Source organism: Topomyia yanbarensis, chromosome 2 (genome assembly GCF_030247195.1).
Source record: "Topomyia yanbarensis strain Yona2022 chromosome 2, ASM3024719v1, whole genome shotgun sequence".
NCBI classification, from domain to species: Eukaryota; Metazoa; Arthropoda; class Insecta; order Diptera; family Culicidae; genus Topomyia; species Topomyia yanbarensis.
Genome location: NC_080671.1, coordinates 324,645,078 through 324,764,910, shown reverse-complemented (window position 1 = coordinate 324,764,910; position 119,833 = coordinate 324,645,078). Strand labels below are relative to the sequence as shown.

The 119,833-nt window shown below is 38.2% G+C and overlaps 3 protein-coding genes and 1 pseudogene across 9 annotated transcripts; 3 read left to right on the top strand and 1 right to left on the bottom strand.

Annotated features, from left to right (window-relative positions):
• Positions 1-7,922: 7,922 nt before the first annotated feature.
• On the bottom strand, positions 7,923-19,170 carry LOC131680573 (ribosome biogenesis protein BOP1 homolog; annotated as a pseudogene).
• Positions 19,171-28,888: 9,718 nt separating this feature from the next.
• LOC131683793 (transcription factor SPT20 homolog) lies at positions 28,889-74,968 on the top strand. Its single transcript, XM_058966104.1, has 4 exons — positions 28,889-29,266; positions 62,227-62,507; positions 73,144-73,504; positions 73,558-74,968. The coding sequence occupies exons 1-4, from the start codon at positions 29,245-29,247 to the stop codon at positions 74,775-74,777; spliced, it is 1,884 nt and encodes a 627-aa protein (XP_058822087.1). The 5' UTR covers positions 28,889-29,244; the 3' UTR covers positions 74,778-74,968.
• Positions 74,969-80,873: 5,905 nt separating this feature from the next.
• LOC131683791 (uncharacterized) lies at positions 80,874-86,029 on the top strand. Of its 3 annotated transcripts, none has more exons than XM_058966095.1 (4): positions 80,874-80,986; positions 81,869-82,100; positions 82,164-82,285; positions 85,618-86,029. In XM_058966095.1, exons 1-4 carry the CDS (start codon positions 80,942-80,944, stop codon positions 85,807-85,809), a joined length of 591 nt encoding a protein of 196 aa, XP_058822078.1. In that variant the 5' UTR covers positions 80,874-80,941; the 3' UTR covers positions 85,810-86,029. The 3 variants fall into 3 exon arrangements, with proteins under 3 accessions (XP_058822078.1, XP_058822077.1, XP_058822079.1); XM_058966094.1 differs by having other exon boundaries at positions 80,981-81,108; XM_058966096.1 differs by lacking the exon at positions 80,874-80,986 and adding an exon at positions 81,743-81,761.
• Positions 86,027-115,027, top strand: LOC131683792 (glutathione peroxidase-like). 5 transcript variants are annotated; one of them, XM_058966101.1, is made up of 4 exons: positions 86,027-86,131; positions 114,116-114,328; positions 114,398-114,519; positions 114,766-115,027. In XM_058966101.1, the coding sequence occupies exons 2-4, from the start codon at positions 114,136-114,138 to the stop codon at positions 114,952-114,954; spliced, it is 504 nt and encodes a 167-aa protein (XP_058822084.1). In that variant the 5' UTR covers positions 86,027-86,131; positions 114,116-114,135; the 3' UTR covers positions 114,955-115,027. The 5 variants fall into 5 exon arrangements, with proteins under 5 accessions (XP_058822084.1, XP_058822085.1, XP_058822083.1 ...); XM_058966102.1 differs by lacking the exon at positions 86,027-86,131 and adding an exon at positions 97,058-97,106; XM_058966100.1 differs by lacking the exon at positions 86,027-86,131 and adding an exon at positions 97,680-97,859 and having other exon boundaries at positions 114,101-114,328.
• The last annotated feature ends 4,806 nt before the right edge of the window (positions 115,028-119,833 follow it).

The window sequence follows — 119,833 nt, the reverse complement described above, 5'->3', positions numbered from 1 at the left end:
CGTTACGTCGAAGGATGAGGGTAAATGATTCCCGATTTTAACAGACATTTTACGGCCTGACAAGTAAGATCGAAGCCATTGGTTGATTTTATTAAAGGCGGTCGACAGATCGGTGTATATTGCATCAGCCTGCAATCGATCCTGTAGCGAGCGAGCGATAAATGAGGTGTAGGCTACTAAATTAGTGCAAGTAGATTGCCTGGGAATGAGACCGTGTTGAGTTTCTGAGATGTATCTAGAACAACAATGTGTCAAAAACTCGAGAACGATGAGCTCCAATAATTTCGATAGTGCACATAAAGATGCGATTCCTCGGTAATTGGGAACTTCGCTTTTGGATCCTTTTTTATAAACCGGAAAAACGTAAGATGATTTCCAGATGGTAGGAAACACTCCGGAACTTAACGATATATTGAAAACGACGGACAGAGGTAGGCAAAGCGACGACGAGCATTTTTTAATGATAGATGATGGGATTCCGTCAGGTCCAGGAGTGTTAGAACACTTGAGTTTTGTGCAAGCTTTTTGTACAATATCGGAAGATATCGTGAAATGAGGTCCAATACTAGTCCTACGGGGAATGTTGTCGGCTGCTGCGGAGACTTGTTGATTATTAAGAGTATCATTGGTAAAAACACTGCTGAATTGTTGGCGAAATAACTCACAGATGTCCGGCAATGAAGTCGCTTCTAAATCACCCAGCGACATAGAAGTGGGTAAACCTGACTCACGCCTCTGTTCATTAACGTAATTCCAAAACTTTTTTTGGATTGTTACGAAGGTGGCTCTGAATACGATGAAGGTAGGAATTGAAGAGAGACTTATTAAGTCTCTTGTAACAATGATTTAAGAAGATTCTGATTCTTTAGCATATCGGTTCGGTATTTCGAAAACTTTTTTAGAGCTGACCTTTTGGCCAATTTAAACTTTTTTTAGTGTACGATTCGACCATGGAGGATATTCACAGCCATGATTGAGTTTTTTAGGAGTAAACTGGTCGATAGCATAAATCAGTACGTTCGAAACAATTTCAGCCGCTGCGTTTGCATCAGATTGTGGCAAGATTTCATTCCAATTGATACGAGACAAGAAAAGGTGCATTCCTCGAAAATCTGTCTTGCGATAGGCATATGTCAGTTTCTCAGTGGTATCTTCGAATGTACAAGGTACACATTTTCGGAGAAAACAATGAAGAGCAGGGTGGTGTTGGCATAGTTTAACGAGAGGAGCTGGAGCACGACAAACGGCAAAGTGATCGGAGAGCTCCTGGCTTCCAAAGCAAAGATCCAAAATACAGTTGTTGTCATTAGTGACGTCACATAGTTGAACTAGCCCCGCGGTGCTGTAACCGTCGAGTAGCTGAGTGATACACGTGTTAGTTGATGAGTGTGATGAGTCTGGGTACAGAAATGATGTATTATTGCGAACCCAATTAATGCTGGCAAAGTTGAAGTAGTTGATTGTAATATATTTGCAGTGTCGACAGAAACAATAAACTTCATCAATTAAATTAAAATAAATTTAATTCAGTTAAAAATGCGGGCCCCCAAAACGGACCCGGGCCCCAGGGTAGTTGCCCCCCCTGACCCCCCCTCTCGTCGGGCCTGCCAACACCAGTGTGGTATTAGACTCATGTCAACCAAAGGTACGTAGGTACTTTTATTCCGTTTTTCATAAATTGCTCTCAAACCCAAAGGTTCGCATTTCATCGCTGATTAGTCACACGATTTGACTCGTCGGACATCGGTGGCCTCTAATGGGGTATTTACCACTTTTTATGAAATATGGAAGCAGATTGGTGTCGTTCATTATCGTCCGTAGCTAATGCACCGGAGAAATTCGAGAGTAGGGTTTAGGTTTTTAATAATTGCAATATGGACTGATGATCTAGCTTGTGTATTCCAGCTTTGGGGTGTCTCTTTTAACATGATTTAATTTTTTATCTGGAACTACATTGGTGATTGTTCTATCCAAAGACGCTGAATTTCAGTTTTTGAATTTGTAAACCGATGCTCGCGCTGGTGTCACCATGTTACATTGCATCGAAATAGCTGATAATCAACATTCAAGCTCTTGGAACACCCTAACGACGCCACTACCCGTTGTTATGTTGCTGGATGTTATGCAGTTCAGGAATCGATGGGGAAGCTGCAAGCCAGCGAGGAAGCAATAATAAACGAACGACGACGGCACACAATGGAAGGCATCGCAATGGCGGTTGAGTGTGGTCAAGGAAATGTTTCATAATTATCTGCTCTCGTGTCGCAAGGAAGCCATAGCAAACATCGTCGTCGGTTGTCAATTATGTGCAACGATACGAAAAAAATCCTGTTTAGTGAAGTGTTTTCTACATTGTTGGAACCCATTTAGTTTGTACTGCAGAATAAACATGGAAATCAGTGTTGTGCCTATTACACTAGTTTAAAGATTTTGGATTAATTGCATGAAGTTAAGAAAAAAGGTGTTTTCTAAGTCAAGTTTGGGTCGCTGAGCACGAAAATCATATCCATTTTCTTTTTCAAAGAACCGTTTTTGTATTTTTTTGAAAAAGGTGTTTTGAGCACTTTTTGCAGTTTTTGGTCAATATCTCAGGAACAAACCTTCCAATTAACACAAACGACACACCATTCGAAAGGTATTGATATGCATATTCCAAAAATGTATAACATGTCAGGATAAAATATCAACAATTTAGGGTTAAGAGCAACCAAAATCAAAAAAAGTAGTTTTGGTAAATTTACCAATGTTTAGTTGATTTTTCATAAAAAAATGAATCTTTTAAAATCTTATGTGACAGACAAACTTCTCACGTGAATTTTAAGCCTAAGATCACGAAAATCCGACAAAACTGGTGATGTTATTAAGCACCGAGTGAAAATTGCTCTGTTTTTCACATATCTCTTTTGGTCTTAAATAAGATTACACTAGTTTAGAAAAAAAATAAAGTTACGAGAAAAAGTGTTTTCTAGATTAATTTTGGGTCGCGGAATACGAAAATAATACTCCATTTCTCTTTTAAAGTAGTTCGAGTTAAAAAAAAACGTTTTTCTTTTGCTTCCGCTTTTTTGTTTTTGCTCTATTTTTTATTACAGAAAAATAATTTTTCATATTTTCAGAATCTAATGTGACAGATTTTAACAATTTTAAGCTAATCGCGATAAGCTAAGAAGAAAGGTGTTTCCTCAGTAAATTTTGAATCGCTGAATACGAAAACCAAGTCCATTTTTTTTTTTTCAAAGAAGCATTATCAAGATTTCTTTGAAAAAGGTGTTTTTGGGCACTATATTAGTTCTTTGTCAATATCTTGTTCAAATAGGATCCGATCGAAACAGTTCGAAAGGTATTGATGTGCCCTTTCCGAAAATGTATAATATGCGTAGATCAAATCTCGACAAACATATGATTACGGCTTAAACACCAACTGTCAAAATTCTCTTTGAAAGGAAATTTCAGACAAACTGTTACCCGTTAATCACAGATGTTTATAGTAAACAAAAGAAAAAAGTTTTCTCTTGCATTAACTGCTATGAACTGCGTTTAGCCAGAAACGGTTTGTCCGGAATTTCCTTTCAAAGAGAATTTTGACAGCTGGCTTTTAAGCCGTAATCGTATGTATGTCGAGAAATGTACATTTATTATGATTACAATCGACCAAAGTAAAAAAAAAGTCTAATGTTCGACTTTTTTTTTAAATGCATATTTAAATTTTTATAATAAATCATGGACAGAAGAAAATTCTTTTAGAATCTAATGAGATAAATAATTTTTTTGCATAAATTTTAATCCAATGGCCACAAAAGTCGGATGAAAAATGTAGATTGTATGAAGCACTGAGTGAAAATTGTAACTTTTTATTTTTCGCACAATCATACTTTCGGCTGAAATAATCTACTATACTTGATAGTTATTGTTTGTGTTGGGCACTGTCTTCTTAAGCTTGCATTCATCCATCCTGCGGCATTTGAATGGTTTTGGATATTTCATTGTACAACTAAGTGTTCTTTTTAAAATGTGGAAATATCGTTGGAAAAGTTTTGTTTTGTCTGTGGTGAGTACATATTTTACGAGTTAAAGGAATTTTCGCCTTCTGCTTCAACAGGCTTCACAACAGATTCTCAGTTCAGAGAGTATTACGTGGCTAGTGCTACGATGAGACTCCTTCCCGATAGGGACTCGAATATTTGACGACTGACTTATGAGACCAGTGCTACACCCTCTAAACCGCCGTATCAGGGCAGGGTCCGCTAAAATCATTAAATTTTGATTTTGCTCAATGTGCCATAGCATCAACATTTTCCATCTGATGTTAGTGATATTAGGCTTAAAATTAACGTAAACATATTATCTGTCATCTTAAATTCTAAAAAATCCGAAAAAAAAAATCATTTAAAGATGGTCAAAAATGCACTTTTTTTAAACTTTGGTCGCTTGCATCACTAAAATTTTTACATATGATCGACACACATTATATGTTTTTGGAAAGGGCATCTCAGCACCTTTCAACTTGCATATTGAATAAATTAATTGAATCATTTTGACACGAAATATTGACTAAAAACTACAAAAAGTGCTCAAAAACGAGTTTTTTGAAAAAATCATAAAATCGCTTCTTTGAACAAAAAATGAATATTGTTGTGTTCAGCGATTAGTCTAAAAATACTTTTTCTTGAAGCTTCATTTTTCTTGTAAACTAGTGTTATAGACGTAGAGTGGATTCTCACCATACATCGCACCTCTTGGTTTCGAATTGAGAATATTTGGCAAGAATATTTGTCAAAACAAATGTCCTGTGATTAGACCGGGTTATTTTCTATACTCATTAAAGCACAAATGTTAAAAACCTATTGGTGAACACCTTCAGTTTTAATAAAATCACCTTCTTCAAATATCCGCTACTTAACCTCATTCATATAGTGCACCGAACAAAATGGCAACAGCAAAACTCACGAAAACGAGCGATCAATTACTGCTTCACATCTGATTACATTGCCACAAATATATTAATCGTTACACTTTAACAAAGCTTTATTTTACACTGAGATTATCTATTCGTTAATCTGCTATAGAGTACTTGACAATCTGTAACAGTATTAGTGTGTTCGACGATTTGTTTTCCTCCACCTGTCATAGGTGGAGAAAAACAAATCGAAAATAACTTTTCAGTCGGATTATTTTCATGATGAAAGCTGACCAACCGGCATTGTACGTCTGCGGAATGACTTTTACAACGACAAAGAGCATTTCAGCACCATTATAAATACTTTATGAGAATTATTTCAAATGTTTAAATTTGCTGACAGTTTTACATATGACAGCTGGAGGAAAACAAACCACTCAAGTGGTGTGTGTGAAATGATTTGCATAGAACTCTATGAATGGGTTTCGTAAAGCAACGTAAAATCACAGATAGCAGACGCAGTGGCGGCATTATGAGAGGGGGCGAAGGCGGCAGCCGCCCCGAGCGGCCAAATTTGCGGGCGGTATATGCTACTAAAGATATTTTAATTATTTATTCGTGATTATTAAGTTTCATTAATCGCGATAAACGTTAAGCACAGGTGTAACGTTTCAATTCATATTGCTTTTGCGCCTATGGAAAAATAAGTGTCCACGATTAGGACGACGGATTTGACGGAACAAAACAATATATATCTGAATTTGAACCTCAAACGTATCGATCTGAGCAAATGCAAACAATTTTTTTTTTATTCTGGGCTGCATCTTCGTTTCATAGCTTAACTATTTTTCAGAAAAAAATCTGTAATGGCCTCTTTACTGAAGTGAACAAATTAAAGAAAACCTGTTCTAATCCGCCTTTCTCATTTATCCGAACTATTGTCACGCTTATAATAAAATCTCACTTTGCGCGCGACTGAAAGGCGCATCAAATATAGCCGCAGTTGCTCCGCAAGCTGTTTTCAGTGGAGCCACTAGACAATGAGACAGTCGAACATAAGCGAACTATAGGAGCGATAGGCGGTTTCTACACTGAAAATAATGTTGCAGTAGATGTGTTAACAAGCCTGCTCTTAAAATTACTATTCGCCAACATAGTATATGTATTAGATAAAATTGTCAACAAAGCAAGAAAATATTAAAACATACTATGAATATCTACAGATGTACATAGTACGTTTAACTATAGCTTATAATCATGCTAAGAAAAACTTATACTTAAAATAATACTACCAGTCTTGTAACCATTACTAGGCATTATCACAATAATTCTAATCTTAAACCCAAATATGGTAAAAATAAAATCACCATGACTATAATTTTCAACTAATTATACATGCTTTTTAAAATAATCTTTGTAATGTTGTGGTAGGAATTACTAGAGTTTTAATTTCAGTGTATTATAAATTTAAAGATATATAAGTGCCGCCATTTTGCGAAAAAAATTAGACGCGCGTTCGCGTTCAAGCTCGGTAGTTCGTTATTATTAAAAGCATAAGATTTTCTTTATCGTATAACCGTTTTTTCTGCGGATTTTTCCTCTTGCCGTAGACGGTGAAAACTTTGAAATAATCGTGGACGATATTGTTGCCGATGACGGCCTAATCCAAGGTAAGAATGTATTACGAAAAACAATTTCCGAAATGCCATAAAAACGAAGGGGTAAAATTTTAAAGGTTCCGAGGATATTTCTGAACTTCACGATCTTATTGAATCGAGGAAACTGGATCTGGCAATATACGCTATCCTAATCGGTGAGTTCTTGGTCATTGTGCTATGGTCTATTTATTAAGCAACATGCCAATGTCAAAAATAGAAATTTTCAGGTCACACTTCAATACCTCCAAATACTGGGTGAAAAGGCGCTAAGGGACCATTCATAAATTACGTAACGCAAAAATTGCCCAAAATTGACCCCCCCCCTCCCCCTATGTAACAAATTGTCACAAATTTTTCCATCCCCCCCTCCCCTGTTACGTAACAAATTCCAAGAAAAATTTTTTTTTTCTTCGATGAAAACATGTTACGTAACGATCTAGTTAACACCCCCTCCCCCCTATGTCACAACTTGTCACAACTTGTCGTACCCCCTCCCCCCCTAAAAGCGTTACGTAATTTATGAATGGTCCCTAAGTGACATTTTTTCAGTGGCTAAATGGTCAGAGCACAAGCACGCTCTTCGCCAAAAGTTAATGATATAGAAAAACAGTGTTTCATTTGCCAGATCCTGAATCCGCGACGATGAGGCTGGGAAGAGCAGCTACGTGGCTCCAACTGCGATCCAAAAAATGATACTATCTACTACCGTAACAAGAAGTTTACTGGAGGACATTCTTTCAAGAAACTATCACGCACACCGGTGTTTAAATAACGAGACCATGAAGGCATTATCTCACACTGTGGTTGACTATTACATAGCCAATCAGTTACATTTCACACTCCCGGATATGGCAAAATTTGCGAACCTTATTTCTTCGATGTTTCCCCCAGAAATTTCTGAAATATATTTCATAATTACCTAACAATACTTATCATTAGAAATATCTGGAAAAACAATCAGATTAGTCGACGCACCAAAACCCGAATATTCAACTCGAACGTGAAATCTGTACTACTATATGCCAGTGAAACCTAGTGCGTGTCAGTGGAGAACACGCTACACTGATAGAATATATTCCTAAATAGCTACGAATTAGTTTCGTACTGACAATTTTCATAAAATACACGAATTTTTCGTACATATGATGAATCATTCGTAGTTCTATTGAACCACTTTTATTTTTTATTACGAGTTTTTCGTGAAATCCGCGAAACGACTTTCGTTGGCTTATTACAAAAAGGCTTCGTTAGGCAAACGAATTGTTCACTGTTATATACGAAAGACTTAACAATATTTACGAGCACCATTCGTCAAACAGTCAACGTCAAAAGAGTTTCAATAGAGGTAGAATATGGAGTCCTTGTTGCTATACGTCGCAGGATCTCACCGGATGGAACAACACAAACTGAATCAGCCCCTTGCTCTTCGAAAATGGCAACTGTGACCGTCGTTTGGACAACTGATGAATCAATACTAAACGATTGGCAGGTTCCAGCATGACTGATAACAATACGGAAGACGGATTTTCGTTCATCTTCCGTAACTTCCATCCACTGGACGGCAGTGGCAATACGTTAATTGTCAACTACTTCGGATTTTGGTGCCTCCGCCAGCAAATCGTCTGTTTTCGATTGATTGAACTGTCGCCAACATTAGGATTTATCAACAGCAGTCGCTTTCCCGAGGCCACTGCCACTAACTGTTCGGACACCAGGACACCACGAGCGAACGATGTCCCTCGTTTGAATAGTTTGAAGGACCGTGCTGTCGAGACTTCCCATACTGAATCCCTCGGAGATGGAAGTTTTGGAATTAGATATTAAAACAAGCAGTAACCTGAGTTTATTTACCACGAGGACACAAATACAGATTCAAGCACCTAAGAACCGTTCCCGACTGTATTTGCCGAATTAGGGAATTTCTCGGAGCGAATTGCAATTTTGAGGGATATAATGCAATTTTCTTTTCCACGGTTCTTCCTCGTGACTGTTCCATTCGGCCAGTTCTCGTTCGTTAACTAAATATTCCAATTGTGGATTGTAGCACTCAGCATGTTCCGGTAGCGGTCTCTTAGAAGCTGAACATGATCATGAATGCGACGTATTTCTTCCTTCCCATGATCGGTGTCCCAAACCATGTAGAACTTAGGGCCTTTGTTCAAAGCGGCTTGCTTTTCTACCTCGGCACTTGTTTTAATCCAACCCATCTTGAGTGCATGAACAAGGCCAAGGATTTTCAGCTTCTCCGATTTACTTGGCAAAAATGAACGCTTTTGATCCGTAGTATTATGAATGGGCATCTTTTCTACTTCTGATGTGAACCAGGGCTGCAAAGACTAATATTAGAAAATTCACTAACGAGCGATAATTAACCTGATAATCGTCGTACTGGTCATCCGGATTTCTCACAGCCATAATACGCTTGATGAGCTGAACGTCTTCGTCACTCAGCACAATATTTTGACCAGTTTGTAGATTCTTAACAGTTCGCTAAAAGTTCGGATCTTCCATCTTTTTCAGAAAATAATCGATGGCATCAGTTTCCGGCAGTTTGGTCAATTTGTTTGCATCTTAATCGTATCCAACGTGTTTATACTCATCGTACCAGTGCATCGGAATGTGTTCCTTATATCCTTCTCGTCCGATGTATCTCCAGCAGCATACTCGTCCTGGTTCTTGAAGTGCGATTTTTTTCTGGGAAGACACCTACGCCTGTAGTTTTAACTGGTTTTTCCAAAGCAGAATCAATTTCTACCAGCTTTTCATCTTCTTTATTGGCTGCCTCCAGAAGCTTCAAAGTTTCCTCGCCATCTCACTTTCATGTGATTGCTTATTTGTGCCACTTGAGCTGGCCTTCGATAACGATTTGTTCCTCATTGTTTGTGTTAATGCTTTAGGCTGTTCCGGTTCTTCTACGTCTTCCTCAAACTTCAACTCATTATCACTTTCCTCCTCTTCCGATTCAGGAGAACTATAGCTATTTACGTCATCTACTGAATCGACTGTTACTTGTTCTGCGTCACTATCGTCGCAAGCGGATTGGTCCTCAAAATCTGAATCGGCACTTTCAAAATCTTGAACTTCGTCATCGGATTCAATATTCTCACCCTCTGAATCTGAGCTATCCTCATCGTTTTCGTTGTTGATGTTTGTGAGCAAGTTGTCCTAATTACAAAAAGAAAAACTACAAGGGGCAGCCCTATGGGGTTGCACGAGCTGTAGACGTAGGACTATACTACTTAATGTAAAATATTTATTTTCTTAGCACATTTTTAGTAATAATAAATCAAACATTTCTTACGTATGGTTTAATCACAACCAATCAACATCGAATATTACGTATTGAACCAAACCTTCTTGGTTATCAGGTCATTTCATTTGTACTAGGTGATCGAATCCGATTAAACTTATTTAAGAAGATCTGAAGAAAGAAGACAGAAAACTGTGATTGAACTAATATCTGGAACTAAATCATTATAGAATAAGATTAGCTTGTAAAACCATTTCGATTGTGTGTGGTAAAAAACCCGGACCAGTGATAAAAATCAAATTTTAGACAATATAATCACATTTCATGTATAGACCAAGCATTCTAGTTATATTTTGCCATTATTATAACTTTCCTAAAGTACGCCTACAAATATAGCGAATGTAGTGGTCTTAATCATATATCGAAACTGTAAATATATAAGAATCGAAAACAATTTTATATATGCACAAGATGCGTTTTTGCAACGGTTTTTCAAGTGGCAGGGTATTCATTCATAAATAGGCTTTGTAGTATGTACCTATTAGTAGAATCAAAGTACTATAGGCTGAGTGGAAATGAATCACGTGATGGGGAAATGAATCAATGAATTGATTGAACGTAAATAATAAACTTTCGTTGTGCAATTTTGTAACAAATTAGATCTATCTACCTACATATTCGCCTCAAACATTAAACCCAAGCGCACAAAGCAAAATGAATCAACGCTGATGATGATGGGTAGAGCGAAAGAGACAACTAATACCACGACACTATGTTAACCGTGTTTGCAAATGGAGCTCGCATGTACAAACTATTTTGTGTACGAATACTTATACATAAAAGTGTGCTGGAAACACAAAAGATAGCATACGGACAAGCTCATTCGCACTCACTGGGTAGCGTACCTCCACAGGCAGTGTAACGGACTTCTAACTCAGCTACACTGGCTGTAAAAGCATACAGTGCAGTGCTTCGCCTGCCGCTCAAGAGGCGATTTCGCCGAAGCAATCCGTCCGTTTAAATAGTCGATGATGACGTCATTCATAGAAGCGTAGTGCGCTAGGTACGCAAATCTGTCGTGCTGGACTAGGGAAGCGCTATTTTCTGTGTGTAAATGCGCGATATTTTGACTAGGTTATTCATTATTTAAATTTTTAACGCCATGATATCAAAAATCTTTGGGTTTATCTATTGGAATCTATTCTTAGAAGTATTTCGAGGCGACATGCGCAAAAAAATTGTAAATTTATAGTGAAATGGCTGAATTATATGCGTTTAAAATTGGACCACTTTTCGTTACATACCATTTTTGTAGAATTTGCAACGTGCACCCCTATATCGAAAACAAAGACGTAGTCCTACGTCAAAAACAAACATTGAGGAAACAGTCGAATTAGATTATTTATAAGGCCAATTAAGCTTTAAACTTGTGACCAGATACTAGTATTCGACATAATTACCGTTGAAATCCGGATAAGTTGGGTTAATTTGCTCGCCTGCGGATCCCGTTGTCTTTAAACTCGATTTGGGACCGTTCTCATTTTCCGTCTCCAATTCCGATGAGGTAAACGCCTTCCGTTTCCCCGCAAACCTAAACTAACTGAACTCTCCGGCAATGTCAAAATAATGATATTAAATACAACTTTCCTAAGATGAACGAATGAATTCAGGCGACCAATGAAATTGTTCGTAATATACATAACCGTTTATTAAAATAAACGAACCATTTCGTTTCATACACGAAAAATGTCTATCAACGATTACATTCGTGCAATGTGAACTATACTTCGTACCATAATAAAATCGAGTTGACCGTGGTGGTTAATTAAAAAAAATCTATGTTGTCAAATATCGATCCCAAAAGATCGACTGAGAACAATAAGAGGCTAATAAATACGAAAACTTTTCTAAGGTAAACGAAATTAATTCGTGCGACCAACGATATCGTTCATCATATGCATAAACATTTATTGAAATAAACGAATCACTTCGTTTCATTCACGAAACATAATGTCGTCATCAACGATAACATTCGTGCAATGTAAACTAAATAGGTAAAATTTACGAAAACTTTCGTTCAATAAGCGGCCATTTCCTCGTACCACAATAAAATCGATTTGGCCACATCGATTTTTTTTAAATTTAAACAAAATCGATGTTGTCAAACATCGATCCCATAAAATCGACTGAAAACAATAAGAGGCTAATAAATACGAAAACTTTTCTAAGATAAACGAAATGAATTCGTGCGACCAACGAAATCGTTAGTAATATACACAAACGTTTATTAAAATAAACAAAACATTTCATTTCATTCACGAAAAATATTGTCGCTAGCAACGATAACATTCGTGCAGTGTAGCTTTCGTTCACCAATCGGCCATTCTTGTTCATGAAATTAACGAAACCTACCGTTTACAATACACGAAAATACTTCGTTGCAGAAAACGACGAATGAGTTCGTGCATTGCATGATCGATTTCATTATATTTACGAATTTATTTTATCAGTGTACGGCTGCACGTTTTCATCAGGGGGCCATACACTAATTACGTAAGGGAATATGGGGGGAGGGGGAGTCTCAAAATATCTTACGAATTCTTAGGGGGTTTGTCCTTTCTTACGTAATATCATAAAACAAGAATGAAAAATGAAATCAATATAGAAAATAGTTTTCATAAGAAAAGGGTACTATTTCTTATTTCTGCCATGAACATGTATATTACACAAAACGAGTATATATTGTACATCATGGTCAAGGAAGGGCGGACCTCGAATTAAAGTATTTTCCGGCTGGATATGATTCCTAAATTAGTTATGGAATATTGTTGATTGTTGGCTGCGTGAGGAGCGACTAATTTGTCGATGGTGTTGGAGCAGTTACAGCAATTTCTTGACTCTTTATGGTACATTGTTCTGTTCAGGAACTGGAGTCACCATGGAGCCTTACAAGTTAGGAAGCGTTGATACCGTGTTATTAGGCTAACATCCTTTTTCAAATTTTCGCTTCCGCAAGGTAGCCGGAAAATGTTCTGTCATGCGATTGTCAAAGATCTTGTAGACCGAATATTTGCAGAGTGTGAACTGTATTTGACTTCAAGAAAATTCGTAGATAGCCAAAATTAAGATGCTAATAAAATTACTGCTGATGATTACAGTTGAATTTTGTCATTAATTTTCTTGTAATAATTCTTTAAGTATCGTTTTCGCTATGTTTCTATTTAATGAATTAACAATATGCTTTTTTAATTACGAAAATCATGATAAGATCTTACGTAGGGGGGAGGGGGAGTTCACCAAAATCTTACGAACTCTTATCAGGGGGGGGGGGGTGGAGGTGAGGTTGAAAAGTTCTAAAAAAACCTTACGTAATTAGTGCATGGCCTCTCAATAGATGCCTGTGGTACATAATTCGTGCATGGTGGCCTCACAACTGGATCTCTAATGCTGAGCTCCATCGTCGATGTCATCAGAAGCCGATAGCGACAGAAATTCGGGAACGAAAGTGGAGGTGGTCGGCCACACTCTGCGTAGGGGCGGAAACGAAATCTGCAAGCAAGCGTTAGACTGCAACCCAGCAGGACATGGGATGCATGGGCTAAAACGCACCCTCTAAGGAAATATGATCATAACTCATATATAGAACATCAATTGAGAGAATTTAATTAATGATACCGTTTAGCCAACATTCTTCTCAGTAATCACTATCGTAGCGCTTTGTAAAATATTCAAAAACATGAAAAATATTCAATTCTACAAAATCATTCAAAAATACCTTTTGAAAAATAAGCGGGGCAATACGCACCTTTGCAGGGAAAAATGCATCACAACAACGGGGCATAATGCACTACAACAATGGGGCAGGATGCACCGCAACAACAGGAGAGAATGCTCGGTGAACAAGCAAGTAGTTTTGTTTTCTGACGGGATTTCACAAAAGTGTACCATTAAAAAGCCTTCGGTTATGCAATTAGTAGGTTTTTCAGAACGATTTTTCTGTTTTCTAAAAAAATCAGAAAAATCAAAGAAGAGTGCATTTTGCCCCGGATGGAGCAGAGATATAAATTTAGCAAAAAGTGAATTATTTAGTAAATTTTTCATGTATAGTGCGACCGAATAATGAACAATGGTATAAAAAGAACTGGAATACACTGATATAATAGTAAAACAGCATGTATATGAGCTGGAATTCCTTGTTGCACGAGCCACAATAATTACATGAGAAGAGCACGTTATTGTTTTTTGTTTATTTCTCGAGCTCCTATTGATGTACGTTTATCAAACTTTGACAATGTATGTTTACTATGGTGGACTTCCGACTGGTGTTACCTCTTTCTAGAAATTTACAGCGGTTTTCGATATAAACAAGGGGTGCCCCGGGGGTGCGTTTTACCCCATCTTCCTCTACACAGTAGTATCAAATAAGGATCATGTAGCGGTCATGTCATATTCAGCAATATTGTTCAAATTTAGTAGACCCAGGATGGTTAGTTTGCGCCAAGAGCTAGGCAACCTATTACGTACTTCCTGCACGTTCGTACGAAATGACCTTCCCTAATCTGCGGATTTGCAATGTCAGTTCATTTCGTCCCAGTTCGGCAAACGTTTTGGAAGTTCGCGTAGTTTGTCCGCTTTAGTTGTCCTAAGTAATTAATGTGACGTGATAGTACTGTGAATTTGTCTAATTCTTTGCTCTCCCATCCAAATAGCTCAGATCAAGTTGAAATTGAGTAGATAGTGCTAATGACCCCGTTGTGCAATAGCCACACGGCACTTTTCATTTCGCACAGATTCTACGAACAAGATAAAGGAAAGGGGATAAAATCACACGCGCGCAGGTCCAAACGCAGGACGAATTCGAACCCAGTACCGGCCTGCTGCCGGAAGGAAGGACGGTCCATCAACAATCCGTTTTCGTCAATCGCCCGGAAAACCCTCGCAACTTTTCCGGCCGATAAATCATCAACCAGCAACCAACAACCACTGGTCAGAAACCGGCGCGGCCGATCGATGTGATCGCCCGTCATCGCAGCAGAACGATCGACAGCAGCAGCAACCAACAGTAGCAGAAACAACTGGTGAGTCGTATCGTTCTTGCTAATTAAAAGTCCTTCCGTTTTAAGTAGCTCCCTGCACGTCACTTCCAACCTCGGACATTCATAGACCACATGCTCCGGTGTCTCCTCGACGTTCTCACACTCCGGGCACAGTGGCGACGTTGCGTACCCGAACCGATGAAGGCGATGGACATCAACCCGGATGTAGCCTACAGTATGACAAGCGACGTAAAGACGTGGAAAGTAGTAAACAGAGTTATGATGTAGAACATGACCGTCTTACAGCGGAAACGGCGTGATGGACATCGAGTAACGGTTTCGGGAGAGCAATCACCGCCAGGGAACTCTTCGCAGGAATAAGCTAGATCCACCACCGAGGACTAGTCGAGTACACTGCAACAGAGCACTGGGTATGAGTCGTCAAAACGCCAGCGAACCGGACGTCACGCTCCATCCGGAATCGCCAGACCGACCACAGCACCACACCGATTGTTGTTCCGATAGAAAATAGCGAAAAACAAAGAAGAATCGGTACTGGGAGAACTTTTTCCGCCACGCAACTCTCCGTTAGCGTAAGCTAGATTGACCGCTGAGGACTAGACTGAGTAGACCGCGACGAGATAATGCCAGTCGCGGGTCATCGGGGCACCAGTGAACCGGACGCCCTACTTCATCGGAATCGCCGAACTGACCTCGGCACCTGGCTGGTTGGCTCGCCGGGCTTTCGAACTTTTCTCGCCGGGGAACTTTTCGTCGGAGTAGGCTAGATCCATCGTCGGGGACTAGACCGAGTAGTTCGCGAACAAGTCGGAAGCTCAACGAGGAAGTGTTACTAAATGGCACAAGGGAACTGAAGGGGTCAGCAAATTAGACAGTCTGAAGTTTGCCGCCCAGATTGTCCTCGTAGGGGAAGAGCACTAATTCTAGACCTACAGCTAGCTTTCCTACTACCATACAGAAATTGCCACGTGTGGAAAGTGGAAGGTCGAAAACTGGTAGTGTGTCGAGGATGGGTGCTGTGCACATAAAAAAATCTCTACCCGAAGTAATGCTCTAAGGTAATGCCGGGGAGGAATCAGGTTCCGTGAAAGATTCGTTGTATTAGCGGATCGGGTGACTACCCAAACCCGTTTCCTGAGTTGTTGGTTTTTGTACTTTTTTCCTGCTCAGAATGTTTTTGAACCTTTTTTCATATATATCCCCTGAAAATTTTTCTTGCTGCGACACTGCCAGGGGTACGTAAAAATGTTCATGGAGTTTAAGGAGGCTTTCAGCAATGAATACCACATAATTGAACTATGCAGTTTCAGTGAGAAATGCAGATTTTTTTGATTCGTTTGTTTTAGGCCCACTCAAATAACCAATCGTTATTAAACAGATGCTCTCTGTAATCATTTTTCTAGCACCAATAACGACATCCAGATTCAGATCAGAGTTCGGTAAACGGATTGTGAGTCCATTCTTCTATCTCTCCCATCTCATTATGTCAACCATTGTACTGAACTAATTCCACAAGAAAGCAATGTGACAAGACAACAATTATGATGTATAACTACAATGTGATGTCACAAATTTGCAGCAACAGTAGCTGCATTCTATTACGTATGAAATAAAAAACGCTCACTCCTATCTAATTGCATTAATCTAACGATATTGTTTAGTTACTGCATGTAGCAAACATGCAGCCTCACGAAAGAAATTAACTAAATCACATGTTATGCCATGGCCACTATTATTTGCCAATGGGAGAAAGAATGTCGAGGAGACGAACAAATTGTACAATGAAAACAAAAAAAAAATGAAATATACCCAAAACAGGTACGTCAACAATAAAAACCGTGATAGCTTTACATAAGTGTTCCTCTCCTTCTCTCCGCGTTTCCTCGGCTTTTCTTTCTTGTTCAAACACTCATTTTCTCTTAGTAGATTAATTTATTTCTTCCTCTTTTAGCGCCTCACATAATAGACAACTTCTCGAGCTGCACTTTATAAGCATAATAGGAAAACTGCCGATCTGCAGCCAAGTGGATTGTGCCGGACATTATATTTGCGACGCCGGTCCGGCTGGCAGGCCAGACGAGACGGACGGCCGCACTCGAAAAAAGGTGCATTTCGCGATTACAGACACTGCTGTACGCGCATTTGCGTGCATTATGAACCGAATAGAAATGGTCGCACAGCAGACGCAGACAGCAGCGCAAAAACAATTGCCTCGACGATGATATAATATCTAAAAGTGTATCAAATTTGATTAAAAATATGCAAAAGTCAGAAAAATTTGCCATGGCCGAAATCGTTCAATTTATAGTCTTCGATGGGTATACATGGGGTATGGGTATGGATGTACAGAGCCAATAAAGTATGAAATTTCCTGGCGCTCGGTTATATATGTACAGGTTGGTGTGACCACGACGAAGAAACGATCGGTGGCTGGCTGGTATACGAAATGGACTGGAAGTCGGAAAAATAATGGCCTAATGTTGGCTTTTGTACTACCGGCCAGTCATTGTACGGTGGGGCCATATCATAACATCAGTTTCAATCTGTTGCACTGGAGAAAGCGCAGAAATGGTTCAATTAAATCGATTGAGCCGGTGACAAGCGGATATACCAGCAATAATGTTCAGAATGATTTGGAGGAAAGCTGGATTGAATGGTAGTATGATGAATAAACTGAATGGACTGAACGACATCCCAGTCATAAAGTTGTCGTTTAAGATTAAGTACCGCTACTTTAAGAAGGCTTTAGATATGATGAATTGGATTGCTTAGTTCAATCAATATAAAAATATCGACAGTCCCTTCTCATATTGTTATGCTTAAACTAAGAAATGGAATCACCACTTTATACTTCTCGTTTTCTTGTGGTATTTCTCAATAGAACTCTTTTGTTATTCAAATATGCATCTATTGATGATATTGTATAATTTTCTTTTGATTTGTGACAAAAATACAATAGGAATACCACGACGTCACATTCTGTAGTCTTTCATTTACGGCGAACATGGATTGGAGAGTATGCGAAACGTATACGCGTAGCGACCAACAGGCGATTCGCTACAGTATCGGTTAACGGTACCCTGATGCAGCACAGAGAAGGATGACCAGTGAGTGAAAGTGGAAGATGAAAGCCTTCGACAAAGACCTCTTCGATGAGGCAACTCGGCCGAACGGCCGCACCGAGAACGTGGATAAGGCTGACCTAACAGGAAGGATGATGGCGACATGTGACGCCACAATGCCGCGAAAACTGGAACCATGAATTAGACGGTGTCCAGCTTACTGCACTGATAGAATATATTCGTAAATCGCTACGAATTAGTTTCGTACAGACAATTTTCATAAAATATACGAATTTTTTGTCTATTTGATGAATCATTCTTTTAAAACATTTTTATTTTTCATTACGAGTTTTTCGTAAAAACCACGAAACGAATTTCGTTGGCTTATTACGAAACGGCTTCATTAGGCAAACGAATATTGCTTCTATAGACGAAAGTCTTAATAATATTTACGAGCACCATTCGTCAAACCTGACGGCGCCGGTGATTGAGTGGTAAGCGTGGACGCTACTCATTCCAATTTGCCTGGGTTCAATTCCAGCCGAGGTCGTTGAGATTTTTCTGAGGTGAAAAAATCTGTGGTCACGTCATTCTTCGGAAGGGAAGTAAAGCCGTTGGTCCCCGGTCTATGAGTTTGGTGGATCGATATCTAGTCCAGATAGTGAAGTCACCTCTCTGGCGTCTGTAAAGAAGAAGTGATTCAACTTCTCTACTCTTACTAACAAAAATATCCTCCTCCTGTGATACTTGTGGAGTGTGCAGTAGTATATACGGCCTCTAGCAAAAGCAAGTATCGGACTAAACATTCCTTCCCTTTCCTCCCGCGATCTACGTTCGGACCTGGCCGGCGCCGGTATTGATCAATACATTAGGATTTCCAGGAGTTGCACATTGAAAGATGTTTCGCTACTCCCAAGCATAATTATCTGCTTATTCTATGTGCAACTTCAGCTAGTCCAGATCGATAATGGAGTGTCAGCCAGGGGTGGTCGCACAAGCTCAAGCTCAAGCTTTACGAGCACCATTCATCAAACCGTTAACGCCAAAAGAGCTTCAATAGAGGTAGAATGTGCTGTCCTTGTTGCTATACGTCAGATAATTGATGATCATCACGACGGTCTCGGTCTTACTATTCAGTAACCGTATACGTGTTCGCCGGTTTCAGGAAGATTTCCTGAACCTCTTTCGCTTCTAATTGATCCAGAATCCTAAGCAGTACGGATTCGGTCGGATTCAGTTGAGACATCTCGAACTGTTCGTTGGTTTTGTATGAATAAGTTTGAGTTTTTCTCTCTTCCGGAATAATTCCCAAAGAAATTCGAGATCGTTTCATATTCTGCCGCAACAATGTCAAGGTAATAAGCTATTAAATACATAAACTTCTCTAAGATGAACGAAATGAATTCGTGCGATCCACGAAATCGTTCATAATTTACACAAACGTTTATTAAAATAAACGCAACATTTCGTTTCACTCACGAAAAATTATGTCGTTATCAATGATAACATTCGTGCAATGTACACTAAATATGTAAAATTTACGAAAACTTTCGTTCACCAAGCGGCCATCTTCAGTTCATGAAATGAACAAATCCTACTATTAACAATGCACGAAAATACTTTGTTGCAGAAAACAACGAATGAACTCGTGCATTTCACGATCAATTTCATTACATTTACGAATGTATATTTTCAGTGTGGTGGAACGAGAGGCTCAGTTCGCAACGCGCTGCTTGTCTCAGAGCCAGAAGGCGGACTCTGCGAGCAATATCGGAGCCAGATTGAGAAGATGACAAGACAGCGTTACGGGAAACTAGGGCCGCAGATCAGATTGAGCAAGTCAGATTGCCACAAGGAGCTGTGCCGAGAAGTATATCCCTGGGGTTACGTGTACCGAGTCGTGATGGCGAAAATGAAGAGCTCGACAACACCAGCTGAAATGTGCCTGGGTAAGCTGAAGATAATCGTCGAGGGTCTTTACCCGAAGCACGATCTAACTATCGGGCCACCGACACCGTACGGCGAAGAAGGAGCAAACACAGACGATCGGCAAGTAACTAACGATGAGCTCAGTCTACTTTCTACTTCTGCCCAAGTCAGACGTACAATCGAACCAAGTGAACAACAACTAGTAATCTCTCGATCTAGTGTGCATTGTCTCGAGAACAAAGGAAGCATTTCATTTATTCTTGCTATCATGAGTAAAGTTGACGAAAAAACTCTGTTCCGACCCAACCCAGCGGTCGTTGATTTCAAATTCTGTTCAATACGATTGAGTTTTCGTGAAGTGGAATACCTGCTGAAGTTGAAGATGCAGCTTAGGCTTAAGAAGGTTATGTATCTTCAGTATCATCATCTTCGCAATGAAGTACTCGTATCATTCAACACGTTAGCCCAAGCCGAACGTTTCGTTTTGCAGAACAACTTGATGCACGTGGCTGAAAGTGATAAAGTTGGAATTAAGATTCCCGTTTATATAGAAAAAGACTACTAAAGCTACATGACTTATCACCACGTACCCCTCCTGATCTAATAGCAAAATTCATGTCGCAATACGGCGAAGTAGAATCCGTTACACCTGATACGTGGAGAAATTTCTTCGCGGGTACACCTAACGCTGTTCTTGTGGTGAGGATGCGAATCGAAAAACCTATCCCCTCCCACTTGACTATAAAACTCAAAACCCACGAAGCCACTATTAATCAAACTACGTTATGCACCCATGAGGGGTAAACGCCTACGTGCAAGTATTGTAATCAGACAGCGCACCACGAACAACCTTGCATGGAAGATACAGAGGAGAATGCATATCTAAGTCCAAGAAGCAGGAAAGAACATCTGATCACGAGCACCAAGTCACTTTTAACGATGATAGTCTTGATGTGAAGGACAGGAGAGAATTAAATGATCCCCATGACGCAGTAGGCGAGCCGCGAAAGAAGGTCTCCGCTCGCAATAAAAAGTTGCGCGCACGAGTTCCAACAGATAATTAATAATATTTGTTTTTATTTTTTATCCATATTGTAAACACCGTGTGTTTGAGCCCTGTCAAATAAACAAAATAATAATAAATAAATGATGAGCTCGCAGTAGCATCGAAGCGCCTGAAATCAAAGGAAGCCCCCGGTTCGGATGGAATACCAAACGTGGTACTGAAAGCTGCGATTCTAGCATATTCGGACGTGTTCAGGATGGTGCTGCAGAAGTGCTTAAATGAAGACAACTTCACCGAAATGTGGAACGTACAGAAACTGGTGCTGCTGCCGAAGCAAGGGAAGCCATCGGACGATCCGGCCTCGTATAGGCCCATCGCCCATATGTCTTCTGGATACACTGAATACAACTCCTGAAAAGAATCATCCTTAACAGGCTGACGAAATGCACGGAGGGTTAGCGCGGGTTGTCCAATATGCAGGTGGGATTCCGCAAACGATTATCGACAGTGGATGCAATTCGAACAGTGCTCGAGAGTACTGAGAAGGCATCTAAACAGAAGCGAAGAAGAGATCGATACTGCGCTACGATAGATGAGAAGAATGCATTCAACAGCGCCAACTGGGAAGCCACCGCTGCACAGAATGAGGGTTCCCGACTGTCTATGCCACATCCTGAAGAGCTATTTCCAGAGCACATTGCTGCTCTACGGGTCGAGCGAAGGGCAGAAGCCAACGAGAGTCACACCGGCGTTGCTCAGGGCTCAATTCACCCTCCAACTCTTTGGAACTGGATGTACGATGGGGTCTTAACACTACGGCTGCCCAGGAAAGTGAAAATCGTGGGTTTCGCGGTCGACTTGTCACTAACGGTGATGGCTGGATGAACGGGGTCAAGCTGCAAATAGCTTACCATAAGACGGAAGTTTTATTGGTCAGCAACTGCAAAGCGGTTCAGCGGATGCAGGTCGACGTCGGAGGGCACACAATTGCATCGAAGCGTGCACTGAAGCAATTGGGAGTGATAATCGACGACCAGTTGAGTTTTAGCTACCACGTCGACTACACCTGCGAAGAGTCGGCGCGAAGGCAACGAACGCAATAGCGTGAATCATGCCAAACGTCAGCGATACTCCAATATGGGGTTTTTGCCAGGGGTGCAGCGTTGAAAACCAAGCGGAATCGTGAAAAGCTGTACAGGATATTTAGGCTGATGGCCATACGAGTTGTGAGTGCTTACAGAACAATTTCGTTGGATGCAGTATACGTTATCGCCGGGATGATCTCCATCTGCATCACTCTGGCTGAGAACGTGGAATGCTACCAGCGGGCAACTCCAAGTAATGCAAGGAGACTCGTTGGCTAAAAGGCAACAGGAGACGCGACAACGCGGAGAAAGGAAGGTGGACCCACCGACTCATTCCAAATGTGTCGGCTTGGGTGCATAGGAAGCATGAAGAGGTGAACTTTCATTTGACGCAGTTTTTGTCCGGCTAGAGATGCTTCCGGAAGTTCTTGCATCGGTTTGGACATGCTTTGTCACTCATTTGCCCGGAGTGTGTGAACGTGCAAGAGACACCTGATTACGTGGTCTGCGAATGTCCTAGGTTCGAAGAAGTTCGTAGGGGTATGCCTGGTGTGACAGTTGACAATGTCGTCGAAGAGATGTGCCACTGCGAGCATACCTGGGACGCTGACAACAGAGTGGTTACGAGTATATCCTTCGAGCTGCAAAGAAAGTGGCGAAGGGACCAACAAAGTAGCGCCATTGGCTAGAAAGTCGCCGTGAAACCACAAATCGAGTTTCGAGAGAAATACCGCCGCCAGGCAACTCTCCGTTGGTGTAGACTAGGTCTACCGCTGGGGACCAGTTGAGTAGTACGCGAAGTAGCACGGGGTTCGGGTCGTCGGGTCGAACTGGACGTCAGGCTTCACCGGAATGCCCGGACCGACCTCGACACCCTATCGGGTGGCTCGTGGACAGGCTAGATCCACTGTCGGGGATTATACCGAGCAGACTGCGTCTAATAGCTAGTGGGTTGGGGTGTCAGTGAACCGGAAGCTACGCTCCATCCGAAATCGCTGAATGGACCTCCACACCTACTGGCTGTCCCATTAAGTAAGCTAGGTCCACCGCCGGGGACTAGATCGAGTAGATCGGGACGAAACGGGGAGCTAAATGGCTCACGGAAACGAACATGCCCTGCTCCACTAGAACCGCCGAATTGACCTAGACACACGGTTGGCTGGCTCTGTTTCGGGAGGATTTTTCCTCGACGGGAAAATCTCCATCGGAGTAGGCCGGGACCATCGTCGAGCACTAGACCGAGTAGTTCGCGAACAAGCCTGAAGGGAGTTGCGGTACTGAATGGTACAAGGGAGCCGAGTTGTGGTGCTGAATGGAGCAAGGGAGCCGAAGGGCTTGGTAAATTAGACAATCTGAAGTTTGCCGCCCAGATTGTCTTCGTAGAGCACACTGTTTGGTTTCTGACTGTCATGCAGAAATTTCCAGCCTGTTTGATGGAGAACTGGTGGTGTGATGAGGAGTGGTACTATGACCCTACTGAAGAAACTAACTATTAAGTAGTTGAATTATAGTGGGGGCAATGAACATAAAAAACACGCCCCGTTGTAATGTCGATTCTGGACAAGAGCACTGGCTATTAGCGGGTCGGGTGGCAGCCCAAACAAGTCGCCTCTGTTCAGTTTAGTCATGTCATGAAACTGAATAATTTGAGAACAACACTAATTGAAAGTAATTGACTCTCGTAAGACAGATGTCTTCTATTTAATTCCACTATGAAATTAAACAGAACACAGCTGTCTCTAGAAGGTTAATTGAGACATTCCACTAAGTCGCTCAAAAAGTTTCGTTTTTAGAACAGGTTAAAATTGTAATTGTTTTTAAAACATGTTGAAACAATGTAGTTAATGTAAAAAGTGTAGCCTACGTTCTAAAATATATAGGTTTCATGACATTACCATGTTTAGATTAAGAACAAAACGAATATGTACCTGTTGAAGTTTATATTTTATCGTAGTATAATGTAAAGACAGTTATAGTGGTATAGACAAATGAATCCTTGACATTGCTGTGGTTTGCATCGTCTATATTACTAGAAATAAGTTCATTCATTAGCTGTAGAGCCAAATGAAGAGTACTTCAAAAAATCTATTCAAAATACTAACGAACAACGGTAAAAATTATTGTTTCCATATATACGTGACGGTTGAAAAGTGTAGTATTTTAGCGGTGGTCTTCTAAAATTGCAATGTTTGTGAATCTGTTAATGAAGTTTTGTAGCAACTGACATAGAGTAGCGTTGATGTTAACAAATTCAGTTGTCGCATGTGAAAACTACTTGAAGCATTTCCCGAAATTATAAACAGCAGTACGCTTCGTTCGAGGCTATGCATTATGGAGTATGCATGTAGATTTTTTTGATAGCCTGAACAACGTTCAAATAATGGATCAGCTTGACGGAGGCACACTCCATCCGCAAACACCGTCTTCCAAATGTCAGATTACAAAGTTTGGGAAGGGCTTAGAGTAATTGCAAAGACTTTTTTGGTGGAGAACAGATCGAAAAAATCTCCCTAGAAACAGGATTCGAACCTGCAACCCTTAGGATTCCGGTCCAATACACAAACATTATAGCATATCTCTGGGCTATGATGAAGTCCCAGAAAGAACACATGATTATCACATTGGCGAAAGTGATCGTACGCTGCAGACTCAAAAGTGAGATCACACACAACCGCAGCTGCCACCCAACACTATTTAATTTTCCCACTAGATACCAAGACCGGGATTTTTCTTATCGTATAGTGTCTAATTACACTGGATGCAGCTCACCTTAGTTAGTGTGTTAGACCTTTTGCCATTGTCGGGCATCTATATCATCTGTACGGTGTACGGTGAAATGTATGTACACTACCCGAGCAGAGTCTGATAACAAATTGAGAACTAAACTTGATGTTGTGATGTAGTAGGGAATGATTGCTCAGGTTGATATCATTTTGGTCGTTTTAACGGTTAAAAGATCAAAATCGAAAGCAGAAAAATTGCACTATGACATCAAACAGAAAACTATTTATGCTATCAGTGAAAGCAAATTGAAAACTCATTGAGATGGTGAAATATTTCATTGATAACAAAATAAGTAATCATTTTGATGTTCGTCAAAGAAATAGAAACAAACATTTTTTTTCTAAAAATGTAAGCACATCAAAATGAGATCAAAATATGATGTCATATCTGAAAAAGTTTAAACTGATATCAAAATAAGATTTCAATTTGATGCTCGATATCAAAATATGTTGTCTATTTGCTGTAATTTTGATGTTGGACTTTGCTCGGGTACCCATCAAAAGTTTGGAATCGCTTCAATAAGTATTGCAACATCCACAATGAATATTGCAAGACCCTCCGAAAAGTTCGGCATTACTTAGGAATCATATGTAGGGGACGGTGGGGAGTTGTGAACACCGCGAATTCCCGCTAAGCTATAGCTGATAAAAATGTGGTAACTACTGTTACTAAAATACTGTCATGATGTCACTTTCTCATTAGCAAATGTTGCATTAACTCATGTTCTTCATGTCCAGGTAACTAGCGACTATTTATATAAAACAAAAAGTTTTTTTTTACTAAATTGCATTTGTGGTATGTGGAGTCGCTTTATGTAGCTGATTTCAAAGTAAATTAGTGCAAAACTTTCCTTGGGTAATTGGATTTCATCGACAAAAAAAATTTGGATGAACCGTATATTTCAGTGGGTTATAGTATTTTTTTAATAGAACGGTATCATAATTTGAAAATCTGGGATGAATCATACATATTATAATATAAAAATGTTCAATTTTTTTGCGAAGAACAGGATTCTGCCACAATTTTAATTAATAATTTTTTTAATCGCGAATTCAGGTGGATTGGCGCGAATCATGTTATCACCGACCCATTGCGAATCACATCACTTTTCCATCTCATCTTTTGTTTAGAAATATCTTTAAATTTATTTTCTATAGCCCTAATAAAAATATATCACAAAAATATTCCATCTCTTCTACTTTTTGCGATGGTTCACAACTCCCCACCAAACTAAAAAATGCCGATTACACGCATTTCACACATTCTGTCATATCTCAAACAAGACAATGATTTTTAAAATTGCTTCAGCCAGTGGATGTATTAAGGTGTCCTTAACAAATACCAGGTCTAACATTGGAAATCGGCCAATATTTATGGTAGTTATGCCCCGAAAACAAAACTGTGTTCACAACTCCTCACCGTCCCCTACACATTTCGTCGCTGTTGTGCTATCTTATGACATACGCCATTTTGGGGTAAACTGAATTAGATATGCCACATTACTTGCCTGAAAAATCTCTACAAAGTGGAGTTTACAGAATTTTGACAATCTGCTTGGTTACTGAGATATAGCGAGAAACGTGCTGAGAAATTTTTAATTTTTTACTTCAAATGACTGTGTCTAGGGATTGGCTCAAATTATCTTGATGTAAAAGATGTTTTTATATGTAAAACTATCTGAGAAACACAATGGCATAATCATTTTCAAAACAAAAATGCACGAATTATGAGAAAAAATAAAAATTTAAGTTTTAAATTGGAAATGTAGCGTATTTGGCAACACTATAACCAAAAATAACTACTTTTTCTAGATTCTCTCACTCATTTCCTTCAAAATGCATCTCATCGATTGTTCATATACCAAATGAAGCCAAAGATATGGATAAAATTTAAAAATTGCTGATTTTTTTCTATGGAAAATTTTCCATGCACGATTATGACACGCTATACAAATTTTGTACACCTGTGACTCGTGTGAGTGCGACTTTTGTTTACATTTATAGTGAAAACTCGCAACATAGTCAACCGATTTTCGTAATATTTGAGAGATTAATACAGAATGGATAGAAGAATCAATTGCCTTCTTTGAATTCTTTGTACAATTTCTATGTTTCAAGATATTCAATCTCAAACCTTAAAAATCGTTTTTCTCGAATTGTGCTAAATGGCGCTTGACATAAGATAGCACAACAGTGACGATTTGCTCTCGTCAGCAAAGTTGTTCTGCAAGCCACGGAGATCCGGCAGGTGAACATTTTAGTTATGGATTCTGTTACAACATGGCGCTAGCGTACATTGTGAAATTGCGTCTTTTGAAGGTTTGTTCAAATGTTTATGATCTTGCGCTTGACAGTTGTTTTAATTTGTAAGTCTACCACAACGTTGTGCTAGAGTCTATGTAAAATTATACAGTTTTGGACTTGTTTCATCTGGTGATCCCCATTTCCTAGGAAATAGATCTCAGCGAAGTTTGATGGGTAGTGTCCCTGAAAATCTGTACTGGCATAGTACCGTAAACCGGGGTGACATTGATCACTTTTCGAAGTAATCATTACATATTTTTAGACGCAAAACGTTTTTTTCAAGTTTAATATTTTTAAATCATGTACTGATGTATGGAGAACAAGATTGGATGGTTTAACCTAAAATTGTCCGCTTGCAGCTATTTTTCCAAAAATAATTTCAAGTTGAAGTCCGTTTTCGTATTCCGGGGTGACTTTGATAACCTACATCACCCACATTAAGTTATTGATGTCAATGTTTTTCATTCAAATGTTTGTTTAACCTGTCTCTGGAAAAATACTCACTGTTAAATAGATGTTAATTGGTATTATACAAAGCATTTCAATATACTGTAAAATTCGAGTAACCAAAATCCGTATAATTTGTATCCAATTAGAATAAAATATTCTGAAAACCTTTAAAACTGCTAAAATTGTTTTATTTCAGTTCTTTATCAATGTACAAAAAGTTTCATCCATTTTAACACGTTGCAATATCGAACAACAAAAAATGTTGCGAATTTTAGCTTGAAAAAATTTAAAATTCACAAAAAATGGTATTTAAAATAAGAAACTCTTAAAAGTAAATTAGGCACATCCCACTCTAAAGGAAAATAAAAACTCGCTTGTAATTTATTACTCTTGCTCAAATCTGAGATTTATTTGTTTTATAAAAAATAAACACTTTACAAGGCTTCGTAAAAATAAAGTTAAGTCAAATTTCGGTTCTTTGTAGTTTTTGTACCCAAAAACCGAACAATATGCTCAAAAAGTATAACAAATCTGTATTTAAAAAGTTTAGAGTAAAAATCATTTCAAATTAAAATGATTGGGTAGACTATCCTGGTTTAATAAGCGATCTACGAAAAAAGTTTCGAGTGATCAAAGTCACCCCGATGATCAAAGTCACCCCGATGATCAAAGTCACCCCGGTTTACGGTACCCATGAAATAGGTTGAAATTGTCTACTGATAGGTTCTCTATTTCTAGGTAAAATTTGTTGAAATTTGGATAAGGGAGGGGGGTTCGACAAGTTGTTACATATTGTGACATAGAGGGGAGACGGAGTAAGCTAGATCGTTGTTTTTCAAGGAATTTGTTACGTAATAGGGGAGGGGGGGATAAAGAAATTTGTGACAATTTGTTACATGGGGGGAGGAGGGAGTCAATTTTGGGCAATTTTTGCGTTACGTTATTTACGAATGGTCCCTTAGAAAATACGTTTAATAATCCGCTTTTATGCAGTCGCATAAAAGCCGCGTTAAAAAGTATTCAGTTGAAAGCACTGTCCAAATAAGAAATTCAACGATTGCCGTTCAGATAGAAGTATGTTTATGTATCTCATGCATTAAAACCACAACTTTGTTCGACATACCAGATGGCAGAGGTGAGGGTCTGCCGTCGACCATCCTAGCGTAAGCTTTGATGATTCCTTTCCCTTTTCGGTTTGGTATTTACACCGGGCTTCCTTGTGCTCTCTCATTCGCATAAAAGCTCTCCAGGTGTGATCTCGAGAGTGCATAGAGGGCTGCAGGTGAGCTTTTCGTAGGTGGTCCGCTCTCCGCTTCCAGCGAATTGCCGTGCATTCATAGCTTCTCAGCTGGTCGACGCAGGAGCCTTTCGGAATGCAGTAAGGCGCCACGGCGGCTTCGTTCGATTATTCGGCTGATTTATTCTCCACTCTCCACGCGACATGGGAGCGCATATTAGAGACGGGCTTTTGTGGTTTCTTATATTATAAATGCCAAGTACGAAGCTGCATCCATCTAATTTGTGCACCGAAAGAGTTGCGCTAAGCATGTCGGTCGGAAAATTTACCAAGAAAAGTAGTGGAAATCTGCAAACGGCTTGTTAATCCGCGTTCAGAGATCGAAGCGAACAGGTCGTGTTTGTGTTGTGCTGCTTCTCGTTCAAGTGCCATTTGCTGCTGTCTGTTGAGTGGAGGAAGATCTGCTAAAGGACTTTATTGAATCAGACAAATTCTGTGCGATCCAGTGTCAGTGTTTAGTGCGAAGATGTGGTTAAAGTTGTTCATCGGTGAGTTTTGCAGTTACGTTTATTACCTAGATCATTTCGATAGTTTGGATCAATTTTCCGAATGGTAATACGGTTTGGTTCAGGCGGTGTAGTGCTCGGCGAAGTTCTCTCCTATCAGCAGCAGCTGGGAAGAATTTGGAGATTGGATGCAAAAGCCGTTTGGTGGCTTCTCGAGTTTGGAATACGTTTAATTTGTTAATGAATTGATCCACAATGTCGCGTAATTTATAATATCCGGATAAATAATTAGTATACGTTAATTATTGTGGCAGGAGCTCAGCTAAACCAGTTCTCATTTCGAACAGTTGGGAAAGCTCATGTTCACGATTTACAGTGAAGTGATATTTTGCAAGTTTCGCTGTAAGAGATGATAGAAATATTAAATCATATGTTAAAATTCCATTCCCCTACATTTCAAGAATGATATTTTGTAGGTTACAAATGCACCACGTCATGCTGGTGGTTTGTGATCTGCGTGAAAGCATGGAATGGTTGGAATACATGTTACCTGAGTATTTTTTAGACAAGGTGGGCTTCGGATTGATTATACTAAGTGACAAGTGTTATTTGTTTGCCTTCTGAAACCTTCTGATATATTTTGGCAGAAAAAAGTTAGTAATTTGCTTTAGTTTACAGAGTGTTTGGTTCATAATAAAGAATCTCTTGAGGGGTGATAGAGGATCACATTTGAGCATAAAAATCGTTATACACCATCAAATATTAACTGTTACAGAGCGTTATTGAACTTTTTTTTGAAAATAACTAGTTCGTCTTTAAATGCCTCTAATTTGTATTTTGTATTTTAAATCGTTTAGTTCCATTGAAATGGTGAGAAAATATTTCCTATTGAATGGTATTCTCGATTGTTTCAGTTAATGAGGTTAAAAAATCTTTAAGAACTAATTTATTTAAAAGTGTTATTGATTTTTTTTATCGATTTTTCGTTCATTTCTCGAAACTCATCACCATTTTAATGATTCAGATTGTTCTTTTGGAAGAGCTGCTTAATTTGCTCTTTGACTTGATACACATATCTTTTCTTCTTTCCACATGTTTGGGTTTTTGAACCTGAATACTTTTATCTTATTTTCGCCAATACTACCTCTAATTGAAAAAGTATGTCACTTATTGGATTCTTTTTTGTTTTCATTGGAAAGCCAAGAAAATTTTACAGAAAAAAATGTATTAATATTATTTAAGTGAATTTAATATTATTTTAGAAGTAAATTAGTTTAAAGTTAGTGTTATTAGTAGCATTTTCGATAATTTTCTTAAAATAGTAAATAATAAACATCGCCATGATTATCATAGAAATAATACATCTCAGTAAGTTTTACAATTCTCTCTTTGACTCCAATCAATTATCTCTTTTCGTTTTGAACAGAAATTATTTTTGTCACATTTCGAGCCCACTACATTAGCGGTGACGTCATGCTGTGTTCACTATTAAATTGCAGTGAACTGAAAAAAGATAGGGATAAAGTGTCAAAAAACTAGTTATAGATAATGTTAAGGGGAAATTAATGAACAAAGCAACGATACATTTTGTTGATTAATAATTAGAATTCATACAAAACTCTTCGTAAAACACTCATTTTGAGCTATTTTACTACTAAATAGTCATTTAATACACTTAACTAAAAGATATTTGTACATAAATCGGTAGGGAATTTTCATAGCTTTCTAATTGAATCTTGGGAATAACGATATAAAGCATATTTTTTGGACTAGAGTCTTTTAAGAAATTGTAAGTCGATTACAAGAAAAGTTTAACAATGAAAGTACAAAGAAACGATAAAACATGCAAGATATGAGAACATCATTTAATTTTCTCACCTTTCCAATGGGACTAAAAGATCTCAAATAAAAAGTATACTTTTTGAATTAGAGGTATTTTAAGACAAATAAGTTTCCTACCAAAAAATTCAATAACTTTGTAATGGTTGAGATTTGATGGTATATTTTCACCAAATATAATCCTCTATTACTCCTCAAGAGCTTCTCAACCAGGAACCAAACACTCTGTATTACAAATTGTTAATGTCTCATGCCGATTGATTCCATCTCATAGACATAAATTTTAGGTTAAGTTGCTTTTTAATCGTAATTCGTGATATTTAAAAATTGAGGAGTAGTTCAATGTTTTAAGCTATACGTTTAATTGGTTGGTTTTCGTGGTGTATACGGTAACTCATATTTCTTATATTTAGAGAGGTCATAACTGTTATTTGTAGCAATATATGATATTATTCATTTTTAGTAATTATATAGGATTTATATAAATATGAATTTCGCCTCATGTCGATAAGAATTACTGTATAGTATTGTATGCGATCTTGGATCGGTACGGTCGTTCGCTGGAACACCTATATTATAAGCACCTTTTGAGCAACTCATTCATATTGCTGATAAAATTAGTGAATCACCATCTTTTAATTTTTTTTTATTTTATTGCGGCTACAAAATATGATTTTTCAAGGCTTACTTATATTCTATTAATTATTTCTACGGTTTAAATACAAAATAATTTCATTTCTGGAAATAGTAAAGCCATAATTTGTTTTACAAGGTGTTTTTGCATAAATCGTTTAATAAAGTGTTTCCAAAAATAACTTACTAGTTCAGTAAGAACGAAAGTAATGATTCAGATTGAACGTGTTGCAAAATAATGACATCAATAAGATAAATCATTGCAAAATCGTGACCTGTTTTAAGTGTTTGTTAATGAGCAGGCAGGGAGCTTCATACGATGGAAAAGGAAATGTGGTCTAATTGAGCTCAAAGCATCAAGACATTTCTAGAATCACTCGCCTAATTTAATAACTCATTATTTTGTTGTATCGTCACTGTTGTGCTGTTTTATGACAAACGCCTTTCAAGCGTTTTCGAGAAAATGATTTTTAAAGCTTGAGATTGAAAATTATGAAATTTATAAATGTTAGAAACTTTTCGGGCAAGACAATCGATGCGTCTATGTTTTCTCTCGGTTTATGCGAAGATCGGTTGACTACTTTTTTATTTCGATTATAAAGGTTTTATCCTTAGGATCATTCGACTCTTTCATCGAGTTAGAAAAATCTCTTTGGAAAAATTTATAACCCTGTATGCGGGATTTGAAAGCGAACCCAAGTAAGCTGCGTACAAGGAAATCGAAACATTGAGAGTTTTAACTTACAACGTAAACAAAAGTCGCTCTCACACGCATCATAAGTGTGTATTGATAACAAAATATCGTCATCACATATGTCACAAATGTGCACATAAGATTACATATAAAAATGATTTGTAAACATATCTAACTCAGTTTTCCCCAAAGTGGCGTTTGTCATAAAATAGAACAACAGTGGCGATACAACAAACATACATACATACCGGAATGAAAAGCTACTTACTATTAGTGAATTTGAAAGAATTCATAACAATATCGTCGCTGTTGTGGTATCTTATGACAAGCGCCATTTAGCACTTTTCGAGAAAAAACGATTTTAAAGTTTGAGATTGAATATCCTAAAATTTATAAATATTAGAGGCTTTTCGGAGAAGGCATTCGATGCTTCTATCTTTTCTGAAGTAATCTCTCGATCGGTTGACTATATTTACAGCTTTTGCTTAAAATGTAAACCAAAGTCACTCGCATACGTGTCAAGTGTGTATTGATGATAAAGTATGTATGACATGTCACAAATGTGCACATAAGATATCACATAAAAATGAATCATAACTGATTCGTAAAATTATGCGTTATAGATCAATATGTCCAATATTATACTTTTCCATGTGATAGCAGCAATATCAGGTTACAAATTGTTGGTATTGGAACACAAAGTTACCCCAATTTTTCTCCTTTAATTGGGAAAAACAAAAGTTGGTTCCATTAACAATTTAGGGATAACGTATATCAAACAATGTTATTGTTGACAGGCGACTAGACGAAACAAATATGCTTCTTGCTTAATCCGTCATCACATTTCGGTATACTTTCAAAAACTAGTGGAAATCTCAAAAGGAAATTTGTTCAATAATTTTGAAAATATAAGCCAACCATTCCCAGAAAAAAAGCTGTGGTAGGAAAAATTTTGCTCCCGAGACAAGAACCTCGCTAATGGTTATGATTGATCTGCGTTGCTATAAGCTTTTTGGCTTATAGCAAGCCAACAAACTAGGAATGTTATCTGTTTTTTATTTGTCATAAGATAGCACAACTCGATCACTCGAGAAACTGGCGCTTGTCATAATCGTGTTTTGCTATATCTCAGTAACTCGGCAGAATTTCAAAATTCTGAAATTTATGTGGTTTTCGTTTGAATCGAAACTGAGTCAGTTTCTAACCCCAACTGCTGTCAAAATGTATGAACTGACAGCGGTTGAGGTTAGAACCTGACTCAGTTTCGGGTTCAAGCGAAATCGCCATTAGTAACATGGCATAGCTTACAGTGGCGTAGCCAGGGGGAGGGGGGGTTTGGGGGTTAAAACCCCCCCCCCAAACCAAAATTAATTGGATTGAAAAAAAATGATACTGACGAATTTAATTTAATATTCCACAAAATATTTTTGGAAAAATATTCTCTGATCACTACATTGAGAACTGTGTTTAAAGCGTCATGAGAACTTTTGGAAAATTGTGGGAAGGGGATCTTGTAACTTATCTCTTAACCAAAATCCCATAGTTGTCAAATTACTTCAATGTAAAATAAAATAACTGTCTGAATTATTATGAGCTCATTTTTGGAAAGATGCTTCAAAATATGGATTAGAGACAATTTTTCGAATGGGAATCTAAATTTGAATAGGTTGATTGCATATAAAACATAAGCTTGTTTTAACGAAAACTTGCATACATTTCAACATTTGCTGAAAATGTATTTTTTAGATTGTGTAGAGTTTAGACAACAATTCAATGTGGTTAACAACAAGAATAACATTTCAGAAACTAGTTGAAAGCTGGTGTAATTTTGTCTCTAGCAGGTCAGAATCGGTTTTATGAGCATTGGATTTTTGTTGTATTATCAACTATATGGATAGCCTCTTAGCAGGATGCAATGAATGGCGTACTAAAATTTTGTGTGCTACGTACTGCAAGTTGTGAGGTTGACTAATGAAGAAAAGTAAAATTAATGCTCGATAAATTTTTAACGGTCACGATCACATTCATTCGAAACTGCCAAATTTCGATGTTAAGTAACATTGAAGAATTTCAAAACGTAAAACTGTTCATCTGTTGATAGAATAATTTTGACGGTTAATCCTCCTAGAAGTAATTATAGAGAAGAATTATTCTTCAAGCAAATTTAGGTCGAGACTTAATGTCTTCAGCAAAGTTTTCGAAAGTGCTATTTCAAACAACTTTGTCAAAGACATAAATATCCCACGTATTCAGAGTATCGAAATATAGTAGTAGAAAACCTTTACAACAAGCTATTCTGAAATTACTGTATTTGATAAATCTCTTCTGCGGTAATCAAATAATAAATTCACATTGCGTTCAAGGTGCCTTTGAAGCTTATAAAAAATAAGGGAACTGGATTTAAAACAAATAATTCCCAGATATTAAAAGGACTCAAAAACACAAAGAGTGATTCTTTTTCAGGAGCTAGCATCAATTCGGCGCTAGCTTACTCCGCTCACCAAGTTAGTGTTGGATTCTGATGAGATGAAGTCGAAACGCAAGTTTCAGTTCCATCCATCCATAATTTAGTTGTTCTCAACTCGCAATGATTGTTTCAAACAATTTTATCCGTAGCGCAGAAAAGAATAGTTTTCACCTAAATTTTTCTTCACTAAGGAGAAATATAGCATGCCCAGTCCATTTAAATCCCTATATGTTGAATTCATGTAGCCTTCATATTTTCAACAAAATTGTTTGAAATGACATTATCAAAAACTTTGCTGAAGGCACCATGTCTCTTAATATTTTTGAAAAATTAATTCACCATAATTACCTCTATGAGAATTAAACACTAAAATTTCTATATTAAAGCAGGTGCTGTTTTATGTTGATAACTTCCCGAAGTTGTCAAACCTTCAAAGTCAAGGATTATTATATTAGGTGATCTTGAACGTTGAAAATTTTTTAGATCATTTATCCCACTTTAAAAGATCGCAATTTTTGACTTCATTGACATATTATACAAGAAAATAATCTATAGAGATTTGAAAACTGTTCCATGTTGATCCTTCTTGTTTGTAGACTGGAATGACGTCTGTTAGACTACTTATGTTTTTGAGTTTTCAATAATTTGTCAAACTCATATTAAATTTTAAGATTTTTTCAAAAAAATTGCGATTTTCATCAAAACCCCCTCCAAACCAAATTTCTGGCTACGCCACTGCATAGCTAACGGTTCACCCCAAAATGACCTTTGTCATAAGATAGCACAACAGCGACGATATGGGATTTTTGGAAATGCCTCGGAATATTACCTCTCATCACTATGGGATCAATTGAAGATTCAATTCCGGAACGGTTGTTCCAGAGCTGGTCCCCGTAGGTCGTAAGTCCATGTTCCGAGAAAAAATCGTAACGATAAGAAAAAGATTTCTGATTTTTGAAACCCCCCCAGCTAAGCTCAGCCGGAAATGAACTGGTTCCAGTTCGTATTTCGGCTCCATTGACACGTCCGATTCTCGTTAGAATCGGTTGTGTCACTGGAGCCCGTGTGCGAGCTGGAACCAGCCAGAATTCCAGTTCATTTCCGGCTGAACTTTACTGGGCCATATTGCTATTCCATTGTAATTTACAAATCGTATCCAACTAGGGGAAAGTGGTCGGTTGTCGGCACCCCTATGTAACTTTTGACAGAAAGCAGACATGGACATTCTGATAAATACTATTTGTGTGTTATATTAGCACGATCTTTTTGTGCCGATTGCTGAAGCAAACTGACTCGAATGTTCTGTTGTACAACCAATATCTTTTTTGCACAAGTGAAACTCTACTTAAAAGTTTTTTTTTGATGATTTGCTTAGTGTTATAGAAAGAAGTAAAACGAAAAAGTATGCGCATTGAATAATTACGATTTGAATTTATTCTATTTTGTGATTCAACATTGAATAGCACCGAAATGTTCGCCACAATTTTTTTAACTGTTTTCAAAACGATTACTAAAATCGGTTGTCAGAACCCAAACATGGTCGGTTGCCGGCACCTCATTTTTTGTGGCAAATGCTGAGTTCTCAATAACCTAATCAATATGGGTATATTTGGATCGGGTTTTACGAATAGATACCAGAGATCGATCTTTGGCACCATTCTGAAAACCAAGAAGGCGACTTCCGGTTTAGCGTTTTACATTTACATGAAGAAAGCCCACCTGGTCGTGTTTTCACCGCTAGGTAGCACTGCATATACCAGATTGTCACGACCAGAAAATTTGCTGGGATAGAGCACCTCTCCCCTTTTGGCTACGTGCCCGCGTGGACTTCTATCTGATTTGTGTAAAGCTTTAGTAAAAATGGACTGCCTGAAATTTGCTCAATTGCAGTGAATGCGATCCGTCAGTGCATTAGCAGTGCGCCTTATTCTCACCAGTTTTTCACATTCACATATTGTGGTTCTGATGAAGAATGATGTTCATAATGCCTTTGATAGTAGTTGAAATGAATAAAAAAATTCCCTTTGAATCTTGATGAGTTTCATTCAAATTTTTCCATTTTTAGTAAATTTTCTTAGGGTGCCCACAACCGACCACATTTTTCAAAATGGTAAAAAATTATCATTTTACTGAATTGTTAATATATTTTTTCATGTTGACAGAAAAAAATTAAATTCTTTCATAAGTTATTAGCTAAGGCCTCTAGCTTTCCATTGGTATGCTTATTCCTATGTATTGTTCAATTGGAGTAATGTTGTGAGCCAAAAACAAAAGTGGACTGACAACCGAACATATTTCTTTACTTAACATACCTCCGAAATTCCGGTTTCCCAGGAACCAGAACAGTTCATCCGGTTAATTTTCATAAAGGCTAAAGAATAAGGTTGTGTTATAAAGTACCCAAATTGTTTAGATATTTGCTATTGTTATCAGCTTTTCAATATGTGGACCCTGTCGATTTGTTAATGCTGTTTTTTTGTTGGACACGTAACGGTTTATGAAGCAACATTGAAGTCACATCAGGCCTCTTGTTCAGATTTTGTCACAATATTGCATACATCCAAATCATACCTTGTGAAGACAATGTAAGTAGGAATTTGGTTTTCCTTTCATCTCCAATTCGCTTGGGTTCCACCAGTTTAAAAGCTACAGAAATTGTTTCCTTTTCCTTTTTACTCTAAGTAAGCCTTGTCATATTCGATTGCATGAATTGTTCTTCAATGCAATGCAAGGCCTTGATACTGCGTTTCATAGCATAACTAGGCATCCTACTTCAACAGACTTTGCAGCTGTTTCTTAGTGTATAAAACGATAACAGGGCGCACAGCAAACTTACTAACACACTAAGAATTTTTCTTAATTGAATTTCGAATATACGATGATGTTTCAATTTTGTGCTATCTTATGATAGTGCTTTCAGAATTTTGGAATTTGGATATAACGAAAGACGTTTGTGACAAGCACCGAATTCTTGATTAAACGAGTTGAGCATAAACCAGACGACAAACCTGACCTCTCTGATGGTATGAATATTGCAGCATAACCATAAGCTAATCATTTTATCTTGGAAGCAGGAGGCTTTCCACCATAATTTACTCTATTTACCTATATGTAGGATTGGAGGAGAATGGCAAGCAGGGGCACACACTCCCCCTATTCAAACGGAATTGACCCAACAGATAGTCGTGTGTATTCTTCACATTTATGAATACTTGTTTTTGTAAATCATTTCATAATGTTACGATTCTTATTCAGTATATAGTAGCTTATTGAGTCAATATCATTGAGGAATTAAACAGGAAAGAGTAGCCCTTAGTGGCTTCCTTGAGGAACATTGTGTGGCGCAAAGTGCTCAAACCGAAAGTTATTTAGCTTTACGATTTTGAAGGCAAGGCAACAATGCATCTTTTGTGTAATGTTAATATTTATTTATACATTCATTGTGTACGAACAAATATTTTCAGTCACACATACAAGCGAACCAGGAGTAGACGTCCAACCATTTCCACGTCGAGGAGCTCCACGGCGAACACGATAGCTCGATGACTATAGCTCCTCGATGAGTGAATACCAGAAATTGTAAATCAAGCATGATTATTTGTAGTGCGATTCAATATCAAAAAACCATAATCCACTTTATTTAAACTCATGGTATTTTCAAGCAAACTTGTTTAACACAGTTTACTTTAGACAACACAATGTATCATTTAATTTTGTTTCGGAAAATGTGATGTTTTACAAATATTTTTAGATATAAGCAACAATGGAAGATAGATTAAAATATGTTAAATTTTCCAATCTATGATGGTTTCTTTTTAATATGCGGTATCGTATATTCTTCAAGTAGTCCCAATCTTGATCTGTTTCTGTGTTGTCCCACTTAATGTCATTTTCTCCAACTGTAAATCATTCGTCTCACCAGAGAACGTGATAATTTTACTTATTTATGTGGAAGTAAAAAGAAGTACCGAAATATCCAGTAAGAAAGGTGAAATCTAAGCTGCAATTCAAAAAAGTTAAATTAAACTTCATTGGACGTAGGGAATCACTTATATTTTAACGATCGAACTCTGTGGTAGTTGGATAAGGAATTCCGCGAAATATATCAATCAAATTATGTGGACACCTCGCGTGCTATATCGTGCATAAATTGACTGCTCCAATTATTCTCTACAAACATGCAAGGAGGTCCGAAGTGCACATGCGAGCCTCCCTTTGCTTACTTTCTTTTTCGATTATCACGGCGTCATTATAAAACTCTCAATAATGTTTCAGTATATATCGAAAGGCTTAATTTTAACTATTACGCTTAGGAGTTAAGGAGCAAACGTCAAAGCGTCGAGCTATTAACGGAATAGAGACTAAAAAAGAGAGACTCTCTTTTGCACTCGTGATTTTTCAACATATTTGTATAGAATAGAATAGTACGTTTCCCTAACTCAGAAGCTCATGCAATTACTTCGTTCTTCCTGATGTTGACATATTCCGGATTTCATTAAGGGAGGATTAACATATGAACGGTCAAAATTATCTAATCTAATTATCAATGTTTTTTGTCGACTTTAAAAATGTCTTAGTCCATTATCTGGGCCCAGGTATGATTTTAAAATGTATAAAATCTCCTATACAATGAAACTATGTAAAGTTTTCACGCTTATAGCTCCGTTATTGCTAGATGGATTTTATTAATTTATACACTAGTCGATTCAGAAACACCTAACTTAAAAATTTGGGATTAATTTGATATCTTTGCAATAAAAGTAGTAATCTATTGAAAATCGATAAAATTGGGAAATTCCCGAAAAATGGGAAAATTTCCATTCATGAAGCAGGCAGAACCGTCAAAAGGAACATCTGAGTGGCTCAATACAAATGAGAGGATATAAATATAGGTGCCGCGTATCTGTTTGAATCATTTGTTGCTCGCATGCCAAATGAGCAACATCGTGAATATAACATTCGGACGTTACAGCAAACGGTACACGCTCTAGACCTTCGGCAGTAGTTGCATTAACCCGCACGCAGCCAAACCGTGTACGAACAGTTTGCTATGGACCTTCGGCAGTAGTTGCATTAACCCGCACGCAGCCAAACCGTGTACGAACAATTTGGTTGCCAGGTGTTCAATAAAAAATGAGAATTTTTTCAGGCATGTAGCCAAAAAACAAACAAAAAATTTCACCGAATTCAGTATTTTTAGTAAAAACATAATGTTTATTATTCAAAAAACGCTTTTAATCCACCTAACAGTGTGATGAGACATTTCTTATAACTCTTATCACTCTCTTCGGATATTATATCGTTTGAGAACATTTAGAACGTGATGCTTCGCGATGTTTTTGATAACACATATTACATGGGATAGTGGCAGGACTCAGAGAATCGCTCAAATCAGCATAGGACAACATCAGTGCTAGAAATCTCAAACCAAATCAATGGGAAAGCGAAAAAATGGCCCATAAAATATCTAAATATCTAAATTGTGGTGGGAAAACTGAATTTATATATTGTACTGAGCCAAAAAAATCGAATTTTTTTTTGAATCGATTTGAAGTTTATACTTTACTCAAATTTCCAACGCGACTGAGAACTAAGAAAATTTAATGAAATCGCAGCTCCTGATATCACGCTATCTCTGAAGTGCATGCGTGCATAGTTCCAAATTTTAGTTCGACATCGCCTTTTTCTAAAGGTGACTTCCCAGTAGTATCCTTGATTTGATTATTATCGCTAATCCTAATGCCAAAGAACAAATAAAAACCTCTCGAAAACGAACCGTTTGGGAAAATCATCATCATTACTGAAATTTTCATTTTCACGAAACTTTTCGATAACCTTCCGTCACTTGCGTTAATGCACTGGGTGCACAGTGCTCTGAAAATCTAGCGAAATCGTCTTAGGGCACCAGCGGGTCTAATTCAGAGCTATCTGCGCGGCGAGTTAAATCTGTAAAGAATATTAAAAATTAATTTCTATTCCATAATTTTCAGTTCAGCAATTCGAGAGTTCGTACTCACCGTAAGCCATCAAAAATAGACTACGTTGTGAAGCGATGGTCACTATTTATTAAAAAATCACGGTTAAATAAAAAATAAAACTATTTAAAAATTTCAAATAGTTTATAATTTTCACAAACTTATTAAGAAAAATTGCGAGAAAATTCACCATAAATACTTCTTTGACGATATACCGTCAAAATTATTTTATCAAATGATGCGCTGTTTAACGTTTGTAAAACTCATTGAAGATACTAAACCTACGAAATTGGCGGTTTCAAAATGATGCTATCTTGACCTTAAATTACTGTTTTTAAACATTTGACCTATACATATAATTGGTCATACAACAAAAATCAAAAGCTCATCAAAATCGATCAGAACCTGCTACAGTCGAATGGAAATCGTCATTTTTCATAAATTTCTCTCTACATTCGGAAAGTGTTATCCTCGTTATTAATCATATTACGTTTTCGTCTCAACTCGACGCATTCCCAAAATAAAAACCTGTTTTAATCCACCTAGTGGTGCAATTGTGCTTTTCTCATTTGTCCAGACTACGATTCCTTGGCTGGTTATGTTCAATACAATGGTGGAAATGAATATTACATGTTCAGTACGATTTGCACATACATACAACGGATCGACAGCCACGATCTTGAGATACTATGTGATACTGAAACATCGCTTGAAACCAGCGGCGGATTATGGAGAAAGATCCGGGAGATCCGGGTTCTGACGAAAATTTTCAACTTGTTAACAAATTTTAAACTAGTTTTAATTTTAAAGTAGCAACCCCTCACTGCATATTCTCTCCGGGCCGGTATGATTGACGATTTTTAGAGTGATTGCATAACCTTTCTATATGAGAAAGGCAAAAATGTACCAAAGTCCAAAGAAGTCAATTTTTGTCATGCATTTTAATGTTTCATGCATTTTAAAGTCATTTGGCATCCAAAATACAAATTTGATTTTGAAAAATTTTCATTTCAGTTTATATGGGAATTTGCTGTGTGATTGCACTCTTCAACTCGTAACTCCGGAACCGGAAGTCCAATCAATAGAAAATTCAATAGCAGCCGATGGGAAGGTTGTACCTTTCATTTGAGACTAACTTTGTGCAAATCGGTCTAGCCATCTCTGAGAAACAGAGGTCAAATTTTTTTTCCACATATACACATACACGCATACAGACATATACATACACACAGACATTTTCCGATCTCGACGAACTGAGTCGATTGGCATATGACACTCGGCCCTCCGGGTCGGGATTAGATTGACGAATTTTAGAGTGAATGAGAAAGGCAAGAACATTTTTAGCAAATGTTGAAAGTTATGCAATGTTTTGGTGAGCAGTTCTATGTTTCATAGACAATAAATCAATTTTAACTTCGCTTTCTATTAAATAAACACCCTTATTACAGTACATCTCTACAAAAGCGAGCTCAATTTGAAAAGAAATCTGAGGATTATTATTGATTACAGAACTCTGGAATTTTCTATTGGAATGTTTTCAGGCAGGAATTTGATATTGATGCTATTAGACAACTGTGAAATCAAGACCAATAGATCAGTTACATATCAGGACCCCATTCCGACAATTTATCAAAAGTCCTCATGATGTTTACAACAACAGGTTATCAATCTACGGATCAGATAATTGTTATTGTATTATTGAATTAAATCAGTCTGCATCAATAAATTTTCAACTTCAATCCAATTTTTTTTTGGGTGTAGTGGGGGGGGGGGGGGGGTTGTATGGTGTTAAACTCCAAAACCTTCTCTTGGCTATGCCGTTGCTTGGGGTTATGTATTTCGCTTTTCTTTTTCGATATGTTTCAGATCGATCCGATGGTTATAAGTTAGAAAAATTGCAGTCAGAAGGTTCGCACAAATGAACATTTTTACACTGATAAGTTATCAAGTTCCTTCCAGACAACTTGGAAATGTTCGGTGATTATTTCTAGCGGTTGTAGATAGAAAAATGAAATACAAAATTCGTTTTATCGAAATAATGTTTGGCTTATTTCAATGGATTATTACTATATTGAACAATAAATAGCCAACAAAGAGTAAGCAACAAACAACAAGCCATAACTTTTAAAGTATTCAAAATAGATATTTGAAGTCTTCGGTAAAGTTATTCGCAAAAGTAAGAGCTACAAATTTGCCGAAGGCATCATTTCGACTTCCAAGAAAATTTGTGAAAATATCTCACTCATAGGAGGATTAATCAGCAACAGCACAATACCAGAAGAAAGGGCATATTACCTCCATTAAATTCTCCGAAGATACTATTGACCTAAAATAAGCCGTTTTGGCGTTAATAATAGATTACATGTTTTTGGTCATGTTTCCGGCAATGGGAAATGATAAAAATCTTTCGTCCGTATTTAATGTTTAATATCTCTTTTGATAATAGTCCGATTTCAACAATCTATAGCTTGTTCGAAAGGTATTCGTTAAAGCTGTCTAAAAACATATAAATTGTTATTCTGTCATGTCAGTTTCGGCAGATAATTCAAAAAAACTGCAAAAAACGCCATTTTTACGCATTCAAACATTCATATCTTGGAAACTAAACATCAGAATCAAAAACAAATTAATAGCGTTCATACTGTTTTTTAGTTCTTTCATTTAAAATTGGTTTGGATAAGATCGGTTCAGCCATTGCTGAGAAACACGAATGAGAATTTGTCCGTTACATTCACACACACACACACACACACACACAGACATTGTCCCAAATCGTCGAGCTGAGTCGATTGGTATATAAGACTCGGCCCTCCGGGCCTCGGAAAAAATCTTGAAAGTTTGAGCGAATTCTATACATTTCTTTGATAAGAAATGTAAAAACGTCAATGAATATTGGAGAAGGGACCCTGGTCAGCCGTATGACGCAACTTAGTCGCGATGCTCTTACAAGAACGCTGGAGTGCACTGACTACCTTCCGGATACAATTCCGGATCCTGGCTGTCAACTGCTTCGTATCCTTGGCCCGCCAATTATTTTTGTATACTTTGGCACTGAAAGAGCTGAAAAAATCCTCAATGGGACGGCACTGGGGCAAGTTGGTCGGGCTCCTTTCGTTCGGCACGTACGGCATCATTTTCAGTTCAAGTTACTCCAGCATCTTCTTGACGTAAAGGAAAGGCGCCCAGTCAGGCCAGTAGACGTACTTCCCATCCGCATGATACTCCTTTAAGAACGGCAGATGAATTTTCTCAAGACACTCCTCCTGTATACTTGTTGATGGATGGCCAGACGCTCGGCTTGAATCACGGCTTTGAAATCACTCTGTCCGATATGGCGATGTACAGTATAACTTTTTAAGCATAACAAAGTTATATTGGACTCCAAGTTGAACTAGTCGGTTCCCATAGCATGAAGTACTAAATTACTTTACGCTTGTCCAGACATGCCGCAGAGTCAGGTGATTCGCATTTCAAATTGTCAAAATATCCTGATTCCTGCGGTAGAAGACAAAGGATTCATTCGCCGGGAAACTCTAAGCTTGCTCATATGACCCTATTCCACCTCTTTCCAAAAACTTTCTTCCTTAACTGCTTGCTCTTTCTTGAGTACTATGGCTCTTGATATTGAAAAATATACTTCACACCAGTCCCTTACTAATTAAATACCGTTAAAACTGCGAACTAGTCAGTTCATATTGCGTTCAGAGTCGATATTACGTACAAAGCCTTCGGGCAGTGCAGACGAACTTTCAGGAAAACTTGGAATCTCAAATCAAAACATACTATTGGATTTATACGACGATGCTCCGTCCAATGTTGTAATACCTTGTATGGTGACTGAGAGGGAAGGTGGGGACCACCCAGTTAACGCTCAACCATCTGCAAAGAATGGCGCTCATGGCGTTGACTGATGCGACCATTCCGACTGCTCTTCAAAATATTTAACCTCTACATATATACCTTAAATCTTTGGAACAGCAATCATGTTGATCGTGCTACCAGCTACATGGCTGTACCACTGATCACAGGGCATGGAATTGATGGCAAGGGAATTCAGGAATCCAGGGCCGCGAAATTCGGGTATGATTCGGGGCTACAACAGTTGAGGTAATGGAGTAGAGCTGGGTGAATGAAAATAGGTTTATTAGAACGCAAATCCTACGGTTATGTTTAGGTACTAGAAAACTATGTAGTTTATTTAATTTATATAAGGGGTATGTGGTTGACCGATGCGTTGCGATTTCCGGAAATACTATAGAAGAATAAAATTGAATTCTAAACACCATAGACAATTTTCTTTACTCACCACCCTTTACTTCACATGACTGTATGCAGCTCATGTCGCAGCATATATGATATGTTCTTTAGTGGTCCGGACCTGACGAGTACAATTTTGTTGTCTAAATGCATTGCTTGAAGCCAACTAGTATCAACATAACAACCGCTGTCATGTTATGTAAATGATGTGCGAAAATCTCCAATATATCTGTTCGATGGTAATTCATCACCTCTTGGTATTTAATATGCATGTGAACTGTTTGTAATTTACCACCAACAACAACAATGAGACAGTCCGCTACAGGAAGATCAGTGCGGGCGGAAATTAGAAACGTAGATAGATAGGGGAATTTTTTCTTCTACGAAGCAGAGAAGAAACTAACAAGCGACTCTAATTTAAAATCTTTTTGTACCTACAGCAGTCTGCCCGGTGCGGTTGCAGACCTGCATAGGTGCGGCCAATTCGCTGTCGTTCGCATGTGTTGGGTCGCCACCCGGCAGCCTACCAATAAGTACACATATGCTGAGGAAAAAATCCAAACAATCTTATTGTAATTGTGGGAAAGTTCCTACACAACGGCTCCCTCTAATGTTGCCACTTGTTAGTCCGTCCGATGCATGTTACGCCGAACCGAACTGACTTACTTTTCACGGGTTTGTAGGTTTTGGCGGCATGCACCCGGGCAACAGGTGTCTTTTTTTGCGATTTGCGCTTCGATTTGCGAAGATGCATTTCAAACTAACAAATAGAAAGGAACTATTACCTCACCGGTGCAGTAGTCCTGTTGCGGCCAGCGAACATAATCTATATTGTAGGTATAGTCGGTGGTGTTTCGGTCTACTTTAGCCTAGAAGGAGAAGGCGATCGTGATTGTCGGAGAAGGGGGTTTTCTCTTTCCTTACTCTCGTCATGGACAATTATTACGAGATGGAGTATAATGCAATTCTGTAATAGTTGCGATGGTAGTAAGCCTGGACCGATCTATTAGCGGGGCAACTGTACAATAAATGAACTTTCATCTTCCTGAGTTTTTGTGTGTGATCTTTTTTTTGTTAAACACCAACATTATATTTTGCATACGGTAAAGTAAATGTGTGCATCCGGGAATATGTCTTCCGTCTCGGGTATCCAAACCAAGGATTGTGTATATGTTCGAGTTATTTCCAGTTATACATAAAACATAGGTTAGGGTAAATACAACAAATTTAACAGAGACCACGATATCATGAGTCGAGCTTTATGAAACCGTGAACAGTTTTCGTGGAGTGAAGTAGATCGATTATCGTCATGAAGACAACCCATGCCGTGGAAGTTAAAATCACCTAAAACTAGCCTCGGTGCGGGGAAGAGTTCCGGAATATCGCGAAGCCGTCGGTGGCCAACTAAGGCTCTAGGAAGGATATAGGTTTTGCCTTTAATTCTAGTTTGGAAAGCGACAACTTCAATACCCGGTGTCGAGGGGAGGTCGATTTGATTGAAAGAATAGCACTTTTTGATCCCCGAAAGGATTCCTTCGTAAGAGTCTTCTCGATCCAAGCGAATAGTATTAAAATCGTGAAAGCCGAGGTCTATTTCTAAAGTAAGCCATGTTTCGCATAGTGCAAATCATCGCATTTCAATTTATTTGTTAAAATTTTAAAAGGATCGATTTTCGCGATAATGCTTTTGCAGTTCCATTGTATAACAGTGTTCAAATCCGTGACATCGTTCGATGAATTAGCCATCGAAGGATACAATTACTAAAAGGAGGGGCCATTTTGCAGTGAGCTGCATCAAGAATGTTTTTACTGCGGGGAGAAAGTTTATCAAGATGATTTTAAGAGAGGCAGAAATATTAAATTCTGTAAAAATACGGTCCACAAGGTCAGAGAAATTTATAATGCCTGCGCTGCAGTGTCGGATCCAGGGAGGGGGTCTTGGGGGTCCGGAACCCCTCCTAAATGTTTTTACTTTTTGGGAAATTTCAAATTAGTTTCAACTTTATGTAAGTTTCTATTTCAAAATCATTCCAAACCGAATTTGCCCAACATAACTGATATTTATTAAATAAGGTTAATACGTATTTCGAATTGTGCAATGTCCATATTAAAATCTAAATTTCAGACCCCCCACGAATTTTTTTCTGGATCCGCTCCTGCAGCGTTGGTTTGTTTCTCTGATTGAGTTATGGAAACGTTTGAAGATTTTGATGTCTCAGAACTTCTATTCTGAGCGCAGGTTTCTGAGACCCGGAGCTGTTTCATCGGTTTTGCTACCAATAATTCCTCGAGCTGTTAACGATACTTTATGGGCTTTATAACGAAGCCTATGTGAGGAATGTGTTCGTACTTTTTCTATTGCTTATGAACGCAGAGGGAGATGTATCTTCCTTAGGTTTTCCAGAGACGCCGTCGTCAGTAAACAAGTTAGTACACTCTAACCTCCATTTACGAACCAAATCGGGAATTCGTGAATTTATTTAGTTAATTAGTAAAAAAATTGTTCATTATTTGGGATTTAGTTAGTAAAAAAAATCTGCTTCATATTCTTATTACTATTCGTTGGTTGAACAATATTCTCGATAATCGAAAAAAATAATGATGATACGGGTATTTTTGGAGCGGGTTTGACAAGTAGATGATATAAATGGACTATTGGAACCTTTTTGAAATCCAAGATGGCGACTTCCGCTTGAGCAATATTCTTGATAATTCTGACAATATTTCGAAAATACCCATATTGTTGGGGTTGTATAAAATTTATCTAAACTGGAAGTCGCCATCTTGGATTACAAAATGGATCAAGATATCGATGTCCGTCATGCAATTGTCAACCCTATTCCGAAAATACCCATATTGGTGAGGTTACAGCAAATTTATCTAAATCGTAAGTCGCAATCTTGGATTACAAAATGGCTCAAGACGTCGTTTTCCGTCATGTACTCGCCAACCTCATTCCGAAGATACCCGTGTTGTTGAGGTTAGGTAGAATTTATCTAAACCGGAGGTCACCATATTGGATTACAAAACGGCTCAAGATACATATCGATTTCCGTCATGCAATCGTTAACCCTATTCCGAAAATACCCATATTGTTGAGGTTATAGAATTTATCTTAGCCGGAAGTCGCCATATTGGATGACAGAATAGCTCAAGATATCGATTGCACTCGTTAACCCCATTCCGAAAATACCCAACTTTTATTAGTAACAGTTAGCTAAGAATATGTTGAATTGTATGTAACTTCTTACTGTACTATACGTACTCAAACTTTTTTTGCGAACTTGGTTCGTAGAAAAAGAGTTTGTTAGTTCGAATTTAGTTCGTGAAAAAGTTACGTAAGGGACGATCCATAAATGACGTAGCAAAAAAAATTAAAACCGATGTTAGTTATTCCCCTTTAAAAAAGCTACGTAGCATGACATGACCTCCTACCCCCCCCCCCCCCTCCCCTGTCGTCACGCATCATCACAAAATACAAAACTCCCTCCTCCCCCATATAATGCATTTATGGATGATCCCTAAATCGAATATTACGTCAAAAATGAGTACGTAAATGGAGGTTTCAGTGTATAGATATTCGACGAGATCAGTACACCCAAAACGCGAACCGCATGAATTACATGCGAATAAGCATGATTCTAATGAGAATTTTGCATTATAACTGGTATAATGCATATAAAGCGACATTGGTCCGGGACAAAAATGCATTAAGGCGATTACACCACAGAAACTTACACAAACCCACAGTTGAGAATGTATTAGTGAATTTAACGATATCGGAGCATTAGTATTAAAATGACTCCGCACTAATACACATGTAAAGGACATCTCCACTCGGATACATGTGTGCTCTGAAAATATTAATACACGCTCAAGGACCAGTTTCCATTTCGCCTTTCTACTGATTACATGCTGCATATTGGAGAGAACAGTTTATAGCGTCATCAAATTGGTGTGGTGTGGGTGATGATTTTGTTTTGATAATATGTTGAGCTTTCGGCGTTCTCTAAACCCTAAATTTACCAGCGATATGCGAGTTCTAGCCACTAGATAGGTTCATAAATAATGATTAATGATTATTTAAGCGCACTATACGCAGGAGAAAGTTACCTATATGGGAACATTGGGTTAACAAGTTAATTCAACATTTGTCGGATAGAAGCCGTCCGCCAATCATTTCTGGCATTCCTCATATCAACAGTGCTTTCAGGTAATATCATATCAGTATTTTGCAGTAAAAGTATCTAAATTTAAAGTATCATAAACTATAAGGGCAGTGATGACATGGTTTTGCACTTTTGAGTAGCAGTGGCACTGGCAGTTAATTTCAGTTTATATTATTTCCCTAACATGCGAATCTAGCGCACATCATCGCCCTGGGCAACGATCATCGCAAATCAATCTGAGCACAAATCATTTTCTTCCACTCTTCTCTGAAGCACAGAATGAGAGAGCGATGATTTTACTGCAAAAACCATTCGCTATGGGAAAATAACAACGCGTATATCACACACTCTCGTGAACGTAAACTGTTCCCGCGTTTAGTGTGGTTGGAATTTAGTTGTTCGCAGACAAAAAAGCGTAACTGTGTATGAAGACAGAAGTTCTTACAAACACCACAGAGATATTCATGTATAGAATACACCACCTTTTTGGCAGACTCAGCAAGCAAAACCAACTAATACTTTTACATGCGGGCAGATAATATGGTAGCGTGTATTCTCAATCAATTTATTTCATCATGAATCAAGTTGTGTTGGTATAATGCAGTAGCTATGCTTGGTCTACAATGCGAAGAAAGCATGATTCTAATTCGGAATATGCACGAAAGGATGTAATGCCTTTTTTGCATTGGGAAATTGTTTTGGGTGTAGCGTAGTAATCTCTAACATTTCTGAGAAAGATGCTTAGAGCGTCCTTGAAGGGAACGATTCCGTTTCTCCTCGCGCTGCTTGTATGCAGGACATGTCGAGAGATCATGTGGATTTCCCCCACAGTAGGGATACTTTTCAACATATCTTCCACAGGAATCAGGATTCTCACTGCATTGCCCACTACAAACTTTATTGCTAAAATGGGAGGTTGTGTGTCCCAGTTTTTTGCAATTAGTGCAGTTCATGACCCGCGGCTCAAAAGTGCGAACAGGTAGACGAGCCTTGTCAAAGAGGAGGTAGTTGGGCAGAGATTAGCTGGTGAAGGTCACCCGATAACAGTCTGAGTTGACATATGTCCGCTTTTCGTCAGCTGTGACTGATGCTGAATGGAAACGTTTACACTCCAGTATCCTCATTGGCTGAAACATGAGGTCTTTAAAACAACCAACCCCATGTGTCGGCTGATCCTTGCAATTCAAACTCGAATCGAAAACGACACCACAGACTTTGACCTGATTACCTGATACATATACTTTGTACTCCCTCGTAAAGGGTCCGTATTCAGCAATATCATTTGCCTGCGTCAAACTATTTACCCGTAACATATCAGTGCGAATATTCGATATTTTTGCCACGGCTGAATATCGGTCCACTAAAACCCTAAAAATGTGCAATAAATTGAACCACTTTTTGTCTTTGGCCCGCAAGAAGATCGCATAGGGCCTGGTGGATGAGCATGGATATATCATTAGCCAGGGAGTCGATTTTGTTTCGACATCCATCTCACCTTGAGGCGAACTATTTTCATGCGAAGTTATTTTTGCACGGGCACAGAGCCCATTGCACGTTAGTAGGAGAATAAAAAGAGAATGTAATATAATGTAATATAATAGCGTGTAGTGAGAAGAACAATGACACTACAGCAGCTATTGAGGGCCAACCACGAAAAACGAAAATTATGGTGAGAGATTCTCAACAGAAGAGTGTCAATTAGGAGCAGCGGTTCTTGCGGGATATCGCCAAGATGATGGGATTATAACAGTCACGGTATGCCTTGCAATTTTCTTATTGACTCAGGGGCCCAGGTAAACACATTTACTAAACAATTGTTCGAAAAACTGAGTTCGTAAGAAAAATATTGTGAAGAGGTGTACAACATACAGAACAAGGCCGATCGCTTCTGAAAGCATACGCGTCCTCTGGAGAAATAATTGTCCTTGTGACTTTCGAGGCATTCTTATTCATATCGAACATAAACCAATACAAATTTTATGTTGTCGATGAGCAACAATGTCTATTAGACCGATCCACTGCGACACGATACTGTGTACTTCATTTTAATCTGAAGGTCCCGATCTATGGTCCGAGGTATAATCATCTAAGGGACCATCCATAAATGACGTAGCATTTTTTGAGCGATTTTCAACACCCCCTCCCCCATCGTAGCATTTCGTCACAAACTTCTAAATACCCCCTGGTAATTACGTAGCTTGACGGTAACTCTACCCCCCCCTTGTCCCAGCAAAATCTTTAAAAAAATAAAAAACGATCATAGTTATTCCCCTTTAAAAAAGCTACGTAGCATGACAAGACCCCCTACCCCCTGTCGTCACACATCATCACAAAATACAAAACTCCCTCATCCCCCATATAATGCTATGTCATTTATGGATGGTCCCTAACCGGTGTTACACACGAGATATATAATCGGTCCTCTAAAGAACTTTTCCCCAAATTCAACATTCCTGCGATTAAAAAAATTATGACAAAGCAGCCCTGCCCTGCAGAAACATAATTACAAATATACCGATCTCTCTGAAAGCATTAATCCATCAAAGAATGAATCAGTTGGTGAAAACAGATATTATTGAAGTAATGAAACCCGGAATGAATATTTCATTTTGTTCGTCAATGCTGGTAGTTCCGAAGGGCAAAGACAACATACGATTAGTCATCGACCTTAGAGGCCCTAATAGAGAGATTTACAGAACACCTTTCGTAATGCCGACTCTGGAAAGTATTCTGGCGGACCTCAATAGAGCCCAATGTTTCTCCACTCTCGATCTTTCGAATGCTTTCCATAATATCGTACTTGATGAAGAATCGCGTTACTTAACTAACTTTTTCACGGAGTTCGGCATGTTTCGGTGCGTTAGGATGCCATTTAGATTATGAAACGCCCCGGACATATTCCAGGATGCACTTCAGCGTAAAATTTTGATCTGTTGCAAGGGCGTTAGAAACTACCTTGATGACGTTCTCGTTTTCGGTACCACCAAAGAAGAGCACGACAAAAATTTGAAAAACGTCATGGCACAGCTAAAAGAACATAACGTTAAATTAAATGAAGCTAAATGCCAGTTTGGGTAGCAGAATGACGTCTTTCTAGGATTCAAATTGACTGCTAATAGGTGAGAGATTGAAGATGAAAAAATTGAAGTGATTAGAAATTTCAGTAAACCATCGTCTTGTGCAGAAGTCAAGAGTTTCTTAGGATTAGTTACATTCGTCGATAGGCTTGTGGTCAATCGTGCCTACAAAACGAAAAATCTGCGATTGCTAGCTAACGGAGGCGAATTTTATTAGACGGGAAAGGAAGGAAAAGAGTTTGAGCGTCTTAGAAACGTTACCGCTTGTACAATTCGAAGACACGGTTACTACAACCCTCGTGATAGTACGGAACATTTCGTTGACGCTTCACCGATAGGACTTGAGGCTGGTCTTGTGCAGATTAATGGAGACTCAATATCACGTGTGATTTCATGCGCATCTAAGTCCTTAACTTTGACAGAAGAGCGCCACCCTCAAACGCACAAAGAAGCATTGGCTGTAGTTTGGGGCGTCAAGCGTTTTTCTACATATTTTTTGAATATTTAATTTGTCCTACGGACGGATTCCGAAGAAAATGAATTTATTTTCTATGGAAATATCGTTTAAGACGTCGTGCAGTATCTAGAGCCAAAACATGGGCTTTGCGTCTTCAACAATACGATTTTTTCTATTCAAAGAATTCCAGGAAACTTGAATAACTTATTTCTTCAGTTTTCGTAATCTCGTTCCCATACGCTTCTCAACATGTCCAACGCATTCTTTCTTCCGTATGTTAATATCTTCCCAAAAAGCAAGACGCTCACATATACATAAACCGTAAAGAATGGACCGGTGATATCTTTAAACAATGATTTTTCCATAGACAATCACCATCGTTGTGCCGCCGCGCTTAGTATCTCAGAAACGGCCGAAGATGGGCACCGTTCGGTTCCCAGAAACATGCCAAGGAATATGATTTTTATCAAATCCTTTCTGTGGCGTATTCTTAGATACATATAGATTGAAAATAAACAAAGAAAAAAATCGATTTTTTGAAACCGTGAGAGTAGAAGACCCCCTTAATGAAACTGTAATTTTCTATCCACATCTAAAATTATAATATAATTCGTTGAACAATTTGTGGTGGAACTTAATTTTATATTTACATTCATGCTCCAAATATGATGAATATGAAAATAAACCTAAAATAACAAAATATTTTTTTCTGTGTGCAGAATGTGAAATACCTAGTCGATAAGCCACAGAATGTTAGAATATAAGACCTCTTAGCCAACATCGGCATCAGGAATGTGCATAGTTCAGCGGATTAGTATCGATAGCGATAAAGATTACATCTTCGAGAGCGTGAGCGTGAATACGATCTTTGTTCAAACCAGGATCGTCAAATCGTGCTCGGATACTTTAACGCTCAGATTATTTCGAACAGGTGCAATTTAGAATGGTAGAGCTCAATTTCCATCCGCAGATACTCGTCAATACCCCCAGGTCCGTAGCGTGATCTTCTGGTTCCTTTGGCGGAGACCCATTTTTGCGCCGCCTTAAATTTATTTTATATTTTTTTCAGTTCGACTACACTGTACAGATTAATCTAGCGTTCAGGCGAAACAAATCGACCATAGGCATCACATTTGACTTTAGACCATAGGAACACATTTAACTTTAGAACATACCGAAGCACTAACATCGATTTGAATAACTACTTCGTGATAGTGAAGCTTCGTCTAGAGTTATCTTTTGTACGCAACGTACGTTACGGCTTCGTCACGATACGATCTCGGAAGGTGACGTTATTGCGTCGAAAACTATAACGTTGTGGAATTTTGACTATTACATTTCGCAGCCGTTTTGTGATCGGCAGAAAAATTATGGCACTATATAGTATAGCAACTTCTTGTTTGAAGTCTTGAAATATATGTAAGACGACATGCTAATGAGACTTCACTTCAGAACCATCCGGAAAGTTTTAGTATTATTATACAATTGAATTTCAATGTTTACTAAAAACACGTTGCTAGGTGACATTTGAATTCCCTGTAGTATATAGTTAAGATCTAATCAACCGCGTTTTGGCTTTCTATGAGTTGTTTTAATACGATGAATTGTGCAACCAGGTAGCGATCGTAGATCATAGCTATTGATTAGAAAAATGCAGCATGTTCACGTATTCATAAAAATTAGCATCAACAGACAATTCAATAATCGCATGGGGTCACATATCGCAAAATAATGCTTGGTATATCACAAACACGTTTTCATTGGATGTTGGGGAACCCGAACCAGTAACTGGTTATCATTCCAGACTGCAATGACAACGTTCAACGCTGTTACTTTCACTGGTACTGCTGATTGTATGCAAACACCATGTGCATCTAATATTGCATCTTGCAAACTACTTTCAGGATGTCTGCCGAATTGGGTTAATCCGAGACGGGAAGTTTAATGTAATTGCAAATGATAATCATCATTGCAAACACGAAATGTATCCATCATCGCATTGGTAACTTGTTTCAATGTGTAGTGATAAATTTGTAAATTGGATCACATTTCCTTCCAATCTCGTTCTTCATGTGAGTTCATTTTTCCATATGTGTTTTGGTAATTCCTTTAGTTTACTAGTGAACTTTCCCGATCAGAATGCAATAACAAAATAATAACAACATAATTTTCGTAATGAACTGTTTTGTAAATCTTGTGTCGTCAGTGGCTAAGATAACGCGAGATTTAGTTTAGGGATGTATTTACTATTTGAGGTTAATTAATTAAAATGTGAAGAAAGTTACACTTGCGTTGCAAAAAAACTATTGAAGCTATTTTTTATAGACATATTTACCAGTGTTAGAATCCGATCATAATTTTCGCATACTTCTATCCTAGAAAATAAAATTCTAAAATTGCGATTGGTCGAGCATCAATCAAACGTAACAGAATTGAAAGTACCCCGGAAGTAAACCGCTTCCCATGCAGTACCTCAGTGCATTTGCTTTCATTTTCGCAATCGTAAGAGAAAATTTATTGCCACCATTGACCGGACTTGGATCGACGCCAACCGCCCATGCACCGCGATCTTCTGGTGACCGTGGAGAGGACAAGTTAGCGAGTAGAGCCACTATACATTGTAGGATAAGTGAGACACGTTTGATCAACTGGTTCGCCGGTGGAATACGAAATATTTCGCGAGATCGGTGCATTTCGTAACGGTGCGGATTTCATGACGATCGGTGATGCAAAGTAAATGGTCGAATCATGAAGAAATTGTGATAGGATTTGTAGTGTTTCTGATTAACTGGCGATAAATTGTTTAAATTATTCCTGTTTAACAATTTTTTTGAAAGCTGAAAAAGATAATGTTATAAGTAAGAGTAAGTACCTTTTCATTGGATGTTTGCTTTCTCATCAAACATGTTCCCACACACCCAATGTATACAATGGGTAAACTACGAGTTTGGTGGCCAATCAATAAATTATAAACAAAGATGAAGATTGCAATATAATTGTGCATCAAAAACTCATCACGGAATTTTCATCTTACACACCTTTCTTGAGTATACAGTATACATTCGTAGTTGATGGACAGCCCTTTATAAAGAGTTTTTGTTAATTTAATACTGCGAGAAAAAGATTTAGAGTACTTTTTCCTTCTAAATCGACAAAAATATTTTCTTAGAATCTTTGAATAAATAAGAACCTTCCAAATAAGAATTCTGCGCTGGAAATATAATTTTATTGACTTTGTTTGTCACTGGTCGTATTGATGCTCCGCGATTTGAATGAAAATTTCAGCCTTTGGTTATTTATAAGTGGGATGGACCTCGGCCAAATATAAGACGGACGGGAGTTTAAAGAGGAGTAAAACTGTCTTTGAAAATTGGCCCGAAGAAACAGGTCTACATTTCAAATTCTTTCTTACTTTGGTTTGACTTGATGAAATCTAATTGTTTTAAGTTTTTCTGAAAGAGCTTTGGAAGGAATTGAAAATAAAATATATAACTTCGATTTATAATTGATACACTGAAAAATATTCAGACTTTACCACATGATAATTTAAAAAATGATGTAGTTTTTTGAAACAATTTAATTGAGGGTGGTGGGTTTGTATGGATGAATTTTAGGAACTATAACCCTCCGGCACTCGTGCGAATGGCTCCCTGAATGAGCAGTCGCTGGTGCTGAAAAAAGATTTCGCTAGAGTTTCGGAAAGTGTTGCATAAGTTTTTTCAGAAACTTCACTTTTTCAAAATATAGTTTGACTTGAGGTTCCTTCATATCTTCATATTTCTCAGACAATTATATGTATTGTAGTCATATAGTATCTGCTGAGATATCATGAACCTATGGAATATGGAATAGTAGTTTCTCTAAAGAAGACATTATGGCTGATATAGTCAAGTTGAAGTCTTCAATATCAGCCGGCCTAGATTTGATTCCTGTCATTATAACAAAAAGCTGGGTGAGGGCACTGTGTGCTCCTCTAAAGCTTATACTTAACCGATCGCTGTCTGAAGGAATATCCAGTGTATTAAGGAGGGCGTCTGGTGTAAAGTGCTCAAACCGAAAGTTATTTTGCTTTACGATTTTTAAAGCAAGGCAACAGTGGATCTTTTCTGCAATGTTAAGATCTATTTATACATTCAAAGTGCATTGAAAAAAATATTTTCACTAGCGCAGTGCTACATATATGAGCGTCCCAAGAGTACACGTCCAACAATTTCCACGTCGAAAAGCGTCGCGGCGAACACGATAACTCTTAATAAAACTGTCTCACATAGGAAACTAAATAAGATTTGGATTTGAGCTACTCAATGATCCAAAAAAATTGAAAAAGTTTCGAGTTTCGCTCACTTTTCTTCAAAATAATAGAGAGAATATTTTTTTCAGTTTTTACATATTGTGCATTCTCATAAAAAAATGAAGTCAATTCGTTGATTAGTTTTTGAGTTCTCTAGTCGTCAATTTGAAAAACGCGGTTTAGAGAAAAACGCCATTAAAGGATGTCCCACATCAAATATCATCATGGAAAAATGTAAAAAAAATGTGTAATGTTTACACTGTATTTTTATCGCTGTCAGTTTTTCGAAAATTGTGTTTCTTGTGCAAAAAAGTCCAAGGAATCGAGTAACGATAGATAGAATAACCGTACCCGATTAGAATGAAATAACAAGATTATAACAGAACACAATTTTTGTAACATATTGTGGTATAAACTAGGTCTCGTTAGTAGTTAAAATAACAGAAATTTATAACAAGTAACAATGCGAGATATAGTTTTGGAATATTCCTGTTATGTATTTCTGATCGGGTACGGAACAGGTGAACCCGTTTTACTCCAATGTTCCCTAAACTCTAGCACTGCATTTCTGAAAGAGGCTGAATGCGACTGATCAAATGTATTAATTCTTATAAGAAAAAGTTCGGGGAATCGGTTGAAGATAACTAAAACGACCGCACGAAGCATGTGTACCCGTTTTATCCCAGTTCCCAGAACTCAAGTTTAAAGTTAATCCTTACTCCACATTTACGTAAAAAGGATGAGTGTGGGATATCAAAAGTAATATTTCTTATCTATGAAAACCCCAGAAATCGATTTCAGATAGTTAGAACGGCCTTACGAAACGTGTGAACCCGTTTTACTTCACTTCTTCTCATATCTCGCGTTTTCAGGCTGAACGCGAATTTCTTCTGCATAAGAATTATTACTTTTCATCAGCTGCATTCAGCCTCTTGCCGAGAAGTACAGCTAGGTTTATCTTCACACTTGAGTTATGAGAGCGACTTAGGGTAAAACGGATACACTTGTTTAGTGCGGAAATTCTAGCTACCTTCAATTTGTTTCCTGGACTATTACACATAAAAAATTACTTTTTACTGCCTCTTTCTGAAATGTGGGGTAAATATAATTTCACACTTTTATAAGGCAAAGAATTGGAGTAAAACGGGTCAACGCGTTTCGGGCGGTTATTTTAAGTATGTTCAATCTATTTTCTGAATTGTTGCTACTGCCAGGTTTAAACTGCCACTTGAGTTATGGTAAGAATTGGTGTAAAACGGGTACACACGTTTCGTGCGGTTATTCTATCTTCAATGAATTTCCCTGAATTTTATACATAAGAATTACTATTTTTATCAGCCGCTTTCATACGTTTCGCGCGGTCACGCTTACTCTCTTTTTTCGATTCCCCAGATTTTATTTTATAATTTGGAGATACATTGATTTGTATATGGTAAAACGACCCGATCAGAATGAAATAACAAGATTATAACAGACCGCAATTTTTGTAACATATTGTGTTATAAATTAGGTCTCGTTAGTAGTTAAAATAACAGAAATTTATAACAAGTAACAATTCGAGATATAGTTTTGAAATATTTCTGTTCTGTGCTTCTGATTGGGGATTAAGGAACCGATCTTGCAAACTTGGTATACTTATATACCTGAGGCTACTATTAGATTTTGAAACCATGTAACGTGACTCATATTCATAAGGAGCTGAATTACGGTTTACTTTTTATCGGATTTCTCAAGAGGACTCATGTTCATGATTTTAGGCATTTTATCAATCGCCATTCATCTTGAAAGTGTAATCGCTCTTTATATAGTACATCGTAAATGGATTGTTTTGAGTCAGCGCAGTTTTCGTTTTTTTCCGGACATCACATCACACCTATCAAATGAACCATTCTACGATACGAAAATGTATCCACAAATAATATTGCAAGTCCGAGTTGCTTGAAAGTGAAAATGATTAGGCATTTGTAAACTCATTCGCGAGCATGCAAGATGGATCGTGAATAACATATTTATAAGCCAAGAAATAGTTCACGTAACAAAATTGATCTATATATAATAATCTGGGTTCTGTGAAATATTCTACATGAAAATTGTAAGATTGTAAGAAATTGCATACTACATGAACTATATCAGAAAAATGGACAAAACCATAACTAATATACTATTCCTTTTTTCTTTTTTTATTAACGACTTATAGTGAGTCAATATTTTTCATTTTTTATATTGTAACGACATGTAATTAGCAAGAGACTGAAAGGTGAAGTATTTTTCAAATATTTAGAGCCATAGTACTCAAGGAAGAGCAAGAATTTGAAGTAAGAAAGTTTAGAAAAATGTGGAGTAGGGTCAATGAACAAGCTTAGAGTTTACCGGCTACTTAACTCTTTACTCTCTACTTAACAGCATAAGTCATTAAATTGACTTTACGCTTGTCCGGACATGCCGCAGACTCAGGTGATTCGCATCTAATGCCAAAAGATCCTGACTCCTGCGCTGCAGAAGACAAAGAGTTAAGTAGCCGGGAAACTCTAAGCTTGTTCATTGGCCCTACTCCACGCTTTTCTACACGTTCTTACTTCAAATCATTGCTCTTCCTTGAGTACTATGGCTTTTAATATTTGAAAAATACTTCACCTTCCGGTCTCTTGCTAATTATATGTCGTTACAATATAAAAAAAAACTAATATACTATGAATCAGGAACCAGTTCTCGGCCCGAATAGTCCCATGAATAATTACCTGAAGTTCGTGAAATAGCTCATGAAAATATTAGGACCATGTACAAAAATTTATAGTATATAATGGTTTTTCACGTCAGATTTTTAACCATATTTTTAAATACTTCGAATTTTTTTTCATGCAATCTTTAGCGAGAAATAAAATTTGCTTTTACTTGGTTGAGTAAACAGTTACAAAGAAGGAAATAAACCTTGATGATTAGATGCGGGTATTGAACCTGGCATTTACTTTTCAACCGGACGAGCTGGAGGACTTCCCGAAGGCACCGCCGTTTTGCCGTACTCGAACGACGTACTGAGGCCGGTTATTCGTTGAGAGCAACATGTATGTTTTCACTTTTCTAGCAATTCGCGATAAAAAGATAAACATTTGATAATTTTTCGCTGCTTTCAATTTTCAATAAAGAGAACCGTCGGGAGTGAAATTTTTTTGCTGGCGACGCGTACAGTTACTACAATCGTGTCTTCATCACGCTACATACGAACTTAAAGGGGGCGTTTGGTGTAAAGTGCTTAAACCGAACGTTATTTGGGTTGACGATTTTGAAGGCAATGTAACAATGGATCTTTTTTGTAATGTTAAAATTTATTTATTCATTCATTATGCACGAAAAAAAAATTCTGTCGCACATACGAGTGTTTCAAAAGTAGACGTCCAACCATATCCACGTCGAGGAGAACCGCGGCGAACACGATACCTCTCGATAAAATTGTCTGATAAGGGAAATTCAATAAGTTTTGCAAAGCTTAGACTTTTTGTTGTTTCGGTTATAGAGGTTTTATCCTTAGGGTCATTCGCCTCTTTTCGGATTAGAGAAATCTCTTTTGAAAAAATCTTTAACCCTATGTGCGGGGTTGAGAATCGAACCCAGGTGAGCTGCGTACAAGGCAATCGATCTACCAACTACACTTTGCCCGTTCCCCCAAGCTCAGACTTGTAGTTAGTCGATGAACACCAAAAAATGGAAAAAAGTTCGAGTTTCGTAAAATGTCTCAATGAAAACCGTAAAATCTCATATTTCACTATAAAATTCGCTCACTTTTCTTCAAAATAATAGGGAGAAAAAAATATTTATTCAGTTTTCTGTGCATGGACAGACAGGCAGAGATTGCCGGAGACTATTATAGAGGTTAAATACTAAAAAATAAGCCGATAAAAGACAACTCGATTCATTTTGAGCACTACACACGATTACGGCATGTTACTTGATATTGAGAATCATTTGACAGAATTTTAATCCTGCAAGAGTCGGTTTCTGATTCCCTTGGTGGAATATCAACAATCTAAGAAAATCGTGCCCAGGATTCCTCCAGAATTCTTGGCCTGATTTTTGTCTGAATATTTGGTAGAATCCTGGGCAAATCATTGAAAAGGATTCCACCAGAACTTTAAGAAGATTCTGTGCAGAATCCACCACCACCACACTCGCAAGTAGTTCATCTGAATTCTTGGCGACATACCAATCCATAGGGATCCTGAGAAATATTTCAGTGGATTTCTATTTAGGTTTCCATATAAATTTTTGGATATGGATTTTAGATTGTGATTTTATTAGAATCTCGAGAAAAATTCTATCAGAAATCCGTCAAAATCCTAAGCGGGAACCAGAAACCGAGTATCAAAATAGTTCGCAGTGTTCAGATTTTCTCTGATAAGAGACTTAACAAGTGTTCTACAATGGTTCAAGACTCACCATGTGCACGTACCTGGTAATAAGCTGTTTCCGCCTTTCCCAGATTATCTTTCAATATCACAATGTTACACTGGTGAGACTTTAAATCAGAAGGACAATTTGTGAACGAGCGCACTACGCTACGAAATCCTTCTCTAGCCAGAAACAGAAAATTTATATCCACCTAACAAAAAAATTCAGAGCCACGAAGCGTTGGCCCGGTGAACTGTGATGAAAGAACTTAAGCACCTGAAGCGGCTGTCGTAAGAGTTTACACCTTGGATTCCCACAACGCAGCCAGGTCCCACGAGAATTTATTTTTATTTCTAGGCTTCTCCGTAGAGTATTATCATGAACAGCGAGCATGATTTACACACGCTCAATCCACTACGCGGCATCACAGTCGGTCTCGGTATTCACCCGCCGCACCGATGCTCCGGTGGCGCCTACATGTAGTTGTCCACGGTGTTAGATATGCCGTCTCACCCCACAGCCGGATTTTTTTCCTCGTGAAGCATGAAAATGCGAGGAATGCTGATGAGAAACTGAACAAAGTGTACCAAAGACAATTGGTCTGTGGCATCATCGCTCCAAATATTGCATCAGAAATAAATATATAGCTTTCCTATTCGGCGAAAGCAATAAGAAGAAAATTGATCTAAATTATCATTGATTTGTCTTTCGGCTTTGCAGCAGCGGTTTGTTATAACTTTTTTTTTATTTCATATTGCAGGATGTTGTGTGATAGGAAGTATATTAGCAGAGAAGAATGTTACCAAAGAGGTAACCGCCAAAGAGAAACGCCAAACTGACCACGAAACACGCACGTTACCCCACGTGGCAAATCGACGACAGCAACAGCAGCAGCACCAGCAGCAACAACAACAACAGCATCAGCAAGGCGGATATTTTTCAGACCCAGAGGCTGCAGCCCACTTTTATGCCCAACAGTCCGGAGGTCAACTACTATTCAGACCTTACCAGGGGAAGAGTGGCCAAGAACAAGCCCAAGACGTAAGTTGACGGTTCCCTTCAGGCAGCAGTGCATCCGACAGTTGTATTGCCTATTACGATAAGTTTTCCGGCGATCGACTCAACGTTTTTCTTTAAGCAAATTGAATCTATTGAAAATCTCATGCGCAGCGCAGCTGAATACTCTGCCGATCTTCCAGTGATTCAACTTTGAAACGTGATGCACGTTTACCATTTAAACTTTGCCACAGTGTTACGTAATTATACTGTCCCAATAAGCCAGCGAAGCATCTGCCGCTATTGAGCTTCCCGCGAGCGTCGGCGAAAAAATATGCTCGCTGGTGGCATAATGTACGCCGTACTGCACTCCGTTCAGATTTATAATTGTGTGTACACCAATGTAACCGAGACTTCTTGTTGTTTACTATGTTTCGATTGATTCACGTCGTTCTACTAAAGCCACTGGTACGTGTACTAATCCAATATGTACGTAAAGAGAAGAACTCAAATCTTACATGTTGGCTATTGACGATTTTAAAAATGAATTTGAAAAATATTGGATTCAGATTTTCTTGAAATGGGAAATTCCTAACTACAAAATATTAGTAGACGATAAAGAAATTTATCAATTTCATGAGAAAATAGAGGAAATTCAAATATGTGATCATACGTTTATGTTTGAAACTTTTCTTAAGGGGGAGCTGTCGAGTAGAAGTTTTGTTCAATTCGGCTTCTACTTAAAAAAAATCAAATGAAAAATTGCAGTGTTCGACAAGAAAAATAACTTGAGAGTGCTGAGATCGGAAAATTCGTAAATATAATTAAATTGATCGTGCAATGTACGAGTTCATTCGTAGTTTTCTGCAACGAAGAATTTTCGTACAATGTAAATAGTAGGTTTTGTTCATTTCATGAAATGAAAAAATGGCCGCTTTTTTTGTTACTTATTTTGCTTTATTTTGGTTTTAGATGTACATTGAAAGATAACTTATTAAGCTATTCTCGTTTATCATATTGTCAGGTATTTCTAAATTGTACATTATAAATCTTATAAATTTTTTTAGTAATTGTCTTTTGCTGTGTTGTGTTTCCCCATTTAATTCTGGATGTTGAAGATTCCTGAAATTTATATTATTTCGCCGAGTCGCTGCTCGAAGGTATTGTTGTGTAATCTGCCACATATCCGCTTTATTTCGGCAGCTTGAAAACTTGTGCTTCAGTGTTTCTTGCTGACCACAGGTTGTACACCCTGGATTCTCTCTTCTGTCTTGTTGAAATAGAAGGTCATTGTGATTGAATTTCCCGTGAATTAGAAGAAAGAAAGCTGATTTCTCGTCGGAATTCAGTGATCGACAATTTGAGTTTTTCCACACTCGCCTCCAGTTCCGGTTGATCAGCGTTGTCACACTAACAGCTGGTAGTAGTTGTAGCTGATGCTGATAAATTTCGTTGGCTGTTGATCCTTCTTGCAAACGTTCTGGAAGGCTGCCTAGTATTGAGTTGATTGTTCGAAGGTGGCTCATGTCAGCAGGGATAGATGCTTGCTGTATATATCGATCTATTGGCGGCAGGATGTTTCTTGTTTTGATGAAACGATTTACGAGAAGTGACTTTGCCTTTATTTCAGGGGAGTGCAAACCTAAACCTCCATCTCGTTTTGGTCGGATAACGTCGATTAATTTTACCCTCTGTGCTGGAACGCCGGACCACAAAAAGAATCCAATTTGTTTTGTGAACATTGCCGCATATTTGTTTGATAGATTGAAAATGGACGCCATGTACCAGATTTTCGAGCAAATATATGTGTTTAATAATACCACTTTTTGAATGAGATTGACCAGCCTTGGCCGATTCATCCATAGAAGTGCGTTTACTAGTCGGTAGATTCGCTCCCAATTGGCAGAGATGGTTTCTTTCACTGAGTTTTTGAATATAACACCTAATATTTTAATGGATTCTTTTTTGCTGAAGCCACTCCAATCTCTTATTCCCACTCATAGTTCCAATGCTTCCGTTTTTAGGATATTTAACTTTGCTCCTGCAGCTCTCCCAAAAGCTTGGAAACACTCTTGTATACGAGCCACTTTCCCTGCACAACGGATGATTACTGTGATGTCATCGGAATAGGCAATTACACATTCTGATCGTTGCATATTTCCGCGAGTTGATCCAATAACGGTTGTAGATACATGACGAAGAGTAACATGCTCAGTGGGTCGTCTTGACGGACCGGTCTTTTTATAGCAAATGGTTCAGTTGTACGATCATTGATTCTCAGGTGCGATCTAGCGCAACGGGCTAAAGATTCCATGAAGTCTACAAATCTGCTATTGATTCCCATTCTCCTGATAATAGAGAAAAGAAATTCATGATTAACACGATCAAACGCACTACTGAGATCACATGCTATCACAATCCCTCCTATTCGTTCGTGTTTTGATATGCCGATATGGTCACGTATTGAGCATACCGCCTCAAAAATTGTTCTCTTTCCGTTGCTGAATTTTTGATTTTCTGATAGTATTCTGGAGGATATTACTTCTAATCTGCTTTTTAATATACGGCTTAGAATTTTGTAGTCAACATTTAGGAGAGTTATGGGTCGAAACGAATCAATTCCGCCGTTGGCGCTGCCTTGCTTGCGAACCAATACAATAACTACATCTTGCAGGTCTTCTGGCACCGCTCCATTTTTGATTTTGTTCAGGATTGCAGTGAACTCGCTTTTGATAATCGTCCATGTTTTCAGATAGATCTCTCTAGTTAGTCCATCCTTGCCGGGTGATTTGTTTGCTGCAGATCCTTTAATTGCAGCCAAAACGTCTTCTTCACTGATGTTGTCCATTAACCTTCTGTTATCTTCATCGTCGGCCATGAGAGTTCTGGCAGGATGGAAGCGTTCAATTGGTTCGATATCTTCGGCGGAGAACAAATTCTTGTAGTGATGAAGAACACACTCATGTATTTCATACTGGTCCTCAGTCGGATGGCCATTTACGGACTTTATGCTTCTTCCAGACTTTTGTTTGGTTTGGTTTTCTACCTGGAATATTGACACTTCTTCTCCACTCAAAAACTCGTTTCTTATATTTTCCCTTTCTTCCGAAAACAGTTTCTGTTTTTGTAACATTATAGCTTTTATTCTATTTATTTCGGTGGTACAGTCTTGATCTTTGTGCCGTTCATATGCTTGCTTTAGGCACGAATAATTAAAACCCATAGTATCGTTAAAGGTTTTTAACTTGATGGAGTTTTTCCATCGAAAAAAGAAGCAGTTTTTCTTTTAGTGTATCTGAACCACCAGTCTGTCCACGAGTTATAGTCTTTGTCTTTGTCTTTGTCTTGTCCAATATATCCATTTTACCCTAAATTCCTGAAGGTTTTCTGGTGTCATTAGATTGTTGTATAGTTTCCAGAAAGGCTTATCCACTCTGTTGGTTGTAATCGGAAGTACGATTCTCATCACAACCGCTTTATGATCACTAAAGCTATTAACTTGGTGATGGCAAAATCGAATGTTGGGAAGACAATCTTGACTGCTATAGATTCTGTCAATTCTGGACATAGTTCGACCCCTCACGAACGTGTACTCATCCTGAGAGTTGAAGCTGAACTCAAGTTTGACACTCCTGTAGTGTCTCTCTAACCGAGTTGAAATCTCCGACTACTAAGCAGTATTTTGAACGGTTTTGAAGGTAGTATGGCAGGGTGTGATTGAAGAAAACCTCACGAGAATTTCTGTTTTGAGATCCAGATGGCGCGTAAACATTTATAATTGTTACCTCACTTCCCAAGTCGATGCATAAGGCCCTCGAATCTAAGCTCCTTTGCAGCCGGCTAGCTACGATACCACTTCGGAGAGCGATCGCTGTACCACGTCTGGTTTCATTGATGTTAAAGATTATTTCGTATCCCGGGATTTGGATCGCTTCGCAGTGTACCTCTTGTATACATATCTTGAGCGTTTTTTCAAAACGTCATATCTGCAATGAGTTACTCTCTGTTTATACTTTCTCTTTCGATATTTACGGCGTCACTATAACACTTTTCACTTATTTTACAGTACAGATCGAAAGACGGTGGTTTTAGCTAGCATATTATGCAAAGAGCTGAGGGATAAATGTTAAAGTGACCGAATTATTAACAGAAGAGAAAGTAAACAAAGAGAGTAACTCATTGCAGATATGACGTTTTGAAAAAACGCTCAAGATATATCTAAATCTAGTGTGTTTATAAATGTGATGAGAGCGTTGATCTTGTTTGTATTACTTATTCCGTTCATATTTAATGTGGCGATCGTGTATGAGAAGGTTTGTGTGTTATTTATTTTTGGCATTTTCAGTTTTTTTTTTTACTTGCCGACGATGCGTTGATGTTTGTCGATCGTAGCTTCCTTCTCGTTCCTGAGTGATCTTCTTCGTCGGAGATCTCCATTGTTTCTCTCTCGAGTCCACTCGTGAGAGGAACCGGTCGGCTGCTGTTAGTTTCACTGCGTGTGTTTTCTGGGTTCTCGCTCTCCGTATTTTCGTCATCGACTTGTTCCCCATGTGGATGGAGCTCGCTGTTTGTTGACGGTATTGGTGCTGCTGGTGGTTTTTTAAATTTTGCTGACGGGGTCGAAGGTTCGGGTTGTCCTCTGCCGCTCGTTTGGTGCTCTGGATCTGTTCGGTGGGTTGTGCTCTGTCGTGGGACGCGTTACGCGACATGCGGGATTGGCTTCTCGTTCTCGTTCTACTACGACCGGCAACTAAACTGGAGTAATCCTTAGCCTGTGCTGCCAGTTTTGCTCTGTTTTCGGAGCAGCTATATCCAAAGTGTACGATATTGTTGCAGTGACGACATGTTTGGATTTGGCTAAGGTACGTAACATGCGTGCTGTATCCTTTGAGACTGATGAAAGATGGTATCGGCTGATTCATGCGAATGTGCATGTTGCGGACCCCGCTGGGTATGTTGGCAAAATATTCGGAGCGACATGCCTCGTGCTTGATGTTCATGACTGTGAAAAAGTCAGCAATCCATGATTCTGGCAGCCTGGGTGGAAGATGATGTAGCTTTACATCTATACCACCGTCCTCTATATACAGTCTCACTCGGTGTTTGTTATCGTCGTTGGAGAGCAGCAGCTTGTTGTCGAATGTCTCAACGATATTGTTTGCTCCTTCCTGCGTCTTCATCTCGACATTCACCTTGCCTTCAACCCGGTCAATTTGTATCGTTGAAACTTCTTGCGGTGTGAGCTTCAATTGCTTTGCGATGAAAGTATATACGGTTTCAGCTTTCAATTTGCGTATTCCACGAACATCGATGAAGAAAGTGCGTTTCCTCAACATGTCCATGTTGCGGCTGGGGACTTGTTACCCCCTCCTGTGAATATTACGGTATTCGAAAAAAATTGTAACTATATTCCGTTGAATACGTCTGCTGAGATATCTGCGGATCGGCGATAACTGTCCGCTTAATGATCGAAAGTGTTCATAAGTTTGACATGTTTGGTGTGCATTGCACGAATGATATCGTTGATATCGACATTATTTTTCGTGAATGAAACGAAATGTTTCGTTTGTTTTAATACATGTTTGTATATATTACGAACGATTTCGTTGCAAAGAGGAGTAAATTAATTTGAAACCTAAACAAAAGTAAAAAATCTCAAATTAAGTTATCATTGTTGTGTGCTGTTTTATTGTGTAGTGTGATGCTTTCTGCATCGTTTGACAGATTACTGGGTTTCAAAGGTTTTGTTTACTCACATTGCAAGAGGCTCTAATCGGCCGATTTTAGTTTTTTTTGCGTTGCATTTTATCCTGAAGTATTGTAAGTTTAGTTCAAAAGTTCTGGAGGGTCTGAAGCGATTTTTATTTAAAACAGCCATTGTAGTTGTAAAAGAAGGCTTGAAGAATATTATGTATTTCTTATTCAAAAAAATAACCTAAATCTGTCCTAAATCTAATGTCACCCCAGTTCGTTATTGTTATAATAGTGAAATAAAATCTACCGAATAACGCTGATTTCCCCACTCTGAAAATTTTATGCTATTTTTATTTATTTGCATATTTTTCAGAATATGGCGGAACTGTTACCATAGTTATAATTATTCATCTTTGTGATTTAACGGAGTAATGTTCAGAATGGTGTATTGCGAGTGATTTTACAAAATAGATGAAATAGTGCATGGGGACAAACGCCCCCTCCCCCCGAAATATTTTGAAGAAATTTGAAAGAATTGAATATGTCCAACAAAAATATGCCTAATATTTTAAATGGAATTCTCAAAGTTTCATTTGCAAAAGTTATCTTGTGAAAATATTTTCTTGTAGTGAAAATTAGCGACAGACCTCAACACCTACCGGTCGGCTTGTTGTGGAGGCTAGGTCTTCCGTCGAGGACTATAACGAGTAGATCGCGGCGAAGAGGGAGCTAAATGGTTCCTGGTATCATGACAAAACTGGGAGCTTATTGGTTCACGAAACTAACATCGGTACTGCGAGAAATTTCGCCACATTCTGTAGTCCTTGACTGATGGCGAACATGGACTGGAGAGTGTGCGAGAAGTATCCCCATAGCGACCACCAGGCGATTCGCTACCACAGCGGCCAATAGAACCCTGCTGCAGCACGGAGAAGGACGACTGGCAAGCTAAAGTGGAAGACGAAAGTCTTTAACAAAAACCTCTTTGTCACTTAGGCGAACAGCGGAATCAAGTACGTTGATAGGCTAATCTAACCAAAAAGGATTGTGACGGCTTGTTACGTTACAATGCCACGGAAACTGGAGCCATGCAGTTGACGGCGTGCAGATTACTGGTTAAATGAGTAGCTCAGTACGCTACACGCAGCTTGGCCTAGAGCCAGAAGGCGGGCTAAGAGAGCGAGATCGGATAGTGAGAGAGAAGCGCAAGCAACATTTCGAAAAAACTAGGGACGCTCTAAAACGGGAGATCAAGCTTAGCAAGCCAGTTTGCTATAAGTAGCTGTGCTGAGAAGTAGACGCCAATCCCTGGGGGACGCGTACTGAAATATGCTGAAATATGCCCGGGTAAGCTAAAAATAATCGTTGAGGGTCTCTTCCCGAAGTATGATCCAACTACCTGATCACCGACACCGTACGGCGAAGAAGAAGGTACAAACACAGCCGAGTGGCAAGCGACTAACGACGAGAATGGAATACCAAACGTGGCGCTGAACCTGATCCTGGTATATCAGGACATGTTCAGCATGCTATTGCAGAAGTGTTTAGATGATGGCAATTTCCCCGAAATGTGGAAGGTACAGAAGCTGGCGTTGCTGCCAAAGTCAGTGAAGTCACCGGGCCACCTGCACAGAAGAATGAGCCAGATCCCGAAGAGCTACTTTCAGAGTAGAGCACTGCTGTACGAGACGAACGAAGGGCAGAAGTCAATGCGAGTCACAGCGGGGTTCTCAGGGTTCCATTCTCTTCCAACTCTTTGGAACGGGATGTACGATGGGGTCTCAACACTGCTGCTACCAGGAAAGTGAAAATCGTGCGTTTCGCGGACGACGTGTCACTAACGGTGATGAAACACTTGGAGAAATGGACGGAGACAATAGACACGATCGAGAGCTGGATGAACGGGGTCAAGCTGCAAATAGTTGCCCACAAAACGGATGTGTTGTTGATCAGCAACTGCAAGGCAGTTTAGCGGCTACATATCGCTGTCGAAGGGCACGTGATTGCATCGAAGCGTACACTGCAGCAATTGGGAGTGATAATCGACGACCGGTTGAGCTTTAACAACCACGTTTATTACAACTGCAAAAAGTCGGTCTGTTACCTAGTGTTTCGTCATCGATATTGCAATATGAGGTTTCTGCCTGGGGTGCGGCTCGAAGCGGAACCGCGAAAAGCTAAACGGGACGTTCTGGCTGGTGGTCGTATGAGTTGCGATTGCGTACAAAATAAAATCATCGGAGGCAGTATGCGTTATCGCCGAGATGATCTCCATCTGTACCACTCTGGCGGAGGATATCAAGTGCTACAATCAATGAAACGCTAGAAACGTGAGAAAGTTGATGAAAATCGATTTGATGATGACGTGGCAGCAGGAATGGGATAATACAATAGTGGACCTACCGGCTCATCCCAAACCTGTCGACGTGTGTCAATAGAAGCACGGAGAGATGACTTTCCACCTGAAATAGCTCCTGTTGGGCCACGGCTGCTTCAGGAAGTATCTTCATCGGTTCGGGTACGCAACGCCACCATTGTGCCGGAGTGTGAGAGTGTCGGGGAGACACCGGAGCGTGAGGTCTTCGAATGTCCGAGGTTTGAAGCGACCTGCAGCGAGCTACTTAAAACGAGAGGAGCGGACAAAGTAGCCTACAGAGTGACAAGCGACGTCTTACAGCGGAAACGGCTTTATGAACATCGAGCAACGGTATCGGGAGAGCAATCACCGCCAGGGAACTCTCCGAAGGAATAAGCTAGATCCACCGCCGAGGACTAATCGAGAAGACTGCGACAAAGCACCGAGTATGGATCGTCGAAACGCCAGCAAACCGGACGCCATGCACCATCCGGAATCGCCAAACTGACCATGACACCCCACCGGTTATTCCGATAGAAATATAGCGTAAGCCAAAGAAGAATCGGTATTGGGAGAACTTCTTTCGCCGGGAAACTCTCCGTCAGGGTAAGCTAGATTCACTGCTGGGAAATATACTGAGTAGACCGCGACGAAACACCACCAGTCGCGGGTCATCGGGGTACCAGTGAACCGGACGCCCTACTTCACCGGAATTGCCGAACTGACCTCGGCACCTGACTGGTTGGCTCGCTTTCGAACTAGATCCATCATCGTTGACTAATCGAAACAAGTCGGAAGCTCAACGAGGAATTCGTTCTAAATGGCACAAGGAAACCGAAAGGCTCAATTAATTAGACAGTCTGAAGTTTGCCGCTCAGATTGTCCTCGGAGGGGAAGAGCACTAATTCTCGACCCACAGTTAGCCTTCCTACTACCATACAGAAATTTCCCCGTGGTCGAAAACTGGTAGTGTATCGAGGAATTCAACATTTTGTCCCGCATAGTAAAACGTCCCGGAAAGTGTCCCGCGTTTATCAAAATGCTGACTTTTATTCAAAAATACTCATATTGTACATTCTTATTGTAAAAACACTCATCAAACTTTTAAGTCGTTCTGCCTAATCTCCGAGCTACATTGAGATCGTGCAAATTGATTCAATATATTCTGATTGTCATGGTGCCCTTTTCAACTTTTAACAGGTCATGAATTCTTACGAAAAGCTTCTCAGTATTACACAAGTTATGTGGATATTTGGTAAACGTGCATCTTTAATGTTTCTTGAGTGCGTCCCGCATTCATCCTGAAAACATCTGGTCGCTTTAGTCTTGGAGTTTGACTAATGCGTAAATTCCCCATAAATATTCACAAAGTATTTCCCGAGCGGCGAATTCAAAGTAGACATCAGCTCTGCACTCTTAGAACAAATGTATTATTTATTTAATGTAAACAAACAGCACGACGCATTTTGCAGATTTTACACATTCTGATATGTAATATTGTGCCAATTTTAACCCTTCGGATGTTAATAATATTTTAACTAACTATATGAATCCAACAATCAGAAAAGTAATTGATGGATGGATGGGGATGGAGGGTGGATTGATTCGAACAAATTTTCGCCCAATACAATTTTTTTCAAGTTATAAGTGTTTTGTTAAACGAAACACTTTCAAAATAATTTTGATCGGGTTTGGTATATTAAATGCTCCACTGTGCGACACCGTGTTTGGACGACTGAAACTCTGAAACATACCAAAGTTTCTTAACCAATGTGGTAAAGAGCTTTAGGCTAACTCCCAGGCAATTTGAACTACCTGTGAGTTTAACTTACCAGCTGTTTGTTTTAGTGCTTGTTATTTTTCCCACCCTTCCAATTCTGCTTCCTTCCCCTCCTTCTCCTTTTCTTCCGTTCAAGAAATAATGAGAAGACACGGCATGGCACAAATCCTCGACTACATATGGGGAACGTGCCATTTGACCCAATATATTCTGATTCCTGATTCCTGTACTCCCAGATAGAACAAACATTTTTTTATATTTCGAGATTAAAAAAAAAATCTTGGAAGGGGAGAAAAATTACAGCAGTTGTAAATGATGCATTTTGATGCCGTACACTCTTTACTCGCAAAACTTCCTGCATATTAGAAAGTTCACCTCGATGTTTATTGTGAATAATATTGGATCTTTTAGATAACCTGAATAGACGTATTTTTTTGTAAATTTCTAAGTTCTTTGATCAGTGAGTTTTGTTGCAAGAATACCTGCATCGTATTTAGAGGCATGATTAGTTTTTGCTTTCCTGTGCACTGAAGGCACGAGCTTCGACAACTTAGTGTCTCTAAATGGCTATGGTAAAATCAAACTAATAGCTTTATTTATTCAGAAGTTTTAAAACAGGACATGGAGATTTACAACGGATCGCAAAAGTTCAGCATCCAAATTGAGAAATATCCAATACTTCCATCTCGCAATAGGTTATACAACAAGGAGAACTTATAAATCACCTTCCCAATCAGTTTGTTTGAATCGTGAAAAGGGTGCAGCCTGTCTGATATTTACTGAAAAGTTCAATCGTGCTTCATCACTCAAGGCTGTAGATAATTCAAAGTGTCTTCAATTTTTTATTACAGCTACCTCCGGAATATATAAGTTTGCTGCAGCAATTAGCCGAACATCAGAAACATCCATCGCCTGCCAAGCATGCCAAACACGCTTCCTACGATCCTCAGAACGCCCAGCTTGAGCAGTACTACCACCAACAACAGCAACATCAGCAGCAGCAGCAGCATCAGCAACAGCAGCAGTTCCATCATCATCAACAACAACAACAACAACAACAGCATCAGCAGCAGCAGCATCATCCATCACAACAGCATAATCAGATTCAGTACATAACGGAGGAGGAGTATGCTCAAATATTGAAGCAAGCTCAGGCACATAATAATCAAGTTGCCGCTCAGCAACAGTACGCACGGCCAGCCGGAAAACAAGGTAATTTTAATTACATCTTCCGTTCATCATATTAACTACGAACATTTTTTTAGAATCACCCAAGTACCGTCCATCGGTTCAATTGTTGGAAGCTGGCCAAGAACATGGCCCCTCGTATTCACAGCCTGATCCAGAGAATTTCCGCGTCCAGTACAAAAGCATCCATTCGGCTGGATCGGTAACGCCCGTATCGAAACCAATTAGCTCTTTTTCATTCGAAAAAGAAATTGCTAAATTGGTAGAGTCTAACCGCCCGCTTGCCTATCACCCGGCGAATGCACATAGGCAAAGCGACCGTGGACCACATGAAAATCAGCGATACGTGGCTAGCTCGCCATCACAAGAGTACAGTTATGTTCCCGCCAGTGGTCACGAACATGCTCCCAAGCAATCAATCAAGGCACAATATATTGCACCATTTGCCCAGGGGCCTAAGATTAGCGCAGCGCATCTTCAGGTTGGACCTCATAAATTTTCAGAATCTCCTGCCCAAAAATATCAATTAATTGCCCAGGAAGCGCCAACTAAAGCTCAATCCCCACAACAATACTACACAGAAGTAGCTCAAAAGTATGTTGCTCCCTCGGGTGAAAAGCAGCACCCTGGAGCACCATCGCCCAAGATTCAGTATTATGTTCCCAAAGAAAAAAATCTTCAACTTTACTACACACAGCAAGCCCAGGAGAAACAACAACTTGAGCAGCATGCTTCTCAGCACCCGATGAAGCTAGTGGAACCGCCTCAGTTACAACATGAAAAACCACAAAAACCAATTCAGATGCACCGACCGAAGGCTCAATACACTTCTAGGGATAAGCAATCCGATCAAAGTCAACAGTCAGCCCAAAAATCCAAAGAAGGTGATAACACATCACGATCAGCCATTTATGTCTCCCAGCAGACGGAAGCATCTCCATCGCCACCTGCCCCGCAACATGCCAGTGCTGACAAGCAACCTGCCGTCCAGCATCATAAAATTCCACCCAAGATCGACCGTCCGTTGACACAAGAAGAGTTCCAAGCCTTGGTTGATGCTGGTTACTCGGTTGTACCGGTGCCAGTTCCCGTACCTGTTCCGCAATATCATCACATACAGCAAGCAGCACAATCTGCTGCATCTGCACGTCATGGCCCAGTGGCGCAGGCTAGCCGTTATCATCAGCACCAGATTGCGGCGGAGAACAATCCCAGTCAAGTCATCACCTACTTGCGTCCACTTCATATTGACCCATTCTCGGCCGGTGTCAGGGGTCCAAACAAGGCTGCTCCCTGAGTGTGATGATAGAATAATAAGGACTGCGCTGTTTAGGGTTAAGTATAACGAATAAGATACTAGTGTAATTGATAGATATTTTTGTCTATGCATACACTATTTGCCACGAGACAAGGTTAATTGTGAAATGATTTAAAGTTTTCTGAGTCACAATAGAATTGTTATGTCTAATTTATAAACACTCCAATATACTGTTATTAATTAGATGAGAAAATATATTTTAACAAAATCCATAAAAGTTATACTCATTTTTTTCCTTTTTTATTTCGACTATGTTAGTCACATTTTCTTTTTTACGTTTTAACGACATTCAATTAGCTAGAGATTACTGGGTAGGGAAAGTTATGAAACTTAGAGCCATAGTACTCAAGTGAGAGTAAGGATGTGAAGTAAACAGATCGGAAAACTAGAAGTGGCAGGGTCATTAGAACAGGCTTAATATCGTACGGGCTTAATTTTTGCCTTCTGTTAATGAGGGTCGAGCTTAGGCAGAATAACTACGAATCACCCGAGTTCACTAATATGTGTCCTGATAAAGGTAGACGTATCTATCTTTACCGTGACAACCGGCAAAAATTAAGCCACGCAAGATCACCACTGAAAACCTGTCGACGATTAGCATCAATCTTAATGATGATTGCCGCTGTTCATCTCTGTTTGCCTTTCGAATGCCGGGATAGATTTTTATTAGACTATTGTCACTGTTCTTACAGTCGTGGCGGGTTTGCTACATTGTGTAAGGCAATGGCTGTGTCTACAGCGGCTATCCACCGCTGCCGATGGATTCCCATCAGTTTCTTTTTCTTTTTTCCTTTTTTTATTTCGACTATGTTCTAGTTTTCCGATCTGTTTACTTCACATCCTTGCTCTCACTTGAGTACTATGGCTCTAAGTTTCATAACTTTCCCTACCCAGTAATCTCTAGCTAATTGAATGTCGTTAAAACGTTATACTCATTGTTTGTAACCGAGTTTGGTTTGAAGAATCCTGGAGATTAGGTCGCAAGTGACAATGGGAGATTCTTTTTGGGGTCTCCCTCTTTCGTACATTACTCGGTCGTTTCAACACTTAACTCTTCACATAATATCCTAGTCAAATCTTTGAATATATAATGGAAAATTGGTGCAAAAGTTTTCTAGTGACGTCGTAATAATTGAAAGAAAAAGTAAACAAAGAGAGGATTTCAATGTTACTAACGAGCTTATCTAATGTTTCTCCAGTGTCTGTCTATGCTTTAAGTGGTTATATATAAAGTTGAGGGGAAAGATTTTTTTATTTGAAAAAGACGCAAACAATTTGTTGGTAGTATGTATTATCGAAGCAAAAAAACTAAGTGTGGGTAATGTCCGGGACATAACCGCGGTGTTGACGTAGAACTATTCGTTGACGAATCATATTATTAAAATTCTGTTTGCATCTCTTTCGAATGGCAAAATTTCCACACGAAGTTTGATTAACCTGGTTCAGCAATATTTTCCTGAAGATTTGAATAGTATCCTGTTCGGTAATCAATCCAGTAAAACAATTTTTTAACCGAGTTCTGTCAATAAGAGTATATAGTTTTCGTCAAATTTCTGATGATAAAAGTTAAGGAATGCTGACTAGTTCAGTAATTCGAAAATTTAATTTGGCAAATGAGCAGTAAAAGTAGCATGTTCTAGTCAGGATTTTTGACGCAATTTATTAACTTCCTGTTTAGGAAAAAAATATATTGCAAGCCGTTTTGACACCTAAAATGCCATTTGAGTTCGGTCACTCTAGAAACAAGTCAATGAAGAAACTAAGGACGAAACTTTGCGAGGGTGGTTGGAAAGGGATGTATGTCAAGTTGGACGGTTTCTCTGAAGGATCGGTTCACGTTTCGGCAAGCTTCGATATTAGCAACAGTAGTGAGTAGACAGTAGATGACAGTCAGCGGGTTAGCAACGGCAGCCAAGGAGGAAAAACACGAAGTTGGAGAAATTCGGGATATCGCTGTCTAGAGAAATTTTACCGCTGATGATTATTCCGTTGTAGTGGCAGCGAAATGGATCGCGAAAATGGGCATCGGTATAAGGTGTAATACCGCCGCCGAGAAGTTCTCAGCACCAGCTAGCAGATAAATAGGAACGACTAGCACCAAGAAGAATAAGAAGCCCGGCGAAGGTGGTTGTTAACAGATGTATATCCTTATGGTCGACATCTCCGGATCAGTTCATGTCTCCACAGGTGACGATATTTGCAGCCTGAGTAGATCAGTTATATCGCGAAAGTAGCTATGGATAAAAACATGACGATTAACACAAAACAAAATAAGCAAGAACACAATCCCTACTAAAGCAGTACTTAACGGTTACCCCGGATGGGATTGCGAGGTACAAGAGGTTTAGGTTTAGTCGATTGGCTTAACAACTACTACAAACCAATCCGAATCTACCACGAGCTAGCAGGCAGCGCTCAGTGGTCGGAAATGCCAAAAACGTAAACTTAATTCACTAGAGGCCAAACCATCGAATATATTCACAGGGTGTCTTTGGAGTTCAACGAGCATAAATTTCAAATTTTCACTGTTGCTATCGGTATTAGCAATTATTATTTCTTTTAGCAATTTATTTCGTAAATTTCTGTTCTGAAAATATTGAAATGACATCAAGTATAGTAAAGAAAGACGTAAGTTCTACGTTAAAACTGAAAACACCTCTATCTACCCCCGGTCTACCCTATCATTGAATTTTTTATACTTTAGCTTGTAAAATTTCGAGCCACAATTCTCTGAGCTTGTGATCAAAGCACTCAGGTGAAGTTTATCTATGCTTCTTTTCGACTAATCAACTGTACTTCGGTGTGAAACAGTAAAGAAGCGTGCTAAGTGAGTAAATGATAGAGATGGTCAGGTTTCATTTTTTTCGAACCCGAACCCGAAAGCTTGAAAATTGAAAAACCCGAACCTGACCCGAAATATTAAAATTTTAAAAAATTTGTATAGCTCGAGCCCGACACGAACCCGTTATTTTCAAAATTTAAAAAACGCGACCCGAACCAGAAAATTTATAATTCGAGATACCCGATCTGAATCGGACTCGTTAATAAGGAGAATAAACCAAAGATCCCGAAGATTTTTAAATTTAGGCATCCGAGGTTGATCCAAGGATCATTCAAAATAGTTATAGAATCACTCGAACCTGAAGTAGCACCATACGCGTCCAGTTATATTTACCTATCGTAAAACGAATTACTGGCGTGAGAAATTGGCATTTATATTTATTATTATTATTATTAAACGTCGCATTTGTAATGCTCTGAGAAACTTATAAATCATTGATATCTTAATCGGAAAGTAGAATAAATCGGGTAACGGCTAACGCATGGGGATACAAGAAGCATAATGATGACAGATTCAAACAACCTTGCCCGTCGCACTTAAGCAGCATTTCTAGTTTTTTTTCATCGAAAACCATTCCTGCAAGAGTAGTTTTGTAGAATTTATTCTATTTATTCTTGTATTAAATTAAGCACTGTCAATTGGCAAGTCGACAGTTTACACGACGTCACCCGCGTTACTGGTTGGTACGGTCAAACTTAAACAACTTGTGTCGAAGGGTGTCAATCAAGATTCTCTGTCGCGTTCTTGATGTCACATCTAGCTAGCACAATATGTGCGCCAGTAGAAATGCCTCGACATATCCAATGGAGTTCTCGGAACGACTCCAAACTTCTACAAATCTACAAATGACTTGAACAGAGCACATAATATTTTTAAGATTAATTCCTTAAAATAGTGGAAATTCATGTATTTTCATGGAGGAATTCGAATCATCCAACGACCTAATCCGGGGACAGTAAGTGCTTGTTACATCTCGTTCAGTGGAAATTTACAGGTTTTATTTTAAACTGTGTGCTTTTGCTATGTTAGTTCGAAATTTTGCAATTACTTAATCGACTAACTGGAACGAAACAAACACTTTCATCACGGAGTACCTTATGCAAAAAGAATCAATGACGAAATAGAGTCCAAGCAATCTTTTTTGCGAATACTGTGCAGTTTATCCAATAAATCGTCATCCGTTTATAAATTCATGAAAAAGCCACGATTTCATAAGCTAAACGATTTATAAAGCTAAAGTCGTGACCATCAGAATTCTGAAATTGAGATTAATAAACCTCGTAGTCATAAAATTGTTTTCGTTTCCTAGGTAAAACTAGTTCGCGCCGAACATATACATGGCGTTACATTCGAATATTTGGTTGTTTCCTGAACATGTTTAATTTTTGTTATAATTCTTGCGCATAATTCGGGTTTCTAAATTTCTCATCACGTTGCTGCGTTATTTTTTAATGAGTTTACTATCGGATTTTTCTGGCAGAATAGCGTGATTGACGTTCATAATATCATTCACGATTTTCGTAATTTCTATACATGTTATCGTGAGTTTCGTATCGGATTTTTCTGGCTTAGCAGGGTGATTAATGTTAATAGATCGTAATCACGATTTTCGTAATTTATATGAACGTTATCGTGATATTTTATTCTTGAACCTACTATCGAATTTGATACGTGGAGTATTGTGCTGGAAAATCGTTATGCTTTGGACTAAATTTATGGTGTACACTCATTTTGATTTATTTTTCTAACATATACTTATTTTACAAAGCAGATTAAGATTTTTCAACCCCCTAAGGTTGGCGCACTTGGCGGGAGTCAAGTCAGTCGATCACATGCTACGGAACTATTTATAATACAAATTAAGCAATGGAAGAGCATGTAATGCACTCTAATATTTGTGTGAATTTCACATGTAATGCTGTCTTTATCTTTCTGATCAGAGATTTGGCTACAATAAAACTCAGTGTGTGGATGTAATATCGAAGAAAAAACGGAACAGAAGTATTGGTACCACAAAATATCGACCTGATGAATATCGATTTAAAATCTTGATCTCCTGGCTCCAAAGTATCGATAACAACGAAACCCAGATCAGGGTCAAGATGTAATAAATCAGTTTACACCGTATGGTCTGACTAAATTTATGAATAAAACGATGAGTCAACCTTTGGTTTATGAATAATGTTCATAAAGTTGTGAGCTAGTTCGCGTTTCCGAAAATCGATTTGATTATGACATGGCGTAAAGCGTGACGGCAGTTCCTAAAACAAAAACAAATAACTCCACAACTGTCGCTTTGAAATGACAACAGCAAGTAACAACTTGCCACTGGTCGGCGCTTCGATCGGTCAGCAATCGCTATACAGGACTTGTATGCAAACTTGGATACAATGGTGACTCACGCATGCAAACCTGTATGCGATGATGATTTGCAACGTATTTTCATTTAAATGTTTACACAGGTTTTTCGGGAAAGTTTGTTCTAGCTTATATGTCTGTTCTCTGTGATTGAACAGAATTATAAAACATATGATTTTTGTTCATGTTTCTGTTTTCGTAAAGTGTTATTGTTCTAGAATTCATGGCACTTTATGCACGATTTTTGGAACAATTTTTTCAGAGCGCTCTCTGCATATGAACCGTGCTAGGAAAGGAGATGCAAGAAAGATAAAATTCAGGATGACGTTGCGAAGAACCAGTATAATAACAAAAACGACGCGCAAACAGTTAAATACTGCTGTTTGTTGCCCAACGAATTAAATGCTCCAATTATCTCACTACCATTTTTGCCCTCGTAGAGCTGGTGGCCGATTAAATGTAAATTTTTGCCAATGCATTGAACAAAGATGGTAAACAATGCTATAATCAACAAATTCATATAGGTTGGATGATAATAGAAATTGGGTGAAAATAGGCTCATTGCCCCATATAAAATACTTCGCTGTACATGCTCTTAGGTACTGCATACCTTTCGTATCGAAAAATCGTTTTTGGGCACATGGCGGTTCCGCTGTCTTGCATGCAAGCTTTCATTCTTCATTTCACATACGAAGATCAATTGCTTCTTGTTCTCAAAGTTCTTTATGCGTCACATTGAAGTAAGAACTAAGAAAAATCGCTCAAATGAACTGTAACACTCTATGTTATAGAGGGACTCTGTGTCCATTAATGCGTCGTGTTCATGCGCATACATCAGATGGCGTATGCGATGTTTCTGTTTTCATCGCCTTTGCGATTACTTTGGTTACTGCCCGGCCTTTGCATATTTTCAAACACCACTCAAGTGCACTGTCAACAGCGAATGTGTTCGGTTCTGCGTAAACTTCAAAGTGTTGTGAAATTCAGTGTGAGTATAATTTCGCCGGGCTGCGGCGCAGTAGTTTCATACATTTGATTCAAATTGTCATAATTTTGCAAATGATTAGCCGAAAATATGTTTTGATTGGTGTAGCTGTGGCAATTCTAGCAGTATGTGTTCATAATTCATTGAGAAGTATTTTAATTGTGTATACTAATTGTAGGGAATTTTTAATTACATTTAGTATTTTTTGTACCCTTCTATTGCTTTTTCGTGTCTTGGTAGAACATATACAAAAAAACAAGTTTATTTGTTTTGGTAAACAGTAGGTGAACTCGTCGGTTTTTGTCTTTTATTATATTTTGATACTGACATTACCTACAGCAGCGGTAAGAATGCAAGTCACTTTGCGTGCTCATACACCCGTAAATGGATGACACATAATGAGTATTAGCATCACTTATCGGTTCCTCATGCAAATATGACTAATAATGACTGTGCAACAATGTTATCGCTAGTTTTAATTATGTCCATTAGCATACACTGCAGTAATCAGACTTATTCTACGTTATGATGGATTGATTTTTAAAACAAATGTAACTCGATCGGATCGAATTACCGTTTATTTTACTACTGTCATTGAGAATGTAAAATATTAGCTCGAAAAGCGATCCATCGGGATGCAGAACATCATAATGTCGATATTCGTCTTGTTTATGAGTGCGTCTAAATAAGTATTGAATTTTTTATTGATATTGAATGTGAAAACAGCAGTTGGTAATAAGAAAATTATCGGTCATTACAACAAACCTCATAGATAAAGGTATGCTGATAATGATACCATTCAAAATGAGTCTCACAAGCCGCATATGTTGGTTCACATTCATCAATAATTAATTAAAAAATCAATTCTGCCTCATTTCAAAACAGTACTGTGCATATCGATATAGCTACAGAGGGATGGCTACCGAATCGAACTCGGATTACAAAAACGCCAAATCGGTGTACGATTTCACCGTCAAGGATGGCCAGGGTAACGACATCAGTCTGGAGAAGTATCGTGGCAAAGTTCTACTGATTGTCAACATCGCCTCAAAGTGTGGTCTCACCAAGGGCAACTACGAGGAAATGACGGAATTGTCCAAGAAATACGAAGATAAGGGTAAACCGGTTATCAGCTACGATTTATGCTAACTATTTCACTGATGTTCATTTTGATTTTAAGATTTCGCAATGCTTTCGTTCCCGTGCAATCAGTTTGGATCGCAAATGCCAGAAAAGGATGGAGAGGAAATGGTATGTCACTTGAGGAAGGCAAACGCTGAAGTGGGAGATGTATTTGCAAAGGTAAGTGGAAGCATCTCATATTTGTTGTGGCATGTCTTGTGTCGCCTCGTGTGCGTACTACTAAAAAAATAACATCGTGAGAAACATAGCTCAATATTCAATCTACATTTGGATTACTGACCCCCGGAGCATTTCAAAAGCTTATTTCCATATCTGCAACCGTCGCTCGGTGAAACAAAACTTCAAATCAGTCATCATTTTGAAATAACCTATGTTGTATTTATCGGTGAACTAGTTTATATCAACGATGAGATCTTTTGAATTCCAGTGGTTTGTGTCCTGGCTGAAACGGTAGTAAAACGGTATATGCGATTCTGTTCAAACTGAAAGTTTTGTGCTAGTCTGAAACATTCGTGTCCACACTAAGACTGACAGCACCAAAACAACAGTGCTAGATTATTGCTTGCAGCGTAAACTTAGTTCTCCCATGTATCAACTAGACTAAATAAAAAAATCAACTAATTTTTTGGTTGAATTTATGATGAATCGGCTTTCCGTGTATAAATTTGTATTAATATCTGCTTCGTTGTTGTGAGCCAGTACAATTACAAAAATGGCCTGAAAATAATGAAATACTCTTGAACGAAAGAAAGGCAAAATCAAATCGAGTTCCTAAATTTTAAACAATTTGAGCCAATGCGCAGAAGAATGGTAGCCGACACAACTCTAACTGGAAGAATGAATTTTTTTTTGGGAAGTCGCGTAAAAAAATAAAGCATAACACTGCTCTATCAGAAATTAGAATATATTACCTCGATTGACACGTTATGCAAGTTATTCGGAGATTTGTGATTTGCCATGTCATCTCATCACTTTTCGTATGGGAAGGGAAAGGGAAGTAAAAGAAAAAAGTTGGGGAAATGTAAAATGACAACACAATACAATCACAACACAAAACAATAAACAGCCTGGATTTTTCACTCCCGAAGGAATAATGAACCCTACCCATAAAACCTATAGCTGGGTTAGGATCAATAGCACATCCTTGAGTTTTAGCTCGCTGTACATCGGTTCATCTATGTATGGAGAACCAACAATCCGGATACGCAGTTGCATTACTGCAGGGCAGTTACATATTAAATGATATGCAATTCCGTAATCGGATTCACAAAGCTCCCACGAATAATACTTATGACGCTGAATAGTAGCCATGTGATAATTGAGCTTGTAATGTCCATTGTCCAGTCAGTGCCCTGACTAGAATACTGCAGTTATGCTTAAAAATGCAGCAAATTCTTTGACATTTTCGGACTCACATCCGATAGAAAAGTTTTTGTTTGAACGCAAGTTTGCAAGCTACGCCAATGGTTGGCATGTTCCGATGTAGGCCAAGAGCGAATCTTGTGCTATATTGAACTTATCGACATTGGTAAAACTGGTTCTGGACTAACGAAGTCAGTCGCAAGTCGGAAAAACCGGGTACCTATAGAAGGTAGATCTATAGAAGGTAGATCGCATTTGAAATGACAAGTTCTTCGATTTGAGTTGGACTTGCGATTACTATTTTCAATCTCGAATATGTCGAACTAAGTGCTTTCAGGGCGCATGACTGCCAGAGCAAAATAGATTCGTTTACCGTAAATTCCCTGCTGAAGTTCCGATTGTACGCAACGCAGAATTGCGAAGATTTCTGCTTAGAATACGGTACAGTATCTACCAAGCGAATGAGACTGGTTTTATCTCGTTTCATGACAATGAACACTAGCACCGGCTCGGCTCTACAACAAATGAATTACCAAACTACGTATTCTTCAAGTTGTTGCTCCATTCAGGCACACAGCCATTCCTCGCAAGTCGGAATTCTCACATTTAAAAGTTTTAAGGAAAACTACATGTGAGTAAAAGGTCACTGGGAGCACGTATATACTTATTCTTAGTAATTATTTAGGGACCACAGTCTTGTGAGGCTAGTTGCACGATCTATTAAGTTACTGTTCCAGAGCTCAGTAACCTTAACCTTATGCACCAGAAACTGATTCTTGTTTCAGAAATACATTTATTTATTTATTTGTTTGTTTATTTTTATCTGGCGTAGTTGTTCTTAATGAATATGGGGGATGGGGAAAGGCCAATTTGAGTGAAATATTAACTCTTCTCAAATTGGCATTAAAACCCCATATCTTTTCAATTGAATACACAATGTTGATATCATCATCACAAACTGATATAATAAAATAAATAAATATAAAAATATGAAAAAGCAAGAATAAAACTGCAGATTAAAAAGTCGTCAGTAAATACTGGCACGTCAGAAACTCCTTAAGGGGGGCGTCTGGTGTAGTGGGTAAAAATAATTGACTTCTTTTTTATCCACTTAAGGTTCAAAGAACTTTCGGTGAACGGTGAAATGAACGCTTGATAATATGCGTTGAAAAAAATGCGTTCAACTTTGTCACCTGTTTATACATATAAAGCATTTATTAAACTCTAAAAGAAGAAAATCAGTCGATTTATCATATTATCACGATTTAAATCATGCAAAATAGTTGGTGGAAAAACAATTGACCGGGTCAATTTTTTTCCACTAACTATTTTGCATGATTTAGATCTGATAATCTAATAAATCGACTGATTTTTCAAATTGGCTGATAACTCAAAAACTAATCAACGAATTGGCTTGATTTTTTTTATGACAATGCACATTATGTTTATCCTGTCGGTGAACCACAGAAAACTGAATAAAAAATTCTCCCTATTATTTTGAAGAAAAGTAAGCGAATTTTACAGCAAAATATGAGATTTTTCGGTTTTCATTAAGCTATTTTCGAAACTCGATCTTTTTTCTTTTTTTTTTGGTTCATCGAGTAACTATAGTTAAATTTCCTGTGTCAGACAACTTAATTTTCCGGAAGTCGCGTTAGTACACGGAGTGCACGCTGCTCTGAAAATCTAGCGAAATCGTCTTAGCGCACCAGCGGCTGCTCGTTCAGTGGGCCATTTGCGCGATTTCTGGACGGTTAACAAGAGTTTTCGTGTTCTCCGCGGCGCTCCTCGACATGGAAATAGTTGGACGAATACTCTTGGAACGCTCGTATGTGTGGCTCTGCGTGATTGAAAATATTTTTTTTTTCGTGCACAATGAATGTATAAATTAATATTACACAAAACACCTATTGTTGCTTTGCCTTCAAAACCGTAAAAGAAAATACCTTTCTGTTTGAGCACTTTACACCAGATGCCCCCTTGGATCTAGAGCTATGCATAACACTGTTACCATTCCTTTAAGATACCTATATTTATATTTGGTTCAAATCGTCATGCATTTTTAATATTATATTATTATTAATAACGATAATATGTAACACATGGTTGTACCACACTCGTCTTTTCAGGTCAACGTCAACGGAGACGACGCTGATCCGTTGTACAAGTATCTGAAGCATAAGCAGGGCGGCAGCTTGGGCAGTTTCATCAAATGGAATTTTACCAAGTTCCTAGTGGACAAGGAAGGACAACCGGTGGCCCGGTTTGCCCCGACCACCAACCCGTTGGATATTGCCAAAGATATTGACAAGTTGCTTTGAGCTTTGAGCGAAATTAACTGACTCGCGAGCAAGTGTGACACATTCGATTATTCGTAAGCACTGCACAGCTTTATGCATTTCTCGGCCATGAATTATTCAACAATTGGCAACATCACATAAAAAAGGATACGAATAATAGCAAACACTATCATTTTCACCAGAATAAATTAGTCGATGTTGATTTGTTTTCGCAATAAAATGTTACTACCACTGGAACAAACGACTATTTTTTACAAGTGAAACATCTGGATATTCTTAAACCCGCCGGATTTTGATTAACCTAGAGGGTCAACATTTCGCCGGTTGTATTGGATCGTATAGGGTAAGTTTTTATTATAACAATCAAAACACATTCCAACTAATTAAAATGAACGTAGATGCTAATTTTTGCAGCATTCTGGAATCAACGAAGGCTACTATATCAGCCGTTTCCTGCTTCGTGACGTGACAATCTAATTTTTTATGTTCGGGAAGAGATATTTGAATATTCTGATAAGCGGCCCCTACACGCTCAACGTTTTTGCCAATACTCGAGAGTATTAAAAAAGTATTGAAAGTGTAATGGAAACAAGTTGGATTGACTATGTGCATTCAAATGTGCCGCATTGATCAGAGATCCATCAATCCGTCAATATACCGAACGTGTAAGGGTCGCCCGATCAGAAACACATAACATAATTATTTCAAAACTCTATCTCGCATTGTCAACCAACCCAATTAGGACCCCTACATATTTTGGACCCTGTTAATGTATTTGCCTCCTGCACTGTCAGGTTTCTCTGTATTTGTTTGGTTTGATGCAACAATTACATTCCTTGGGTTGTTTATTATGTGTCAATATCCTTAGTTCTTCTCTAATTGTTTAAAATTAAACAGAACCTACAGTTTAAAAAAAAATATCCCCGAAAACGTTTCATATTGCAACGATAGCCAAGAGGAACTTGTGGACATTTGCAAGTTGGATTTAAATATACAATTGTAATATTTTTTATTGATTCATTTAGTTTTCTGACTTGGTATTACGCATGTTACGTGTTTGAAAAGGTTTCTTTGTAATGTTTTATCAAAATTATTGTGGAAGAGTCCGAAATGTGAAAAATTCGTTTTTACGTTACGAAAACATGACCATGAACAAAAATTATGTGTTTTGTAATTGTTTTAAATTTTCCTTCGGTAACGCCCGCATAACGCGTTTATCAGTGGAAATATTTGTTTTTGTTTTGTGAACTTCAGTCACGCTTTCCGCCATTTCAATACTAAATCGATTTTCTGTACGTGAACTAGTTCACTACTTAATGAACATTATTCACAAATCCAGGGGTCGACTCATGATGTTATTCATAGATTTGGGAACATTAGTTCGCAAAATCCAAGCATTCTGGATATTTTTTCGTGAACTATTTCGCGAAACTCGGAATTTTATTCATGAATCCATCAATTCTCGTGAACTAATTCTTTATTTCTAATAGTGTAGTCACGATCCAATATCCGTGCTCGTGAATTAGCTCACAAAATCATAAAATATTATTCATGTATTCGTGAACTGGTTCATGCTTCCTAGTATAACAATCACGACTGACTATGCGCGCCCATGAAATAAATCACAAAATTATAAAATATTATTTAAGTATACGTGAACTGGTTCATGATTTATAAGGTATTATTGACGATCCAACATCCGTGTTCGTAAAATAGTTCATAAAATCATGAAATAATTTTCATGTGTTCGTGAACTGGTTCATGATACCTAGTATAATAGTCACATATAACTCTCCGAGCTCTCGATCGAAGCAGTTCGTTTTCTGGTGCTGTGCATAAAGTGAACAAGAATATATATTGTCAGTGAAGGTCAACTATTGTTTGAGGCAGTCTTTGTTCGCCGGTGCCCAGGCTGGTGAAGTGAATACCAGAATTGCCGGACACGCCGCTATATAAGCTAAGTATTATTTTTCTTTCTTTCGTTTCCCTTTCCCCGATCGGTCTACTTTTCCCTTTCCCCTGAATACAAGTTTCATCTCTCGTTTACACCACGTGCTATCCTCGTGCCTAAATGGCCGAGGGCGAAGTAACATTGGATGGGAATGATATTCCCATGGATTTACCGGATAAACCCGATATTACTCCCTCCCCTGATTCCCCCAGTCCTCCCCGTATTAAAACATACCCAGCCAGTTCAAATGGACCCTGGGTGGTGTATTTCCGGCCCAACACGAAATCGCCCAATATTCTAGAAATATCACGGGAGCTGACTGCTAACTACCCGGCCGTAGCTCAGATAACACGTGTTCGAGCCAATAAGATACGCGTTATAGTAAATGACCTCGATCAGGCAAACCAGATTGCTCGCAGCGAGCGTTTTACGAAACAATTCAGAGTGTATGTGCCTTGTAGGGCAGTGGAGATCGATGGAATAGTCGCCGAACCGGGTCTAAAGTGCGAAGACCTGTTGAAGTACGGGGTTGGCTGCTTTAAGGACCCTTCACTTCAAAAGGTGAAGATTCTGGAATGCAAGCAATTGTATTCTGCAAAAACAGAAAATGATAAGACAACTTATTCTCCGTCAGACTCGATTCGGGTGACTTTCTCCGGGTCTGCTCTTCCCAACTATGTCCTCCTGGATAGGGTTCGCTTACCCGTTCGCCTGTTTGTACCGCGGGTAATGAACTGCAGCAATTGCAAGCAACTGGGCCACACAGCCACTTATTGTGGCAATAAAAAACGGTGCGGCAAATGCGAGGGAGAGCATGAGGATGACGCTTGCGGTGGAGAAACTGAGAAGTGTATTTACTGCGGGGGCCCTCCGCATGCTCTTAAGTCATGCCCGGTGTACAAGCAGCGCGGGGATCAAATAAAGCGCTCCCTTAAGGATCGCTCGAGGCACTCTTATGCAGAAATGCTAAAGAATGCTTCGCCATCTGTCCCTTCCGAAAATTCCTTTGCTCTATTGGCTGGCGTTGAGCAAGAATCTGACGACCCACAAGAAGGAACATCATTGGTTAACCCAGGGGAATCCAGGAAGAGGAGAAATCTAGCCTCCCCTACATTGCCTCGTAAGGGTGCCAAGGTGTCGTCCACTCAGAGTGCGCCATCTACAACCAATAAATCCAACGGAAGTGATGCACAAAAGCCGAAGCAATTTGCTCCAGGACTTGGAAATATTAATTCTAACAAGGAGTACCCACCACTTCCAGGGACACCAAAAACCCCAAGTGTCCCCGTTTTTCAAACAGATACTCAGTCCAGTAACGGACTAATGAAATTTTCTGACATAGTGGACTTAATTTTCACAGCTTTCAATGTTACTGATCCTCTTAAAAGCCTTCTGATACGTTTTCTCCCTATAGTGCAAACATTTTTGAAGCAGTTGACTGCTAAATGGCCCCTCCTTGCAGCGATCGTATCCTTCGATGGCTAAGTCATCGAACGAGGTCACCGATTCGATCACTGTTCTACAGTGGAATTGCAGAAGTATCCTCCCGAAAATCGATTCCTTCAAATTCTTACTAAACAGTTTAAAATGTGATGCTTTCGCATTATGTGAAACCTGGTTAACTTCTGATATAAATCTCAACTTCCACGACTTTAATATAATCCGTCTGGATCGAGAAAACCCTTATGGAGGAGTACTTTTGGGGATCAAAAAGTGCTATTCTTTCAACCGAATTAACCTCCCTTCGACACCAGGCATTGAAATTGTCGCTTGTCAAGTTTTAATCAAAGGTAAAGACCTTTGCATTGCTTCCATCTACATTCCTCCTAGAGCCTCGGTAGGGCACCGAACGCTTTGTAATATCACGGAATCCTTACCGGCACCGCGGCTAGTTCTGGGAGACTTTAACTCGCACGGTACGGTATGGGGTTGTCTTCATGATGATAATAGATCAACATTAATCCAAGATCTTTGCGACAATTTCAACATGACCATCTTAAACACGGGAGAAATGACGCGGATTCCTACACCACCAGCACGCGCAAGCGCGTTGGATTTATCGCTTTGCTCGACATCGCTACAGTTAGATTGCATGTGGAAGGTGATCCCTGATCCCCACGGTAGCGATCATTTGCCTATCGTGATTTCAATTGCTAACGGTTCAAGACCATCGGAAACAATCAATGTCTCGTATGACCTCACACGGAACATTGATTGGAAGAGTTACGCGACCGCGATATCCGTTAAAATCGAATCCGCTCAAGAACTTCCTCCGGAGGAAGAGTACAGGTTTTTGGCTGGCTTGATTCTCGACAGTGCGAATCAAGCTCAGACTAAACCAGTACCCAACGCGAATACCCATGGACGGTCTCCCACACTGTGGTGGGATAAAGAGTGCTCAGAGCTGTACGCGGAGAAATCCACTGCATATAAGGCCTTCCGGGAAGACGGGTTACCCGCTAGCTATCAACAGTACGCGTCGCTAGAAAGGCGAATGAAGAGTTTAATGAAAGCCAAAAAACGCAGTTATTGGCGCCGGTTCGTCGACGGGTTAACGAGAGAAACAGCGATCAGCACTCTTTGGGGTACGGCTCGACGTATGCGTAACCGTAATAGTACCAACGAGAACGTGGAATATTCAAACCGTTGGATATTCGCTTTCGCCAAGAAGATCTGTCCGGACTCTGTCCCGGTACAGAAAACGTGCCGCGCCGCGTCTCCTCCCGATACCGCGAACGAAACACCGTTTTCGATGGTGGAGTTTTCACTTGCTCTCTTATCATGCAACAATAACGTCCCAGGGTTAGACAGAATCAAATTCAACTTGCTGAAGAATCTGCCTGACACTGCAAAAAGGCGCTTGCTGAACTTATTTAACAAGTTTCTTGAGGGTAACATTGTCCCTCATGACTGGAGGCAAGTGAAGGTCATCGCCATTCAAAAACCAGGAAAACCAGCCTCCGACCACAACTCGTATCGGCCGATTGCAATGCTGTCCTGTATTCGGAAGTTGTTCGAGAAAATGATCTTGTTTCGCCTCGACAATTGGGTTGAAGCAAATGGCTTACTGTCAGATACACAATTTGGCTTCCGCAAAGGCAAAGGGACGAACGATTGCCTTGCGTTGCTTTCTACAGAAATCCAAATGGCCTATGCTAACAAAGAGCAGATGGCATCAGTCTTCTTGGATATTAAGGGGGCTTTTGACTCAGTTTCTATCAACATTCTGTCAGAGAAGCTGCACCAGCATGGTCTTTCACCGACTCTAAATAACTTTTTGCTAAACCTGTTGTCTGAAAAGCACATGCACTTTTCGCATGGCGATTTAACAACATCGCGATTTAGCTACATGGGTCTTCCCCAGGGCTCATGTCTAAGTCCCCTGCTCTACAATTTTTACGTTAATGACATTGACGATTGTCTTGCCAATTCATGCACGCTAAGGCAACTTGCAGACGACGGGGTGGTCTCTGTTACAGGGCCCAAAGCTGCCGACTTGCAAGGACCATTACAAAATACCTTGGACAATTTGTCTGCTTGGGCTCTTCAGCTGGGTATTGAGTTCTCCACGGAGAAAACTGAGTTGGTTGTTTTTTCTAGGAAGCGTGAGCCGGCGCAACTCCAGCTTCTATTAATGGGTGCAACGATCAACCAGGTTTTCACATTTAAATATCTCGGGGTATGGTTCGACTCTAAAGGTACCTGGGGATGTCACATTAGGTATCTGAAACAGAAATGCCAACAAAGGATCAATTTTCTCCGAACAATAACTGGAACATGGTGGGGTGCTCACCCAGGAGACCTGATCAGGTTGTACAAAACAACGATATTATCGGTGATGGAGTACGGGTGTTTCTGTTTCCGCTCCGCTGCGAACATACACTTCATCAAACTGGAGAGAATCCAGTATCGTTGCTTGCGCATTGCCTTGGGTTGCATGCATTCGACCCATACGATGAGTCTCGAAGTGCTGGCGGGCGTTCTTCCGCTAAAAAATCGATTTTGGGAACTCTCATATCGATTGCTCATCCGATGCGACATTCTGAACCCGTTGGTGATTGAAAACTTCGAGAGGCTCGTCGAGCTTAATTCTCAAACCCGATTTATGTCCTTGTACTTCGACTACATGGCACAGAGCATTAATCCTTCTACGTATACTCCCAACCGTGTTCGTTTCCTAGATACTTCTGATTCTACTGTATTCTTCGACACATCCATGAAGGAAGAGATTCGTGGAATCCCGGACCATATACGCCCTCAAGTGATCCCCAATATATTTTATAATAAATTCCGAGAAGTCGACTGTGACAAAATGTTCTACACTGACGGATCAAATCTCGATGGGTCCACTGGCTTCGGTATCTTCAACAATACTATCACCGTTTCATTCAAGCTCAATGATCCCGCTTCAGTTTACGTCGCAGAGTTAGCTGCAATTCAGTACACCCTTGGGATCATCGACACTCTGCCCACAGATCACTACTTCATCATTTCGGACAGCCTCAGCTCTATCGAGGCTCTTCGTGCGGTGAAGCCTAAAAAGCAATTCCCGTATTTTCTGGGGAAGATACAGGAGTCCTTGTGTACGTTATCTGAAAAATCTTATCAGATTACCTTTGTTTGGGTACCCTCTCATTGTTCTATCCCGGGCAATGAAAAGGCCGACTCATTAGCAAAGGTGGGCGCATTAAATGGTGAAATATACGAAAGACCAATCTGCTTCAACGAATTTTTTAGTATTTGTCGTCAGAGGACACTCAACAGTTGGCAAACCTCGTGGAGCAATGGTGAACTTGGACGATGGCTACATTCGATTATCCCAAAGGTATCAACGAAGCCTTGGTTCAGGGGGATGGATGTGGGTCGGGATTTTATTCGTGTAATGTCCCGACTTATGTCCAACCACTACACCTTAGATGCACATTTGCGGCGTATTGGGCTTGCGGAGAGCAGTCTGTGCGCTTGTGACGAGGGTTATCATGACATCGAGCACGTTGTCTGGGTATGCGCCGGGTATTTGGACGCCAGGTCTCAGTTAAAGGATTCCCTTCGGGCCCGAGGTAGACCACCCAATGTCCCAGTCCGAGATATGCTGGCAAATCGTGATTTCCCCTATATGTCCCTTATTTATACTTTCATAAAAACGATAAATATCCCAATTTAGCCCCTCTCTTTTTATTTCTCGTTTTTAGAAGTTTTCTCTTGCCGTGTGGAACCGATAAGCTTCAGACTGCCACTATGTAACCGCCGTCGCCCTTATCGCTACGGAATCTGAAGCGAGAGCGACTCGAGGTCCGAAGGATTCCCTTTGAAGGATTCCCCGCGGGTCCGAAGAATACCATCCGCCAATCCGACCTACTAGACTGAGGCGCAAATTTGTTTCGCTGATCTCCCGTTTGCCCGAAAGTTGCAAGTTTTGCTCTTCTCTACCGGTCACCATCTACGCCTTCTCTCCCCTGTCCTTGATACAACTACTTCTACACCGATTTTGGAAATGACCAAGCATAAGTATCCGATAAAAAATCAAATTTGTATTCCGTATTCCTAGTTTTAAGATAGTTGTAATTTCTACTCTTTGTTAAAACTATTGTCCCCCATCTTGTAAATAGAATTGTATCCCTAGTTTTAAAACATCTGTGAAATTTTTCATAAATATTTGTTCCCCCTTTTGTGTACCAAACTATATTGTTAGTTTTAAGATAACTGTAAATATTTCCTAAAAAACTGTTAGTATTGAATTCCTTGTTTTAAAATTTTTCATAAAAAAAATCTTTTGCCCCCTCTTTTATATATAGAATATTTTTTTTTATTTATTTTTTTTTTTTTCTAGTCTTAAGATAGCTGTAAATTTTTTCTCTTTTTTAAAAAAATATTTCAACATTGTAACCTCCTAGTTTTAAGATATTCAAAATGTAAAAACAAAAGAATTCGGCACCGCCAAGCTAACGCATTTGTGCCTATCAAATAAACGAAATGAATAAAAAAAAAAAAAAGTATAATAGTCACTACTTACCATTCGTGACCGTGAACTGGTTCACGAAATATTAATCATGTAGTTCACGAAACTGGTTCGTGATTCCTAGTCTGATCATTCGTGCTTGACAAATAGTTCAAAAAATCATAAAAAAATATTCATGGATCTTTGAATTAGCTCATGATTCCTATTTTATGATTTACGATCTACTTTGTGTGCTTGTAATATTTGGAATATATTCCTAACACTCCGGAAGTAGCGCTTATGGCCCACTGAACGAGCAGCCGCTGGTGCTCTGAGACGATTTCACTAGATTTTCAGAGCAGCGTGCACTGAGTGCACTAACGCGACTGCCGGAAAGCTAATCATTTTCAATTTAATACAACATGGTAACGAAATTTTCACGTGAACTCTTTCACAAAATTTTGGGGTATTATTCGTGAAATTATTTTTGTTCCATTCAATTTGTCATAAAGTGTCCAGGTGATGGCGACCAGTAATAGATACAAGCAGTAGATATAAGAAAATTATTAGGACCTCGAACATAATTATCCAATTGATAAAGTTCAATGTGATGTCTCGACAGATGTCGCGGAACATGAATCACTCTACTCATGACTAAAATATGACAATAACGTGAATAGAAATTACGAAATTCACGATTAAGATCCTGGAATCATGAACATAAATCCCGCCAGCCTGACAGAAAAATTCGATAGTAAACTCATGAAGAAATTAGTACAGTAACATGATAAGAAATCATGAAAATCGAGAATAAGCTCCTGAAATGATGAAATCATCCCAAATTATGAACAAGAATTATAACAAAAACTAAACATGTCCAGAGAACAACACAAGTAACCTAACCAAACATTCGAAGGAAACGCCATGTATATATTTGGAGCGAACTTATTTCTTAGAAACACAAATAGTATCATGAATACGATGTTTATAATTTACAATTTCAGGAACTTGGTCACGATTTTCGTAAATCGTTTAGTTCACGAAATCGTGATCTTTGAATCTATGAATTTTTGAACGGATTGTTGTCGTGTATCTTTTATGCAATCAGCGCTGTGAAATACTATCAGCAGCAGCAACAATAATTAGAGTTGGAAAGGTAATGAAAGCATTCGGTCAAAAATAGTGAAAACTGGGCAAGTGACAGTGAATTTTCAGGCACCTCTAAAAATTGCGGTGTACACCATAACTCAAAATCTTCTGGGCTAATCGATTTGTAAATTCGCACAGTTCATCTTTACATCAGTGCTCAGGTAACTTCGTAAGCGTTCTACCAAATTATCATTTTTTTACAATAACATTCCTTGGGATTCCACGAAATGTATAGGAATGACTTATTCTGATGAAGGCAGTATGGTACGACAACAAAACGGAAGTCCCTTACACTCTCACTTATCTCCTCCAATTTCAGTTTCAGCCAGGTACAGTTTTGTTCGTTATCCGAAGAGAACCAAACAATATCGTACCTACCAAACCCACTGAAACTGGGAATGAATGAGGTAGGAGGGATTGAAAAGAGACACCCGTGAAGATAATCTTTCAGCGCAATCGAAAAGTGATCTTTCTTCAACTTTCCCTGCACTCGATAAGTATTAAGACTCGAAGACTCTAAACAATGAGCCGAAGTATTGTTCGAAAGAGAACCTCTGCGATTGTGCTTTTTTCCTTTGATTTTTATCAAAGTTTTTACCCATTTTTAAGGATTGGAAGGAAAACGCTTCTTGCAACTGTCAGTATTCACATCTGATGTTACGGGATGTTACTCATTTCTCGATTTTCCGAAAATCCGAAAAGGAGTTGAAATGATCTGTACGTTGGAATTTACATTCTAGCAAAATCCACACAATTCATTCCCATTTTGTGCTACCACTTAGTAAGTAGTAGAGCTACAACAGGGAGCTACGTTTAGACGTTTAAAATATTAAAGACGATGTACTTATGATTAAATAACGACGATTCGAGTTCATTATGTACGATGTAGTTTTCCAACTCATGCATAGTACCGTCAGAGCAGAGAGCTACATCTAACACCTCTTCTCTGCTAGCTCGTGCAAATTTTGGACAATTTCCTACATAAGTTTATGCTATTTTTGCTAATTAAGTATTCCATCAATTCGGTGGCTGTCAAATAAATATCTGACCTGCCCCAAAGTATGCCGTGGGCTTTTACATCACTGCCGATTATGAGTGGAAACCCATTTCTGCCACAGTATTGTACAACCCATTTGAAATTTTCAGAAGGTATTGATTCAGTCTGCGGTAAATATGCTGAGCAATAGACGTATCTCCTGTTTATGTTATCGACAGCCATATTGACAGTGACAGTACAAATATCGCGAGTTGTGAGTTCGGGTATAAGACATGCGTCAATAGCACTGTTCTCAAGTGCACGAGGCATTTCACGTGGATTTGACATGCTATTTTTGTTGAAAGCTACGAATACGGGGTTAAATAGCTTCCCGATCAGAATGAAATAACAAGATTATAACAGAATGCAATTTTCGTAACATATCGTGTTATAAATTTGGTCTCGTTAGTAATTAAAATAACAGAAAATTATAACAAGTAACAACGGGAGATATAGTTTTGAAATATTCTTGTTATGTGTTTCTGATCGGGTTTCCAACATAGAAGTTGCCGTTATAGAAATATGGTTATTGAACCAAATCTATGGAAGCTTTCCTTCATGAACAAGGCGGGGTAGATTCATAGCTGCTATACCTTTATGCTGAAGGTTAATTTATTCTACTTTAACCGTCGCAGCACTACACATTTCATCATCGACACTTGTTGTACAACAGCTAGAAGATACCAAACACGTTGGTTTATAATCGCCTACAGTCGACCGCGAAATGGGTATGACCACCATTTGAATCCTACGATTTGGGAAGAAATAAACGCCAACTGTGTCAAAGATTCGCGTAACACAGCAAAAATAACACGTCACAACACTCCGTGCATGACAAGCATATTCTAGCCTGTCCAGTCATTTAGTTCTCAGTATCGGCACGGAGAAACACCTTGACTTAAGGACTCCTGTTTTCAGTCGCCTCTAACGCCTGTAGCAGGAACCCATTGGAGCAATTCTTGGCTGAGATACTTCACGCCACACGGACTCTAGGCTGGTTGTATCCGAAGAATGATAATAGACTGTTATCAGCCTCCTTGTGGACCACAACCGCATCTGTTGTTAGTCGCCTCTTACGACATGGGAGCTGAAACCTCTTTGCTGGAATACTTCGAGAGATTTTAGTCCGCCAGATATCACATGGCTCGTGCGAAATGTTAAATGACTGGCCGCCGCGCCGACACGAGCTTGGATCTTTCGATTGGAAAACGACCGTATTTTCGAGCTACGTATAATTAGTTCAGGTGCTTATTACAGTTAGGTTTTGTGCCTTTTATGCATAAAGACGGTTTTAAACCAATTCTCTCCTTAGGAAGTAATATAGCATTTTGCTATGCATTCGCTTGTTTAGCTGAAAAAAAGGTTTGAATTCATAATGTCTCATCAGTAAACAGAACCTCTTCACTCACGAGACATCGTAAGTTAGAAATCGTTTAGTGACTTCGCAAGCAATGTTTACAATTTTGAACTAGCGTCAGCCCGAAGCATTGCTCAAGTGCCGTGGTTCTGAAGAGACGACGTCGAAACGCAAACACCCGGACTAATTTAAAAAAAAAACTGTTATATCATGTGACTTATAGTCTGAAAGACAAAACCTGCATAAACGAGCCCCGGTCTCACCTACTTACTTGCAAATATGGTTATTTTTCGGTCATGCTGCTATTACTGTGTGAAAAAAATGGCAAACCTTGCCTCAAAAACAAGGAAGATTTTTTCTCTGTATGAAAAGTAATTTCCTTGCCGAGTTGTATCGATGACACACAGTGTGCAAATTAATGAGTGTTAAATTTTCGCTAACGCGACGATTTCGTAGGTGACCTGCTAGAATCGGAAAAGTTCGGTTCGCTGCATGGTTTAGTTCCTAATGAATATGCAATGCAGAGTGAGCTCCATTCGTAACCACGGTGTATTTATTCTTTTTCGGTAGAAAGCTTCGATTAGTATTTGGGCGTATGTTGTACTGAAAAGTTACGAGCGGTTTGACAAAGTCCCTTCTTGTAAGTTTTAAATTTGTGTGACCAAGTATTACAGAACTCTAAGAATTTTCGCATGTATTAAACGTTTGGATTAGAAGATCCCACGTAAAAAGTGATATATGAGTGTTTAATAATTTTAGAATACTGTTTCGTGTTATGTGCATAATATTTCAACATTGGCTTTTAGGCTGTTATTTTGTAATTAGAGAAGCTATTAGAGTCATCAATTGTTCAATCATGCTATTATAAAGTGTTCTTCGGTCTGTGAATAACATTTTGAGATTTTCGGATTTGTGTTATGTTATATATTTAGTACATGAAACCAAGCTGATTTGATTACACAACGCGAACAACTGACGACCCACGATAGGATATCCGATGTATGAAATTACCGTTTGCTTAAGGAACTTAATTAAACTCTAATACGAAGATCGTAATAAAATACTATCCAACCTATATCTCTTGTCGATGCGAGTTATATATTTTTTTAAATAATTGTAAGTAAAACATTGAAATAGTCTAGCAAAACTAACCCAAACGTATTGTTTACGTCTATCAAGTTCCATAAGAATCCATAAATTACATACGATCTTTGCCAATTTTGTATACCTATGGTAAGAACACTGATACCACTAATTGCTAATACCACGTGTGACTATTGGTGGGAACCTCCAAGAAGCCTATAACCGTCGTACGGAAGATTGGCCGGAAGATTGAACCAACATGGAAAAGACAGTGGTACCTACCCGAGCAGAAGAAAATAACATCAGAATATCAAATTCAGGTGTACTGCACCCGATACTTGAATACCACAATAAGGTATTGAGGAGCCTTGCATAAGAGGTAAAATACCTGAAATAATAACTGAGACGTGTACTACAAATAACTAGTAGGGTGGGGCATTGTTATATGGAAAATCGTAATTATAACCACATCAACCGAGCACAGTACTTTTTTGGTTCCATATGGGGTCCCAAACAACTGTGCAAACTTTGGGATCGATTGGTTTTGACCCGGCGTAGCGCATTGCGTTTGAAATTTTTATGGAAATTAGAATGGGAAAACCTACTTTTTTGCATTATCAATTTTACAGACTACAATTCTTCCTGCAGTATGCCTATAATTAGATAGAAGTGTAGTCCAGGATATGCTGTACAACTTTGCCGAAGGATGCATGGTGTTAGAATGTATCTAAAACAAGTTATAGCTATTCAAAATACGATAAATCGAATTAATTACCAATTTTTTTTGCCAACCCTGCCGGGGTACCAATGATAATTCGTATAGCATTCCAGAATAACATAATATATTATAGATTTACCACATTGGTATGTTTGAATGAATTATTCAAAATCCTTAGCTCAATTCCATGGGCGTAGGTGACTGAGGAATAGGGCGTAGTGAGGGGAAGGGGGGGGGGCTTCAACATATAGAAATTCAAACTGAAATATTGTCGAGTTGAAATGTTCAGATGAATTATTTTAAAACATTTGCGCAAATTCCTATGCATAATAGTAACGATGAAACGAAACATACGAAACGAAACGTTCCTTCTGCATTGACTTATATAAATGGAAGTAAAGTTGGCAGACCGAATCAACTGATGTCGACTTGATATTTCAGAGGATTGCATTTATTATATTTCAGTTTAATACACACTATGATTTGATAGGATGCTCTTTTCGATGCTGTTCTCTCACCTGAAGTAAAAATTGTTGTTGAATTGTGGCTCTGGGGGATTGTGTAAATGTTTTAAAATAATTCACCTGAACATTCCAATTCGACAATATTTCAGTTATTTTAGCTCAAATTTCCATATATAAAAGAACCTTCCTCCCCCTCTGCCCTCACTACACCCTATTGCCAAACTACCTAAATTAAGCTAAGGATTTTCCAAACATACCAATGTGGTAAATTTAAAATATATGATGATATTCTGGTAGGCTCTATGATATATCATTGGTACCCCCGCAGTGTAGGCAAAAAAATGATTTTTGGCAATTAATTCGATCTATCGTACTTTGAATAGCTATAACTTATTTTAGAGACATTCTAACACCATGCATCCTTCGGAAAAGTTGTACAGCATATCCTGGACTACACTTCTGTCTAATTATAGGCATACTGCAGAAAGAATTGTAGTCTGTAATATTGAAAATGCAAAAAAGTAGATTTTCCCATAATAATTTCCATACAAATTTCAAATGCAATGCGCTACGACGGGTCAAAACCAATCGACCCCAAATTTTGCACAGTTATTTGGGACCCCAAATGGAATTAAAAAAAGTGCTGCGCTGAAAAATGATCATTTTTCCCCTCCCTAATAACTAGTTGATAATGAAACGAGTTATTATAATACCTAAATAACAAAACCTTTTCAACCTTCCGATAACAAAATTCACTGTTCGGAGGTATTCAATAAGGTATTGATTTGGTATTTGTAAAAATAACTGGAATACATAAATAATACTAAATTAAAGTATTATACCTCATTGAGGTATTGAGCATGTATTAAAGAATGTTTCTTCAATACTTGCTTAATACCTCAATGAGGTATTATTAATCAATTAATACCAGGTTTTGGTATGATACCAGAAAATAGTATGCTCATTATTAGCCAGTTATTTTCTTCTGGTCGGGTAGGGCACTGCAAACATTTTTTTTACATTCTCATTGGCACCTTCTCGTAATATTGTGACAAATGTCAAAATAAGACGCCTCCCGGCGTTGGGCGTTGAGCCAAAAGTGGCGACCATTGCTTAGATGATTCGATTATCTAATAAGCTTTCGTAGGTATTTTTTGTAGTAGAAATTTTTTAACCTACTTGTCCAGTGAATCAAGGAGCTTAAACGAATATTTAAATTGACTTATACCTAAAGTATTAAGAGAGCTAATCGTTGCAATTTATGATTGCAACGTTTTTTCTCGGAAATAGCCTAATACTGTTCGTCATAATTTCCAATGTTTCTATGTTTGCGAGTCTGTGCAACTCATTTGTACAAAACTAGGGATGGCACTTCAAATCGTTTTGAAACTTTTGTTCTAGATCCTTTGAAGCGTTTTCTTTCTGGTAGCACAGCATTGTCGGTCTAAAACTTAGTTTATAAATGGTGGTTAATGCCGAACAATAAAAATAACCATACACAGATAAAAATATTTTGTAATTTGAAGTTTATTTTCATGCACATATTTGGAGCATGAATATAAATGTAAAATTAAGTTCCAGCACAAATACAAACGACTGGTCGTGCTTTCTTCAACGAATTTTATTATAATTTTACACGTGGATTGAAAATTACAATTTCTTTAAACGGAAAACCTTTAATATATTTATACTCGAATACTGCTGTAAAAAGAATGACATGTAATATTACAGGAATGAAAGTGTAAAATTGTATGCTGTTCGATTCTCCAATTGATTTCAACGTAATTTTCAATCAAATTTTGGATTCAAACGTTGTATGTTTACATTCGTATTGATTTACATGTCGTTTAAATTTCATTATTTTTTGGTGTGTAATAATGATAATCATAATTATATTAATGATCATAATAATAATAATAACAATCATAATAAAACTTAAAGGGTTGTGTGCAAGACACGACCTCAGTTAAATTGAAATGCAGCATTATTAACCCTTAAAGGCGCAAATAATTTTTTTTCCATTATCTATTCGTCCTAATAAGGACAGTTTGCTAATAAATATATTTTGGGATACGTGACAAGAATCCTATGGAACGATTTGAGCTTTGCCTGCACGGCTGATACGCACGGTATAAACCAGCAATTCGCCATCTCGCTTTTGTTCCGCCATCGTCATTTGAAGCTGCGAACCAAATCCTTCCAGCACACAGACAAACGTTCCCCTTCCGTAGCTCGTGATCAAATGAAAGATCTAACAGCTATCCTACTAGCAACAATAGCGATAATCCAATCCAACTGGTTCTGCCAGCAGAGTAGGCATTGCAATGAAGGAATATATCAAGCGATGAATTGTGTAGGATGCGCTTATGAATGTCGAGATGAGGTCCGTGTTAGGGAAAGTCTTGCGCAAATTTGTGAAAATTGTATATGTTTTCCCTATTTATTGCATATTTTCAATAGTGTGCTAATAAAATATACAGATGAATTTGATAACAATTTTTTACTTGCAATTTTCTGAATCGATTGGTGTTCGAATCATGAAAATCCATCAAGAATTAACAAAACGTAAGCGAAAACTTGTTTTTACAATAATACGGATTTTTCAATAGTGTACAGTTGAAATAGCAACTTATAGTTGCAACCAATTTTTAAGGTGGACTTCTATGAATCTATTAGTATTTAAATGACGCAAATCCAACAACAATTAACAGTGCTACAGTTGTTTAAAATTATGCCACATTTTCGTGATGCAGTTCGAAATCAGATTTTAGTTTTACACCTAGCCCCAGCACCATATAGTAGAGTAAAGCATTTTCAATGCTAAAATCTCTCCTTTACAACTCTGTCGAAGACATACAAGCGCTATCTCTTTTGATCCAAAAGATAAATTTTCTATGGCCTACTATGATCAATTTATTATTTTTACATTTCTTATAGAAGAAATGTATAGAATTCGCTCAATGTTTGAATGCGCAAAAATGGTGTCTTTTGCAGTTTTTTTGAATTATCTGCCGAAATTGACAGTATAGATTAACAATTTATATGTTTTTAGACAGCTTTAACGAATACCTTTCGAACAAGCTATAGATTGTTGAAATCGGACTATTATCAAAAGAGATATTTAACATTAAATGCGAACGAAAGATTTTTATCATTTTACATTGCCAGAAATATGACCAAAAACATGTAATCTATTATTAACGCCAAAACGGCTTATTTTAGGTCAATAGTATCTTCGGAGAATTTAATGGAGGCTATATACCCTTTCTTTTGGTATTGTATTTTTGCTGATTAATCCCCCTATGAGTGAGATATTTTCACAAATTTTCTTGGAAGTGATTATATCGGAATGATGTCTTCAGCAAATTTGTAGCTCTTACATTTGCAAATAACTTTACTGAAGACTTCAAATATCTATTTTGAATACATTAAAAGTTATGGCTTGTTGTTTGTGGATTACTGTTTGTCGCCTATTTATTGTTCAATATAGTAGTAATCCATTGAAATAAGCCAAACATTATTTCGATAAAACGAATTTTGTATTTCATTTTACTCTCTACAACCGCTAGAAATAATCACCGAACACTTCCAAGTTGTCTGGAAGGAACTTGATAACTTATCAGTACAAAAATGTTCATTTGTGCGAACCTTCTGACTGCAATTTTTCTAACTTATAACCATCGGATCGATCTGAAACATATCGGGAAATGAAAAGCGAAATAAATTACTCCAAGCCTCGACGTAGCCAAGAGAAGATTTTGGGGTTTAACACCATACAACCCCCCCCCCCCCACCACACCCAAAAAAATATTGGCTGGAAGTTGAAAATTTATTGATGCAGACTTATTTAATTCAATATTACAATAACAATTATCTGATCCGTAGATTGATAACCTGTTGTTGTAAACATCATGAGGACTTTTGATAAATTGTCGGAATGGGGTCCTGATATGTAACTGATCTATTGGTCTTGATTTCACAGTTGTCTAATAGCATCAATATCAAATTCCTGCCTGAAAACATTCCAATAGAAAATTCCAGAGTTCTGTAATCAATCATAATCCTCAGATTTATTTTCAAATTGAGCTCGTTTTTGTAGAAATGTACTGTAATAAGGGTCTTTATGTAATAGGAAGCGAAGTTAAAATTGATTTAAGGGACCATTCATAAATTACGTAACGCTTTCAGGGGGGGGAGGGGGTACGACAAGTTGTGACAAGTTGTGACATAGGGGGAAGGGGTGTTAACTAGATCGTTACGTAACATGTTTTCATCGAAGAAAAAAAAATGTCTTGGAATTTGTTACGTAACAGGGGAGGGGGGGATGGCAAAATTTGTGACAATTTGTTACATAGGGGGAGGGGGGGTCAATTTTGGGCAATTTTTGTGTTACGTAATTTATGAATGGTCCCTAATGTCTATGAAACATAGAACTGCTCACCAAAAAATGCATAATTTTCAACATTTGCTAAAAATGTTTTTGCCTTTCTCATTCACTCTAAAATTCGTCAATCTAATCCCGACCCGGAGAGCCGAGTGTCATATGCCAATCGACTGAGTTCCTCGAGATTGGAAAATGTCTGTGTGTGTATGTGTGTATGTGGAAAAAATGTGACCTCTGTTTCTCAGAAATGGCTGAACCGATTTGCACAAAGTTAGTCTCAAATGAAAGGTACAACCTTTCTATCGGCTGCTATTGAATTTTTTTTATTGATTGGACTTCCGGTTCCGGAGTTACGAGTTGAAGAGTGCAATCACACAGCAAATTCTCATATAAACTGAAATGAAAAATTTTCAAAATCAAATTTGTATTTTTGATGTCAAATGACTTTAAAATGCATGAAACATTGAGTTGTTTGACAAAAATTGACTTTTTTGGACTTTGGTACATTTTTGCCTTTCTCATATAGAAAGGTTATGCAATCACTCCAAAAATCGTCAATCATACCGGCCCGGAGGGAGTATGCAGTGAGGTGTTGCTACTATAAAATTAAAACTAGTTTAAAATTTCTTAACAAGTTGAAAATTTTCGGCAGGACCTGGATCTCCCGGATCTTTCTATATGATCCGCCGCTGGTTTCAAGCGATGTTTCAGTATCACATAGTATTTCAAGATCGTGGCTGTCGATCCATTGTATGTATGTGCAAATCGTACCGAACATGAAATATTCATTTCCACCATTATATTGAACATAACCAGCCATGGAATCGTAGTCTGGACAAATGAGAAAAGCACAATTGCACCACTAGGTGGATTAAAACAGGTTTTTATTTTGGGAATGCGTCGAGTTGAGACGAAAACGTAATATAATAACGAGGAGAACACTTTCCGAATATAGAGAGAAATTTATGAAAAATGACGATTTCCATTCGATTCTAGCAGGTTCTGATCGATTTTGATGAGCATTTGATTTTTGTTGTATGACCAATTATATGTATAGGTCAAATGTTTAAAAACAGTAATTTAAGGTCAAGATAGCATCATTTTGAAACCGCCAATTTCGGAGGTTTAATATCTTCGATGAGTTTTACAAACGTTAAGCAGCGCATCATTTGATAAAATAATTTTGACGGTATATCGTCCAAGAAGTATTTATGGTGAATTTTCTCAGGTTAATATTCATGACTACAATAAAGTCTCAACAAATTCGCTAAAGACACGAGCTTTGTTACTATTTTCTGAAAAATTAATTCTGCATAATTTTAAAACTTCAAAAATTACGGTTTCGGAATTATGCCGTTTGGACAGTATGATCGATTTTCACCAAACCCCCACCAAACCAGAATTTCTGGCTACGCTGACTTCAAGTAAGTAGAAACAAAGTCGTTCTACACTCGTTCACAAGAAACTTCTTCGAATGCTGAATATCTATTATAATACATTGAAACCCCGATTTTATCAGCCAAATATGAACATATGTTTGATGGGCTCTAGCAGACGAACAAGACTGAATTCGAGTAAATCATTTCTTGAGCATGTTTTCCTTATCATGAAGATGGAAATATGCAAAAATAAAAAGTTTATCATGAACAGAAATAGTTATCTGACTACATCAAGGGACGGAAAGAATATTTTAACAGCTTCAGTTTATTATAAAGAAAAAAAATGCCCGATTTAGTCAATGTCCCCATTTTGTCAGCCTAAAATACACCATGAGACTGATAAAAATGGGTCTTTAGTGTATGTATTATTCACTGTGTTTCAAATTAATAGGTACATTTCATTTTTGGGGATTTTTTTATTGCATCGAACTACAACTTTTTTTGCTAGCAGTTTAGAGGCGAAACTGTTATTTTCGTATTTTTTTAGGATTATCAAGCTGATACCAGCTGTAAATAGTAACAATGATTGCTATTGAAAAAACATGGACAAAATCGGTGGTGTAGAATGGTAGTTATTGTAAAAAAACGTAAGGGCGATACTTCAATGCTGGGACTGAAAAAGTAAACAATCGCCAAAAGGGCGATACTATCATTTTGTCAATTTCAATAGCAAAAACAAATATTAATTTAATAATTTCAAATACTTTATGAAGTTTTGGGTTTCGATCACTGAATCATGCAATCTAGGATGTAAAAAACACAATAGTTCTTAAATAGGAAATAAAACCAAGTCTGGAAATATTCACTGTTGATTTTATTTGAATGGTGTCACTGATAGTATCGCCGTTTTCTAGAAAAAGCGTTGATTTCTTAGTTCTCAGTCGCGTTGGAAATTTGAGTAAAGTATAATTTTCAAATCGATTCAAAAAAAATTTCGATTTTTTTGGCTCAGTACAATATATAGCCCCTTTAGGAAAATTCAGTTTTCCCACCACAATGCATTGATTGAAGAATTTAGATATTTTATTAACAGAGCATTAGCAATAATTCGTTTGTATGTCTATTTTATGGGCCATTTTTTCGCTTTCCCATTGATTTGGTTTGAGATTTCTAGCACTGATGTTGTCCTATGCTGATTTGAGTGATTCTCTGAGTCCTTCCACTATCCCATGTAGTATGTGTTATCAAAAACATCGCGAAGCATCAAGTTCTAAATGTTCTCAAACGATATAATATCAGAAGAGAGTGATAAGAGTTATAATAAATGTCTCATCACACTGTTAGGTGGATTAAAAGCGTTTTTTATTATAATATTGCCAAAAGATTGCGCTTTTTACATACACGCACACATTGTAGAATAGGGGGAAGTGGCCCATTTCGGACTGCTGGCCAATTCGGACTGCTGTTTCTCAGCTATGGTAATATTATGAAAAGCGTTTAAACCATTTTCATGGCTGTTTTGTAACTCTGTTCTATCTCACAATTGTGCGGTTCCCAGTTTTCGTGTGTGTGCGCTAGGGGCGAATGTTGTTTCGGAGTGATTTTTTTTGAAAAACGTCTAAGCCGAAAAACAAGCTTTTACTTTTTATTGTATATTTACTACAAAGTTTTATATATCGAAGAGAACTTTTTATTTCACAATACAAAATTTTGTGAAAATCAGTGATCAGTAAAGAATATTTATTTGTGAATCGGTTGATACTTACCAGTTCTATAGCTCATAAACCCTTACTAGGTCCGAATTAGCCCAGTTCTCCCTACGTAAAATCGCTAATGTGGGCAGTTTTAACTCCAATGAATAAAGTACTCAAAACGCTGTTTTGAGCCACTGTGCAGTTATTCCTATTCCTATTTTGACCTAAGTTATTCCTATTTGATTTTCACTAAATTTCGAACTGTAAAATGAAAAGGGGATCCATATACCACGTGGACATTTTAGGGGAGGGTAGAGGTCACGAGTAAGCCCACGCTTGTCACGGGTGGCGGTATGGGAAATGTCCACGTGGACTTTTCAGTATATTTTTGTCTTTTATAAGAAAACAAAACAAATTTGTAGCGTCATTGGTATGAACGCTTATCTTCAATTTTTTAATCATTTTGAAATATTCAATGTGCTTATAACAGCATAGTATGTGAATATGTATGCATCTGTGAAAATTGAAATCGTTGATGACAGCTATAATCAAAAAATCATAGGAAGTCACACTAAAACAAAATCCGAGAAAAAAAAATGTGTCTGAATTACTGGTTCAATTTTCTGTAGCTTGGTCAAATCCCACTAGCTTTGGATTTGAAAGCTTGTGGTTGAAACTACGAACCAATTTAAGAATCCATAGGTTACTTCTATTTTGTGTTATTATGATGAATCTTTAAAACGTAAATACAAGATCATAAGTCGTTCAAAAATGAGATATTTCCATAGAAATTTCACAAAAGACTAAAGAAGTCTGTGACATTCTATGTTTGAAGCTTAAACCATTTTCTTTAGGTCCTTCTGCATCAAAATAGTCTGACACATTGGAAAATTTCCTGAAAACTCATTTTCATGGGATTACCCGATTTTTTAAGGCCGCGTGGACATCGTATGGAGGGGGTAGGGATACAGAAATTGCCCACGCTTGTCCACAGAGGGGGAGGAGGGGGTCAAAAACGAAGACTTTTTGTCCACGAGCGTTGCGTTGTGACAATGATTTTGGCGGATTGCACACTGACTTCATCATGTTCGACTGCTGATTATCTAATAAGCGTTGCTAAGGAAGTGGTAAGTAGGAATTCATACCAATCCTACCCATATTAAAATCTCAACATCATGATAGCCATCATTGTCAGCCGCCCCCATCTCCATCGTCCACGGGGAACGATAAAGTAGACGGGAAGTGTTGATGCTCCACCTACTTAACGGAAGGACGGGCGATTTATCAGGCTCTTCCATAGGTATCGCGGAGTTGGTAGTTTGGAAGGGTATAAGGCCAAGGAATCGCTCCAAGCAAGCGATGCGACCTGTAAAGCATAGTTTATTAGGTGGTTGTTTAGTAAATCTTCGAGTACATGATCACTCGAAAAAGAGAAGATCTTGTTTAGTTTTTCGGTTCTTTTTTAACTCTGGGTAGCCGGCTACCGAAAGCATCATGTTTTCTAATCAAAAGCAATTTGAACGGCCGATCGTGGGAATATTGCCCAGAAAAGCTAATCTTATCTGCGTAATGGAGTCACTATTTATTGCAACAGTATTTAGACAGATTTTGCTATTCCTCCTCTACGATATACTTATTCGGTTGAAAACTACCGAGTGATTTTTTTTTTATTCATTTCGTTTATTTGATAGGCACAAATGCGTTAGCTTGGCGGTGCCAAATACTTATGTTTTTACATTTTGGATATCTTAAAACTAGGAGGTTACAATGTTGAAATATTTTTTTTACAAAGGAAAAAAAAAAGTTTACAGCTATCTTAAGACTAGAAATAAGATTCAATATACAAGAGAGGGCCAAAAGATTTTTTTATGAAAAAATTTAAAACAAGGGATTCACTTTGATATACAAGAGGGGGAGTAATAGTATTTTACGAAATATTTTACGGTTATCTTAAAACTAACAATATAGTTTAGTACACAAAAGGGGGAACAAATATTTATGAGAAACTTCACAGAAATCTTAAAACTAGGGATTCAATTCTATTTACAAGATGGAGGACAAGAGTTTCAATAAAGAGTAAAAATTATAGCTATCTTAAAACTAGGAATACAGAATACTAATTTGAATTTTTTAACTAAAACTTATGCTTGGTCAAGATATTCAGAGGGTGGCTTATTTCCGCATCAGTGTAGCAGCAGTTGTATCAAGGACAGGGGAGAGACAGGGAAAGAAGAGCAAAACTTGCAACTTTCGCTCGAACGGGGGGGGGGGGGGGGGGAAGGGGAATCAGCGAAACAAATTTGCGCCTCAGTCTAGTAAGTCGTCGAGTACCGGATTGGCGGATGGTATTCTTCGGACACGCGGGGAATCCTTCAAAACTCATCGGAACTCGAGTCGCTCTCGCTTCAGTTTCCTTCTATGCAGGAGTAGTGGTAAGGGCGACGGCGGTTACATAGTGGCACTCTGGAGCTGATCGGTTCCACAAGGCAGGAGGAAACTCTAAAAACGAGAAATAAAAGAGAGGGGCTAAATTGGGATATTTATCGTTTTTATGAAGGTATAAATAAGGGACATATAGGGGAAATCACGAGTTGCCAGCATATCTCGGACTGGGACATTGGGTGGTCTACCTCGGGCCCGAAGGGATTCCTTTAACTGAGACCTGGCGTCACAATACCCGGCGCATACCCAGACAACGTGTTCGATGTCGTGATAGCCCTCGTCACAAGCGCACAGACTACTCTCCGCAAGCCCAATACGCCGCAAATGCGCATCCATGGTGTAGTGATTGGACATAAGTCGGGACATTACGCGAATAAAATCCCGACCCACATCCATCCCCCCGAACCAAGGCTTCGTTGATACCTTTGGGATAATCGAATGTAGCCATCGTCCAAGTTCCCCGTTGCTCCACGAGGTTTGCCAACTGTTGAGCGTCCTCTGACGACAAATACTAAAAAATTCGTTGAAGCAGATTGGTCTTTCGTATATGTCACCATTTAATGCGCCCGCCTTTGCTAATGAGTCGGCCTTTTCATTGCCCGGGATAGAACAATGAGAGGGAACCCAAACAAAGGTAATCTGATAAGATTTTTCAGATAACGTACACAAGGACTCCTGTATCATCCCCAGAAAATACGGGAGTTGCTTTTTTGGCTTCACTTCCGAGTGATAACACGTTATACAGACAAAGAGTTGTGATAGTGCGAGATGTTATAAATCAAGGAAAGTATTTCCTATTTTACGTATCGGATGATATGTAAAATACATGTATATGAGCGATAATAACGAGCATTGAAGAGAAATATAAAGAATTATTAACCTGATACACGGGCTGGTTCGCAATAGCGACATTAGATTCATAAAAACACGCGCGGCGAATTTTTGACGTAGGACTACGTCTTTGTTTTCGATATGGGGGTGCACTCTGCAAATTCTACAAAAATGGTATGTAACGAAAAGTAGTCCAATTTTAAACGCATATAATTCAGCCATCTCACGATAAATTTTCAAATTTTTTGCACAAATCGCCCCGAAATACTTCTAAGAATAGATTCCAATAGATAAACCCAAAGATTTTTGATATCATAGCATTAAAAAATTAAATAATATACAACCTTGTCAAAATATCGCGCATTTACACACAGAACACAGCGCTTCCCAAGCCCTGTACGACGGTGTGGTGTATCTAGCGCGCAACGCTTCTATGAATGACGTCATCATCGACTATTTAAAGAACGGACTCTAGCTGAGCTAGAAGTCCGTTACGCTGGCTGTGGAGGGACGCTACTCTGTGTCGTCCAACAGGCGACCGCTCCAACTGCTTCCTAAATTCCGCTGTAATGTTGCCAGTAAATTTTTGGTTTAACTAGCACATGTATTTGCTATTTGCGCTTGAAATTAAGTAATTTAGTGGTAGTAATAAGCTTTCCATTTTGGTTTAAACGCAAGGGCAGTTTTTAAAATAGGATTTGATTAATTAGTTTAGCTCATCTAAGCAATTTTATCAATTCTGTAAATCAAAAGGAATTTTACGGAACTTGGTGAATTTGGCCCCACTTGCAACTGGTATAATCAACCTGCACAAAGTGTTGCATAACGCAGGGCTGTTTTTTGGAACAAATCAGCGTTGACTCATTTTGCATTGTACGCTTGGGTTCAATGTTTGGGGCGAATGTAGGGTAGGTAGGGGAACTGGCGGTAAAATGAACACGTTAAGCAAAGTCATTATTTTCTAACTAATAAGTGAATGAGATATTACAATCACTTTATGTTTCTTGTTAGACACATTTTGTACAAATCTGGTAAAAATACTTCGTCATAAACACATTTTTTCAAACATGATTCTTGATTTCTAAACATGTCCAAAAATGAGACATGTTTATAGCGAGTGGGTAAAATGAACATGTGGCGGTGGTAAAATGAACAGCTTCTGGTGGCCTGCAAAATGTCCTGTATGTATGCAATGCGCAGCGTTGGAAAGCATTTTCCGATCAATGCTAATATCCCAACAAATCATGAGCTTTGCATACACACAGGGCATTTTGCAGGCAAAAAAATTGTCACGGAAGAATTGAGTTTTCATGACGTAATATTAACCATTTTACAATCCTGCGGCATCGAAACACATCTACGAACTTGGGGTTATCCATGGGTGTTTGAACTTTTAGGATCTGTTTGAGAGCAACTAGAAAGCTTGTTCTATACATGAGATGTGATTATATTGTCTAAAATTTGATTTTTCTTCACCGGTCCGGGTGTTTTTTCCCACACACTAAGTACTAAGAAAATAAATATTTTACATTAAGTAGTATAGTCCTACGTCTACAGTTCGTGCAACCCCATAGGGCTGCCCCTTGTAGTTTTTAGTACGTATTCACCCGCGATAAACGATAGTAGTGAGATTAAAGTCTTGTTGCAGCTGATTTCCGAACAGCTACTCATTTTTACGGTAGTGCACTATAACGTAGAAATCTGTCAACCGATTTGTGAAAACTTATGTGAAACTTTGTAGTATGAATAATAAATGTGGGGGTGGGCATAGCGTAGTTGGTAATTCGATTGGCTTGTACGCAGCGCAGCGCACCGAGTCCCGACCCCGCACATAGGGTTAGAAATTTTTCATAAGAGATTTTTCTAACTCGAAATCGAATTTGTAGTTTGGATGCAAAATGGCTTAGATGGTCATGAAACGTCAAGATCTAGTGTCACCCCGATCTAGTGTCATCTCATAATTTTTGTGAACGTTCTCTGGTACTTTTGAATTTAAAAAAAATATATCGAATTATCACCAGATTTTAACGCTTCATGCATATGTAAGACATGCAATAAGCTGCATTTCCAAATTCAAGTCGCATTTTTATTAAAAAAAAATATTCCATGAGATTACAACAGATCTCGATATTTCATGCCATTATAAGACGGTTTTCCTTGTGAATAGTTCATTACGGTGAATATCATTACATTCTAATCACCTGTTCAAGTGCCATTGCGACATTCCGTTATGTCCCTGATATTATCCGACCATCTCGGTCGAGACATATCTTATTTTCTTCGGATCAAAAAAAAAACCGCCAAAGCTTTTGAAGGAATTTTTGTAAAAATATTCAGCTGTGACAGAAATCTCAAAATTTTGCCCAGATAAGGTTAGAATTGTGATATTCTGTTTAAACCAAGTAAATAACGTTACTGGCTAAAAGCCTTCTATGAAGGACTGCCACGTCTACATGCTAGCTCACAAAGTTGAGATCGACGGTGTAGTTACCCATTCGAGTTTGTCTTGTTTGGATCTATCGCCAGTGAGCAAAGATTTTGAATGGTAATCGCACTGTCCTCTCAAAATTCGTGTCAGGTAACCTTTGGCAGAAGAACCCATATAACCATGCCCCGCGTCCAAAATGCGTCCGAGGAATGTGAAGCATTCCTTTAAAAATACTCTTAGTACTCTTTTACAGAAATACTAAAAAGAGCTACGCCACTCACATATGCCACTCCATATGGAGACAACTTTAACTACTTTCAAGCTGTAGGCAGATGAGATTAGTTGTAAATATTCAAATTTTTCTCATGGGAGGCCGCCAAATATATAAGTTAGCGGAAGCTTTGACACAAAGTATTGATAATTTGAGATAAAACAAGGCATTTCCAACGCTTCTAGGAACTCCAAAAGTCTCATGTGTCATTTCAACCAGAGATTCAACTTAGTGCAAGATTCGTTGATTATTATACATTTCTCTTATGTTTATGAGAATCATAAGATGCTCGTATGAAATTCGTACGACTGGCATATGCAATAACTTATAAAATGTTAAGGTAATCATAAAAGTCGTGTGTTTTTCATATTAATCTTATGAAAACATAGTTTTGTTACTTTTCTATTCATGATAAGATAAATCTTATGAATTTCGTTATGAGTTTTGCCTTAGTGTTGTAATCAAAGTTAGCAGGAATATGGCTAATTTTGTAGCGTGTAACATGCAATATAAGCAATATAAATAATCCTTAAAAGGAAATAAATTTTAAAAATCAAAATTTATGAAACGCAACCCTTTTATATTTTTTACTGCTACCTAAGAATCTCGACAATATGGAAAAAAGGATTACAGTATGTTTTACGTGTTTATTTTTTGTGCTGATTTTTCAAGTCTCCCCAGGCCTTGGTCAAATATCACCGCAGTGGGTTCACAGAAAAACTTTTATAACTTTTGCAAAAAATAAATTAAAAATTCTGCAAAAATCATGAACACTGAAAACCTAGTCAAGTCACCCCATGTTCTCCTATGTATTTGGGAATGGCACTCCTAACATGATTTTATCTTCATTTATTTTATAAAATAGATCGCAATTTCAGCGTCCTCCTAAGCTTGGCGCCCTTTGCGATTATGGGCCTTATGGGCCTATTTAAAAAAGTTGTGCATGAAATGAGTAACGCTAGAGCAGCAATAGTAAACGCCTAGCGTCCGAGACATCTTTTTTACCCTTAACGTCGTTTTTTTCTGATAAATATCAGTAATATGCAACTGCATCATACATTTATTACATTTATTTACTCACGAGAACGACCCAAACCCGTCTGGGATACCGGTGGTGTATTGTGGTCCGAGGTCCCTGTAAAATCATTGAAATTAGTCGCGCATATATTATATGACTGTTATGATAGGTTATTTTTTCACAGAGTTAACCAACTAACCAAAGATGGATGTGACGGCAGCCAAGACAATTTATGACTTTACTGCAACCGACCTCAACGGGAACGATGTGAGCTTGGACGTGTACAAAGGAACCGTGTGTCTGATAGTCAACTTTTCCACGAGGGATCCGGCATGCGAAAAAGTGTTCTCAATGCTTGCACCCCTTTACAAAAAGTTTCACAGCAATACTAAGTCAGGTTTGCTATACGTTCGAATTCAGTGCACGTAATGTTGGCATTCTTATCTGGTGATCTTTTCTCCGGCAGGTCTAAACATCCTCCTATTTCCAAGTTTCCAATTCGGTGCCAAGGAATCGACTAGCGAAATTTTAAACTTCTTTGAAAAGAAGAGCGAACTTCTAGTGGGAGACGTTTTTGCTGAGATTGAAGTAAGCCTAAACATAGTCGGATGAGGTGTGTCATGTGTGTACTAGTCGTTTCAAAAAGGATACCGCGTTATTGAAACCTTGCTCGAATTGGGCAGGCGGGAAATGTTAGGCGGTGGTTCTCACGGCTTCTATTATGACTGTATTTAGCGCGATGTTGCTGCGTGCGTGATGACACTCGAAGGATTCATGAATGCGCTTGTGAGCAATTAACTTTAATTGCTGCAATCATTGTTTGTGTTGTTACAGGTCAATGGCTCCAAGTGCATCGGTTTGTACAAATTTCTGAAACAGAAAAAACCGGGAAATTGTGGAGGATTCATTAATAGCAATTTGACAATGTTCCTGACTGATAGGAATGGTGTGCCTGTGGAGCGACTCGGAGCTGGTGTGCATCCTTATCTTCTCGAGGACTTGATTGAACAATATTGTGGGTAGGTTTGGTTTGTAGGTGTACAGTATATATCGGAATGCAGTTTTCTTGTCATGACTAACATTTTACATTGTCCACATGAAGTAAATTTGCATGTATATTGTAATCCGAGAACGCATCAAATACCGTTTGAATTATCCGAAAACAATCCATCTATTTCCACATTTCAATTTTCACAAATGCATACTGAACAAACAAAAAAATATTTCCAAGCCTATTGTTTGAAACGAAATTTGAGAAATTAAAATTAGTATTTGTATAACCAGGCCGGCGATCAATTAGTGGTAAAATCTTTAAATGCATAAACACCCCAAAAAATATTAAAAAATATTATCATGTTTCTTTCTCTTTCAATACCACGAAATTTGTACTTCGCCTTGTCAATTATTAGCAACTTGAATAAAAAAAATTAGGTAAGTATTTTAGGTACCTGCTCAATAGCCTACAAAACTGTTAATTATTAATTTAAAGTAACTTCACTGAAAAAGATAAATTTCTAGATCTGCTACGGTTCATGAGCTATAATATTTTAGATCAGTGGCGTAGCTAGCGGGGGATTTTGCGGATTAACCCCCCCCCCCCCCCCCTAGAAATCAAAATTAATCAGATTGAACAAAAATATTGATGCTGACTACTGTAATTAAATATTGCACAAAATATTTTTTGAAGAATATTGTCTAATCACTACATTGAGAACCCATAGTTTTAAGTATTTTGAGAATTTCTGGAAATTTTTTGGAAGGGGATCTTGTAACTTATCTCTTAGTCGAGATCCCATAGTTGTCAAATTACATCAATGTAACATAAAATAACTGCGCGAATTATTATAAGATCTTTTCTGAAGCGATGTTGCAAAATATGGATTAGGGACAATTTTTCGAATGGGAAATGAAATTTGAATAGGTTGAACATAAAGTTGTTCACCGAAAACATGCATATATTTCAACATTTGCAAAAATGTATTTTTTGAGATTGTGTAACGTTGAGACAAAAGCTGAATATGATTAATAACAAGAATAACATTCCCGAAAGTATATGGAAGATGATGAAAAATGACAGTTACAGTTTACCTCTAGCAGTTCAGGACCGGTTTTATGAGCATTTGATGTTTGTTATATTATCAATCGTATGAATAGCTTCTGAGTAGGATTGGAGTTAATAAAAAAATCAATATACTGGTGTATATTTGAGTGGTGAATTGAATGACGTAATAACGTTTCATCTACTAGGTACTAGGACTCATTGTTAAGTTGGGAGCTTGGGTAGTCAAGCAAAGTAAAATAAATTAATGATAACTTTGTTACGGTCACGATCACATTCATTTGAAACTGTCAAATTTCGATGTAAAATATCATTGAAAAATTTTACAATATGAAACAGCACATCTTCTGATAAAATAATTTTGTCAGTTAATCCTCCTAGAAGTAATCATATAGGATTTACTTTTCAGGTAAATTTAGCTCGAGACTTAATGTCTTCTGCAAAATTTTCGGAAATGCTATTTCAAATAACTTTGTTGTAGACATGCATACTCCATATATTCAGAGCGAAATATAGTAGACAATATGGTCGGTATTAAGTCAGACCGGACCAAGTTGCAAAATATTGATTTCGAGAAAAACGAGTTTAAAGTTTGAATCGCTGCATCCTCTACGTTATAATTGGAAATAATTTTTTGCCATAATTCTTGTTTATGGTTACATATTTCACATCTGGCAAAAGTCGTATGTAGCAGAAAAAATTCTTTATCCAGTGTTATCATTATCTCATTTTTTAATGTTTTCCGTCTGACTTAACACCGACCATATGTAAAAGAAAACCTTTAAAACAAGTTATTCTGATGATATTACCGTATTTGATAAATCTTCTCTGTAGTATATAAAAATAAAATTCAAGGTACGAGTATTTTCAATAAAATTGTTTAGAATGACATTATTAACAACTTTGCTGAAGGCGCCAAATCTTTTACTATTTTTGAAATGTAGTACCTCTTTTTTTAAAATTTTGAAGAGTTAATTCTTCATATTTACTTTTAGGAGAATTAATCACTAAAATTTGTGTATCAAATCATACGCTGTTTTATATTAGAAAGCATCTTCTTAGTTGTTAAACCTTCAAAGTTAATGATTTCGAAATTGTGTGATCTTGGCTGTTGAAAAAGTTTTCGAGTATTTATCCCACTTTAAAACATTACATTAATTGACTTCATTAACATATTATACAAGTAAATAACCTATAGATGTTTGAACACTGCTTCATATTTATTCTACTTGTCTGAAGACTGGAATGGCATCTATTAAACTGATCATGTTTGTGAATTGTCAATAATTTATCAAACTCATATTAAATTTTTTTCATCAACCCTCCTTCCCCCAACCAAATTTCTGGTTACGACACTGTAATTTAAATTAAATAAGGTTGAGTGTTGCGAGCATATGTCAACCTTTTAAAGAACTCGTTGGCGACTTGGCATACGGCTCTCTCTCTCTTTCTCTCTCTCACTCTCTCTCTCTCTCTCTCTTTCTCTCGAGTACGCCTACCGAAAAGACATGTGCGCCGCCGCACCACGCCACCACCGCCGGTAATTTTTAACATACGCCGACGCCGAACGATATTCCGGAATTTCCTCTCAAAGTGAATTTTGACAGTATGCTTATCGGCCCTTTAAAAACAAGCGAGAAATATATGCAATGTTTCGGTGAGCAGTTTTATGTTTCACATGCATTCAACCTTTTCCAATTTCACTTTCCATTCGATGAATTGACCCTACTTCGCTACACCCTTTCCAAAGCAAGCAATATTCGAGGATTATGATTACTTTCAGTACTCCGCGATGAGTTTCTATTAGAGTGTTTTCATGTAGATATTGATATGAATGGACAACTATGGGATCGCGACAAATAGATCAGTTAAAGATCAGGGTCCCATTACCACAATTTTCCAAAAATCCTCATGAGGCTTAAAACAATGGATTCTCAATGTATTAATCAGACAATTATTATTGTAGTGTAAAATCAAATCATTCAGGATCAATAATTTCTTCAATCCAATAATTGTTGGTTTTGTTGGAGGGTTTTAACCATACTCCACCTCCTCCTGACTACGCCGCTGCTTCGAGTTTCTTATTTCGCTTCGCATTTTCCGAGATATACTCCAGAACAATCCTAAGGTTAAAAGTTGGAAAATTAGCTGTCAGAAGGTTCGTGCAAATATTTTTTTGCATTGAAAATTGATCAAGGTCCATCCAAACAAATTGGAATCAACCGGTGGTTATTTCTAGCGATAGTAGATAGAAAAAAAGCGAAAAATGTTCCGATATCATCGTTTTCTATTTTATCGGAAAAATATTTGTCTTATTTAAAGGATTCATTACTACATATATGAGAAAAAAAGGAGACAAAGGGTAATCCGCAAACAACATGTTTAACTCTTAAAGTATTAAAAACAGATGTTTTGTGTCTTCAGCAAAGTTGTTCAATAAAGTAAGAGCAATAAATTTGTTGAAGACATCATCTCAATACAATCACTTAAAAGAAAATTAATGCGGATAGCTCAATTAATGGGGGGATTAATCTGCGAAAACACAATATCAAACGAAATGGCATATTGCATCCATCAAATGCTCCGAAGCTACTAATGCCCTAAAATTAGTCGTTTTGATATTAATAATAGATTGCATGCTTTTGGTTTTACGTATAGATAATCTAGGTAATAGTACGTAATCCGTATTTAATGTTAAATATCTCTTTTGATATAGTTTTCACCAAACTATAGCTCGTTCGAAAAGTATTCGTATAAGCTGTCTGAAGATATATAAAGTGATTATCTTTATTGTCAATTTCGAGAGTTAATTGCAAAAAACAGCGAAACACGCCTTTTTAGACATTGAAACATCCATATCTTGGAAACAAAAAATCAGAATCAAAAACAAATTAATAGCGTTCTGTCTGGGTGTGAGGCCTTTTATTTGAAATTGGTTTGGATAAGATCGGTTCAGCCATTGCTGTGAAAGATATTACATACATACACAGACACAAACACAGACATTGCCCAAATCGTCGAGCTGAGTCGATTGGTTTAAAAGACTCGGCCCTCCGGTTCTCGGAAAAAATCTTGAAAATTTGAGCGAATTATATACAGAAATGTAAAAAATATAAATAAAACGAATTTTCAATACATACGAACACTTAAATTTATTTTCATGCGCTATCGAAAAAAATCAAATTTTATTTGTGGTTAAGTATAATACATATACGGACACCGAAAGTTCTATTCACGCACTATCGAAAATAACTTTAATAACTTCACATATTACTTTCGAAAACCCAATATCGTCTTCAACGTATACAAATAGAAAGTAATGAAACAAAAACGCATTGGATAATGTATTTGTATTACACAGTACCTACTTGAAATGCACAATGTCCACATGTTCAATACAAAAAGAGAAAAAAATACATTGTCAACTAGCCCTGGGCTCCCCTTAATATCATCAAGCGATAAGGATATTGGTACTCTAAAAGCAGCTCAAAGTTTGAAAAACATATTGCTAGTTACGGTACAATAAGTAATCAGTAAAATACAAAATATTTATTCTCTCAGGTGCCCACCACCGCACAGTGGGACCAATCCAAAAACCTATTTTAATCCACCTAGCGGTGCAATTGTGCCTTTCTCAATCATGAATCACGAAAATGTGTGCGTTGTTTATATTCATTAAAAACTTTTAAATGCATATATTACATTTTATTATTATACATCACATGACAACTATATACCGGAAAATAAATCATTATTCGAGTTCTAAAATTTTGAAAAAGAAAAAACATCCACGGTAATATTGAACTGAAAAAAGGTGCGAAATCGGCAAAGTCCCAAAAAGTC

Bases quoted from the DNA above. Each gene is read 5' to 3' on its own strand.
- LOC131683793 (XM_058966104.1), top strand. From the start codon at position 29,245: ATGTGGTTAAAGTTGTTCATCG. The intron at 62,508-73,143 runs GTAAGTTGACGG...TTTTTATTACAG, and splicing joins GCCAAGAACAAGCCCAAGAC to CTACCTCCGGAATATATAAG. The intron at 73,505-73,557 runs GTAATTTTAATT...ACATTTTTTTAG, and splicing joins ACGGCCAGCCGGAAAACAAG to AATCACCCAAGTACCGTCCA.
- LOC131683791 (XM_058966094.1), top strand. From the start codon at position 81,058: ATGATTAGCCGAAAATATGTTTTGATTGGTGTAGCTGTGGCAATTCTA. The intron at 81,109-81,868 runs GTATGTGTTCAT...ATTTCAAAACAG, and splicing joins TAGCTGTGGCAATTCTAGCA to TACTGTGCATATCGATATAG. The intron at 82,101-82,163 runs GTAAACCGGTTA...TTTGATTTTAAG, and splicing joins CAAGAAATACGAAGATAAGG to ATTTCGCAATGCTTTCGTTC.
- LOC131683792 (XM_058966101.1), top strand. From the start codon at position 114,136: ATGGATGTGACGGCAGCCAAGACAATTTATGACTTTACTGCAACCGAC. The intron at 114,329-114,397 runs GTTTGCTATACG...TTTCTCCGGCAG, and splicing joins TCACAGCAATACTAAGTCAG to GTCTAAACATCCTCCTATTT. The intron at 114,520-114,765 runs GTAAGCCTAAAC...GTGTTGTTACAG, and splicing joins ACGTTTTTGCTGAGATTGAA to GTCAATGGCTCCAAGTGCAT.